The 132345-nt window shown below is 43.3% G+C and overlaps 5 protein-coding genes and 1 long non-coding RNA gene across 8 annotated transcripts; 3 read left to right on the forward strand and 3 right to left on the reverse strand.

Moving 5' to 3' along the window:
- Positions 1–25207: 25207 nt before the first annotated feature.
- On the reverse strand, positions 25208–26556 carry PATE2 (prostate and testis expressed 2). Its single transcript, XM_005908754.2, has 3 exons — positions 26451–26556; positions 25690–25818; positions 25208–25344 (listed from the first exon to the last, which is right to left on the reverse strand). The coding sequence occupies exons 1-3, from the start codon at positions 26554–26556 to the stop codon at positions 25208–25210; spliced, it is 372 nt and encodes a 123-aa protein (XP_005908816.2).
- A 1983-nt stretch (positions 26557–28539) lies between these two features.
- LOC102281023 (prostate and testis expressed protein 3) lies at positions 28540–34693 on the forward strand. Its single transcript, XM_005908753.1, has 3 exons — positions 28540–28546; positions 34011–34133; positions 34551–34693. The coding sequence occupies exons 1-3, from the start codon at positions 28540–28542 to the stop codon at positions 34691–34693; spliced, it is 273 nt and encodes a 90-aa protein (XP_005908815.1).
- A 21418-nt stretch (positions 34694–56111) lies between these two features.
- Positions 56112–75538, reverse strand: LOC138986211 (uncharacterized). The gene is made up of 4 exons (XR_011463078.1): positions 75402–75538; positions 69571–69642; positions 56781–56896; positions 56112–56173 (listed from the first exon to the last, which is right to left on the reverse strand). It is a non-coding gene; the product is annotated as an uncharacterized lncRNA (long non-coding RNA).
- HYLS1 (HYLS1 centriolar and ciliogenesis associated) lies at positions 75489–88801 on the forward strand. 2 transcript variants are annotated; one of them, XM_014482562.2, is made up of 3 exons: positions 75489–75640; positions 82584–82701; positions 87512–88801. In XM_014482562.2, exons 2-3 carry the CDS (start codon positions 82688–82690, stop codon positions 88437–88439), a joined length of 942 nt encoding a protein of 313 aa, XP_014338048.1. In that variant the 5' UTR covers positions 75489–75640; positions 82584–82687; the 3' UTR covers positions 88440–88801. The 2 variants fall into 2 exon arrangements, with proteins under 2 accessions (XP_014338048.1, XP_005908814.1); XM_005908752.3 differs by having other exon boundaries at positions 75490–75640; positions 87509–88801.
- PUS3 (pseudouridine synthase 3) lies at positions 79285–90804 on the reverse strand. 2 transcript variants are annotated; one of them, XM_014482561.2, is made up of 5 exons: positions 90716–90804; positions 81336–81756; positions 80658–81223; positions 79925–80115; positions 79285–79808 (listed from the first exon to the last, which is right to left on the reverse strand). In XM_014482561.2, the coding sequence occupies exons 2-5, from the start codon at positions 81711–81713 to the stop codon at positions 79498–79500; spliced, it is 1446 nt and encodes a 481-aa protein (XP_014338047.1). In that variant the 5' UTR covers positions 81714–81756; positions 90716–90804; the 3' UTR covers positions 79285–79497. The 2 variants fall into 2 exon arrangements, with proteins under 2 accessions (XP_014338047.1, XP_070221111.1); XM_070365010.1 differs by lacking the exon at positions 90716–90804 and adding an exon at positions 88808–88931.
- Positions 90805–91970: 1166 nt separating this feature from the next.
- DDX25 (DEAD-box helicase 25) lies at positions 91971–111852 on the forward strand. Its single transcript, XM_070365009.1, is given in 13 exon segments — positions 91971–92131; positions 92759–92825; positions 93074–93118; positions 93834–93969; positions 95377–95469; positions 95555–95657; positions 96679–96793; positions 98196–98373; positions 105492–105560; positions 105562–105727; positions 107163–107325; positions 110329–110517; positions 111595–111852. Coding segments are annotated over 13 exon segments (1449 nt in total). The 5' UTR covers positions 91971–92068; the 3' UTR covers positions 111657–111852.
- Positions 111853–132345: the final 20493 nt, after the last annotated feature.

Consider the following 132345-nt stretch of genomic DNA (forward strand, 5'->3'; position numbering starts at 1 on the left):
AATGAATTCAACATTTCCAAGCAAGATTGCTCTTTTTCCTTCTTTTGTTTATTTTATCCAGATTCTAGCTGAAAAGATTCATTTCAAAGAATTTATATTCTTGGAGATGTTGGAAAAAGATTCTTAGGTCTTGGGAGATAATTGCCAGAAACATGCAATGGAGGAATAAAATTGAAGGATAGTTTTCTTAGAGAACACTATTGGATTTATAAACAATTCAAAGATTTATGTAATAAGCTAAAGGTAATCCTTTGTACCAATTCAACATGCATGAATATCAGTTTTCATAGTGTAGTTAAGCAACATCTGTCCCCCGACGAGGCTGGACTTTAAGCTGTCACAATATTAACCGTGAGCAATTGCATTAGTTTTGCTACTAGCCTTTATTTAAAAATCATTATGCAGATAAAAGATATGCATCATGAACAATTACATAACATTACATAACTTCTTTCAAAGTCTTAATGATTGGTCACTGAAGAGCTATTAGTTATACATAGATAGAGAAGTATGTAGTTGTGTTTCCTCCTTGTCTCCCAGTGATTAACTGATGTGGTGTTTTACAAAAATCGATAATCAAAAGAGGGAACTAGTCAACAAATATGACAGAACAAAGAAATGAAAAATGATGTACTGGAAGTGAAATTAGACTGGATTAGAAGATTGGAAAATGGCCACAGGAAAGCAAAGATAGAATGAGACCTAGGCCCACATGAAGCTGCAGTACAAGCCATATTTTGAAAATCTGATGAATATATAAGCAGGATAAAGTTGCTTCAACATCTTTTCATTTACTTAGCACTGGGAATAGAAAGTCACTTATGGTTGAAATGGAGCATTTACTTCTACTTTGGATTGAGGAGTGGAGTCAAAACCAAATCCCCAACCCTTTTGTTATTGAAGTTAGTTACTGTGCTGAAGGAAAATGGTAATTACAAGGACATCTATTTACTGCTGATAAAGGCTGGTTTCATTGTTTCAAAGTTGACATGAATTATGTTAAGCTATTCAGTGAAACTACAAGCGCAGATAAGGATGTTACTGTGAAATTTGCACCCAGATTTGCATTTGGTACAAATTTGCATTTGGGTGTACCCAAATTTGCACCAAGAATTACAGGTAGCCCTTGTTTTGCACAGCAGTGAGAGACTGTACTGTGTGAAAAACTATACAATTTGAATAGAATATAAATGGAGTTAGAAGATAAGGATGACTGGGTGAATGTGGACACTGTGGCCAGTCAAGAATAAGCTCTAGATGTGCAAGAGGAAGAACTTGGTGAAAGCGAACATAAAGTTTTACCTGAGGAAGACAGTTGTAAAGGATGAACCAGTCTCAGAGGAAGTGATGCTGTTGATCAATTTCACATTGAAGGAACTCCCAGAGGTGTTGCAATACATTGACAGCACAAAGGATAAAATTTTGGAAGCTGATTCAAACTTAAAAGGAATGTGACAATTTGCTAAAGTAGAGCTAAGATGCTTACTCCATATTATAAGTTATACAATGAGAAGAAAGCAAGCACTTTTCAGACTGCTCTTGATATATTTTTAAATGAAGAAATAAAACATTCTTAACAAGAAGAAAATGTAAGATGGTATTACCACTGGGTAAGGGAAGGGCAAAAATTACTGGGGGGGGATGGTTTCAAAATGTTAATCATTTTACTTGTAGACAACTGGTTCAAGATCATATATACTTTCCCTTCCCTCTAGTCCAAACTTTGACTTCTCTGGGAGGTTACCTCCATCATTGCACCTGTCATCATTTATACAGCAGTACGTTTCTCTTAGTAAGTCATGATGTAGGAGTTGCACTCCTTCACCATCCTTACAAGACAGTACTGAGTAATGGTAGAGCTGTCTGCCTAAAGAGAAGAGAAAAAAAGTTAGTCCCTCAGTCCTGTCCAACTCTTTGTGACCCCATGGACCATAGACCCCCGGGTTCCTCTGTCCATGGGATTTTCCAGGCAAGAACACTGGAGTGGGTTGCCATTTCCTTCTCCAATGCATGAAAGTGAAAATTGAAAGGGAAGTCACTCGGTCGTATCCGACTCTTAGCGATCCCAGGGACTGCAGCCTTCCAGGCTCCTCTGTCCATGGGATTTTCCAGGCAAGAATACTGGAGTGGGTTGCCATTTCCTTCTCTAGGAGACCTTTCCGACCTAGGAGTCAAACCGTGTCTTCTGCATTGCAGGCGCATTCTTTACCAGCAGAACCAAAAAGAAGAGAAGAGAAAAGCAAGTATGATCACCTTGCTTGATCTCACCATGTTCCAAGCAATGACATCTCCCCAGAACCTCAAAAGTCTCTTATACACAGGAAACTTGCCCCAAGGCTATGTCTGCATCTCATCTATGTCTTTCTCAACAGGACCAGGCAAAAGACATCTGCCTCCTAGACAGCCTCCATCCCAGGTCTGTGTACGGAGAATCCCACTTTCCCACCGGCCTATGGTCCCAGTCTCCCTACACATGTTGAATCCAGGGATCATGGCCACCACTGATAGTATCTTTTGTCTCTTTCTATTCCCGCTTACAGAGAAGGCAATGGCACCCCTCTCCTGTACTCTTGCCTGGAAAATCCCATGGACGGAGGAGCCTGGAAGGCTGCAGTCCCTGGGGTTGCTAAGAGTTGGACACGACCGAGTGACTTCCCTTTCAATTTTCACTTTCATGCATCGGAGAAGGGAATGGCAACCCACTCCAGTGTTCTTGCCTGGAGAATCCCAGGGATGGGGGAGCCTGGTGGGCTGCCGTCTATGGGGTCGCACAGAGTCGGACACGACTTAGCAGCAGCAGCATTCCCGCTTATCCATAACACAATTGTATAAGTGTTCTGTGGCACAATCCTGTTAGTGATCGGTATATTCAACTTCCAACAGTCTTTCTTAGGCTTGAGACACTGCAGTCCATTAAAATAGTCACAAGAATGGCAAAGTCGAAACCCTAAAGGAAAAGAGGAAGCTTTGATGCAGAATTCTAGGGACAGGGATTCTGTTCAGAAGCCCACCCCCACCTGGAAACCTTTACACTCGAGTGGTGTAACACACACAGGAGGGATGCGGACACCCTCCCAGCTTCTGTCAGGGGGTCGTTACTCCCCTCAAGAAGTTAAAGACCTCCCCCTCTCACCCAAGGCTGGGGGCTGAAAGAAGACACTAGAACAGTCAGTGGGGAAAGGGGAGTGTAGCCAGGGAGGGTAGAGAGATAATATGAAAAGAACTCAAAAATGTTCCCTCCCTTTGTGGCGTTATTTATCCAAGAACTGAAAATGAACTGCACCATACATTTGTTTGCACCCAGGACTCTGTCTCCTGTGAGAAGAAGAAAAATTCTCCTTGAACCACTTCACACCAGTCAAGTCACCAAGTCCCTCTCTTCCTCCCCATACATTCTCTGCCCGCCCATTTGCCCACCAAGTACCACCCTCACCAGGCTTACTCTCATTCATGAAGAGCACCGTGAACATGCTCATCAGAAGCAACCTGAACACCCGGGGGCCCATTCCTGCAGAGGTCCCAGGAGGAGGCCCCAGCCTCTTTTATCCCCACCACCTGCCCTCAGGCGTCCCACTAGAATCGCAAAGGCATAAATTTCAGGTCAGTCGACTTGAATTCTCTCTCTCCAGTGTTCCCAGGAGACAGTACATCCTGTCTATTTCCACCTACTTAGAACTCAGGCCGAGCAGATGTCCTGTTTCACTTTATTAGATCTATCATAAAATGCTAATTAATGCTGATATCGAATCTCTCTCCCTAGTACCTCTTCACATGATTGTATTTCTGCCTGCTGGTCTACACAACAGGTGTTGTCCACATCCACGTGATGTCCACTCAGCTACAACAGGGCTGGGGCCCTGACCATCTGGGAGTGAGTTTCTCAGGTCCCTTAAGGTGCCACAACCCTCCCGGACACTCACCTCAGCCGATTCCCCAGATACAGTCTGACTGCCCGGTGGAGCATCCCTCTCTGAGATGGATGGGACAGCCCAGGAAAACAGGCGACGAGGTGAAAGTGATCCCCGCTTCCCTCCAGCTTTATTCATTAAAATTTTGAGTGGGGACAAAGACCAAGAATGATTACAATGGAGAGACAAACGCTCGGAGTGATGGGGAGAAAGAGGAAGAGATGCTTCGATTACTCGCTCGGAAGGGATGTGGTGGCATTAGAAAGTTAGAGCTAAGGATACACATGTGTACATGCGCACACCCCAAACTCCCTCACCACACTTCCCAGGCACCTTCCTATTTGGCATCTTCTCCAGAGTACTTGGGCTTCCCTGGTGGCTTAGATGGTAAAGTGTCTGCCTACAATGCGGGAGACCTGGGTTCGATCCCTGGGTCAGGAAGATCCCCTGGAGAAGGAAGTGGCAACCCACTCCAGTACTTCCCTGGAAAATCCCATGGACGGAGGAGCCGGGTGGGCTACAGTCCATGGGGTCGCAAAGAATCGGACACGACTGAGCGACTTCACTTCACTTCCAGAGTACTTACCCACTTTGTCCTTCTCTAGCCTCTCCTTCCTTATTCTGTCTCTCTCCCCTCACAAGAACAGGAGTTCCACAAACACAAGAGTTTCGTGTGTTGCGCTGCTTTCTTCTCAGCAGCTAGAGTGATGCCTTGCACAGATCAGATAACCTGGATGGCACGATGAGTGCGGTTCACCGGAGAGGCACAGGGAATGGGGCCTCTGCTGTGACAGCCTGATTTCGAGTTCTGGCCTTCCCCTTGCGGTTAGCAGTCACAGCACAGAAGACAGGCAGTGGTGATGGCAGATCGCCCCTCTGGGGGAGGGAGCGGGTGGGGGCTGATTACCTGAACGAGCTCATCCCCAGAGCCACACACACAGTCTACCCAAGGGAGATCCCTCACGTAATCTTCATTCAGAGAGGACCCCATGCACACCTGGGGTGGGAGCCCAAGCGTGTTACCTGTCTGCTGTGTGACCTCAAACAGTTACTGAACGTCTCTGTGCCCCTGTGACTGCATAGTTGAGACAGGACCTCTCAGAGCTATATCTGATACCTTTGTTAGGACTTAATAGACTCACTCCTGGGTGATGGCAAAGGGGAGGAGCCAAACATGAAGACCTGCTGGGCGTCTCAAACAGTCTTTGGGCATGAGACCCACTTCATCTTTTGAATTCTCCGAACAACTTCGTAGGTTGGGAATAATTGACTCCATCTCACCACTGACCCAGGAGCACTGAGAGCTGCAGCATCTTTCTCTAGGTATCACAAGGTGCACATGCCTGATTCAGTGGGCTGTTATCCATCCACTCCATCATGGCATCTCCTTCTGTCTAGAATCTGGAGAATGGCTCCCAGGGCTCTAGCTCTAGAGTGACCTGCACCCTGAATCATCACATGGCAGTGAGAGATGGGGAGAATGGCTAAGAAAAATACCGTCTCATAAAAATATAAAATCTCTCTCTTGCTCACAGAGAAAACATTATTTATGGGCAAACTTTAACTGAAACACCTCCTTTCAAACACCTCTCAGCCCAGGATCTCAGTGTGGGCCACAGATGGACACGGGACAGCTAGGGAACCTCTCCCTGCCACTGATAGATGAGGACATGCTTTCCAACCTCTCTTTTCACCCTGCCTTTAAATGAGTCCCAAGAACTAGATTCGCAGCACCCCCCAGCTTCCTGACGCCCAGGGCCTGCTCCTGCTCCCTGAACCCCTGGCCTCCACTCAAGGGCGGACACTTGCTGCTCTTCCCTGGACGTGGGTGGAGGCGGTGCTGTGGGACATGGCGTCCTGCACTGTCCTCCTCAGAGCAGAAGCTGTACCCATCCGCTGGGACTACAGAAGGAGGGGAAAGGAATGACTTTGAGGCCAAATCAGGCTCCTTTGTAGTCAGCCCAAAGCTGGGTTTACTTTGCCCCTGTAGGAGGACAGTGAAAGGACATGGAGGGCAAAGGAAAATAACAATTCTCAGGGATTTCCCTGGTGGTTAAGACTTCGTGCTTTCAATGTAGAGGGTGTGGGTTCGATCCTTGGTTGGGAAAGGAAGATCTCTCGTGCTGCCAGGTGCAGCATAAAAGTAAAAAAAAAAAAAAAAAAATCTGAAGTATTTCCTGCATTCAGCAATATCTTCAACTACTTCAGCAACCTCAAACAAGCACCGCTGCTGGCCTTGCTCAGCAGAGAGGAGGGCTGAGAGTGGATCACTTTGTCCCTGAGGAGTCAGAGGAGACAGACTTATTTTACTACTGGGTTCCATGAGAGCCCCTGGCCAAGCAGGAGAAGGAAAGCGTGGGTTAGGGAAACAGTTACGTTTCTTCCCTCTCTCCTGCCTCACTACCAGACCAGCTGATCTCCTGATGCTGAGACCCACCTCCAATCCCTGCTCCCTCAAGCTGCCTGGATCACCTCAGGACATTGCCCTGCACGTCTGGATCTCACCCCAGAAACCACTGACCCACCCGCTCTTCCTCTATAGTCAACCCAAATCAGCCTCCTGACCTGGCCCCACTTACTCTCCTTTAACTGTCTTCTCAACTTTCTAGGCTTGGACAGTCTCGAAGGTTCGCTTTTACCAAACAGGTAAAATAGAGGAGCTGGGCATGGAAGCATCATTGCCCAACGCCTTGACTTTACACCTATGAAACAGGACTGGATTCAGATTTCAAGGCAGTGTAAAGGCAGAGGGAGATGCTGATTCATGTCCTCTCAGTCAGCAGGGCAGAGATCATGTCTGACTGGTAACAGAAGCAAGGAACGTGAACTTGGAGTCAGATATGGGTTTTGAGTCACCACTTTTCATCAGTTCAGCTCTTCTCCATGCTGGGTTTAGGAGATTAACTCCTGGAACACATGAAAAGGGAGGGGATCAGTTGTGGTAAGACCAGGAATAATAACTAGCTGCTTCACAAGGACTCCTCTGAAACGTTTCTCCATGACCCCCTCCTGAGACATTGCCAGGAATGAATTATCAGGGTCTCAGTCTCGAAGGTAGAGAAGGCTTTCCCTTGAGGCCATTCCCTCAAGCCCCACCCCTTCACCCAGTTGTCACCTTCCAGTCCCGTGCTCTGAGAGTAACCCACCAACTTTAGGAGTGATGAGTACAGATGGGAGGCTCCTGTAAGCCGCCCCAAACAACAGTCCCCAACCTATTGTCTAGGACTGCAGTCACAACAGATGCTCACCCAGTCCTTCCTACTGCACAGGCTTCTGGGACATTGACTTGCCAGGCTGGAGAAGAGGGAGTGGAGGTTATACTGCTCCCTAGTGGTGCATTTCTGCCAGTTCTTGCTTACCCCCTCTCCCGGAGCCCGCCCTGCTAAACCCAAGTACAATGTCCGCCAGGGTAATAACACTGACTTTGACGTCAAGGGTTCCTTGGGAAGTGGCTGGCAAACATGACACTGTGGGGTCCAATATCTCTATTTCCCCAAGCCAGGAGTGAATCAAGTGTGTGTTCACCAAGACTACCCAAATAAAAACCTGCATGATTGGGCTCTGGTAAGAACATGGATGCGGAGAAGGCAATGGCACCCCACTCCAGTACTCTTGCCTGGAAAATGCCATGGACAGAGGAGCCTGGTAGGCTGAAGTCCATGGGGTCGCTGAGTCGGACACGACTGAAGTGACTTAGCATAGCATAGCATAAGAATATGGATGAAAGTGAAAGAGGAGAGTGAAAAAGTTGGCTTAAAGCTCAACATTCAGAAAACGAATATCATGGCATCTGGTCCCATCACTTCATGGGAAATAGATGGGGAAACAGTTGAAACAGTGTCAGACTTTATTTTTTGGGCTCCAAGATCACGGCAGATGGTGACTGCAGCCATGAAATTAAAAGACACTTACTCCTTGGAAGGAAAGTTATGACCAACCTAGATAGCATATTCAAAAGCAGGGACATTACTTTGCCAACAAAGGTCCGTCTAGTCAAGGCTATGGTTTTTCCTGTGGTCATGTATGGATGTGAGAGTTGGACTGTGAAGAAAGCTGAGTACCAAAGAATTGATGCTTTTGAACTGTGGTGTTGGAGAAGACTCTTGAGAGTCCCATGAACTGCAAGGAGATCCAACCAGTCCATTCTAAAGGAGATCAGTCCTGGGTGTTCTTTGGAAGGAATGATGCTAAAGCTGAAACTCCAGTACTTTGGCCACCTCATGCAAAGAGTTGACTCCTTGGAAAAGACTCTGATGCTGGGAGGGATTGGGGGCAGGAGAAGAAGGGGACAACAGAGGATGAGATGGCTGGATGGCATCACCGACTCGATGGACATGAGTCTGAGTGAACTCTGGGAGTTGGTGATGGACAGGGAGGCCTGGCGTGCTGCAATTTATGGGGTGGCAAAGAGTCGGATACGACTGAGCGACTGAACTGAACTGAAGAACATGGAATGCTTTTAATAGTTTTCCATAGTAGTCTTGGGGGTTTCCCAGGAGGCATTAGTGGTAAAGAACACGCCTGTCAATGCAGGAGACATAAGAGATGCAGGTTCGATCCCTGAGTGGGGAAGATCCCCTGGAGGAGGGCACAGCAACTCACTCCAGTATTCTTGCCTGGAGAATCCCATGGACAGAGGAGCCTGGTGGGCTGCAGTCCATGAGGTTGCTAAGAGTCGGGCATGACTGAAGTGACTTAGCACGCACATATGCATCATAGCGTTGACCTCCTAGCCAGGACAGGTGTCAGAAACCTTAACCAGCAGGAACCACTCTCTGAAAAATGTCGTCTGCCCAGACAGTACAGTGGGCTAGGGGCCTGCAGCTAAAGCTCTGGCTTGGGATGAGGAAGAGCTTGGCAGTGGGGGTGGCTGCAAGAGTGGTCTGTTAAATTTTAACTGCCACCAAGGCTTAGATCTGACTTGCTTGTTCTGAGTGAACAGGAAGGTCAGGAACAGTTTCTTCTACAATGACCTTTGAAGATGGAGGCTCAGGTTCAGAGCAGACTGTCTGGTTTTCCTTGGTGGGTGGACATCAAAGATGTTCACTGAGCTCTGCTAGTGTATCTGGGCGAGACTGGACCCCACCTGACAATTCTGGATGGTCACAGTCTAGGAAACAGCCAGAGGATGCATAGAGGTCCCAAGAAGCTTGTGTTAAATGTCTAGAAAGCCTCTCTCTGTGTCTCCTCTTCATTTCTAGGGTTTCCAACTCCCGGAGAATACTGGCAACCCACCAGAGCCCTTCTAGATGTTCCAAACTTCTGGAAATTGGCAGTATTCCCTACGTTGCTTGGGAGGAGAAGAGGGGGTCGTTGGGTAAAAGGAAGGAGAGAGCCTGCAGGGAGGGTCAGGATTCTTGGGAGACAATCTATTTCCCAGCTAATTTTAGGTCAGGCAAAATTTCCCAAGCCTTAACACATCAGAGCAGGAACCTTATCAATTACTCAATGATTTTCTGATGGCTTCACAGATCCTGTGAACTCACATATTACCCTCAAGTAGATAGGAAGATCAAAAACTCCCTCACTCATACTACCATTCATGGCGAGAACCAAGAACTCAGCACGAGAGTAGTGGAGAGCTTCTGTCTCAGAGGCAGTGAAGAGCAGGCTGCTGCCCTCTAATCAGGAAGTTCTCTGATTTGTTATTGTTGTTCAGTAGCTCAGTCATGTCCAACTCTTTGACACCCCATGGACTGCAGCATGCCAGGCTTCCCTGTCCTTCACTGTCTTCTGAAGTTTGCTCAAACTCATGTCTGTTGAGTCGGTGGTGCCATCCAACCGTCTCATACTCTATTCCCCGACACTGCTCATAAGTCGCCATCAGACTCCCGCTGCTGGACTTTCCAGATTCTCACATGTGTGTGCCTTTGCTGTGACTGGCAGTCCCTCTACCTCCCTTCCTACTTACCCTATCTTCTTGGAAGGCCCTTTGCTTTCTCATTCAGTGACGTCACTCTTCCCAGCCAATTTGGGTAAGGGGAGTTCCTTTATCTCTGCATTGTAGCCCAGTGTGAAGGCTCCTATTTCTGCAAACAACATGTTTGTCCTGGATTAACTGGCTTCTCTCTTCACTCGCATAAAAGCCACTTAAGATCCACACAAGCATCTTATAATTTTGATAATATTTGTTATATGAATTTAAAGCAAAGACTTCTTGGGAAGTTTTGAATGCATCAAATTAAGAAATGACAGAGAAACTATTACACTGTTTCACAAAATTTATGCATCTAGATGAGCAACCTATTCTGATACCCCATCTCGCTGCACATATGCTAACACCTACACAACCACCTCTCTGACTCCTGATTCATTTGGGGATATAACACTATTTAATTCTCTTGCTATCTCTCTTCACACATAGAGAGCAATATAGTAATCCCCTGCCTACAACAGTGTTATTCCCAAAGTAGTAGATTCAAAACTTCAGCTCCGGGACTTCCTTGATGGTCCAGCAGTTAAGAGTCCATCTTTCAATGCAGGGGACATGAGTTCAGTCCCTGGTGAGGGAACTAAGGTCCCACGTGCTGCAGAGCAACTGCTAAGGCCCTGTGCCCTGGAGCCGGTACCACCTAGAGAGAAGCTCACGTGTTGCAGTGAAGACCCCATGTGTCACAGCTAAGACCCAATGCAGCCAAATGGATAAATAAAATATTTTAAAAAAAGAAAACCAGCTCAGACTTTTGCAGCCAGTCATGGGCTTTCAAATCACAGAATATTTGTTAAAAAGATAATGGTATTGGGCTTCCCTGGTGGTCCAATGGTTAAGACTTCCCACTTCCACTGTGGGGGCACGTGTTCAATTCCTGGTCCCCTGGTCAGGGAAGTTCCACATGCTGCAAGGTGTGGCCAAAAACAAACCAAAAAAGACAATGGTATTGATATCAGCATCATGGTGGATTGAGATGCACCCTTTGTCTCTCCCCCTCAATCAACAACCAGTTAAACATCCACAACTCAACAGAGCAGCTCTGCCCAACACACTCAGGACGCCGGAAAATCCACATATCGGTATATCTAAAGGTAGGTGGGCTGGAACACAAAGAAGAGCTGGAACCAGGACCACAGCACAGGTGGTGCCCACAGTCCCGGCCCCCAGCCACTCTGGTTGAGCCTGCAGCCCCAGAGAACCCAGTGGCAGCTGAAGAGATGGCCATATGCCCTGGGGCTCCCGCTGCTGCGGTGCCCACACACACAGGCCAGTGGGTATCAGCGACAGAGGAGCCTGGGACCCTGCCCTCCAGCCACAGAGGCATCCACAGTGCTGGTCTCCACCCACCACCCTTAGCAGCGGCTCCCACCAACCCAACGGTACCGCAGATGGCAGAGGTACCCTGATGTCAGCTCCCGCTCTTCCCCTAAGCAGCAGAGAGTGACATTCAGGAGACCGTAGCTGCTGTGGAAGTGCCTGCCGTCTCTGTGCCCCAGGAGGTGAGGCCAGAGACACAGCAGCGTTCAGGAGCACAGTGGGCTCCACCTGTGGCACAGTGCAGACTCACAGCCAGAGGCAGTGCCGGTATAAGAAACTGAAAACTTACCATAGTGCCACTCATTGGAAAAAGAGAGAGAAGCCTCTAATGTCTAACCTGCTGTATCATTGGAATCAAATTTAAAAAAATCTTTAAGGAAAAAAGGTGATTGCTACTTCAAATGTGCTGGCAAAGGAACCATCAAGCAGTATGAAGAACCACATAATACATAAAAAGTAAATGAAAACTTTCCAGAAATTAAAAAAGTCAACTGATAGAGACTAACTGATAGAGAATTCAAAATAGCTGTCATGAAATTCAATGCGCTACAGGCTAAGAAGGCAATTCAATGAGCTCAGGAATGAAAGTAATGAGCAGAAGGAGGACCTTACCAAAGAGATTGAAATTCTAAGGGAGAAGCAAGCAGAAATCATTCTGGAGCTGAGGAACTCAATTAATGAGATGGACAATGCGTTGGAATCCATTGGCAATAAAGCAGATCATATGAAAAAGAGGATTAGCAAGCTAGACAATGGAAATCCAGAAGTGGTACAGGTAAAAAAGGAATGAGAATTACGATCTAAAAAAAAAAAAAATGAGGAAAATTTATGAGAGTTAACTAAATCTTTTAGGAAGGGCAACATTAGGGTAACAGTTATCCCAAAAGGAGAAGAGGAGAAGGAGAAGAGAGGAGACAGTTTACTTAAAGAAATAATATCTGAAACTTCCTGAACCTGACAAGGAACTGGACACACAAGTCTGTGAAACTAAGAGAACATCTAATTGCTTCAATGCAAAAAGACCATCTTCAAGACAGACGGTCAAAAGTCGAAGACAAAGAAAGAATGTGAAACACAGCCAAGGGAAAAAAAAGGATGGTAATCTGACGAATGGGAGAAGATATTTGTAAATAATACATTCAGTACAGTGTTAATATCCAAAATATAAAGAATTATACAACTCAGCAACTCATACAACTTAACAAAACTCAATTAAAAAATGGGCAGAGGATCTGAATAGACAGATTTGTTTATCTGAATAGACTTTTATTTCTTCAAAGACATACAGATGGCCAACAGGCACATGAAAAGATGTTCAGCATCACTCATCACTGCTGCTGCTGCTGAGTCGCTTCAGTCGTGTCCGACTCTGCTCGACCCTATAGACGTCAGCCCACCAGGCTCCCCCGTCCCTGGGATTCTCCAGGCAAGAACACTGGAGTGGGTTGCCATTTCCTTCTCCAATGCATGAAAGTGAAAAGTGAAAGTGAAGTCCCTCAGTCGTGTCCGACTCAGCGACCCCATGGACTGCAGCCCACCAGGCTCCTCCGTCCATGGGATTTTCCAGGCAAGAGTACTGGAGTGGGGTGCCATTGCCTTCTCCGCACTCATCACTAGGGAAATGCAAATCAAAACCACAGTGAGATATTATCTCACACCCATGGATGTGCTATTATCAAAATAGAATGATTATTACCAAAAAGGCAAGAAATCACAAGTGTTGGCAAGTACGTGGAGGAAACAGGACCCTCATAAAGTGTTGGAACATAAATTGGTGTAGCCGCAATGGAAAACAGTATGGATATTCCTCAGAAAGTTAAGAACTACCATATGATTCACTTATCCCACTTTCCCAGAACCCACTTCTGGGTATTTATCCAAAACATACAAAAACACTACTTTGAAAAGATATATGCACCCCAGCATTTATCTTAGTGTTGTTTATGTTAGCCAAGATATGGAAACAGCCTAAGTGCCCATCAATGAATGAGTAGATAAAGAAAATTCTTTATTCTATTATAAAGAATAGATAAAGAAAACTTTTGGTTTGAGTTGCACGCGTGGTCAGTCGTGTCAGACTCTTTGTGACCCAATAGACTGCAGCCCGCTAGGCTCCTCTTCCCATGAGATTATCCAGGCAAGAATACTGGAGTGGGTTGCCATTTCCTACTACAGGGAATCTTCCTGACCCAGTGATATAACCCACGTGTCCTGCATTGCAGGCAGATTCTTTACAGTCTGAGCCACCATGGAAGCCCATTTATATATATGGACACTACACACACACACACACACACACATACATACATTATATATATTAATATATGTACAATGATATACTACTCAGCCTTTCAAAAAGATGAAATCTTGACATTTGTAACAACATGGATAGATCTTGAGAGTATTACACTGAGAGAAATATATGATAGAAAAAAACAAATACTGTATGATTTCACTCATAGATGGAATATAAAACAAAACAAAAATCAATGACAAACCTAACCAGAAACAAACACACAGATACAGAAAACAGAGTACAGTTGACCCTTGAACAACACAAGTTTGAATTGCGTGGGTCCACTTATTCCTAGATTTTTAAAATTAAATACATACCACAGCACTACACAGTCCTCTTTTGGCTGAATCTCTGGGTGTGGAATCTTCTATAAGGAAGCCTGACTGTAAAGTTATATGTGGATTTTTGACTGGTGGAGGGTTGACACCCCAATCCTGACATTGTTCAAGGGTCACCCCAGAGAGGAAGGGGTGGCTAGAAGATGAAATGAGTATAGGAACCAAGTGTGTGATGATGAATGGAAACTAAATTTTTGGTGTTGAGCATGCTTTAATGTATATAGAAGTAGAAATATAATGTTGTATACATGAAAATTATATAATTTAAAGCAACTAAGCACAAGCTTTGTTGCTGCATAGCACATGGAATCTTCCCGAACCAGGAATGAAACCCATGTCCCCTGCACTGGCAGAAATATTCTCAACTGCTGGACTGCCAGAGAAGTCCTAAATTCACCATGATTGAGGGGGTTTAGCCTCCCCTGGTATTGCTGGAAAGATCTCAAAGGCAATAGGGTTTGGGAAGCTGAAACTATTCATTGCACTTTGGGCTCAATTTGGAGACCGTCCTGAAATATACATGATCAAGCCCACAGCAATACGGTCCAATTCAGTGTTTTAGATTCAAAATTCTGTGGGTTGTCAAGTATTGCCATCAGACTGCTGGGGAGGGAGCAGGTCTAATAGAGTAATAATTAATAGTCGATTACTCAACCATCAACAAATATTAGTGGATGTTTGCCATCTGATAGATACTGGGAATTGTTTGAGGTGCTGGAGACACTACTATGAACAAAAGAGACAAGGAGAGGGGGAAACAGTGCTTTGAAGAAGGATTCAGAGGACTAGTTCAGTTCAGTCGCTCAGTCACATCCGACTTTTGCGACCCCATGAACTGCAGCACACCAGGCCTCCCTGTCCATCACCAACTCCCGGAGTCCACCCAAACCCATGTCCATTGAGTCGGTGATGCCATCCAACCATCTCATCCTCTGTCATCTCCTTCTCCTCCTGCCCTCAATCTTTCCCAGCATCAGTCTTTTCAAATGAGTTGAGGAAGGGATTTTGATCTAAAATGGAACCAGTTCTCCAAAGAAAACATACAGATAGCTAACAAACACATGAAAAGATGCTCAACATCGCTCATTATTAGAGAAATGCAAATCAAAACTACAATGAGGTATCACCTCACATCGGTCAAATGGCCGTCATCAAAAAACCTACAGACAATAAATTCTGGAAAGGATGTGGAGAAAAGGGAACCCTCTTGCACTGTTGGTGGGAACGCAAACTGATCCAGTCACTATGGAGAACAGTATGAAGATTCCTTTATAAAGTAGGAATAAAACTACCACTGCTGCTGCTGCTGCTAAGTCACTTCAGTCGTGTCCGACTCTGTGCGACCCCAGAGACAGCAGCCCACTAGGCTCCCCCGTCCCTGGGATTATCCAGGCAAGAACACTGGGGTAGATTGCCATTTCCTTCTCCAATGCATGAAAGTGAAAAGTGAAAGTGAAATCGCTCAGTCGTGTCCAACTCTTCGCGACCCCATGGACTGCAGCCTACCAGGCTCCTCCGTCCATGGGATTTTCCAGGCAAGAGTACTGGAATGGGGTGTCATCACCTTCTCTGAAAACTACCACATAACCCAACAATTCCACTCAGGTGTATAACCTGAATAGATCATAATTCAAAGAGACACCTGCACCCCAATGTTCATCACAGCACTATTTACAATAGCTAGAGCATGGAAGCCGCCTAGATGTCCATTGACAGATGAATGGATAAAGAAGTTGTGGTACACGTATACAATGGAATATTACTCAGCCATAAAAGGAACACATTTGAGTCAGTTCTAATAAGGTGGATGAACCTAGAGCCTATTATACAGAATGAAGTGAGTCAGAAAGAGAAAGACAAATATCATATATTAATGCCTATATTTGGAATCTAGAAAGATGGTGCTGAAGAACCCATATGCAGGGCAGCAATGGAGACGCAGGCAGAGGGAACAGAGTTGCGGGCACAGGGAGGGACGTGGGGCAGACTAGGAGAGTAGCCTTGAAGCATGCATTACCATATGGAAAATTAGATAGCCAGTGGAGACTCATTGTATGACTAAGGGAGCTTAAATCCAGGGCTCTGTGACAACCTAGAAGGGTGGGATTGTGAGAGAGGTGGGAGGAAGGTTGAAGAGCGAGGGAGGAGATATATGTATACCTACAGCTGATTCATGCTGATATATGGCAGAAACCAACACAATATTGTAAAGCAATTGTGCTAAGTCACTTCAGTCATTTTCGATTCTTTGTGACCCCATGGACTGCAGAGTGCCAGGCTCCTCTGTCCATGGGATTCCCCAGGCAAGAATACTGGAGTGGGGTGCCATTTCCTTCTCCAGGAGATCTTCCTGACCCAGGGATTGAACCCAGGTGTGCTGCAATGCAGGCAGATTCTTTACCCTCTGACCCACTAGGGAAGCCAATTGTAAAGCAATTATCCTCCAATTAAAAATAAACAAATTTTAAAGAATGGAACCAGAGGATATGTAACAAAGAATCTCATGTGTGCTCCCTGAGAAGTATAGAACTTAATAACTGAGAGATTGATTTTGCATACATGCCTGATTTACAGGAGATTGAGAATTATCTCCTGATCGATGAACATTCAGCAGAAATCTCTCCCCATCCTCAAGCCAATGAACTTACTGCTCAAACTCTGGCTGGACTTATCCCTCTTTGCACTTGTTGCCTGTAAATACAGCCCACCCCAAGCCCTCAACAGATACGTTTGTGTCTTGCGACAGCATGCCTTTCCCGAATTGCAATTCCCCTGCTATTCCTGAATAACCTCAAATTCTGGTCATTGAAACTTGCCCCGGTTTCCATCTTTATTTAGGTTGACAGAACAAAGCTAGGACCTGGGTCCTGTGTGTAGGAGGGCCTAGGATAAATTTCACTTTCCTTTTCTTTCTATTGGACTATGGAGATAGCTGGGCTTCCCTGGTGGCTCAGTGGTAAAGAATTCACCTGCAATGCAGGAGATGTGGGTAGGAGACGTGAGTCAGAAAGATCCCCTAGAGGAGGAAATGGTAACCCATTCCAGTATTTTTGTCTGGAATACCCCAATCCCTAGGGTCACAGAGGAGTTGGACGACTAAAGAACAACAAAATTCCACACTATGGATGTACCATAGATATGGAGATAGCCGTATTTAGCTTATATTGGGTTGGCCCAAAAGTTTGTTTGGGTTTTTCTGTAAGCTCATATGGAAAACCTGAATGAACTTTTTGACCAAACCAATAGTTTGCTTTTTTGTTCCACCTAGGCCAGTCACTCTATAAAGTCTGATATATTCATTCAGCCCTGCAAGATGGTATTGTTGAAATAAAGGAACTGAGCATTCATACATTAACTCCTTTATTGAGGTCCACTTTATGGAAGAAGTGTCATATCAGCTTAAAACAATGCTGGACTGGAAGAAACACAAGCTGGAATCAAGATTGCTGGAAGAAATATCAATAACCTCAGATATGCAGATGACACCACCCTTATGGCAGAAAGTGAAGAGGAACTAAAAAGCCTCTTGATGAAAGTGAAAGTGGAGAGTGAAAAAGTTGGCTTAAAGCTCAACATTTGGAAAACGAAGATCATGGCATCTGGTCCCATCACTTCATGGGAAATAGGTGGGGAAACAGTGGAAACAGTGTCAGACTTTATTTTTGGGGGCTCCAAAATCACTGCAGATGGTGACTGTAGCCATGAGATTAAAAGACGCTCACTCCTTGGAAGGAAAGTTATGACAGACCTAGATAGCATATTCAAAAGCAGAGACATTACTTTGCCAACAAAGGTCCGTCTAGTCAAAACTATGGTTTTTCCTGTGGTCATGTATGGATGTGAGAGTTGGACTGTGAAGAAGGCTGAGCGCAGAAGAATTGATGCTTTTGAAGTGTGGTGTTGGAGAAGACTGTTGAGAGTCCCTTGGACTGCAAGGAGATCCAACCAGTCCATTCTGAAGGAGATCAGCCCTGGGATTTCTTTGGAAGGAATGATGCTAAAGCTGAAACTTCAGTACTTTGGCCACCTCATGCAAAGAGCTGACTCATTGGAAAAGACTCTGACGCTGGGAGGGATTGGGGGCAGGAGGAGAAGGGGACGCCAGAGGATGAGATGGCTGGATGGCATCACTGACTCGATGGACATGAGTCTGAGTGAATCCAGGAGTTGGTGATGGACAGGGAGGCCTGGCGTGCTGCAATTCATGGGGTCGCAAAGAGTCGGACACGACTGAGCGACTGAACTGACTGACTGAATTGATAAATTGTGCCTTCAAATGGCAGCTCTGACTACACATGTAACCTTACCAAAGCATCTTAAATTCTGGTACTTCATAAGGTTGCAGTGAGAATAAAATGAGGTACTGTGTGTCAAGGGCTTAGAGCAACAATTGGCATGAGAAAATGCTCATTATATGCTGAATGCTAAAATTAAGCTTATAGTAAATTGTTACTATATCAAGAAGGATGGTGATGAAGGAGTCCCAGAGGGTGAACAGTATTCAGTGAACCGGGGCCTATTGTGGAAACAAGATTGCATTGAGAAGCAGTTATAGGATTAAACTAAATTAGGAGAGAGGATAAGACTAACTCTCCTTTGTTTTTGTTGTTTAGTCACTAAGTTGTGTCCTGCTCTTGTGACCCCATGGACTGTGGCCCACCAGGGCCCTCTGTCTATGGGACTTCCCAAACAAGAATACTGGATTGAGTTGCTACTTCCTTCTCCAGGGAATCTTCCCGACCCAGGGATCAAACCCTTGTCTCCTGCACTGGCAGGCAGATTCTTGATCACTGAGCCACCAGGGAAACCCCAAGTCTCCTTTATTCTCAAATATGTTTGCAAGAGGAGCCCTGTGAATACAGAGTTTGCAGAAAGTTCAGAAACAGAACTTGAAGAGGAGTACTTTGAATTGCTGCTGGATCAAACTGTTCAAATGTGGGAGCATGTCCTCTCTTGAGCTGGGGGGCAGCCAAGTGTGAGAAAGCCTCCGGGCCTGTGTTGCTCACTGCCTGTGGCTTCAAAGCAGTCAGTGCCTCAGCGTAGATGATGGCCAGTGTCCAACAGCCCTAGAATAGAAACTTGGTTTCATGGATAGTATCATAGAGAGTACATTTAGCTTATGGCCACCTATGGGAAAAAAAACTCAAAATATCTTTGCTTATATACTGCAGTTAGATAAACTATGGTGGAGGCCATGCAAACAGGAACATAGTTGGGAAATTTAGGACTCGAGAAGATTTCTGAGGCTTTTAACAGCAAAACATTACTGTATGACTCAGGGAACTCAAACCAGGGCCCTGTGACAACCTAGAGGGATGGGATGGGTTGGGAGGTTGGAGGGAGTCTCACAAGGGAGGGGACATATGTATACCTATGGCTGATCCATGTTGATGTATGGCAGAAACCAACACAATATTGTAATTATCCTTTAATTAAATAAATTAAAAAATAGTACTGTAGAAGCTTAGATTTCATAAGATATAAGAGGAGGTCCTAGAAAATTCTCACTGCTTACTATAGTTAATTAAAGAGGAAGAAGATAGAAGAAACACTGTGTTGGTTGGTAGGAGAAGCTTGAAGGCTCTCAAGTTGACATTCTGAACCCAAACCCAGCCTAGTTGAGAGGCACTGAAGCCCAGCAACCCAAGTCCCTCACGCAGTGGTAGAGGCTTCTGAGACTGGGAAAGGTGGTACCAGGCAAAGCTCTGTTGTATTTTATTTATTTATTTATTTTGGCCACGCAGCATGTGGGATCTTGGCTCTCAGACCAGGGATCTGACCCGCACCCCTTAGAGTAGAAGCATCGAGTCTTAACCACTGGACTGCCAGGGAAGTCCAGGTTTATCTTTTATGTGATTTTTCACTTTTGCCTCCCGCAGGAACCAACCTGACCCCAATGCATCCTGGGTAAGCCTCTGTCCAGGAATAAAACAAGATTTGGTATAAAACAGAAGAAAGCTAAAATAATGTAGTAATATGCAGTGTGTGTGTGTGTGTGTGAGAGAGAGAGAGAGAGAGAGAGAGAGAGAACACGGTGTTGTGTCCAAGTCTTTGGGACCCCAAGGACTGTAGCCTGCCAGGCTCCTCTGTCCATGGGATTTTCCAGACAAGAATACTGGAGTGGGTTGCCCTCCAGGGGACCAGGGGATTTTCCTGATTAACAGAATACTGTATTAGTTTTGCAAATATCAAAATGAATGGGTATACATGTGTTTGAACCCTCCTCCCTCCTCCTCCCAGGGGACCCACCAGGATGGACCTGGACTGGCATCTTGTTTCATACATGATATTTTACATGTTTCAATGTCATTCTCCCAAATCTTCCCACCCTCTCCCTCTCCCATAGAGTCCATAAGACTGTTCTATACATCAGTGTCTCTTTTGCTGTCTCGTACACCTGGGAAGCCCTGTAATATGCAGGGTTTTATATTTTTAAAACATATTTTGCAACAAGACAATAGCCTAGTAAGCCAGGGAATTACTCTGAGGAGTTCCCCAAATTCCTTTCCCTTTCGTTTATGGTGGAACCTGGGAGACACCCATGGGATGATTCTCTTTACGGTGTAAAGGGTATGCCCGGTCTCCCCAGTCCCCTGCATCAGCTTGACCCTAGGATAAGACAAAGGTGGGGGCAGGGGGAGGAGAGGGAGCAAAATATCAGAGTCTCACAGGCAGCGAAAAGAGGTAATTGATTTTGATTACAAGGGAATTTAGGTTGTTACTACACAATGATGGCATGAAGAACTTTTTTGAAAACCATAGGATATGCTGGAATATCTTTAGTACTCTCTTGTCCAGTAGTCTTGTTCAATAGTAACCTGTAATGATGCTATAAGGACAAAACCACCAAGAGTTCAGATCACACAGGATTGAAGGCTGGAATATGCCATCAGGTCAAGAGCCCTGTCCAGCTGAGACATGGGCGGAAGTGAGAAAAGGTGGAGCAGGCAGTGTGAATGCAGCTGTGACTGTCATCTTCGGCCTCATGTCCAGTTACAAAAGTGAGGACTGCATCAAAGATTTACACTGCTTGATCGTTTCAAGTCTCTCCCTTGACTCCCACTAGAAAAAGCCCTGAAAGTTGAACTTGAAAGTTGTTAGTCGCTTGGTTGTGTCCAACTCTTTTTGACCCCCATGGACTGTGGTCCACCAGGCTCCTCTGTCCAGGCAAGAATACTGGAGTGGGTAGCCATCCCTTCTCCAGAGGAGCTTCCTGACGCAGGGACTGAGCCTATGTCTCCTGCACAGATTGAACATGTGCATTGCAGGCAGATTTTTTTTTTTTTTTTAACCACTGAGCCACCTGGAAGTCCAGAAAGAACCCTGGGTGGTAGCTATTTCCTAGATTTTGGTGAAAATATGGCTGAATTGCTATCATCTCCCAAGGTTGCAATGGGAAGTTTTTCATTCCCTGTGCTGGGAATGTAGTTTCCACTTAAATGAAAGAAAACGGGTACAGAGATCAATTCTCTATCCTTTTCCACTCTGCTCTCTGACCCATTGGAGATTTTTTTTTCCTCTTGTTTCCACAATTCTTTCTTTGACAACAATAGACAATCATGGTAACAGGTCTTTTGTTGTTGTTGTTTATATTTATTATATAAAATTTTCACCTAGGTCTTATTCTGTTCATTTGTTCAAGTTGGAAAATGGAAATAGGAATAATATCCCAAGATGTGGTAAACCAAAAGAAAAGTCTCTCCAAGATTAGAGCAATGTTATCTGGCTGCTGCTGCTGCTAAGTCGCTTCAGTCGTGTCCGACTCTGTGCGACCCATAGACAGCAGCCCACCAGGCTCCCCCGTCCCTGGGATGCTCCATGCAAGGACACTGGAGTGGGTTGCCATTTCCTTCTCCAATGCATGAAAGTGAAAAGTGAAAGTGAAGTCGCTCAGTCGTGTCCAACTCTAGCGACCCCATGGACTGCAGCCTCCCAGGCTCCTCCGTCCATGGGATTTTCCAGGCAAAAGTACTGGAGTGGGTGCCATCGCTTTCTCTGTATCTGGCTGCAAGGAAGCCTAATAAGGGCAATTCACACACCACACGCACTATCACTCAGAGGTACCAAAATGTAACATTTGTAACTCAACCTCATCTTGTTTTATTTTAGTACTTATAAAATTTTTTGCTCTGGCCACATCACATGGCTTGTGGGATCTTAGTTCCCCAACCAGGGATCAAACCTGTGTCCTCAGCAGTGAAAGTGCAGAGTCCTAACCATGGGACCACTGGGCAATTCCCTCATCTTGTTTTAGCGCTCTGTGCCCTATGATGGTAGAAAACACTTGGCCTTCTCAACCTAAAATTTTCAGGGGAAGTCAAGAAAGCAAGGGAGGTCAGGGGAAATGTTAGCAATAACATGGTCTCAACTGGAGACTGGCTTTAGTCAGATCCCACAGCAAAGCTCTGGCACAAGAACTGCCACAGACTTAGTCCCAACTTGATGGGAGGAGTTGGCCATTTGTTGGCTGAGGTGTTTGCTCTAGTTGGGAGCTTAGTATCCAGGTGAGGCAGCTCCCATTTGGCAGAGGGCTATTCTCCAGAGAAGGAAATAGCTGTGAGTTGTCATAGACCAACACTCAGTGCAGCTGAGTGACAGGTACACTGATCAGGAAAAAGGATTCCAGCAGGGCACCAAGGTCAAATAAAAGTCATCCATGTATAATGTCATATTCAGTGCTTTAATGCTGAGAGTACCAATGCTTGTTCTTGAAAGATTAAGGAAAGTTTTTAAAAATTAGAAACTTCTTGTTCAACAAAGCCAAGTTTTGTCTAAACATTGATTCACAAATATTTTTTAAAGTCTATTTTGAAACCCAATAGAAAACAATGATCTCTCTCTTTCTTTTTTTCTTTTTCCTAGATTATGTCTCCCAGCCCCATAATTCAACAGGTGAGAGAGCCTATATAAAGTCAGAAATAAAGATATGCTGTTTCCCTTAATGTCCATCCACAGATGAATGGACAAAGAAGATGCAGTACATATGTACAATGGAATATTACTCAGCCATTAAAAGGAAGGAAAGAATGCCATTTGCAGCAACATGGATGTGCCTAGAGATTACCATACTAAGTGAAGTAAGTCAGACAGAAAAAGCAAGCACCGTATGATACCACTTGTACGTAGAATCTAAAATATGACACAGATGAACATATCTGTGAAACAGACTCACAGACATATGAAACAGGCTGTGATTAACAATGGGGGTGAGGTATAGGGGACGGAAGGGTTGAGCGTTTGGAGTCAGCAGAAGCAAACTATTATATTTAGGACGGATAAACAACAAGGACCTACTATATAGCAAAGGGAACTATATTCAATATCCTGTGATAAACATATGGAAAAGAATATATGTATATGTATAACTGAATCCCTTAGCTGTAATTTCTCACTGTAAATCAAATATACTTCAATAAAAATTTTTTAAAATATGTGTTTCCTTAACTCAAAATATCCCTGTTTGATTGACTTTTCCAACCTGCCTGCCTATTTTTAAAAAGTTATGTACACGTCTCTCTTTACCCCAGCTTTGTATGGATAAAATCCCAAATGAGAATATCTCAGGAAGGATTATATTTTCAGACACAGGCAAAGGCAGAGACTACACCAGACTATTCAAGTAGAGGGGTGATCGGTTTATTGTAAGAATCTCATGTGGCATAATAAGGGAGAAAATTGATCATGGAAATCCAGGACCAAGAACTGCAGTATGCGTCATTCACAGGGAGAGAAATGCTGGGGTTACTTTATACCCGAGGAGGTTTCGCCACCTTGGCCACAGGTGTGCAGTTCCACCACCAATGCTGTGTGGTCTCTCTCTGCCTATCTGTTTTATTATATTAGGGAGGGAGGGATGGAAAAATGGAGAGAGGTGGAGGGAGGGGGAGGGAGGGGGAGGTGGGGAGGGAAAGGGGAGGAGGCAGGGAGGGGGCGGGGGAGGGATCTGCATCTCTTCCCACCACTGTTGTTGTTGTTCAGTTGCTCAGTCATGTCCCACTCTTTGCGACCCCAAGGTCTGCAGCACTCCAGGCTTCCCTGTCCATCTCCAACTCCTGGAACATGCTCAGATTCATTTCCATCAAGTCAGCGATGCCATCCAATCATCTCACCCTCTGTCGCCCCCTTCTCCTCTTGCCCTCAATCTTTCCCAGCATCAGGGTCTTTTCCAATGAGTGGCTATTTATATCAGGCGGTCAAGTATTGGAGCTTCAGCTTCAGCCCCTCCAGTGAATATTGAGGGTTGATTTCCTGTAGGGCTGACTGTCTTGATCTCCCACCACCAGTAGCTTTCGCTGTATCACTCCTTCTGCTTACTCATAACTGCATCTTACATACGGCTCTCTGTAACTAGAACACTACTGCATGGAGTCGCTATACGTTCCATTATCTTCACCTGCTTTATTATCAACATTTTTGTCTCACATTTTTATGAGAAGAAACAGATTAGCCATTCTGGCACAAGGTCTCCATTTCCAATTCAATCACTTGGTTCAACCAAGTGGTCAGAGAGGGTGATGGCAGCTCCACCCACAACGAACTGTTTCTTGAATCTTAATTTCCACAAACTGAAATGCCCCTAAAATAGTTCTTGAAGCCTCATTCCTATGTTTGTCCAGTTTTTTCTTGGCCTGAGATTCCCCCTAAGAGGTCTACAAGAGAAAGATGTGGCTCATGTTGCCAGCAGATTAGAAAAGTCGAGTTAGTCTTCTCGTATTGCCATAACCCAGGGACACAAGGAGAGTGCCAGGGCTAATCCAGAGAATCCTAGCCCAGAGCAGTGAGTATGAATGAGGATAAAGTGTGGTTGCAGAATTCCCAGTACTGGTTTGGGATGATTTTGACACAAGTCTTTGCATTTCCATTCAGAATGGGATAAATAAAACAGACATTTATGTGATTAAAATAAGATTTGATACTACTACATTACCTAAAGTTGGCTTCTCAGGTGGCTCAGACTGTAAAGAATCTGCCTGCCAATGCAGGAGACCCAGGTTCGATCCTTGGGTTGAAAAGGTCCCCTGGAGAAGGGAATGTCAACCCAGTACAGTATTCTTGCCTGGAGAATTCCATGGACAGAGAAACCTGGTGAGCTACTGTCCATAGGGTCACAAAGAGGCAGACGTGACTGAGTGACTAACACTTTGCTTTTCCATATAGGACATAATGAATAACCAACTGAAATCTCAACAATATCCATGGCAGTACCATCATAAAAAACCCAAAACCTTGTAAATAGGGATTTGCAAAAATTCTGTCTGGGGCTCCATCATTAATGATGACTCCTCTTTTAACTACCTGCTGATTTTCTCACTCCCTGCCACTGGTTAGAAGAGGAGAACAAAATATAGGTTTGGCAAAAAAACATAAAGGGGATAGTGAGTTGAAGAATAATCAAAACTCCAGAAGAGATGCAGAACTAAACACCTTCGGGGAGATTGCAGTAGCTTTTATGTTTGCAACAGATGAGCTCTGTTCTCTTCTCAAAACTTAAGAAGTTGATGTCCTCACAGTTGGCCTTACACGACAGTTTTGAATAAAAATACATACTCCGCCCTGAGGATGTGAAAGAAAGGAAATACAACTATGATGACTCTGTTTTCTCCTACCATATTCCTAGGAATCACCTTTCTTCAGACCGTCACTGACTTTTCTCTAGACCCTAGTGAGCTAAGACGGAGTCTATTAATTACTGACCCAGAGAAGGGATTTTATTTTCTAACTTAGAGGGGGACATTCACCTCTCCTTCACTCAATACTGTCTTAAAGAAAAGTCCAGCTTTGCAGGACCATCCCATCCTTACCCATAGACTCACCCATGTGTCCTAATGATGAAAGGAGGCGACTGCCTCTAAGTGGGGGAGAGGCGGTTACTTCTCAGTTACTCTATGCCCACACTACCTTTTCTGGTAAGGATGTAGATGTTTTCAACAGCACATGTCTGTTTGTACTTCAGGCTGCAGGACCTCATGGCTTCATAGCATATCCCGAGATGATATTTTTTACATTTGTAACACATCATTGAAGGCTCTGCCAGACACAGAAAGAGGTGCTTATAGGATGTGGTTTTATGGTGAAGGTTCTCCAGGTGGGGGGCTTCCCAACAGGAACTTACCACCGCCCAGTGCTCCCCACCTTTTCTTGGGACCCTGACTCCTTTGATAATCTTGTGAAAGCAAACTTGTACAGACAGGTTTAAATCCAACCCTGAATGTAATCTCAAGAGGTCAGAGTTCCCCTAAAAATTTATCTCTGGTCCCCAAGTAATGAGCCCCTTATCTAGCCTGATGATTTTGCTCAGTAATGGAGAAAAGGAAGCAAAGACAGGGATTTTAGCTCCCTAACTTCACGAAATGGACTAAATTGGTAAGATCAAACTCCTAGGATTTTACAGGAAGAATGGATTACAGCTTTCTCGAAAGAGGGAGGGAGAGGTACTCCTAAAGTGTCACCAATAACCTTTTTACCGAGGACTTTAGACTAGCCATGGTCGTACCTTTCATGTGTTCATAAAATTCACCTGTGAAAAGAGAAGTTTTTCTTATCATAGCTGCATATGCATCTGCCAAAGCCCCAAGAGCCAATTCTGGAAGTTTCCCCTCCCCTAGCGCCTTCCTTTCTCTTAACCAGCAACCAGCCCTCCCTTTGCCTCCAGGACTCACCCTTACTCATGCAGACTACAATGACAATGCGCAGCAGAAACAGAACAGACATCCTGGGACTTTGGTCGTGTGCAGTTGCCTGTGGAAGGCCCTGGTTGATCTCCATCCGTGTTCTGTCCTTGGGCTATTCTTCTAAATCATATAATCATAAAATTAGTATCTCAGTGTTCCCAGAAAGAACCAAAGCACCAACTCCAGTCCAGTGCCCATAAACCATCTATTGTAAAATTCTCCTCTATAGCTAAGCCTTGTGCTCTGCAAGGGAAGACAAGTCTCTTTGCCACATTTTAACCTTTTAAGACAGGGTTTGGATACTTTTGTTCCTTTTAGCTCTTTTTGATAATCTCAGAATAATCAGATTTGTCATTGTCTCACTTAGACTGAGGCGTGTGCTTCAGTCATATCCAACTCTTTGTCGCCCTGTGGACTGTAGCCCACCAGGCTCCTCTGCCCATTGGATTCTCCAGGCAAGAATACTGGAGTGGGTCGCCGTGCCCTCCTCCAGGGGATCTTCCTGACATAGGGATCGAACCCCACGTCTCTTTTGTCTCCTGCATTGGCAGTCGGGTTCTTTACCACTAGTGCCACCTGGGAAGCCCTAGACTGAGGCACCAGGAATTAAATCCAGGATTTCAAGTATGGTCTGAATGTGAGGGAAACACCAAAGTGTCCCTGCTGTGGTGTAGCAAAGGGAAGTTTCAGGAGAAGGAGAGATGTGCCTACTTTGACTTCAGGTGTTATTAATTGATGTCTTTTTAAAAAGTAAATATTTTCTACACACATACCAAATGGCTGCTGCTGCTGCGAAGTCGCTTCAGTCGTGTCTGACTCTGTGCAACCCCATAGATGGCAGCCCACCAGGCTCCCCCGTCCCTGCGATTCTCCAGGCAAGAACACTGGAGTGGGTTGCCATTTCCTTCTCCGATGCATGAAAGTGAAAAGTAAAAGTGAAGTTGCTTAGTCGTGTCCGACTCTTAACGACCCCATGGACTGCAGCCTACCAGGCTCCTCCATCCATGGGATTTTCCAGGCAAAAGTACTGGAGTAGGGTGCCATTGCCTTCTCCGAATGGCAGTATTATAAAAAGAGAAGATACCAAGCAAATCAGGCCACAAATCTGCAGCATCACGAAGGTTAGTGCCTAGTTAAGGTGAACACAAGTACATCAGCCACAGTTGACCTGGAGACCTAGATAAAGGACATTCAAATTTGACTGCATGACCAGGGAAGGTGTCCCTGAAGAAAGGATACTTGTGCAGGACTCTGAAAGCTGCTGCTGCTGCTAAGTCACTTCAGTTGTGTCTGACTCTGTGCAACCCCATAGACGGCAGCCCACCAGGCTCCCCTGTCCCTGGGATTCTCCAGGCAGGAACACTGGAGTGGGTTGCCATTTCCTCCTCCAATGCATGAAAGTGAAAAGTGAAAGTGAAGTTGCTTAGTCATATCCAACTCTTAACGACCCCATGGACTGCAGCCTACCAGGCTCCTCCATCCATGGGATATTCCAGGCAAGAGTACTGGAGTGGGGTGCTATCTAGTGATGTGCTATTAATAGCTAGAATAAGTGAATAGGGTTGATGTTGTTGTTGTTCAGTCACTGGTCTTGTCTGACTCTTTATGACCCCATGAACTGCAGCACACCAGGCCTCCCTTCATTATCTCCCAGAATTTTCTCAAACTCATGTCCATTGAGTCAGTGATGCCATATACCCATCCCATCCTCTGTGGTCCCCTTCTCCTCCTGCCCTCAATCTTTCCCACCATCAGGGTCTTTTCCAATAAGTCAACTCTTTGCATCAAGTGGCCAAAGTATTGGAGCTTCAGCTTCAGCATCAGTCCTTCCAATGAATATTCAGGGTTGATTTCCTTTAGGATTGACTGATTTGATCTCCTTGCAGTCCAAGGGACTCTCAAGAGTCTTCTCCAGCACCACAATAGGGTGGTGAATAAGGACAGGCACCCAAAGGCACAGCAAATGTCAAAGTGCAGAGATATCAAGCAACCTGCCACATGGGGATGAGAGCTGGTCATGTGGTTCTAGAGACATGGGTGAGCAAGAAACTCAGAGAGATGCATCTTGCTGGAGGTGATGGCAGGTAAGTGGAGAGAGGGGCTGCAGGGGACGATGTTCAGTGCTTGCTACTGAGATTACTTAGTCCCATGCACATAAAGTGGGATTTCTTGCTCACTATTACAGTTGCAAGATGTCAATGAAAAGCATCATTTTTCCCAGGACTGGAAAAGACGTTAAAGTACCACTCTTCTGTACCGATACTGAATTCTAGAAAGGACATCTTCCTTTATCCCAGGCTCAAGTTTGGTACACATGTGGGTTCAGATCCTGGCTCTGCTGCTTGCCAGTATTGTGACTCTGGGTATGTTACCAACGTTGAGAATGAATTTTCATCATAAGATTGGTGTTAGTAGTATATTCAAGTCTGCGTGGAGGCCTTGGAAACTATCAAACATAAATCCCTTGTGCAGGGCTTAAAACTTCAGGAGCTGCCGAGGTCCAGCCCCGGCTGATCCAGGGTATTCCAAGGAGAGACGGCCTAGGCGACTATTTATATGTTAATTAGAGATATAAGAGTAATAGAGTAAGGATAGCTCAGTAGGAAAATTCAGTGGAGAAAAGAGGCTGAGTAGCTTGGTTTATGCGGGAGACCAATAAAACTTCAAGACAAGAAGTTTGCACCACTTACATAGGCCGCAGGCGTCCTTCCATTCTCCCGAAGGAGAGGAGACACTGAGGCCTCCCCGGTCGGATCTTAGAAGCCCAGGCATAATTAGTAAGCATGGTGGGTTCCGTGCTCCAGATGGAGACTCAGCTGGAAGTTAAAGGGAAGAATGACATGGGGAGACCAAGCTTTGGTGAGCAAGGCCCGTAGCTTTATTTTCAAAAGGGGCTTATATACCCTAAGTTACAGATAGAGGATAATAGGGGATGCAAAGTCAGCAGTTTTTGATCCTTATCAAAAACCAGGGTTTCTTTCCTGCAAATTTATTGTATACAAATGGTTTAGGTGATTTACATCATCTTCTGGCCAGAAGGCCTATTAACATTTTATGACTCTTGACAAGGACTTATCAACAAAGACTTATTTTCTCTAAGAGTAATTATTTTAAGGTTTGGCGCCATCTTCCGAAGACAAAATTGCATTCCTATAGGGCGGATGTGTAATGGGTTTACAACAAAGGAAAGAATTTATTACCTTAAGGGTCTAAAGTTACTAACACCAAGGCCACTACTTATTTTTTCTACATACCAACTATTAATTAATACATATTCAAGGATACAATTCAGGGGATGTGAAAACTTGGCAACAAACATTGGCTCATCAATGAAATCCCTTACTAGTCTTATTCTGACAGTTTCTAACTCTCTGAGAGGCTCTAAGCTATTTGAATATCTTAAGCTTCCCGTGCCTCTCGAGGCTGGGAGACTGTAAACAATCTGCATAGCTGTAGGAGTCCGGGTAAATTTGTCAGGCGAGTTAGAGAGCCATCTGAGGGGTTTGGATTTAAACACTCCTAATTGCCCAGGAACTTTATTAATCAGAGCTGTAAGTTAACTCTTTGACAGAGAGAGCGAGATGGTGGTGGGGGACAGCCCCCAGTAAAGTCAGAGGTGAGAGCACAAAGCAATAAAGTAGGCAGACTCTGGTTTTTTGGGGGGTAGATGCTCGAGAATATCTGGGGGGACTCCTGAGGCTCGATCCCACCTTTGCGTATGTTGAGGCTCCTTCCTCATGACCTTTGTCACGAGTGGAATGCCTCACCGGCTCCCGGCAAGGAGCAGTCTGGGTCCTTTTGCTAGGGTAGGTGTCAGAAACTTCAGTCAAAAGGAGCCACGTGTGGGAAAGGGCACCTGGCCAGGAAAGCTGGTGATGGAGTAGCTGTGGCTGTGGTTTTGGCATCCAAGGGTCAAGAGCTGTGAAGATGATAATTGGGAGCATCATGTCATATGTTGTTTCATCAAGGCTTCCCTTGGGCTTTGGGTGTTGGAAAAGATGGAAAGACTGACAGCTTCTTCTGGAATGAACTTTGGAGACACCATCAGTTTCAGAACAAACTGATTAATTTGCTTTGGGTGGGTTAGCAGCTGGGAACTAATTGAGTTCTGAGGCATTGAAGACTGCATGAGAACTGGGTCTGTTCTCACAGCTCGAGCTTGAGGTCACCCACGTGCTGATGATGCCCAGTTTTACATCTCTACCTCTGACCTCTATTTTGAGTTCCAGATTCACATCTACAAATATCCATTCTACTTTAGATACCACAGTACATTGTTTCCAAGAGAAAATTTGATGGGTGAGGGACGAGAAGTAAGATCAGAGAACCTAGTGCGTGGGTGGCATTGCAAAATTCTACAGTCCTAACTGGAAATAGGAAAGAGGTTCCAAACTCAGTGGGGCTTTCAGAAAATGTCTGCCAGAGGGCACCTTGAAGGCAGTAGCATAGAAATTGGGCAAGCCCTCTGTGGTTTAGCCTAGAATTTCTTCTTCCTTTGCTTTAATTCTAGAGTCACTCTCTTTAAAGACAGAGAAGAGGAAACAGGTGGCACACAAAGGCTCAGAAGCTTGCCTTCTTGATAAGCCTTTGGAAACTCTTGAAAAGTGCTATCCCAGTTTCTCACATCTTCTTCTGAAAGATAGAAGATAGAAAACTGGATTCATAGACTTCACAAAGTTGACTTCGATTCTAGAATCAATTGTTTTCAAAGGAACAGACTCATGTTAAAGGCCTATGGTTCTCTTAGGCAGAGATGGACTCAACACTGTGCTCATTTAAAAGAAACATCATAAATTTCATGGCACTTGAGCTAAGGCTTGATTTCACCCAATTGTTACCTGTCCTCTAAAAATGTCATACTTGAGACATTTTGAAGGACATACCGTTCCTACAGCTAAAGAACATGTCATTAAATGAGTTCACGATAGCAGATTCCTATTATCTCTAGCCAAAGTACCATATGTTCACTGATGGGTCAGTGAACTGTCAGAGACTGACAGTGCCTGAACCAGTCATAGTTTTCAGTGGTTTACCCATGGTGAACCTCACCTGAGTTAATTTTTGTAGAGACAGATCCCTAAAGCATCTGGGCCAAACTGGCCAGATACACAATATAAATTCTCAAAAGATCAAGCCATGTGATAATCCTAGAGACGATTTCACAGCCCTACAAAGTAAATGTCTCCTGGCCTTGGGAAACAGATTTCTGGTAAAATGAGAGAGTTCTGGGCTGAGCATCAGAAGTTCTAATTGGAAGGCCCAGCTTAGTCATGGATGATCCCATCTTTTCACTTCCTTCACTCTTCTTTTGCTCACCCATAAGACGTGCAGCTAGGTGAGCTTTTTTTTGATCTTATTTGTTGCCCTGCTCTCATACACGAAACTGTGCTTGGCCTATAAAAGTGCTCAATGAATATTAGTCGAATGTATGAACAAACCTCCAAGAGGCATTCAATCAAAATGGTTAAAGGTATGGCTTCTGGAACTAGAAGACCTTGCTCTGAATCCTGGCACTATAAGTCACTAGATATGTGATCTTGGGAAAGATACTGGACCTCACCAGGCCTTAGCTTCCTTCTCTGTGAAATTAGAATAAGAATAATAACTACATTAATAATAATTACTGTGATGAATAGTATATATATATACAAAAAAAAAGTTAACTTCATGTAAATGCCAACATTTTTTAACTACTATCCTCTGTGATAGGCAGAGAAAGCAAGAAACTGCAGCGCCCAGAGATGACTGTGGGCCTGGTTCCCCTCAGGCATGAATAATCCCTGCCCTGTGATGAAGGGCAAGGTTTCCTCTTGTAGCCTACAGGCCTGTGTGTGCTGCCCCTGGCTTCTTTTCTTCCTGTGCGAGGGACTTCTCTGTCAAGATGGGCAGACACTTCTTGTTGCTTTTATTCCTCCTCGGCTGCCCCTTGGGTGAGTCAAGAGACTTGAGAAGCGGGCTCCAGAGCCAGGATCGAGGGGGCTCCCTGGGACACTCTGTATGTGTGGGTGGTGTCCAGGCTGGGCTGAGTCTTGACTACATTTATATGGGAGGGGAAGCCAGCCTTTAGAGTGCTCCCTGGGCCTCCGTGCCAACTTGTCTGACCTTTATAACATTCTACCATTCCCCACCAAGGGCTCAAGCCTCTATGGCTGCCCCTCTAGGGCTCCCCTACCAATCTGTCCCTACCATTCCCCATAATCAAAACTCTTAGCAAGATATCCTTCAGTACATTCTTCCCATATATAAATCTGTGCCCTATTTGCTGATGGAGCTGGTCAGTCTGCAGTGAATAATTTCATAGTTGGCTTTAGTGACATCAAGGGTTTTGATACCCTTACCAGGGATTTTTATATTCAAACAAGTGATTGTAGTAAAGAAAATACTGGATGCACTGGGATCAGACAGGTTAAAAAATAATTCAGTCACTGTCTTAAATTCTCTGGTTGCTCATCTGGGAAATGGGGAAATACTTAGTTACAAGGCTTTTGTGAGCATTAAATCAGATAATAAGGAAAGAGAACATGGCCCAAACGAGATGCTCAAGAAATGATACTTTCTCTTATAGGTGTATTAAGGAGCATTTTTTAAAATTAAACTTTATTTCAATCAGTTCACCCCACAGTACCACATAAAGTGGCACTGACTACGGTATATGATTCAGGAGGCTTTCACATAGATTCAGTTTGAAGTTCAAAACAGACTATATCGCCTAACCATATCTAAGTGATGAATATCAGAAATCCCATCAGAGTAATGGGTCAAACACTTTAAAGCATTCAGCCTTATTATCCCACTCTATCTACATTGCTGCCAAGTAAGCCAGGTTAGCATTAACAGAATCATCTTTAAGCTGGAAAATCCATGCCACAGAGGCTAAATCTTTGCTCAAAGTTACCAGGTTAAAGGGGCTTCCCTGGTGGCTCAGATGGTAAAGAATCCGCCTTCAGTTCAATCCCAGGGTTGGGGAGATCCCCTGGAAAAGGGAATGGCTACCCACTCCAGTTTTCTTGCCTGGAGAATTCCATGGACAGAGGAGACTGGAGAGCAGTCCATGGGGTCACAAAAGAGTAGACACTTCACTTTTACCAGGTTAAAAGGGCTAAATTGGGGGTCAGAATCCTTTTGCTCTCACAATGACATTTTTCCGGATGTGGAGTTGGTGAGAGCTCAAACTGCTCACTCCCTGATCCCAAACACCCGCAAGCCCACTCCCAGGTCTAGATAGGTCTGCTGCTAGGCTGCTGCTAAATCGCTTCAGTCGTGTCTGACTCTGTATGACCCCATAGACGGCAGCCCACCAGGCTCACCTGTCCCTGCGATTCTCCAGGCACGAACACTGGAGTGGGTTGCCATTTCCTTCTCCAATGCATGAAAGTGAAAAATGAAAGTGAAGTCGCTCAGTCGTGTCCGACTCTTAGCGACCTCATGGACTGCAGCCCACCAGGCTCCTCCATCCATGGGATTTTCCAGGCAAGAGTGCTGGAGTGGGGTGCCATTTCTTCTAAGTCTCTGCCTCCCCTGGCCTTACACCAGCTCTGTGCTCTCCAGCAGTGACACTACTGAGATGCATAACCTGCCACCTTCGTACACAGACGGATCGCTGTAGAAGAGGCTTTGGAGTCTGTGTTGCTAAGAATTATGAGAGCTGCATGATCTTAAAGATCTTCCAGGGTAAGTTAGAGGGTCCAGGGAGGTGCTGTGAGATTCCTAGAAAATTCTTAGGAGAGCAAATATCTATCTCAGGCTAAGGTCAATTCAAGAGAGGAACCAAAGTGCCACATACCCCAGGGTACGGGACCCTGTGCATGCAGACTGAAGAGGACTTGGGGAAACGAGCCAGGAGGAAGAAACTTGAGTACAGAGGGTTGAAGTTTTCCAGGGAACTTAGGCAAATAACTCCTGCAGGGGACCCGTGATGTCTTCCTCTCCCTGCCTGAGTTCCCTTGGGAAGTACAAGATGGGAAGCCAACCCCAGACCTACCCTGATGCCCTATTAAACGTTTACAGACAGGACTAGTGCCACATGTGACTTGTCTTTAAAGAACTTAGATCGCTGGCTGATTTTTCTATGATTCCTTCTTATTACAGGTGGCACCCTCCAGTTATCGTATCTGGTGTGTCAGAGATTCTGCAGAGATCTGACATACAGTTTCCAGGGTCGAATTTATGTTCACAAATGCTGCAACTACAATTATTGTAACTTCAAAACGCTAAAATACTTCTACTCCTGAGTTGTCCCTTTAAAATGTTACCAATACTTCTCTGCCTTCACAGTTGGCCTGCCCTGGCTTTTCTGCCCTGTCTGTTCTGGAGGGACCCCAGCCCTCTCTGTAACTCAGTGGTAGCCTTGCTATTGCCTAAGCTCGGTTTCTACCTCAGTCAGAGGATTACCACCCTGAACAACAGAATTCTCCCATTACAAGGACTGGCATTTCTGTACTTCGAGAAGCTTACCCTCAGAAGCACAGTAGAAAATTTTAAAATAAGACCATTCTAGATCCTGGTGGAGTATCTTAGCTAGTGGAGGTGGACTAGAAATTCTTCAGCTGAAAATTCACAAAAGTTTTTGTCTGAAACTCACATCATGATTGTAGTTAAGCAGAAATAGCAAAAAAGCAGATGCTGGACACTTGAGATTTTCCTCTGTGGACAAAAATTATTGTCCCCAGTGGGCAGTGTCCACCTCACACTCAGTCATGATTTTCTTGGCATTTACGAAGTGTCTGTATATACAATGTTAGTAGGGGGCAGCAAATAAAGGACTTCTTGCCTCTGTGGCATTCACAGCTCACATACAGCCACTTCTAGGCCTGGCAAGATGTGTGTTCAAGATATATGACGACTCTCATTTCTTCCTCTTCCTCTTCTAGTCTTTCTCAGTTCCTTTCCTCTTTTGCCACCGCTTCCACTCTGACTCACCAGTGACCCACACCATTGCTACACAAATTCTCCTTCCTCTGAATACCCAAGTCACTTTATAAGTACTTTTTTTCCCTCTTCCTCACAAAAAAGGAATCATTTCTGTTTGTCTAATTTGTTCTAGAATGTTATAAATCACAGCAAGAACACCTGTCTTACTCATCTCTAGTTGCCTTTAGCTGGCCAGTTAGACTTCACTGGGTTTAAAAGAGCTGCCAGTAAAGCTGATGGAATTGTTCTTGTCCATTTGTTTATCGTGGCTTGTTGGTTTTTTACTTATTTTGTTGAGTGTACTGAGAATGGTAACCACTACTCCCTAGCAGACATGAACGTTCACTCCAGTGCCAACATACCATGTGTCTTCCTCAAAGAAATTATGAAAAGGACATTTCTGATTATGGGACCCTCCAGTATTCAAATACATTAACTTAAAACAACTTTTTTTTGATGGGATTCTTCCAAAACTCATTACTTACTTCAATATTCAAAATTAAAACTATTATTATATCAAAGCCTTACAAAACAGGCCTGGAAGTTTAGAAAGGGTAATCTGGTCCAACACTTGGAAATATCTGAAGGCAGACATTTTCCTGGTTTTAACAATGTCAGGATTAATTATATAAGTTTTTTTGCCCTCAGATTTATCTATGCAATATTAAGTTTCCCTTCAATTGTGCATCTAACAGCTTTAGCTCCTACTGATTATTATTAGCGAGATCCTTCATTCATTATGAGATGAATAATAATCTTCTTTTTGTAATATTTATTTTTAACTGATTGATGATTGCTTTATAATATTAGTTTGATTTCTGTCACACATCAACATGAATTAACCATAGGTATGCATATGTCCCCTCCCTCTTGAATCTCCTTCCCATTTCTGGCAATTATCTTCTTAATTGAAGTATAATTCATGTATAATAAAATGCACATATTTTAAGTATAGAGTTTGATGTGATTTGATAAGCAGATAAACCTATATAACCACCATCCCAATTAAGACATAGAACATTTTCATCATTCCTGTAAGTTTCTTCAAATAACAATCTACTCCCAGAAGTATTATTCTAACTTCCATCACCATAGAACTAATTTCATCTGTTCTTGAACTTATTATAAAGACAGTTATACAGAAAGTACTGTCTTGAGTCTAGTTTCGATCACCCACCGTAATATTTTTAAGACTCCTGTGTTTTTCACTTATACCAAAGGTTTGTTGTTTTTCTTCCATTGTGTACATACACCGGGCTTCCCTGGTGGCTCAGGCAGTAAAGAATCCACCTGCAATGTGGGAGACCTGGGTTCAGTCCCTGGGTTGGGACGATCTCCTGGAAGAGGGCATGGCAACTCACTCCAGTATTCCTGCCTGGAGAATCCCCATGGACAGAGGAGCCTGGCAGGCTATAATCTAAGGAGTCGCAAAGAGTTGGACACAATTGAGCGACTAAGCACAGCATAGCACATACATATACTACAATTTATTAAGTCAATTCTCTTATGGATGGACATGAGTTGTTTTCAGCTTTGGGCTATTGTAAGGAAATCTGCTATGAACATTCTCAGATGAGCCGTTTTTAAAATTTGTATCACATAAGAATTTTGACAGTCATATACCCTCATCTCTCTTGGGTAGGTAATTAAAAGTAAAATGTATGAGTCACAGGGTAGACATATCCATAACTTAAAAAGAAACAACCAAAATAGTTTACCAAAGTGGTGATACTAATATAGAGTCCTACCAGTACTGTATGAGAGTTCCACTTACTTTGGGTAAGAAAATAATTCATTCATGTTTCCTGCTAATAGTTTCTTGGATTAAATTGACATTTTGTCTACTCATTTGGAATTTATCCTTGCAAGAAATTGATCCAAGTTACTATATTTCCACGTGACTAGCCAATTAACCCAATAATATTTATTTGAAAGTTTGTATTTTTCTCAGCTAATTTGATATGCCTCTTTTCATTAGCACTTAACACTCTGGGTTCTCTACTCAGTTAAATTTTTCTACGCATTACCTCTACCTCACAGTATACACAAAAAGCAAATTCAAACTTTTTGGATTGTAGGTCTAAAGTGAAAAGTAAAGCAATAAAACTTCCAGAAGAAAGCATAGCATGTATTAATAACTTTGGAATAAGCTAAAGGTTACTTAAACATCACCTAAACAGCAAAACTATTTTTTAAGAATTGATAAGTTAGATTTCACTAAAATGCACAATGTTGGTTCATCAAAATGTATCATTAAGAGAGTGAAAAGAAGTTAAAGACTTGGATAAGATATTTGCAATACTGATATCCTCTATAGAATTTGTATAAAGAACACACACACACACAAAAAGAACACAAAAAATCTTATAGCTTTCCTAGTTAAAAAAATAAATGCTAAGGGAATTCATCATGACTAGATCTGACTTGCAAGAAACACAGAAAGGAGTTAGTTAATACAAGGTGAAATAAAAATACGCTAATTAAAGACATGAAGACATATGGAAACATGTAACACATTGGTACAGGTAAATATACAGTCAGAAAACTCTAATAGCATGGTTTGTTAACCACTGAACTATACTACAAAGATCAAAGGAAAAAACATTAAAATAATTTAGCTACTATCATTTGTTAATGAATGTGTATGTGTGTGTGTGCTCAGTTGTGTCTGACTCTTTGCAACCACCTGGAGTGAGTCCATGCAATTTTCCAGACAAGAATACTGGAGTGGGTTGCCATTTCCTACTCCAGGGGATCTTCCCAACCCAGGGATCGAACCCAAGTCTCTTGTGTCTCCTGCATTGGCAGGCAGATTCTTTACCACTGTGCCACCTGGGAAGCAAAATATAAAAAGAGGAAAATAATGACTTCAAAATATAAAAGGACGAAGTAAAAGGGTGAAACTTTCATTGATACTCAAAATTAAGTTGTTATCAACTTGAACTAGGTTGCTTTACCTATGAGATGTCTTATGTAAGACTCCTGGTGGAGGGGAAGTTGGAAGAACGGAGTCAAAAGGTACAACCTTCCAGTTACAAGATGAATAGCTACTAGGGATGTAATGTAATAAGGGTGAAAGAGCTGGCTTAAAACTAAATATTAAAAAGAACTAAGATTATGGCATCCGGCCCCATTACTTCATGGCAAATACGGGGGGGAAGGTGGAAGAAGTGAAAGACTTCCTCTTCTTGGGCTCTAAAATCACCGTGAACGGCGACTGCAGCCATGAATCAGAAGACGTTTGCCTTTTGGCAGGAAAACTATGACAAACCTAGACAGTGTGTTGAAAAGCAGAAACATTACTCTGCTGACAAAGGTCTGTATAGTCAAGGCTATGGTCTTCCCAGTGGTCACGTACAGATGTGAGAGCTGGACTGTAAAGAAGGCGGAGGGCCAAAGAATTGATGCCTTCTAACTGCGGTGCTGGAGAAGACTTCCTGAGAATCCCTTGGACAGCAAGGAGATCAAACCAGTCAATCTTAAGAGAAATCAATCCTGAATACTCGTTGGAAGGACTGATGCTGAAGCTGAAACTCCAGTATTTTGGTCACCTGATTCGAACAGCTGACTCATTGGAAAAGTCCCTGATGCTGGCAAAGATTGAGGGCAGGAGGAAAAGAGGGCATTAGAGAATGATGAGATGGCTGGATGGCATCTTCGATGCAATGGACATGAACTTGAGCAAACTTCCAGAGATGGTGAGGGACAGAGAGGCCTGGCATGCTGCAGTTCATGGGGTCACAAAGAGTTGGACACGACTGGGCAACTGAACAACAACAACTCTATATCTTCATGCTATCCCTTCACTGTTTATTGTACAGTTTCTTTTACAATTTTCTTTCTTTTGTAATCTATGCACTGGTTTTAGATTCTTTCTTCTTTTTCATTTAGAGGAAACATTTCTTTTAAGGGAAGTTTAGTATTGCTGAATTCTTTTAGGTTTTGCTTATCTGAGAAACAGCTTCTCTCTCATTCTCTCTTAAATAATAATCTTTCTGGGTAGAGCGTGCTAGGTTGCACATTCTCCTCCGTTTGTACTTTGAATATATTATGCTGCTCCTTTCTGACCTGCATAGATCCTGCAATTGGGTGATGCCTTGTAAGGATCCCCCTGTATATAACTCTTTCTCGTGTTGTCTTTAGGATTCTCTCTTCCACTTTTGCCCGTTTCATTATGGTATGTCTTGCTATGGGTCTGTTTGCATTCATTTTGCTTTGGGACCCTCTGGACTTCAGGTGATACAGTAATAAAGAATCTGCCTGCCAGTGCAGGAGATGCAGGTTCTATCATCAGGTCAGGAAGATCCACTGGAGTAGGAAATGGCAACCCATTTCAGCATTCTTGTCTGGGAAATTCCTGAACAGAGGGAGAGCCTGGCAGGCTATCATCCAGGGGGTTGCAAAGAGTCACACAGATGGAGCATGCATGCACATGCTTCCTGTACCTGGATATATTTCCTTCTTTGGGTTTGGAAAGGTTTCAGCCATAATGTTCTGAAGTACATTTTTTACTCCTTTTTCTCTCTCTTCTTCTGAAAAGCCTATAATGCATGTGGATGTTGGCACCTTGTATATTATCCCATCAATCTCATATGTTGCTTCATTTTTTTTTTTCATTAGTTTTTCTGTTGTTCTGATTGGGTGATTTCCACTATTCTGTCTTTCATATCACCACATTCATGTGTTCTTCTCTGTCATTTATTCAGCTATTGATTGTTTCTAAATGTTTTTTTTTTAATCTCAGAAATGGCATTATCTATTTCTGATTGTGTCTTTGTAGTTTATAGTTTTTTTGTTAAAACTATCTGTGTTTATATCACTACTCTTTCTTAATTCAGTTAGCATTTTTATTGCTAACATTTAAAAAAATATTTATTTTATACCAGAGGAGAGTTGATTAACAATGTTGGGTTTGTTTCTGGTGTACAGCAGAGTGATTCAGTTACACACGTATATGTACCTATTATTTTTCAAATTCTTTTCCCATTTAGATTGTCACAGAGTATTGAGCAAAGTATTCCCTGTGCTATACAGTAGGTCTTTGTTGGTTATCTGTTCTAAATATAGTGGTGTGTATATGTCAGTCCCAAACTCCCAATGTGTCCCTTTCTTCCCACCCTTTCCCCTTGGTAACCGTAAGTTTGTTCATTAAGACTGTGAGTCTGTTTCTATTTTGTAAATAAGTTTGCTTGTATCTTTTTTTTTTTTAGATTTCACATATAAGTGATACATATGGTATTTGTCTTTCTCTGGCTTATTTCATTCAGTATAACAATCTTCAGGTTCATATATGTTGCTATAAATGGCATTATATCATTCTTTCTAATGGCTGATCTAATAGTCCATTGAATATATGTACCACATCTTTATCCATTCATCTGTCAATAGACATTTAGGCTGCTTTCATGTCTTAGCTATTGTAAATAGCTCTACAATAAACACTGGGGTGCATGTACCTTTTGAGCCATGCAGGAGTGGGATTGCAGGGTCACATGGTCGTGCTTCCCTGGAGGGTCAGAGGTTAAAGCATCTGCCTGCAATGCGGGAGACCTGGGTTTGATCCCTGGGTTGGGAAGATCCCCTGGAGAAGGAAATGGCAACCCACTTCAGTATTCTTGCCTGGAGAATCCCATGGACAGAAAAGCCTGGTGGGCTACAGTCCATGGGGTCGCAAAGAGTCGGACATGACTGAGCGACTTCACTTTCACTTTCATGGTCCCTCTATTTTAGTTTTTTAAGGAGTCTCCGTACTGTTCTCCAAGTACCAACTTACATTCCCACCAAAAGTGTAGGAGTGTTCCCTTTTCTCCACACCCTCTCCAGCATTTATTGTTTGTAGAGTTACTGATGAAGGCCATTCCTGCTGGTGTGAGGTGATACCTCATTGTAGTCTTGATTTGCATTTCTCTAGTAATTAGTGATGTTGAACATCTTTTCATGTGCCTCTTGGCCATCTGTATAACTTCTTTGGAGAAATGTCTATTTAGCTCTTCTGCCCATTTTTGAGATTGGGTTGTTTGTTTTTTTGATATTGAGAGCAGGAACTGTAAATTTTGAAAATTAATCCCCTGTCAGCCACATGATTTGCAAATATTTTCTCCCATTCTGTAGATTGTCTTTTCATTTTGCTTATGGTTTCCTTTGCTGTGAAAAACTTTTGAGTTCAATTAGGTCCCATTTGTTTATTTTTTAAAATTTCTATTACTCTAGGAGATGGACTAAAAAATATATTGCTGAGATTTATGTCAAAGAGTGGTCTGCCAACATTTTCCTCTAACAGTTTTATAGTATATTTAAGTCTTTAATTCATTTTGAGTTTATTTTTGTGTATGATATTGAAGAATGTTCTAAAAAATTTTATTTTTTACATGTAGCTGTTCAATTTTCCCAGCACTATTTTTTATACTTTAATTAAAAAAAACTTTTTATTTTGTACTGGGTATAGCCAAGTGTTCAAACTGTAGTGCTGGAGGAGACTCTTGAGGGTCCCTTGGACTGCAAGGAGATCAACCAGTCAGTCCTAAGAGAAATCAACCCTGAATATTCATTGCAAGGATTGATGCTGAAGCTGAAGCTCCAATACTTTAGCTACCTGATGCGAAGAGTTGACTCACTGGAAAAGACCCTGATGCTGGTCAAGATTGAAGGCAGTAGGAGAAGGGGATGAACAAGGATGAGATGGTTGGATGGCATCACCTACTCAATGGACATGAGTCTGAGCAAACTCTGGGAGATAGTGAAGGACAGGGAAGCCTGGCATGCTGCAGTCCGTGGGGTCGCAAAGAGTGGGACACGACTTAGGGACTGAACAACAGCAAACAATAGCCAATTAGGAAACAATGTTGTGATAGTTTTAGGTGAACAGTAAGGGGACTCAGCCACAGATATACACGTATCCATTCTCCCCAAAACTCTCCTCCCATCCAGGTTACCACACAACACTGAGCAGAGTTCCAAGTGCTATACAGTATGTCCTTGCTGGTTATCCATTTCAAACTAGCAGTGTGTACATGTCAATCCCAAACTCCCTAACTATCCTTTCCCCCCATCCTTCCCACCAGCAACCCTAAGTTCGTTCTCTAAGTCTGCCAGCAGCATTTTAAAAAATTTTTTATTTTTTATTGGAGTATAGTTAGTTTACAATGCTCTGTTAGTTTCAGGTATACAGCAAAGTAAATCAGTTATACATATATTCACTTTTTAAGATTCTTTTCTTATATCAGTCATTACAGAGGGTTGGGCTCAAGCTGGCTGTGTTCCCTTTAAGTATGTGTTTTTTCTTCTCCTTGTAGGGCTTTTGGCCCAAAGGAGGGGCTGTGCTGCAGTAAACGAGGCTCGTGTGCTGTGTTGCCTGTGTAGGCATCCACAGCTCTGCCTGGACACAGCCCAAGGTCACCCTTTTTTCTGTTTTGGTCATCCCAGACCCAGGGCAAAGTTGTGGCTTGGAGTGAAAAGGGCCAGAGCATTCAGTAGGCTGGAACCAGGGAAAGGGGTATTATGGTTGTGGGAATTGAAGTGACTGCGCTGCTGTCAGAGGTGTGAGCTGTTTTCCTGATGCTGTTTGAGTAAGTACCAACCATGGCCAGTAGCCCCACATGGACCACACCCCAGGCTCCTAGGGTGCCTCTGTATCCCTTGATTGAATCTTTCCCCAGCCTGGCAGTTCTAGATCTTGTGTCTGCCCTAGATCCTGTGCTCACCTGTGGCACGGAGCAAGCAGGACCAGTGGATTCACCCAACTCAGATTGGTATGCATGGCCAGGTGGCAGCCACTAAGGCAAACCTCTCTCAACACTGTCTGTCAGCAAGCCAGCACCTGCACACTCCCTGGGAGTGGAGTCTAGGCTTCTCCAGCCTTTCTCTCTGTCCTAATGTTCTCCCACCAGCCAAGGGGGCTGGTTTGTTTCTATGCAGGAGTTCTGGGACTGGAACACCCAGTCTGCCTCAATCTGCTCACTCCCCACGGACAGAGTCCTCTCGTGTGGTCTTTATTTCCCTCCTAGACCCTTCCTGGGGCACAGGTCCCAACTCAATGCTGTTTTCCCCCCAGCCTACTCAGTTACACGGAAATCTTTCTTGCAGCCTTGGTTGTATAAGGGATCTTCTTCCAGTTTCCGGCTGGTTTTTCATGAGAATTGTCTCACGTGTAGATGTATTTTTGATGTGTTTATGGGACAAGGTGAAATCCAAGTTCTTACTCTGCCATTGCAATCCCCCTCCAAAATATTCTTTATTTTGAAGGAACTTTATCTAACAGTAATGTGGCTGTAATTTTACCCTTCTTATGCTTAGTGTTTGCAGGTACCTCTTTTCCTTCCCTTTTACTTTTTTCTTTAAAAAATTATTTATTTTTTACAGTAGGTCCTTGTTGGTTATCTATTTATTTATTTAGGTGTAAATTATTTTGTATTTTATTTTATTTTTTAAAGAAAATGTGTACATATGTATATAATGGAATATTACTTGGCCATACAAGAGAATGAAATAATGCCATTTGCAGCAACATGGATGGGTCTAGAGAGTATCATACTAACTAAAGCAAATCAGACAGAGTTGGACAAATATTATATGATATCACTTACATGTGAACTCTACAATATTGTATTGGTTTTGCCATACATCAACCTGAATCCGCCACGGGTGTATACATGTTCCCAATCCTGAACCTCCCCTCCCACCTCCCTCCCCATACCATCCCTCTGAGTCATCCCAGTGCACCAGCCCCAAGCTTCCTGTATCATGCATTGAACCTGTACTGACGATTCGTTTCTTATATGATATTATACATGTTTCAATGCCATTCTCCCAAATCATCCCCCCCTCCCTCTCCCACAGAGTCCAAAAGACTGTTCTATACATCTGTGTCTCTTTTGCTGTCTCGTACACAGGGTTATTGTTACCATCTTTCTAAATTCCATATATATGAGTTAGTATACCGTATTGGTGTTTTTCTTTCTGGCTTACTTCACTCTGTATAATTGGCTCCAGTTTCATCCACCTCATTAGAACTGATTCAAATGTATTCTTTTTAATGGCTGAGTAATACTCCATTGTGTATATGTACCACAGCTTTCTTATCCATTCCTCTGCTGATGGACATCTAGGTTGCTTCCATGTCCTGGCTATTATAAATAGTGCTGTGACGAACACTGGGGTACACGTGTCTCTTTCAATTCTGGTTCCTTGGTGTGTGTGCCCAGCAGTGGGATTGCTGGATCGTATGGCAGTTCTATTTCCAGTTTTTTAAGGAATCTCCACACTGTTCTCCCTAGTGGCTGTACTAGTTTGCATTCCCACCAACAGTGTAAGAGGGTTCCCTTGTCTCTACACCCTCTCCAGCATTTATTGCTTGTGGACTTTTGGATTGCAGCCATCCTGACTGGTGTGAAATGGTACCTCATTGTGGTTTTGATTTGCATTTCTCTGATAATGAGTGATGTTGAGCATCTTTTCATGTGTTTGTTAGCCATCTGTATGTCTTCTTTGGAGAAATGTCTATTTAGTTCTTTGGCCCATTTTTTGATTGGGTCATTTATTTTTCGGGAATCGAGCTGTAGGAGTTCCTTGTATATTTTTGAGATTAGTTGTTTGTCAGTTGCTTCATTTGCTTTTATTTTCTCCCATCCCGAAGGCTGTCTTTTCACCTTGCTTATAGCTTCCTTTGTTGTGCAGAAGCTTTTAATTTTAATTAGATCCCATTTGTTTATTTTTGCTTTTATTTCCAATATTCTGGGAGGTGGGTCATACAGGATCCTGCTGTGATTTATGTTGGAGAGTGTTTTGCCTATGTTCTCCTCTAAAAGTTTTATAGTTTCTGGTCTTACATTTAGATCTTTAATCCATTTTGAGTTTATTTTTGTGTATGGTGTTAGAAAGTGTTTTAGTTTCATTCTTTTACAAGTGGTTGACCAGTTTTCCCAGCACCACTTGTTAAAGAGGTTGTCTTTTCTCCACTGTATATTCTTGCCTCCTTTGTCAAAGATAAGGTGTCCATAGGTGCGTGGGTTTATCTCTGGGCTTTCTATTTTGTTCCATTGATTTATATTTCTGTCTTTGTGCCAGTACCATACTGTCTTGATGACTGTGGCTTTGTAGTAGAGCCTGAAGTCAGGCAGGTTGAGTCCTCCAGTTCCATTCTTCTTTTCGTAATTTTACCCTTCTTATGCTTACTGTTTACAGGTACCTCTTTTCCTTCCCTTTTACTTTTTTCTTTAAAAAATTATTTATTTTTTACAGTAGGTCCTTGTTGGTTATCTATTTATTTAGGTGTTAATTCTTTTGTATTTTAAAAATTTTAACTGGAGGATAATTGTTTTATAATATTGTGTTAGTTTCTGCTGTACAACAATGTGAATCAGCTATAAGTACACATATACCCTCTCCCTCTTGAGCTTCCCTCCCAACCCCCTTTTACTTTTAATATATCTATTAATATTATTTATAAGTCATATAATTTATAAGGCATTTCTCATAGACAACTAGTTGGATATTGCTTTTTATCTGTTGGGACAATACATACTTTTAACTGGAGTTGTTAGATCACCAATATTTTATTATCATGGTTGGATTTAGGTCAACCATTTTTCCACTTGTTTCCTATTTGTCCCCTCTGTTTTCTGTTCCTGTATTTCTTTTCCTTTGCTACCTTCTTTTGTTAAATATTAAAACAATTTCCTTTAATTATACATTGGCATTTTTATCAATACAAATGATACTTTTTTGTAAATTTGTAAATCAATACAAATTTATTTTTTAATATTTGCCTTTTATAAATTTAGGTACAAAATACATTGACATTTTTATCAATATAAATGATAATTTTTTGTAAATTTGTAAATCAATACAAATTTATTTTTTAATATTTGCCTTTTATAAATTTAGGTAGTGAGGGTTTAATTCTAACATTCTCTCAGTTGTCTGAAATGTTATTTCATCTCAATTGTTAGAGTATAAGAATTTGTAGGTAGAACATTTTTCTCTTTCAGCACTTCTAAAATGTCATTTCATTAATTCCTGGCTTTCATCGTTTCTAATAAAAGTTGTTCATTATTTTCACTGTTTCTTTTTTAAAGATAATGATTAGCCATTTATTTGGGCTACACTTAAATTTTATCATTGTGTTTGGGTTTATAGCAGGTGGACTATAATGTACCCTGGTGAGACTTTTGTTGTTATTGCTGTTTGCTTTATTATTATTAATCCTGTTTGAGACTGAGGTTCTTGATAGATACTCTACATTGATGACTTTTGATAATTTTAGAAAATTTGGGGTCACAGCCACTTCAAAACCTGTTTTGTTTTCTCTCTCTTCTTTCCCAATTGGAATCATTTATGAGTATGTTAAATTCATGTGTTGGGTATTGACCCATATATCTATCATGCTCAGTGTGTCTTCTAACATAATAATAATAATACGTGTGTTATTACCTTTAGTGGCAGTGGTAGCAGTGACATCTCTATGTTTCATTTTGGATAGTCTGTTGATCTACATTTCCGTTTATTTAGTATTTCATTTTCTGGATCTGGAATCCTCTCAAGCTAACCAAATGACTGCTTAATTCAATTTGAATATCCATTTGGTTCTTACATTCTATTTTTCTGTCAAAATTTCTCATTTCCCCCCATATTTTCTCTCATTTAATTTATCCATAATATATATGTAAAGTCCTCACTGATAATTCCAACATCTGGATCATCTATGAATCTGCTTCGATTGGCTATTTTTTCTCTAGCTTAGCATTCGTCACTCAGCCATGTCTGACTCTTTGCAACACCATAGACTGTAGTCTGCCAGGCTCCTCTGTCCATGGAATTCTCTGGGCAAAAATACTGGAGTGGGTAGGCATCCCTTCTCCAAAGGATCTTCCCAACCCAGGGATTCAACCTGTGTCTCCTGCTTTGCAGCCAATTCTTCACTGTCTGAGCCACCAGGGAAGCCCAAATATAATGTAAGTGTCATGTAAATAGTTGAAGATGAGTGGAAAACTCAAGTTTTGTTTTTTGGAATTTTATGAAAAATTTTTTTCAAATATTTTCCGTCCTTCAGTTGAATCCATGGATATGCAGATATAAAGGGCCGGCTGTATTTTCTTCAGACTGTATTTCTCTAGCTTAACGATTACATTTTCCTGCTTCTTCACTTTCCCATAAATTTTTATTATACTCCCAGCATACTAAACAGTGATATCTACTTCCCAGAGGGAGTAAACTCTCCTATATCCAATCAATATTTGAGCAAGGTCAGGACTATGTGGAAGAGTTGGTTTCAGTTCACCACTGACTTCACATGCCTTGAGGCAGTGGGAGCTAGATCTGTGTATGGCATAATCTCCTTCATCTAACATCAGGCAGAAATGTAAAAATTCCAAACCATCACATCTGCCCAAGAGGTTGTTAAAAGAACTATGCTGGTTTCTCCTATTCAGTCATTCTTTCTATGCCGAGCCTGTTTCTCTAGGCACTTTGAAAAGCCTTGGCAGTTGTTTCCAGGGAAGAAAGTTCCTGATGGTCTTTTACCTCAAAAGCACTCATTTCTTTCCGGAATTGAGTTTCTTTTTAATTTGAACCCAGAGATTTCCAATATCATTTTAAAGTATTTGTCTTTGTATTATTTTATCCATTTTTTCTATTTATCACAGAGGGAGACATTGTTTCTAATAACTCTCCACATTTTCAGTTCAGTTCAGTTCAGTCGCTCAGTCGTGTCTGACTCTTTGCGACCCCATGAATCGCAGCATACCAGGCTTCCCTGTCCATCACCGACTCCCAGAGTTCACTCAAACTCACGTCCATCAAGTTGGTGATGCCATCCAGCCATCTCATCCTCTGTTGTCTCCTTTTCCTCCTGCCCTCAATCTTTCCCAGCATCAGAGTCTTTTCCAATGAGTCAACTCTTCGCATGAGGTGGCCAAAGTACTGGAGTTTCAGCTTTAGCATCATTCCTTCCAAAGAAATCCCAGGGCTGATCTCCTTCAGGATGGACTGGTTGGATCTCCTTGCAGTCCAAGGGACTCTCAAGACTCTTCTCCAACACCACACTTCAAAAGCATCAATTCTTCGGCGCTCAGCTTTCTTCACAGTTCAACTCACACATCCATACATGACCACTGGAAAAACCATAGCCTTGACTAGATGGACCTTTGTTGGCAAAGTAATGTCTCTGCTTTTAAATATGCTATCTAGGTTGGTCATAACTTTCCTTCCAAGGAGTAAGCATCTTTTAATTTCATGGCTGCAGTCATCATCTGCAGACCAGAGCCAAAAGTGTCATATGCATTTTTGAAATGTCTTTTACAGGGATATCTTGAATGTCCCTCATTGTTAATTTTTTGTTTGCTAGCTGTCACACATCTAAGCTTTTCTATATGTTTTTTTTCTTTTCTCAAATTGTATTTAATAGGACCAAACTCTAAATCATATAATTTAGACTGATCTTAGTTTGGTTTAAGCTCTAATTTTTTTCATACCACAAGGATTTTTATTTTCCGAACCATTTGACAGTAAGTTGATGACATGATGCCTCATTATCCTTGAATTATTTAGTGTGTGTTTTCTGAAAACAAGGACATTTTCCTTTGTAGCCACTCCACAACCATCACATAGCATTGGTACATTATTCCATCATGAAATCATAGATCTCAATCTAGGTGTTACCAATTTCCCAATAATATCATATATCAGATCAGATCAGTCGCTCAGTCGTGTCTGACTCTTTGCGACCCCATGAATCGCAGCACGCCAGGCCTCACTGTCCATCACCAACTCCCAGAGTTCACTCAGACTCACGTCCATCGAGTCAGTGATGCCATCCAGCCATCTCATCCTCTGTCATCCCCTTCTACTCTTGCCCCCAATCCCTCCCAGCATCAGAGTCTTTTCCAATGAGTCAACCAACTCTTCGCATGAGGTGGCCAAAGTACTGGAGTTTCACCTTTAGCATCATTCCTTCCAAAGAACACCCAGGGCTGATCTCCTTCAGAATGGACTGGTTGGATCTCTTTGCAGTCCAAGGGACTCTCAGTCTTCTCCAACACCACAGTTGATATATATCATCTATATATATAATATCATCTATATAATATAATATCATCTATATATAATATCATACATAGAAAACGAATTCAATCCAGGATAATAATATTGTATACAGTTATCATGTCTCTGTAGTCTCCTCTAATCTGGAAAAGTTCCATAGTCATTTCTTTCTTTTCATGACCTTAAAAACTATATGCTAGTATTTTGTGCACTGTTCCTCAAACTAGGACTACCCAGTATTTATCATGATTAGATTTGGGTTAGGGATCTTTGGCAGGATTATCATAGAAGTGATGCTGTCTTTTCTTCATGTATCCTATCATGTAGTACATGATTTTGTTTCATCTCATTTCCAGAGATGCTAACTGATGGTAATTAAAATTATTTCTTTTCTATAAGGTCACTCATTTTTTGGTAATTAACAGCTATTGTAGGGAAATTCTTTGAGATTATGTGAACAATCCATTATTTTTCCACTTTCACTACCTAGCTTTATCATTCATTAGTATTTCTCACCTAAATTAATTCTTACCATGATTGTTGCCCAGCTGGTGACTTTTTCATTCAAACATTTCTTTTGTGTCTATTAGCTGACATTCTACTAAGGGAAGTCTTTCTCTTATCCCCATTTATGTATTTGATTATATAAATATAAACTCACAATTCTTATTCCATTTAATGGATCCTATTTTGATACTATGATACATACCTTGATATTCAGATTTGGCCAAGAAGCATCCCTTCAGGTTTGATTCTGAGTTCTGTCAACATTCTCCAGCATTCTTAGAACATTTCCTTAATCTGCCACAGTGAAATAGTTCAAGATCCAAGAAGCCTGTTGTACTTTCCATCCAAGAAGTCCTACTCCTATTTAGTGGGAAAAGATATTTGGAAGCCAAAAATCAGGGTATTGGGTGTCACTGCTCCTAAGTCCTTTCCATAGTCAGAGAACAAACGTATATACACACATACACAAACACACACTTACATCTACGATTCATTCTAGTATTACCTCTTTCTGTGTTTATAAGTCCTTCAACATTAAGAATCTACAATAATGAGGAGACATCGTCTTCAATACATTTCGTATTTTGTCAGTCTCCACTGCACAAAAGCAGACTCCCACTGCTGCCACTTACCTGGGCTGCCACACTCCACTCCTGGCCACTGCCATTGCTAGCCTCTGTGCAGACACCCTCTTCACAACTCTCAGTCTCTGAATCCTTTTCTGGGGCTTTCCTCATAGCTCAGTCAGTAAAGAATTTGCCTGCAATGCAGGGGACCCAGCTTTGATTCCTGGGTTGGGAAGATCCCCTGGAGAAAGAAATGGCCACCCACTCCAGTGTTCTTGCCCGGAGAACTCCATGGACAGAGAAACCTTGAAGGCCACAGTCCATGAGGTCGCAAGAGTCGGACACAACTTAGTGACTAGACCACCATCACCACCACTCATCCACTTGAATTCTCTAATACTCTGCACGAGGCTGCCACTGATCTCTACGTAAGTCGGCCTTCTCACGTGGTGTGGACCCTAACAACCAACACTAGACCCAGTCTACTCAGTCACCAACTTCCCTTGCTCACATATTGCACCACTACTCTGCTCTGCGTGGACGCCATCCTCACCAAAGTCCGACTCTGGCAATCTGTACCAAGATGCGTGGATGTTATCCTCAGCCAGTTTGGGCTTCCAGTACCCTATGTTGGGCCTAATCTCCTCCATGGAGACTTACCTTAATAACCCCAAGTGGCTTTTAGACCAAATTCTTAGAAAAGGAGCAATTCAATCCTTTTTGATTTATGATTTTTCAGAATTTCTATCATTTCTTTCACCTTAGTTCACTTTTCTATCATTTCCCTCATTTCTTTCAGTTAGTTTACTTTGAAATGTCGCATTGAGTTTCTGTTTTGGAGCTGTGTTTTTCGGGTATTGTTTTCTGTATGCATGGGATTTGTTTCATTTTTCTTCCAATATATACATGGGGTTCATTTGCAGCCCTTTTATGTCAAGTATATTTTTGTATTTTTTCCATAGGGAGAGTTTTACGTTGGAGATTGCAAAGGACCAGGTGACATTTTCTAGGTTCATTTTTTTTTCTCAACTGAAGTATAGTTGATTTACAATGTTTTGGGTGTACAGCAAAATGATTCAGTCATATATCTATATATATTACATATACAACATATAAATTCTTTTTCAGATTCTTTTCCATTATAAGTTATTATAAGATATTGAATATGTTCCCCTGCAACATACAGTAGCTCCTTGTTGTTTATTTATTTTATATATAGCAGCATATATCTATTAATCCCAAATTAATCTGTCCCCATCCTTTCCCCATTGGTAACCATAAGTTTGTTTTCTATGCCTGTGAGTCTATTTCTGTTTGGTAAATAAATTCATTTGTACCATTTTTTAGTTTTACATATAAGTTATGTCATATATTTGTCTTTCTCTGACTTAATTTCACATAGTATGAAAATCTCTAGATCCATCCATGATAGTGCAAATTGCGATATTTCATTTTATATGGCAGAGTAATACTCCAGTGTGTATATATGTGTTTGTGTGTGTGTGTGTGTATCAATTTACCCTCTCATCTATTGGTGGACATTAAGGTTGCTTCCATGTCTTAGCCACTATAAACAGTGTTGCTATGAACTAGCTTCATCTCTTGAATGCACTGAAAGCAAAGTAAACTTTGCTTTTGTCTTTATAAAGCAATCTCTATAATAATATCCAAGATTTGCTATCTCTTGTTTCCTTCCCTACCAATATTTTAACTTTTACCTATTTCTTAATCTTTCCCCCCTGCTCAATTTCATTTCTACTGACAGTTCCTTTCTTCCTCAGAAGAAATTTTTTCAGAAAGAATGTGAGTAGCAGAATTCTATATTTCTCAGATCTTTGAAGGCTTACACTACTTTAGTAGACTCTGATTTTTTAGATGGAATTTTCTTTTTACTATCCTACTTGTTGTGGAGATTTATAAACCACACTGCTAGCCTCCAAGGTGTCCCAAATGGAAGCCATAATCCTGCCTAGACAGTCCTAAGCAAAGCTTTGCAATCAACCCAGGAACTCCACAGTAAACACCTCAGCTTCCTGACTCACAGCCTCTTCCCAGCTCCAGCTAGCTCATAGCATCCTTCCTGGTGGCCATTAGTTTGCCTAAGAGCCAGTGGGCAGGTTTCCCTGCCCCAGTGAATCTCTGACAGAACAAATAAATACCCACGTGGTTGAAAGAGTACAAATCATTTTTTTTGTTTTTCCAGTTTTTCTTTGTCCCCATTAGCAATACCTTACCAGCATAAATCAAGAAATCCACACACATTTGTGTATCAAATACTCATGAGGCACATTTTGAAATTCAGCAGTTGTTTTAGAGCCCAGTCCATGAAAACACGAGGTCAGATTGGAAGCCTCCATCATATAATGTCTCTGAAAAGTGTCTATTGAGCTTTTAGACCCAGGTTCCTGGATTCCAGTACAATTACGACTTGTATAAAGTTTGCAAACAAAGGTTGTGAGATGTGACTTTCTGACAATTTTCAATATGAACGCCTTTCTTTTGGAAATCTATGATTTGACACACATTTATACAAAAGAAATCCTATTTCTCCTAATATTACTAAACCCTTCAGTTTGAAAGTTACATACAATTGGTTTGTCTTATTTGATCCATTTTGCCAGCTTAGGTTCACCACCCACCAAGGCACCATTGACTGGAAGAGAACACTGGACCTGAATCTAGAGTAACTGCACTTGCTCAGGGACTGGCCTCCCTCCCTGTTCCCTCTACTTCCCATTTGTTTCTGTAAAATGTAAGGAGTGAGGCGGTACCACAACTGGACCTAGAAAATTAGGGGGTGGGGGGTGGGGCTGTAACATGGGGCAGTATGGGAGTCAGAATCTCGTGGAAACCCAAGACAGGAAGCAGACAGGACAGACTCGGGAAGCCTGGACCTGGAGTCTTCCGGATGCGATGAGGAAACCCGAGGGGCGTGGCCTCGGCGCTCCGCAGAATCCTGGCTTCCGCCTTGCTGTCGCCGTGGCGGAGGTCTCCATTTGTCACTCAGTGTGCCTGCTGCCCTCCCTGCGCCAGCTACTGTCCTCACGCTGCAGCTCGACTTTAGTGTGAAGCTGCCTCTTGTACCATTCTAGAAACTAATCACACACCACAGTGAGTCCCCCGTGAATCATTTCATATTTGGAGCCTGCTGCTACTATCTCCCGGAGAAGGAAATGGCACCCCACTCCAGTACTCTTGCCTGGAAAATCCCATGGACGGAGGAGCCTGGAAGGCTGCGGTCCATGGGGTCGCTGAGGGTCGGACACGACTGAGCGACTTCACTTTCACTTTTCACTTTCATGCATTGGAGAAGGAAATGGCAACGTACTCCAGTGTTCTTGCCTGGAGAATCCCAGGGACGGGGGAGCCTGGTGGGCTGCCGTCTATGGGGTCACACAGAGTCAGACACGACTGAAGCGATTTAGCAGCAGCAGCTACTATCTCCATTCTACATAAAGCAATTAAACGACCCTGAATGGAAGACTCAACTGTATTTTCTACTTTGCAAGAAGTTAAAGTATAATATTCATTCTAACATGATACAATTTGAGGGAAATTCCAGCAAAAATTGAAAATATTTAGTTTGTATAATAAATAATAATTTGTATAATAAAATATTAAAAATATATTCTATTTATTAAAATAGAATATTTTCATATTTCATAAGCCCAATAATCAAGAGGAATATTACAAAGCATGATATATTTTACATATATGTATGTACATGTGTGTATAATTATACACCTAAAAAATAGTAGTGTTTATAGATTCTAGCACACAGAAAGGTTAATATGGTAAAAAAAAATTTTTTAACCAAAAGTGAGTAAATAATAACTTGGGAATTATTTTCATTTCACAGCTAATTATCTTCTAATAGAAACTATGGTGAAGATCTGAAACTTTTATCTCTCTTTGACATCTTCTGTTGCAGGACTGTGCCAGTAGATGAAAGACATTCAGTTTTCTATCCATGAGCACACTGAATGTAAGAAAATATTTAAATATTTTTGAGGAGTGGGTGGTCGAGTACTGCTCACATGCCAGGAGACAGGGTAGCTGACCACCACTCAGCCAAGTGCCCATCCTGATATACCTGGCTTTGAACATGAAAATAAGATAACATGATTGGAAACAAACAAAAATCCTAAGATTCTTGAGTTTAATGTACTGACTATTCCTTTCACGGAAGTTGGTGTTTTCTGATTTCACACTGACTTTCCCGAGCCCCTGTGGAATACCAGCCCTTTCCGGCCACCACCAAATACCTCTTCTATTCTCTTCCCAAATATTCCCACAATCTCTTGTGATTTCATGTCCCTAATTTAATACCCTCTGCTTTCTCCTGACTTTCTCTCAGAAGCTCCATCAGAAAAATACTCTTCTCCCTTAGCCAGAAACTTTAGAACTCTGAATTTAGCATCAGACCTAAGGGCAAGTAAAGCTTGCCAGGAGATATCAGGGAGTTAATAGATGAGAATCCATCCAGAAGGCAGAGTTGGCTTTGGGGGGCCTATGGCTTTGCACTTTCCTGTTAATGGAAGCAATATCAGAAGAAAGAGCATGCATAGTAGATCTACTGGAATACAGTAGCGGGGTCTGGGTTCTGAGAAAATATGAGATGATGTGGCCAGGCGGTAAGGAAAAGGAAAAAATAACTATGAGAGATGGTTTTTTAAAATCCTAATTATTTTATTTGTTGTTTTATGGATACGACATTGCTATCTTCGAAATGTCCATATTTTTCTCAGGATCGTTACAATTGTCTTCAGTGCAGCAAAACGTTTCTCTATATAAGTCATGAAATAGCATGAATGATCCCTCTTCACAAGTCCTACAAGACAGCACTGAGTATCTGTAGTTATATCTATCTAAAGAGAATGGAAAAGTAAATGTGATCATCTTGCTTGATCTCATCATCTTCCTAGCAATGACATCTCCCCAGAACCTCAAAAATCTCCTAAACACAGGAAACTTGCCCCAAAGCTATATCTGCATTTCATCTATGTCTCTCTAAACAGGACCAGGCAAAAGGTATCTGCCTCCCAGACAGCCTCCATCCCAGGTCTGTGTACAGAGAATCCTACTTTCCCACCTGGCAATGGTCCCAGTCTCCCTCCACGTGTTGAGTCCAGGGATCATGGCCACCACTGATAGTATCTTTTGTCTCTTTCTAACCCCACTTACCTGCAACACGATCATAATAGTAAAAGTTGTCTGTGACACAAGCTCTCTTCAGGTTAGCTATTTTAAATTTCCAGCAACTTCCAATCACGTGGTTGCAACTGTATCCATTGTGGAATTCACATCGACGGCAAAGCTGAAACCCTAAAGGAAGAGAGGAAGACTTTGATGCAGAATTCTAGGGACAGGGATTCTGTTCAGAAGCCCACCCCCACCTGGAAACCTTTACACTCGAGTGGTGTAACACACACAGGAGGGATGCGGACACCCTCCCAGCTTCTGTCAGGGGGTCGTTACTCCCCTCAAGAAGTTAAAGACCTCCCCCTCTCACCCAAGGCTGGGGGCTGAAAGAAGACACTAGAACAGTCAGTGGGGAAAGGGGAGTGTAGCCAGGGAGGGTAGAGAGATAATATGAAAAGAACTCAAAAATGTTCCCTCCCTTTGTGGCGTTATTTATCCAAGAACTGAAAATGAACTGCACCGTACATTTGTTTGCACCCAGGACTCTGTCTCCTGTAAAGAGAAGAAGAAAAATTCTCCTTGAACCACTTCACACCAGTCAAGTCACCAAGTCCCTCTCTTCCTCCCCATACATTCTCTGCCCGCCCATTTGCCCACCAAGTACCACCCTCACCAGGCTTACTCTCATTCACGAAGAGCACCGTGAACATGCTCATCAGAAGCAACCTGAACACCCGGGGGCCCATTCCTGCAGAGGTCCCAGGAGGAGGCCCCAGCCTCTTTTATCCCCACCACCTGCCCTCAGGCATCCCACTAGAATCGCAAAGGCATAAATTTCAGGTCAGTCGACTTGAATTCTCTCTCTCCAGTGTTCCCAGGAGACAGTACATCCTGTCTATTTCCACCTACTTAGAACTCAGGCCGAGCAGATGTCCTGTTTCACTTTATTAGATCTATCATAAAATACTAATTAATGCTGGTATCGAATCTCTCTCCCTAGTACCTCTTCACATGATTGTATTTCTGCCTGTTGGTCTACACAACAGGTGTTGTCCACATCCACGTGATGTCCACTCAGCTACAACAGGGCTGGGGCCCTGAGCATCTGGGAGTGAGTTTCTCAGATCCCTTAGGTACCACAACCCTCCCGGACACTCACCTCAGCCGATTCCCCAGATACAGTCTGACTGCCCGGTGGAGCATCCCTCTCTGAGATGGATGGCACAGCCCAGGAAAACAGGCGACGAGGTGAAAGTGATCCCCACTTCCCTCCAGCTTTATTCATTAAAATTTTGAGTGGGGACAAAGACCAAGAATGATTACAATGGAGAGACAAACGCTCGGAGTGATGGGGAGAAAGAGGAAGAGATGCTTCGATTACTCGCTCGGAAGGGATGTGGTGGCATTAGAAAGTTAGAGCTAAGGATACACATGTGTACATGCGCACACCCCAAACTCCCTCACCACACTTCCCAGGCACCTTCCTATTTGGCATCTTCTCCAGAGTACTTGGGCTTCCCTGGTGGCTTAGATGGTAAAGTGTCTGCCTACAATGCGGGAGACCTGGGTTCGATCCCTGGGTCAGGAAGATCCCCTGGAGAAGGAAGTAGCAACCCACTCCAGTACTTCCCTGGAAAATCCCATGGACGGAGGAGCCGGGTGGGCTACAGTCCATGGGGTCGCAAAGAGTCGGACACGACTGAGCGACTTCACTTCACTTCCAGAGTACTTACCCACTTTGTCCTTCTCTAGCCTCTCCTTCCTTCCTTTGTCTCTCTCCCCTCACAAGAACAGGAGTTCCACAAACACAAGAGCTTCGTGTGTTGCGCTGCTTTCTTCTCAGCAGCTAGAGTGATGCCTTGCACAGATCAGATAACCTGGATGGCACGATGAGTGCGGTTCACCGGAGAGGCACAAGGAATGGGGCCTCTGCCATGACAGCCTGATTTCGAGTTCCTGGCCTTCCCCTTGCGGTTAGCAGTCACAGCACAAAAGACAGGCAGTGGTGATGGCAGGTCGCCCCTCTGGGGGAGGGAGCGGGTGGGGGCTGATTACCTGAACGAGCTCATCCCCAGAGTCAAACACACAATCTACCCAAGGGAGATCCCTCACGTAATCTTCATCCAGAGAGGACCCCATGCACACCTGGGATGGGAGCCCAAGCGTGTTACCTGTCTGCTGTGTGACTTCAAACAGTTACTGAACATCTCTGTGCCCCTGTGACTGCATAGGTGAGACAGGACCTCTCAGAGCTGTATCTGATACCTTTGTTAGGACTTAATAGACTCACTCCTGGGTAATGGCAAAGGGGAGGAGCCAAACATGAAGACCTGCTGGGCGTCTCAAACAGTCTTTGGGCATGAGACCCACTTCATCTTTTGAATTCTCCGAACAACTTCGTAGGTTGGGAATAACTGACTCCATCTCACCACTGACCCAGAAGCACTGAGAGTTGCAGCATCTTTCTCCAGATGTCACAAGGCACACACCTGTCTGATTTAGTGGGCTGTTATTTGTCCACTCCACCGTGCTGTCTCCTTTTCTCTAGAATCTGGAGAACAGCTCCCAGGGCTCTAGCTCTAGAGTGACCTGCACCCTGAATCATCACATGGCAGTGAGAAATGAGGAGAACGGCTAAGAAAAATACCGTCTCCATGAAAAAATAAAAGCTTTCTCTTGCTAGCAGAGAAAACATTATTCATGGGCAAACTTCCACTGAACTCGGGTTCCCAGAAGCCTGGCTGGGATTTAAGACTTACCGGCCATTGTCAAGGAAGTAATTCACTTAGGGACCTCCTTTGCATGTCTTGCATTTGGAACATGTGAGACCCATGCAGAAATTCATGGCCAGAACTCCTTGGGAGTTTACACCTTTCTTGCTGTACTTCACTTCCCCTCCTAGAGGAGGCCCAGCATGGCAGGAGATTCTCTAACTTTGTGGGAGAACCCTTTCAAAAGGTTATTTTGTTATAAAGCTGTACAGTGGAAATGTGGTAGCCTTACCACTGTGCAACATGACTCTATGGGATTCATTATTTCTATTTCCCCAGGCAAAAGTGAACTGAATGTGCTCCCAATGCCAAGGCACAAGGAGCTAAGAGTTTTAGCAGATGTTGGCATTTGGGAACTTCAGGAGCCACACAGTCCCACCAGCTGGAGTAGTATAGAGGCTTCAGTCAGCACAGAGTACCCTGAGAGGTCACCAGTCCAAAGACAGCCATGGTCTGCCACTGAGTTCTGGCTTGTCAAGGAGAAGAACCCAATGGTGGGGGTCGTGAGAGGAACGACATGCTAAAGGTTAGCTCTTAGTTGGTGGGGGCATGTCTTGTGTGTTGGAGTGGGCGGGAAGATCAAGAACAGGTTCCTTCAGAACATTCTTTGAAGTCAGGGACTCAGGTTCAGCACAGACTGGTTTCTCTCAGATGAGTGAGCTGCAAGGAAATTAACTAAGCTGTCATTCATTGAGACAGGGTGACATCAGGAGCGCTACTCCTCAGAACAATCAAAGACTGCAGAAATATCCAAAAGGCTTTTGATTTCTAAAAGGCACTCCGCTCAAGTGTCCTGGGAATCATCCCCTTGTATCTTTTCCCCCATCTCCAGACTTCCTTTCTCATTAGGATTTTCGGGGCGTCCCCAAGAGCCTTTCTAGATGCCAAACTCCTAGCTAAAAGTAGCTTTTCTCCAGGAGGAGGCAGAAGGGAGCCAGTTCAGGATCATTAGAAAAGACTCTATTCCCAGACCTAGTGCAGAGTCAGGCACAATTTCCTGAGTCCTGAATGCTGAGTTGACTCTCCTCTTCCTTATTTGCCTTCCCAAAGACCTGACCTGGAGTTCATTCATTTCCCCTTATCTTGGGAAAAAATCAAAACCCCAACTCTTCAACTATCTACAATGAGTGACTGAAAGACAGCCCCAAAGTTAGAGAATGATCATAAGGGGCCACAACTCTTCAATGCTGTGACCACAGCATCTGTAACTGTACCTGTGAAGTGCTCACTCTCTCAGGCCTCACTTTGTGATACTATTGCAATCTCTGTCTCTTTGCCTATATTTTCCTGAACTTTCTTTCTTCATAGGGCCCTTTATCTCTAATTAATAACGTGCTTCTTCCCACTGAAGCTAGGAGACCACAAGGGTGAGGTTAATGACGATCTTTTTTCTCCTTTGTTTACCTGGCAGGCAAGGGGAAGGACTTCTAGACCACAAATTGTTCCTGTCATTACACACAACAGGCTATATCTTAGGTCATACAGGTCATTTAAGATGCAAACTGTTAACTTTTTAGACAGCCAAATTCTATAAATGTAAAGCAACTGTTTTGGAAGGTTTTGGTTACATAAGAAAGGTGGGATGGTCTGATAACCACTGTGCTATAAGTCACAAATGTACCCAGAAGAACAGCTCTCATATCTGCTTTTTGATTTGTAATGTGAGAATAATGAAACATCTTGCTGCCTTCCTTCCCTCAAAGAGAATGGTGAACAACAGTCAGCCTTAAAGTGTGGTTCAAAAATAGCAGTTTCAGGATTTCAGCCAAGTCTTTGTGCAACTGTTGGTTGGCAATCAGGCACCAAAGACTCTATTGCTCATAAAAACGGGATCCAGCTTGTGGTTGCCAAGAGGGAAGGAGTATGGGGGAGGGAAGGATTGGGAGTTTGGGACTGGCAGATGCAAACTAGTATACGCAGAACGGATACACAACAAGGACCTACCATATAGCCCAGGGAACAGCATTCAGTGTTCTGTAAGAAACCATGATGGAGAATATGAAAAGGAATATACATATACAGCTAAATCACTTCGTTACACAGCAGAAATTAACACAACGTTGTAAATAAACTATCCTTCAATAAAATAAATGAAAAAAAAACTGGATCTATACCCCATATTTCTCTATATCTGAGGCCACTGACCATGGTTTAGGAGAATAAATGAAGCAGGTCCTTTTATCATTCTGCCTAATAAGGTGAAACAATGTTCCTAGGGTTGGCATAAATTTTTGCAGATTACATTTAGGAGAGTATTTCTCTTGCTGATTTTGAACTAAACTGACTGTGTTGTCTCTGAGAATCAATTTTTCAGAGAATGATAAGCTTCTTTATATGCGTGGCTGTGTTCACATGTGTGAGCCTGTGTGTGTGTGTGTGTGTGTGTGTGTGCAGGTGCATGAATACCATTATTTTCCTGCTGAATGGCGAGCAAGATCAAGGAGGACATACACACCTTATGCTGATAAGTAATCTTAAGCAGGAGGGAACTTGGCCCAGCAACACCATCCAGGACTGTTTTATGGGTCCCAAGATTCAAAACCCTTTTGAATGGGCATGCCCGTGATGACGACCTTTGGACCACGGAGCATTCCTCCTGTTCTCCTCTAGGCTACCACGGTTCTTTTCCTTAAATACAACCCCAATGTCTGTCTGAATAATGCACTTCGGGTGAAAGAATCTGTGACTTATTGTACATCAGAACATATACTAGGGGGCAGGAAGTGGGTCTGTTCCTGAGGGTAGGACTTAGGGCATGTGAGGGTACCTTTTCAAAAGGATGGAGGGGATTTACACTACAGAGGATTTAAGAGGGCAGAGAGACAACCATAGCCAGTAGCTGGATTTTGTCCACCTGTGATGAGTTTTCTTTGGTTTTGGGGTTTATGTCCCTCAAACCATGAGAATAGGCATATTTTGTGTATAGTTTAAAATTTTTGCTTCTCTTGTTAAACCACACACTTTCAAGCAGCGTAACAGTCTACAATTGCAAACATTTCTACAGCCTTTTATTGCAGTATTACTAGGAGTAAACAAGTGGGCAGGAGAAGCATGGCTTCCCCTCTTTTGTCCTTCTGCAGAACCCCAAACCGTGACAAGTGGCGTCTCAGCAGTTGGGCATTGTGCTCAGACTATCTGGCTTCAAATTCCAGACATGCCTCCCACTAGTGATGTAATCATGCACAAGTTAACTTCTCTGTGCTTTCCTTTCCTTATTAATTAAAAAAACAGACCAATTTTAGTGTATATATCTACTATTAATTAAGTTAATCTTTAAAAGTAATTTACTAACCTCATAGGTATTTTGTGACAATGAAATGTGATGACATATGCAAATGGTTTAGAAGAGTGTTTACTACAAGAAAATGTCCATTAGATGCTTATGAGTATGATTAGTATATTGGGAGGAAAACCAAAAAATTCTAAAACGTGCCTAAGATCAAATTCAACAAAGGTTCTCATGGAGCTAAAACTAACATGGATCATCAACTATATGTAACTAGTTCAGAAGTGAACATGATAATACAAATCCCCTTTACTCCCAAATAAACTTGCAAGAGAAGTCCTTTAAAGGGGACTGTATAAGAAGAACAGACACAGAGCCTGGAGAAAAGTGGTTTGAATTGCTCTTGGATCAACCACTGAAGTGTGTAAGGCAGTCAGCCCTTAGGCAGAGAGGCAGCCAAGAGTGAGAGACAGCCTTCAGAGATCCGGATTAGATACTGTTAGGACTTCAAAAGTAGCTGACGACAACCTGTTAATAGCCCTGGACCAAGTATTTGGCCTTACAGATAGTAGCCGAAATTAGCATGTTCAATTTCTGACGACATATCAGAGAGAGAGAAAAACTGCCTGCCAAGGTATTGGGGTTAGAGAAATGGTTTGAGAGGCAGAGGGAAGGGAGCAACATAACACAGGATTGGAGAAAGCAATGATTTTCACAGTAAGTTCAGTTCAATTCACAGTAAAATACTATGTAAACTTAGATTTCTGAAGAAGAGCTCTCTCACTGTTAATTAAAGAGGAAGAAGAGAGAAAAGACATTCCATTGGCCTAAAAGAGAACATGTAAGGTTTAGAGCTGACATTCCAGGTTGAAGCTTAGCCTTCTTATTAGAGACTAAGGTACATAGATACAGCCTGGCAACCAGGGTCCTGGACACAGATCCCGTGGCTTCCGAGACTGGAAGAAAGTATAAAAAATAACAGACTTTATTTTACTTTTTACTTTTGGCGTTTGCAGTAGCCAACTTTATTATCCAGGGATGAAATGGGATTTGTTTCACACCCAAAACAAAGGTGACATTATTCAAAGATAGACATTCAAAATCAGATTATGTAGAAGACAATAGCCTTGAAAGCCAGATAACTGTTTGTGGGGAAAAAATGGAAAGGGATTAGCCAACTCTCTTTAGCTCCTTCTCAAGTCAATAATTAAAACTGAGGTACTCAGAGAAAACTTCATGGTTGAGAATGAATGTGCCCAAAGACTATAATGCCTAGGTCTACTGTATCATAAAAAGATGTGTATGATTCAGAGGAAGGAAAAAAATCAGTGGACTAACAAACACATGAAAAGATGCTCAACATCACTCATTATCAGAGAAATGCAAATCAAAACCACTATGAGGTACCATTTCATGACAGTCAGAATGGCTGCGATCCAAAAGTCTACAAGCAATAAATGCTGGAGAGGGTGTGGAGAAAAGGGAACTCTCTTACACTGTTGGTGGGAATGCAAACTAGTACAGCCACTAGGGAGAACAGTGTGGAGATTCCTTAAAAAACTGGAAATAGAACTGCCTAACGATCCAGCAATCCCACTGCTGGGCATACACACTGAGGAAACCAGAAGGGAAAGAGACACGTGTACCCCAATGTTCATCGCAGCACTGTTTATAATAGCCAGGACATGGAAGCAACCTAGATGCCCATCAGCAGATGAATGGATAAGAAAGCTGTGGTACATATACACAATGGAGTATTACTCAGCCATTAAAAAGAATACATTTGAATCAGCTCTAATGAGATGGGTGAAACTGGAACCTATTATACAGAGTGAAGTAAGCCAGAAAGAAAAACACCAATACAGTATACTAACACATATATATGGAATTTAGAAAGATGGTAACAATAACCCTGTGTACGAGACAGCAAAAGAGACACTGATGTATAGATCAGTCTTATGGACTCTGTGGGAGAGGGAGAGGGTGGGGAGATTTGGGAGAATGGCATTGAAACATGTATAATATCATGTATGAAACAAGTTGCCAGTCCAGGTTCAATGCACAATGCTGGATGCTTGGGGCTGGTGCACTGGGACGACCCAGAGGGAGGGTATGGGGAGGGAGGAGGGAGGAGGGTTCCGGATGGGGAACACAGGTATACCTGTGGCGGATTCATTTTGATATTTGGCAAAACTAATACAATATTGTAAAGTTTAAAAAAAAAAAAAAATCAGTGTCCTCCACTTGTCCAGTTCCAGGAGAAAGCTGGGAGGGTTGGCAGAAAGAACAAGAAAGCAAACATCTCATTTATCCCTGGTGGGCTCTAGAAGTGGAATCTGACAGGTTGGCAGAGGAAAATCGTGCCCTATTTCCTGTCTGGGACATTGGGAGGGAGTTCCCCTTACATGATTGTCCTCTACTGATCTGGGGCAGAGGCTTCTCACAGTGACCATGGAGGAAAAGCATAGACAGCAAAAGGGGACCCCAAGGAGAGCTTTTCTAAACCACCCTTGTTCGTGTATGGAGTGGACACTGAGTTGAAAGCCAGTGGGCCTGCCTTGGGGTTTTCTGTGGGACACAAAGATGTTCTAAAGACATAGACTTGTGGGGAGCGGGGGCATTGGCAATGGGTTGGAGGAGAAACAAGCCAATGGGCTCAATCAAAGTCTCAGTCAGTCAGCAGAGGCTAAGAGGCCGTTTTCCCTTTCCATTCAGCAAAGGGAAAATGGCTTATGTTCCTTGGGAGTACTGCCTGAGGCATAAATAAAAAATAGACCGTGAGTTCACCAGGTGCAGAGTATGAGCACCAGAAAAATGCAGTGTGACTGTACATGGGGAATTAGCATGAGACAAATCCGTGGGTTCCTTGAGAATTAAAGTCAAGTCCCAGGGACTGTTTTTTCTGAGTTTAGTGATTGGAGACACAAATCAATACTATTCATGTATTCTGCTACCAAATGTGTTTTGTTTGGCCTTCACGGCACAGTATTGCTTTTTAAATTATGCAACACTAAATACCAGAGGAAGTCACACAAATATCCAGATCTGTGGATACTTTAAAATCCACATTAAAAAAGATTTTGAATATTTTGAATCAATGAAGTATTTGTCAGTGCTGAACCTGAAATACTGCATGGCTACCGTGAGCCCGAGTTCCACAGCTGCTGCCTTTTCGGTCAAGGGTTGTCCAATTTCTTACAGCCTCTATTGCTCTCTATTTTCTCCAGATGTAACCAATTTAACCTAATTTGTAACACCTGGTTGGCAGCTTTGCAATCAACATGCAAATATTAATTAGAATTCTACTGTTTGCAAGTATCAGTAATAGGACTCAAAGTAGCTTAAATAAAAAGGGGAATTTCTTCTAAGGATACTCTGGTGTCTCATGGTGTACAAGGAGAGACACAGGAACAAATTTTAATACAAACACACCAAATACCCCCATCTTTTCTGCTCCTTCCATGAATATACATTTTTCTTTTCTCTGGTGAGAGAGAGAAAAGAGGAGCTCTCTCCCGCCATTATTAAGAGCTTCAAATTTACATCTCCTCTGCCCTCGGATGGAGCCAGCCCACGTTGGAATCCAGTCCCTTTCTGAATTCTTTGGAAAGGACACTGAACAATGCAGCCTTAGGAAGTCGCCCACTGTGCATATCTGCTGAGCCACAGTGTCTCTAACCCTTCCCTCCCCCTCCCCACCTCCAGGCACAGGAGGCTCCTGGACACAGCCTCCGCTGTCAGGCAGTACAGGCGCTATTTCTGGCCACGGCTGTCTATGATGAACCGATGAATAGAAAACCTTGGCAGGATGATGGTCTTTTTGCACAAATATTGTTTCCAGAATACTGCAAGATCATACCAGTTTAGAAAAAGTATGGAATCTTCCTCTAGTCTCCCTCCCTGGAGGGAAGATAAAGAACTGTGCTGAGCCACTACAGAAAACAGTATGGAAGTTCCTCAAAAAACTAAAAATAGAACTGCCATATGATCCCGAAATCACATCCCTCAACATGTATCTGGACAAAACTGTCATTCAAAAAGAGACATGAACCTCTGCATTCATAGCAGCCACCTAAATGTCCATTAATAGGTGAATGGATAAAGAAGTTGCGGTACACACACACACAGAGACACACACACACACACATACATGAATGAGTAAAAAAGAGGTGGTATATGCATGCAGTGCGTGGAGTACTCCTCAGCCATAAAAAAAAAGAATGAAGCAATGCCATTTGCAGCAATATGGATGGGCTGAGAGATGATCATACTAAGTGAAGAAAGTCAGAAAGACAAATACCATGTGGTATCACTTATATGTGGAATCTAAAATATGACACAAATGAACGTATCTATAAAACGGAAACAGACTCATAGGCATAGAGAAGAGACTTGTAGTTGCCAAGAGGGAGGGAGGCTGGAGGAGAAAAGAACTGGGAGTTTGGGATTAGCACATACAAACTATTACATATAGAATGGATAAATAACAAGGTCCTACTGTGTAACACAGGGAACTATATTCAAAATCCTGTGATAAACCATAATGGAAAAGAACATATATATGTATATACAAGGGAATCACTTTGCTGTAGAACAGAAATTAACACGTTATAAATCAACTATATTTCAATACAATAAATTTCAAAAAAAAAGGAGAACTGCCCTGATTTTGAAAGAGCAGTGCCCTTCAGAATGCAAGTAAGAATTAGAAAAATCAAAACCAAAAGAAAATGAAGCTATAATGGCACAAGAAGTTCCTAGAAGTAGGAAGAAAAGCAAGTAAACAGCAAATAAAGACATCAGTCTGATTCAGTCTGACTCTGCTCAAAGAAATATTTTATGCTTGAAGCCAGGTTTCTTGGGACCAGTAAAAACCATTACAGAAATTAATCATGCAGCATTATTGTTTCCAAGCCAAATTATATTTCTTATTTTTAAACATTTTAACTTCATTTAATTTTCTAATTATAAAATAATAGATGGCTGTTATAATTCTAAACGATTTTAGGAATGTAAAAAGAAACTGATGTTTTTGCTTATTCCCCTCACACATAACATCCACTCTCAAATCACATACTTTCAAGGTAAGCCGTTTACAGTGTGATTACAACCAAATGGAATGAAATTCCTCAGTAAGAAAGTAACAATCGGAACAGAAAGCCTCCTCCACTAGTGGTGCTGCTGCCGCTGCTAAGTCGCTCCAGTCGTGTCCGACTCTGTGCGACCGCATAGATAGCAGCCCACCAGGCTCCCCCGTCCCTGGGATTCTCCAGGCAAGAACACTGGAGTGGGTTGCCATTTCCTTCTCCAATGCATGAAAGTGAAAAGTGAAAGTGAAGTTGCTCAGTCGTGTCCGACTCTTAGCAACCCCATGGACTGCAGCCCACCAGGCTCCTCCACCCACGGGATTTTCCAGGCAAGAGTACTGGAGTGGGGTGCCATTGCCTTCTGAGACTCTAAAGGAGACCTGACCCCACTTTCTCTCCCAGGCAGCACCCCCTGCTGGACAACGTTGTGATTGCCACAGGATTAGGCTGCTCTTCTTGAGGGTCCATTTCAAGGAGAAGCAGAGGCATTGTCTCAAGGCTTTCATTCCCTCAGCAAATATTCACTGATTCCACCTCTAGATACGAGGAACTGTCCCAGGAGCTGAGCAGACAACAATAAAGATCCTAGCCAGTGGTTCCTACTCTCATGAAATGTACATGCAAGTAATCACGTAAAAGAATGAAGGTTGATATGTGTTATTAACAATCCGAAGAAGGTCCTGGATGTAAAAAAAAAATGATTGGGTGGTCATGGAAGAGCTCTGGAGATGGTGCCATTGAGAGAAAGAAGGATGAATATTTGTTCAGTGTAGAATAGTGGATGGGAAGGATATGCAAAGATCCAAAGTCAAGTTAAAAGGGTATGTTTTATTCAAGGAAATCAAGGAAGAAGGCTGCAGATTAATGAGATGAGAAACAAGGGAGAGTGACTTCCTTTAGTTTCTGTGGGGAAAACAGTTTAGAGAAGAAGTGAAAACACTGATTAGGAGGTGCGTGGAGTATAGTGTTTAGTATTAGTTCCAATAGTAAAGACAGAAAAATGCAAGCATCTGAGATACATTTTGAGTGAAAATGTACTGACCTACTAGGAGGGAGAGAGGAATGAATATCAGAGACTCCCAAGTACCTGGTACATGCCACTGCATAGAAGTATCACTGCTCACTGAGGAATCCTCGAAGTGTGGCATGAAAAGGGGAGATGATTCAACTTACACATGTTACATCTGAGAGTTAAGTGAGCCATTCACGTAAAAATGGCAAAAAGGCAGTAATTATGTGACTATGTAGCTCAGGAGATAAGACTGAGAAGTAACATTAAAGCAGGGGGAGGGATGCATGTGGAAGATATGATGGTTTTCTGTGTCAATCCGACTAGGCCAAGGGGTGTCCAGCTAGCTGATAAAATGTTATTTCTGGGTGCATTTGTGAGGATGTTTTCAGGAAAGATTAGCGTTTGAGTCAGTAGACTGGGTAAAGAAGATCACTTTCACCAGTGAGGGTGGGCATCATCGAATCCACTGAACAGAACAGAAATGTGGAAGAAGGGCAAATGTGCTCCCTGCTTGAGCCAGGACAGGCGCCCAGAGTCCTGGTTCTCAGGCCTTTGGACTCAGACTTCATTATACCAGACTTTCCTGGTCCTCCAGCTTGCAGACTGTGGGACCTCTGGGTGTCCATAATCACGTTAACCAATTCAATCAGCCAGTCAATCAGTCAATCAATCCTATTGAATCTGTATCTCTAATGCAGATTTTGGTACTGAGAATGGTTCTGCTTAGTCTCTCAGTCGTGTCCCACTCTTTGTGATCTGCAGTCTGCCAGGTTCCTCTGTCTGTGGAGATTCTCCAGGCAAGAATACTAGAGTGGGTTGTCATGCCCTCCTAGAGGGCATATTTCCAATCCAGGAATCGAACCCAGGTCTCCCACACTGCAGGCAGATTCTTTACCAGCTGAGCTACGAGGGAAGCCCAAGAATGGTTCTAGAGGAACAGAATTTTACAGATGAGTTTTCTGAATCAGTTCTGGGGCTTCTGAATTGGCTCTCTAATTTGATTAGATTTAAAGATACTAATGACTATTTCTAGTAGTATAGAGAGCAGTGACAGTCCATGCCAAGATCTGGAAATAGAGATAAGCAATGTATCTCCACTGAATACTCCTAATCAGCCACTTACAAGAAACAAGAATCAGATGACTATGTCTTTATACTTTCAAACTTTTATGTGGAGATCTAACAATTAAGATTACCTAGTTACTCCCCATGTCAGACAATGTGGTAAAAGGATGACTTCGGGGATTTGAAATTTCCAGCTCAAGGACCACATAAATGACTGGAAGCTTCTACGTGTGCCATGCAGACCTTTAGCTCCTCCTGGAGCTAAGGGCTGAAATTGCTGAAAACCAAACACAGAACCTCATACTGTGTATCTACAATTAGAAAAGAATAGGACATTATAAGTTAGAATGATAAATGTAGGGATACAGAGCCTCTAAATTCTGAAGAGTCTCCTTTGCTGGTGGAAGATTCTTCCCATCCCCATAATAATTTAATTTGACCATACTTAATTTCTTTATACACACTGCTTTGATAGTTGTGGTAAATAATACCAAATATGAGACACGTATGCATATACTGCCCTTAAAGAGCTGAATCTTCTTGGGAGGATAAGAAATACATACTTGGAAAAGTAATAAGAATAAAAAGCAAGGTATGACTATCAGGGCTTAGGATATAAATAAGAATGATTGGGAATAACATACTTGAACTGCCCTTTTAAATAGATTTAAAATGAAAGGATTTTAGAACTGAAAGCAATTAACATAATATCTAATGTAACTCCATTTAATAACTGAGAAAACAAACAAAGAGAAACTTAACTTGTCCAAATTATGATAGCAACTTACTGGGAACAGAACTCTGGTCTCCTGATTTCTGACTCTTTGCTGTTTCCTTTGCAACCACTGCCTTTGTGACTGCTAAAAAAAAAAAAAAGGAGAGACAGAGAGGTGAGCAGAGAAGGCCCTGTATAAGCACTAGGAGAAATGTACATCCTTGTCATACATACGAATGGATGATGATATCATCCGTATCATCAGCATCCTTCACTGCTGATACGTGAATGTTCAGTGAGTAGACTGGTGAAGGGCTCCTGTTATGAAGTATCAAAAAGTAAGACTGGAATGGAATGAGCATCTTGGGATGAAAAGATAAGATTAAACTAAACAGAATATTAACAGTCTCAGTCTAGGTATTTTAGATGTTAAATAAGAAATAAAAGTAAGTGCTATATGAATTTCAAAAAGGGTCAGATTCCAAAGGCTGAAAGTAATCAGGGCTGGCTTAGTGGAAGGGATAAATTGGAGATGAACATTCAAGAGGTATAGGATTTGAGAAAAGAGGATAATTTGGATAAGGTAAGGAAATCCTAGGACCTGGGAAACGAGGCTGAAAAGGCATGATGGCTCAAGATGATGCAGAGTAAGGAAATCCAAAGTTAAATAAACCAAGTAGCTTTGAGGAGAGTGAAAAAACAAGACTAACCAGAATGGGAAGCTTGGGTAGAGGTGACCCGGGAAATGAGGCTGAAAAGGCATGATGGCTCAAGAAGGTGCAGAGTCCCAGGAAGGCTGAATTTACTCTGACAGAGACCACTGCAGGTGCTTAAGCAGAATAACGTGATTAACATTTTAGAAAGACTCATATGGCAATGACATATAGGATGGACTGAGCCAAGAGAGTAAAAGGGAAGGCAAAGAGCTATTTTTCTAATAATAATAAAGAATTTTATAGACTAAAGAAGACTATACAATATTTATAATACCATAAGCTATTATCTCATAGACACTATGCTAGCTTTTCTCATTTAATTCTCACAAAAACCATATGAAGGAAGTTGAATTATCATCTCCATTTTTAAAATGAGAAAACAGAATCTACATAACCTGCCCAGGTCACAAATCCAGGGAGTGGAGGAGTCAGAATTTGAGCCCAGATAACATATGCAGAGTACATCATGAGAAATGCTGGGCTGGAAGAAGCACAAGCTGGAATCAAGATTGCAGGGAGAAATATCAATAATCTCAGATATGCAGATGACACCACCCTTATGGCAGAAAGTGAAGAGAAACTAAAAAGCCTCTTGATGAAGGTGAAAGAGGAGAGTGAAAAAGTTGGCTTAAAATTCAGCATTCGGAAAACGAAGATCATGGCATCTGGTCCCATCACTTCATGGGAAATAGATGGGGAAACAGTGGAAACAGTGTCAGACTTTATTTTTTGGGGTTCCAAAATCACTGCAGATGGTGACTACAGCCATGAAATTAAAAGACGCTTACTCCTTGGAAGAAAAGTTATGACCAACCTAGATAGCATATTGAAAAGCAAAGACATTACTTTGCCAACAAAGGTCCGTCTAGTCAAGGCTATGGTTTTTCCAGTGGTCATGTATGGATATGAGAGTTGGACTGTGAAGAAAGCTGAGCACCAAAGAATTGATGCTTTTGAACTGTGGTGTTGGAGAAGACTCTTGAGAGTCCCTTGGACTCCAAGGAGATCCAACCAGTCCATTCTGAAGGAGATCAGCCCTGGGTGTTCTTTGGAAGGACTGATGCTAAAGCTGAAACTCCAGTACTTTGGCCACCTCATGTGAAGAATTGACTCATTGGAAAAGACTCTGATGCTAGGAGGGACAGGGGACAGGAGGAGAAGGGGACGACTGAGGCTTGATCCCGCCTTTGCTTACTGCAGACGACAGAGGATGAGATGGCTAGATGGCATCACTGACTCGATGGACATGAGTCTGAGTGAACTCCGGGAGTTGGTGATGGACAGGGAGGCCTGGAGTGCTGCGATTCATGGGGTCGAAAACAGTCGGACACGACTGAGCGACTGAACTGAACATGACCCCACAGCCTACAGTCTTAGCGTCTATGCCATATCCTTCAGTATTATTAAAGATGTCTGAAAGAATCTAAGAACAAAGTAATTAGGGCTGAACTAGTGATTAGTAGGAAAAAGGAAATGTAAGGAAGAAATGAGACTTTCAGTTCAGTTCAGTCACTCAGTCGTGTCCAACTCCCTGGCAACATGCCAGGCCTCCCTGTCCATCACCATCTCACGGAGTTCACTCAGACTCACGTCCATCGAGTCGGTGATACCATTCAGCCATCTCATCCTCTGTCGTCCCCTTCTCCTTCTTCGGCACTCAGCTTTCTTCACAGTCCAACTCTCACATCCATACATGACCACAGGAAAAACCATAGCCTTGACTAGACGGACCTTTGTTGGCAAAGTAATGTCTCTTCTTTTGAATATGCTATCTAGGTTGGTCATAACTTTCCTTCCAAGGAGTAAGCGTCTTTTAATTTCATGGCTGCAGTCACCATCTGCAGTGATTCTGGAGCCCAAAAAATAAAGTCTGATACTGTTTCCATTATTTCCCCATCAATTTCCCATGAAGTGATGGGACCAGATGCCATGATCTTTGTTTTCTGAATGTTGAGCTTTAAGCCAACTTTTTCACTCTCCTCTTTAACTTTCATCAAGAGGCTCTTTAGTTCCTCTTCACTTTCTGCCATAAGGGTAGTGTCATCTGCATATCTGAGGTTATTGATATTGATATTGATGAGACTTTACAAGGGAACAAAATTACAGAACTTAGTATTTATGAGATACATGGGGATGAGAAAGAGTGAAAAATGATCATCCCTTCAGGAGTGAAAACACAGGGAAACGATAATACCATTCACCCTTGGAAATCACACGGGTGAATCCAGAGGGGAAAGATGAGTAGTATTTCAGATATGTTGCATTTGGAAAGATGAAAAGATGTCCATGTAGAAATCAGAGTATGCAGATAAGATACGTTTTAGAAACTCAGGAGAGAGGAAGGATTGAAATTATAGATTTTTGAAATTACCTCACATAAAATGAATAGAGGAAGCAACAAAACTATTTAAGCTCTTTAAGGGAGGGGGAAAAAAAAAGAACTACTCTCTGGGGACCAGCAGAGTTGAAAGGCAGGAGAGCAGCAGGAGCAGAAGCAGGATAGGGCAGTCTCCTAGAGTTCAACAGAAGAGACTGTCAAGAAGAGAGCAGCTGCCTTCTAATTCACTCTATATTCTCTCCTGGAAGATCTCATTCTCACTTATTCCTTACACTCTTATCAACACACATGCAAGTAAGAAGTAAGAGAGGGCTACAATTGAAGGAGTTTGAATATGTCAACAAAGGGCTGAGGTAAGCAAATATATCACAAAGCAGTGATTAACTTAAGCATGAGTATATAACTAGTTGAAAGCAATATTTGAATGTACAAAGACACAGATGGGTTAATTAAACCAGTTAGGCTGAATCAGGGAAAGCATCTGGAAAAGGGCTGCATTACTACCAAAAGGTAAGGAAGCTATGTTAATCTACATCACTCAGACGCAATCAGCAAAATTCAGATTAAGGGAAACACCACAGGACCAACAACCAGGCTCCTTCAAACGAAATGCAAGGGAGAAATATGGAGGTGGAACGTGTAGAATAAGAGAAGCTTGAAAGACCTATCAACTAATCACAATGTGTGAACTGGATAGGATCCTAGGTTAAACAAGCACAGTAAAGGGAAAAAAAAAAAAAAGCAAAACTATGTGACAAGTAAATAAGAAAACACATTAAATATTTTAGATGTGATAAGATTGTGGTTATGCTTTTTAAAAGTCCTTTATGTTTTTAGAAATCATACTGATATATTTATAGATTTTTGATGCTTGATATTTGCTTCATATAAATACAGGAGTTATGTGGATAGTGATATAGAAGTAGAGATTGCTATTCAGTCTCTCAGTTGTGTCCGACTCTTTGCGACCCTATGGACTGCAGCACGCCAGACTTCCCTGTCCTTCACCATTTCCGGAAGCTCGCTCAAACTCATGTCCATTGAGTCGTGAGGCCACTCAACCATCTCATCCTCAGTCGTCCCCTTCTCCTCCTGCCTTCAATCTTTCTCAGCATCAGGGTCTTTGCTAATGAGTCGGCTCTTCGCATCACGTAGCCAAAGTACTGGAGCTTTAGCTTCAGCATCAGTTCTTCCAATGAATATTCAGAAATGATTTCCTTTAGGATTGACTGATTTGATCTTGTTGCAGTTCAATGGACTCTCAAGAGTCTTCTCCAACACCACAGTTCAAAAGCATCAATTCTTTAGCGCTCAGCCTTCTTAATGGTCCAACTCTCACATCCATATGTAAAGAGATTGGCCAGAAGTTAATAATTGCTGGAGCCAGGCACTGAGTTCATGTAGCTTCATTTTTTCCATATGTTTGAAATTTTCCTCACTACATTTTTTTGAAGATGCAGTTTGCTTTGTAAGAATAGGATTTTGTTCCATTCACTGTAGTTTAGATGACCCTGGTTAAGTTTTCTTGACCTGGGTTACGGATTTCAAGGAATCATGGGCATTATCAAATCAGATCTAGACAAAGCTAGAAAATGAAGTGGTCCATCAAAAAACAAGGTCTTAGAACACAAGGTTCCATCTGAAATATGACAGGAGATAGATGCTTCAAGTTATTAAAGGGTTTCAAAGATAAAATTCTAACAGAAAGGACAAGAAATTAATAAGGGATGTGTGTAAGGAGTTCATTGAATGAGCAAAGCAATAGTTAAGAAAAATGATTCTGTCCACTGGTTTCTAAGACAAAGTAGAGATTCAATGCCAATGAAAAAGACATGCAGGGATGAGAAGACCAAACTACAACATGGAATATTTGTTCATGAGAAAAGAATGTGCACTGAAGGCGTGTTAAGACATTGGAGATCTAGGGGTAGGGTCATTCAAACCTTTGCAAAACGACTTCTGTCATCTTCTCTGTTTATTCCTTTTCCTCAACAAATCCAAAGTGCACAGGCCCGAGGAAAAAGGTGGTAAGAGTAAGGGATAACTGAAGTTTGGAGGAAAAGGTTAAAGATCATTGTCTCCCTCTCACTCAATCCTGAATTTAACAAATAGTGTTAATTAAATCTGTCACTTTTCTATTTGCATGGGGTGGGGTATAGAAAGCTCAGGATGTGGAAGGACAAGTTGCTTTACATAGGTTGCAGGGAGGTGACTAGGACCTTGAGCTGTGAAGACCTCTACCCTTTTTCTCTTCTAGGCCTCACCCTCAAGAATTCCCAACACCCTAGAACATTCTTTCCCAGGTATGTAAACAAAACAGCACTTAAGGGTTAAGATTATGGGAAGAAGGGAGCATTTAAGCTCAAGCGAGGGCTTCTTCTAGCAGAAGTCGGAGTGGCGGAATCAGTTTGAGTCACATTGGCAAGCGCTGGAGACACACAATGGGTTAAATCAGAGAGCCTCGGAAGCCAGGGAAAGGATTGCGCTTTACACGGGTCTTTATATGGAAACTGCGCTGCCGCGGAGCCGGGTGGGGTGGGGAGGAGGGGGCGGTGGAAGAGGCGGAATCGGGGGAGAGGGCTCCAAAAGAAGGAAGAGATTGATTTCCCTGAGGTAGACGGAACGTTTAGAATGCCCCTCCCCAAATCCAGGTATCTCGCCGTTAGGTAACCTAGAGAGTTAACCGAGCCTCAGAAGCCCGCCCCTCCCCTTCGGGTCACTTGCAGGCGACGCCGTGATGCTTCCGGGTTACGTGCTCAAGCTCGGCGGCGTGTGGACCTCGCCGAATCCGAGCCGCGAGTCCCCAGGGCTCCTCCCGCCCGTGGGGGAGGGCCAAGAGAAAATACTCACCAATCGGAATGTAGACTTGGAAGACGTTCACTCTCTGGGCCAATAAGAAGGCGGTGGGCGGGGCTTAGGGGGCCGTTCGCTCTTCGGGTTTAAACCTGGGCGGCCGGGCGGTTAACGGTAGCTTGGACGCGTTTGCGGTCCGTACGCCTGCGCGAGCTGTGGGAAGCTAACTGAAACCTGCGGTGGTGCGATAGCCGCGCCGCGGGACTCGGTGCGGCCGACGGACGTCGGCTGGGCGGGTAAGCGGGCAAAGGAGGGGAGAGGTGGTACACGGGCCTCCCGCCCGCCCACGGCTGTAGAGATGGGGCTCTAAGTAGCGAGCAATTGAAGTCTCCCTCCCCTGGTTACGGTCCCCCGGGCGATCGGTGCAGAGCCCAGGTGTGCGGCCTCCGGAGGCACGTGTGAGCGGCGCCTTGCGTGCCCCTGGCGCGCCCGAACCCCGAGGTCACGTTATGCTCCCACTGCCGGTCCACTGCCCGCCTGGCGGCTGCAGCGGCGAGTACCCCAGTGGTCCGTCCACCCGTCTCTGCGAGGTGACCGGGCTTTGGGGCGGCGGGACCCGTGCCCGCGGAGGAGTCCGCTTCCTCGGAGGCTGGCCGCGAGCGTGCGAGACGATGACCACGCCCCGGGCCAGCTGGTGCAGACTCTGTTGTCATTGTGAATGGAGAAACCTCTTCTCCCCTTCTAGTTGGTTTCACCTTTGTCAAATTCTGTATGTTACAGTGCGAGAAACTCTGCCTAGTGAGTTAGGATAGCGTGTAGAATTGAAGAACCCTATAGTCCTGCCGCAGAATGAAACAAAAAAAGTTTTTTTCCTGGTTATAAAAGTTATACAGTCTCATTATTTTTAGAAATCCCAGCACTGTTAAATACATACTAAAAAAGGAAGAAAATACTTGAGATTCTATCAGCCACAGATTAAAAAAATCAGTGTTCATATTTGGGTTTACTTCAGATATTTACATGACTGTAAAATGTATTTATTTTGAATATAACAAAGCATTTTCATTTAAAAAGTAGATCATGCCTCAGTCCCTAGTATTTTAGGAATAAGACATTTGATCCATATCGAATGTAGACATGCATTATCATTTTTAATGAGGGCATAATATTTCTTGCTGTGGCTCTACTATGCCATATTATTTAACCTGTCCCCTAATGGATGGACATTTTTCTAATTCTTCATCAGAAAATAGTATGGTAGTGTTTACTTGCACACATATATGTTTGCATTCTTGTCCAGTTTATCTCCTTAGAATAATTTCTTGGAAATGGATTGTGGCTTAGAAATAATGGTACAGTTTAAATTCCGATTCAGGGTGGGAGGGAGGCTACGGGAAGGGGATATACACACTTATGACTGATTCCAATACAGCATGGCAGAAACCAATACAGCATTGTAAAACAATTAAAAATAAATTCTGATTCATAATGCCAGAGTGCCCTCTAGAAAAACTGTCGGTTCCCCCTCCCCTCTCAACAGTACAGAGTGTAAGAGTAGATATTTCTCCACACTCTGCCCTGCATTAAAAAATCTTACCAATCTAAAAGGCTAGCTTAATGTTTTTATTTGCTAAGAGGAATGCGAATTAGTGATTTTGAACCTGTTATAAAATTTCCACTAGTCTGTTGTTTTTTTGGATTATGGTTATCTTTTTTTAAGGTATTTTGTTTTCTTTTGTTCTAATATTGCCACCTTGAAGCTACATGCTTCCCTTCCAAGAAGTAGAGGAATTTGTTCTAACTCAGCAAAGTTTAGAATCTTAACTAGTGACCCAGCCCCTCTTCCAATTTAAAACCCTTCCTTTCCACCCTTGAAATCCTTTCATTTGTAACTAACTCAACGTGAACACTTAATTGCTTCAAATTCTGACAAGATGCTGCTGGGTATTTTGGTACAGATAATATCTATTTATCTACAAAATATAAGCTGTTCTAGCTTCTGTGTGAAAGTTTCCCTATAGGTAAAGAGAAAGGATTATCGTTCTTTATATTAAAAAAGAAAGAGAAAAAACTGACAGCTACTTACAGATCTTGCTAAATTATATATTTTATTATTTGCAAACACCTATCTTCATACACTCAAGAAAAAGTGCAATAATTTAACTGCAAAGAAAACATGCTAATCATAGTATAGTACACATGCCATTAAAAAAAAAAATCACTTTGGGCTTTAGTGTTGGAAATCCACCCAGCCCAGTGTCCTGTTGCATTTCTGTCCCTACTTGCCTCTGTTCTGTGTTTCTCTCTTCAGTAGGTAGTTTTGTATTGCATGAACATTGAAATGGATGATATAATAGTTCTTGCAAAGCACCATTTATATATGTAACATATACTTACATGTTATGTATATAAAATCTTGTTTAAACTTCACAACCTATTGAAATAATTGTTTTCCAAAGTAAAAGCTAAGTCCTACTTTACGAAAGTGAAAGTGGAGAGTGAAAAAGTTGGCTTAAAGCTCAACATTCAGAAAACGAAGACCATGGCATCCAGTCCCATCACTGTATGGGAAATAGGTGGGGAAACAGTGGAAACAGTGTCAGACTTTATTTTTCTGGGCTCCAAAATCACTGCAGATGGTGACTGCAGCCATGAAATTAAAAGACGCTTACTCCTTGGAAGGAAAGTTATGACCAACCTAGATAGCATGTTCAAAAGCAGAGACATTAATTTGCCAACAAAGGTCCGTCTAGTCAAGGCTATGGTTTTTCCTGTGGTCATGTATGGATGTGAGAGTTGGACTGTGAAGAAGGCTGAGCACTGAAGAATTGATGCTTTTGAACTGCGGTGTTGGAGAAGACTGTTGAGAGTCCCTTGGACTGCAAGGGGATCCAACCAGTCCATTCTGAAGGAGATCAGCCCTGGGATTTCTTTGGAAGGAATGATGCTAAAGCTGAAACTCCAGTACTTTGGCCACCTCACGCATAGAGTTGACTCATTGGAAAAGACTCTGATGCTGGGAGGGATTGGGGGCAGGAGGCGTAGGGGAAGACAGAGGATGAGATGGCTGGATGGCATCACTGACTCGATGGACGTGAGTTTGAGTGAACTCCGGGAGTTGGTGTTGGACAGGGAGGCCTGGCGTGCTTTGATTCATGGGGTCACAAAGAGTTGGACACGACTGAGCATCTGATCTGATCTGATGGGTCAGACTTTGGAGTCTGTACATTGTATTATACAATACAGATAATTCTGCAAAGTTACATTTAGGGACTTCTGATTTGCTTCGTCTGTGATGACTGTCCTGAGTTTTTCTGTGGCAACTACCAAAAATAATGTCACTAAATCCTTATTCTTCTAGATTTGATAATACATCTTGTTAACTATGAAAGGATTTCACTTAAGATCAAAGACCCTGATCCTCTCTCTTTTGCTTCTACTATAGACTCTCCTAAACATGGCTTTTTAGTTAGTTGCTTTTTATCTCATGTATCATTTTTTAGAGTTGATTTTTTTTTGATTCCCTAAACTCTGTTCTTTTCCTAGGTTTTTTTTTTGTTTTTTACTTGAAAACTAATGCCAGTGAAAGTACATTGAAATAAGGTAGAAAATTGAAAAAAATAAAATGCTTTGGTTTGTTCTTATATGTTTAAGTGGGAATATTTTGCTACACTCCATGATTACGCTAAAAACAGAAGGATCTTTACCTCAAAATTAAAGGAGAAAGACCCTTTGTGGCTCACATAGAACTATTAATAGATTGATAAGCTTCGTAAAAGATGCTGTGTTTTATCTACTTAGGTCATTTTCACTAAACCAGTTTATCAAATATATAACTAAGTTTTGTGTTTTTAAGTTTTGACACTTGGGCAAAGCTCTTTATGAGAACTCAGATGAGTAGTATCATTTGCTTTTAAAAAGAACAGCACAACAAATCAGATACTTGTGGGTTCTGGTTTTAATGAATTTGAACACAAGGCAGAGGTTTCCAGGTGTATGTAAATATATGTCCATTTAAAAATATCTTCTTGCTTCTCCCACCTCTAGTTCTGGACAGGAATGAAGGAATGTTTAAACTTTTTCTTGTTCAAGAAAGACTTCTTTAGCCTAATGGTGTTTTGTTGCCTCCTAGATCTTGGTGAGTTTTCTGTGGTTAAATGATGCTTTTAAGTTCTGTATCAACACAAATTCTCTTCGTTGGTTTCTCAAAAACAGTATTTTCTTCCTCTAGTGTGTCACTACAGTCCCTTTTGGCTTTTGTTTCTTCCTCATGGAATAAATGTGGGTGTTCAATGCGTCCCCTACGTACAAAATGCTGGATCCGGGATTCTAATCCTTGGCATTTAGGACGATCCATTAGGGGCTTATAAGTGCGCATTTTCACTCCTTCTACAAAGGCACTGGTCTGCTTTGTGACAGAGGGCTTAACATTTCTCCATTCTATCATTCCATCCATCTTTGGTCCTGTAATATATGCAGTCAAGCATTACAGTGGATACTTTACCACAACAGAGTCATGTCCAATCTCTCTGTGAATCTCCCTCCCCCACAACCCTGTATAACTTTGGTTCTCATCATACCTGTTCCACAGGGTAGTGCAACAGAGTCCAGGCCTTGTAGCATACTATACAACATCTGAGTTTTCACAGCATGATTAGCCCATAGTTGCTGAAGGTGGGTAACATTGAATTCCTGAACTTCCCGGTCATAGATCCACTTAATATTTTCAAACTTACAGTCATATAAGACTAGAGGAAATTCCACAGCCATACTAGAGAAGAAATAGTATGAGAATACACAGCAGCCATCCAACAGTTCTTAAAAAACAGGATTAGCTGGGTTAAAAGGAGGGGGAAAATTTTGTCAATATTGAGTATCTAATAGTTGAGAAAATATGACACCATCCCTCATGTTGAAGTTTATAATTAAAAAAAGAAAAACGCAGAAAACCATGGATCACTGTTAGGCTTGATCTACATTAGAGTCAATTTCAATTGTAACAAGTCACCTAGAAGTGAGTTGACTTGGCCCCACCATAATGCTGTAAAACTATTTAAGGGGCCTGGTCCAGATACCTGCTACTTACTAAAGGGATAGAACAATGACAGAAGAAAATTAAAAGATAATCACTGTTAGATGTTCATAACATTCTACAAGTTAGAGTAAAAGCCTCATGAAGGGAGAATCAGAAACCTAGTTTTTTAGACAATGGTGGGGAAAGGAAGAATATTTTAAAATATATTCTAATATATCTACAGGCAATAGCTGTTTTTTGGGGGTGGGGGGCAGTCTGGGTTTGTGTTTTTAACTTACCTATATTGAGGCTTCTGGGGATTTTTCTCTATGTTCAACAGTTCATCAATAACCTCTGGCTTCTCCATTCCTTGGCCAATCAGAAAAAGAACAGCCATCATACAGCGGACTTGATGATAAAGGAATGCCTGGCCAGTCACTTCAAACTGGCATAACTGAAAGGGTTCTTGCCATCCCTCCTCTCCCAGGTTCTGGCCCACTCGCTGTACTTGAGCAGACAAGATAGTCCTCTGAAAATTAATCACCCCATTGGCTACATCCATTTTACATAAGTTCCTAAAATCATGTGTGCCAACATACTTCTGAGCTGCATAGTTCATGGTTACAATGTCTAAGTTAGCACGAGGGAAAAAATAGCGGTAGGTCCGCTCAAGACAGCTGAACCTAGCACTGAAGCTAGTTTCTACGGGAGCCCAGGCCAGCACACGGATGTCTGGAGGGAGTACCCGATTGAGAATGTGGGTATAACGGATCTCTGTAGCCACATCATTGACTTCGTTTTTTAAATTAAAATGCTCAGAATCCCTGCCCTTTGGAATGTGAGAACGTAGGTCAAGAGAAATCACCTGTGGAATTAAGAGAAAGATACTTAGAGACACAAGTAATCTGAATCTTCAGTATGTACACCTAGAATATATTACTGTTGCTTGCTTTGCAAAACAGTACAATGGCCCTTACCTGTCCAAAGGCACTGACTCCTTTGTCTGTTCGCCCACACCGGTGATAGTTGGATGTCTGCCTGTTTTCTACCAGTCGAGTCTTGGTTAGAGCCTCAAACAGTTTCTCTTCAATTGTATTGCTTGTGTTTTCCTGACTGGCAAAGCCCTGATATCCCCAGCCCAGGTAGGCGATCTTTAGAGCTACATGTCTTTGACCGTGAGCACTGAAATCAAAGGCACGCTTAGGTTTTCCCCCAGCTCCTGAAGAATTCTCTCTAATGTTTGAGTTCTTATTGTTGGCCTGTTCTTTTTTAAGTCGTTTTACCTCCTGCTCCAGTTCCTGTACTCTTTTTAGGAGTTTCTCAGTCTGGATTCTGTCTACGTCATTTTCAGCCATGATATGACAACTTCAGGAATAAATACAAAGAGATCCACCCTATCTGAAAAGAGAGTAAGAGAGAAAATTTTAGTGCTGATTGCCTTGGTGATGTCGGTATCATTCCATTATGTTCAAACAGTATCTAAGATTTAATTTGAGGCCTAAGGGATATATAGATGTTTGATTCTGCCCAGGGATACAAGCATTGGAGAAGGCAATGGCACCCCACTCCAGTACTCTTGCCTAGAAAATCCCATGGACAGAGGAGCCTGGTAGGCTGCAGTCCATGGGGTTGCTAAGGGTTGGACCTGACTGAGCGACTTCACTCTCACTTGTCACTTTCATGCATTGGAGAAGGAAATGGCAACGCACTCCAGTGTTCTTGCTTGGAGAATCCCAGGGACGGGGAAGCCTGGTGGGCTGCCGTCTATGGGGTCATACAGAGTCGGACACGACTGAAGCGACTTAGCAGTAGCAGTAGCAGGGATACAAGCATTAGCTTCATTAAAATGGGTCAATCATCTAGATATTATTCTTTTCCATCATGTCTGGTCAATTCATAGTGGAAAAGGAAGGTAGCATCAAAAAAAAAAAAAAAAATCCAGCTAGCATTGTTAAGATTTAGTCAGGATTTACGGGAAATGTAGATTTCATTTCTCTATTCTTCATGAGCTGAGATGGTGGAAAACTGATGTTATTGATATTTTTCCCCTAAAACACTTCCTTTTGACTTCTCATTTATATTTGTGCTATCTTCCAATCATAAAATCTTCTTATATGGAGTATTTATGTCTACTCCAAGTTTCTGTTGCTTTCTAATACTGCAGATAAAATTAGTGCTTGTGGTGGGTGGTGTGTTCTGTCATCTAAAACAGTTCTGTCTTAAAGGTGGTGCAATAGAAGCTGGCCCAGTGGAAGAAACTTGTCAGTGATTGTACTTCATATTGGAAGTAGAATCTGGAATCAAGATTTTCCCCCTTTAAGCAGCTCTGATGGCACAAAGAAGGTAATTAAGCATTAAGATCTTTTAAAGTCAAATTTAATGCATGTTCTGATAAGAGATTTCTGTACCTCTAGTAGTTAAAATTGTCATGCTGGAAAATAATGTCACTCTGGATAATATAATTTAGATATCAGTGTTGAAATTCTTGACGTATTGCAGTAATTTGAGGACAACTATAACTACATCTATAAACTGGGACAGTACTAGACAATCTTTGACTGATGGTTACTTTAAGTTTAGGTAACTCAATTTAGTTTTTTGCTCTTTGAGTTTCTATATCTATGATAGATTACAAATTTAAATGTAAAAAATGAAATTATATTAGGATAAAACATGACATAACCTTCTTACAATCTTGAAGTAGGAAAGGCATAAGTGAGGCGCTGCAGAAACCCAAAAAATGCGACCACCTAAGAATATGTTTCTAACAGCAAAAAGTCAGAAGTTAAATAACAAACTAGGAAGAAAAATGTAATGATGGTATGTATTTCATACATAATCAGCTTTAATATAAAGATCAATAAGGAAAAAACCAACAACCTGAGAGGTAAAGGGAAACATGCATATTTCATACAGAGGGAAAAAAAATCTTATAAATGTATGAAAAGATGCTCAAATTTACTCAGTTTAAATCAATGCCAGTATATAGGAGGACTGTTTTCTTTATCAAACTGACTGCAAAGAGGAGAGCGTTTGATAGTATACCAAGTTGAAGAGAGGAGAGGAATGAGAAACAAGCTCTGGAATACACACACACACAGTACTTCTTTAGAGGGAATCGGGCAACAGCTATCAAAATTGAGTGCACACATGCCTTTGACCCACCTATTACATTTCTAGAAATTGAATGTACATATATGCTTAAACAAGTATGTAAAATTTACAAGATATTTGTTATAAGACTCGTTTTTAAGAACAAAAATAAAATCACTAAATTAAATCATTCAGGAAGAGGTTGAATAAATTATGGTACATCCATACCTTGGAATTCCATGTACCTTTAAACAATGAAGTCAGTCTATTACTTCTGACACTGACACAGCTGGATCACTAAGACTTTATGATTCGAAATAGTTTCTTTATGGTATAAAAATGTGCATATGAATATGGAAAATTATTGGAGAAATGATAAGCTGCCTTTGACAGTGAAACTTGCTTTGGGTGGGGGGGTGGGGAGTCCTTGCTTTAAACTACATGTATATGTATTAGTTTTTCAGCTTAAGAAAAGTATCAGAGATACAGGAAATAGTGGGCAGTAGATACCTATTCTAGATCCAGTCAGGAAACTGGCATTGGGTGTTTGGTTTGGGTACTTAAAGTACTTAAGCATAAGGAGTGTATGCATGTGATGGTCTTTTTGGATTAAATCACTCTCGCAGTTAAAAGCATGGACTCTGAATCCAGACTGCCTGAGTTAGAATTCCAGCTCAACCACTTACTAGCGCTGTAACCTTGGGCTATTTAATCTGTCCATGCCTTAGGCTACTCATCTGTGAAAAGGAGCCTTTGACTGTGTGGATCACAATAAACTGTGGAAAATTCTGAAAGAGATGGGAATACCAGACCACCTGACCTGCCTCTTGAGAACCTATATGCAGGTCAGGAAACAACAGTTAGAACTGGACATGGAACAACAGACTGGTTCCAAATAGGAAAAGGAGTACGTCAAGGCTGTATATTGTCACCCTGCTTATTTAACTTATATGCAGAGTACACTGGGCTCTGAGAAACACTGGGCTGGAAGAAGCACAAGCTGGAATCAAGATTGCCGGGAGAAATATCAATAACCTCAGATATGCAGATGACACTACCCTTATGGCAGAAAGTGAAGAGGAACTAAAAAGCCTCTTGATGAAAGTGAAAGAGGACAGTGAAAAAGTTGGCTTAAAGCTCAACATTCAGAAAACTAAGATCATGGCATCTGGTCCCATCACTTGATGGGAAATAGATGTGGAAACAGTGTCAGACTTTATTTTTCTGGGCTCCAAAATCACTGCAGATGGTGACTGCAGCCATGAAATTAAAAGATGCTTACTCCTTGGAAGAAAAGTTATGACCAACCTAGATAGCATATTCAAAAGCAGAGACATTAATTTGCCAACAAAGGTCCGTCTAGTCAAGGCTGTGGTTTTTCCAGTAGTCATGTATGGATGTGAGAGTTGGACTGTGAAGAAAGCTGAGCACCAAAGAATTGATGCTTTTGAACTGTGGTGTTGGAGAAGACTCTTGAGAGTCCCATGAACTGCAAGGAGATCCAACCAGTCCATTCTAAAGGAAATTGACTCTAATGTAGATCAAGCCTAACAGTGATCCATGGTTTTCTGCGTTTTTCTTTTTTTAATTTTAAACTTCAACATGAGGGATGGTGTCATATTTTCTCAACTATTAGATACTCAATATTGACAAAATTTTCCCCCTCCTTTTAACCCAGCTAATCCTGTTTTTTAAGAACTGTTGGATGGCTGCTGTGTATTCTCATACTATTTCTTCTCTAGTATGGCTGTGGAATTTCCTCTAGTCTTATATGACTGTAAGTTTGAAAATATTAAGTGGATCTATGACCGGGAAGTTCAGGAATTCAATGTTACCCACCTTCAGCAACTATGGGCTAATCATGCTGTGAAAACTCAGATGTTGTATAGTATGCTACAAGGCCTGGACTCTGTTGCACTACCCTGTGGAACAGGTATGATGAGAACCAAAGTTATACAGGGTTGTGGGGGAGGGAGATTCACAGAGAGATTGGACATGACTCTGTTGTGGTAAAGTATCCACTGTAATGCTTGACTGCATATATTACAGGACCAAAGATGGATGGAATGATAGAATGGAGAAATGTTAAGCCCTCTGTCACAAAGCAGACCAGTGCCTTTGTAGAAGGAGTGAAAATGCGCACTTATAGGCCCCTAATTTCCTAAAGCTCAGGAAACTGTTAGGGTGTCACTTCTTTTGCACTGCAGCATATGAATTAGCATATTAATATTTACAAAATGTCCTTTTGAATGTAGCAATGATGTATTTAGTCTGAGTGGAATTTGTGTCAGCAGATATTAATAATTTATTGCCTCTTATACTGTAAAATGTTAAATTTCAGTTCCTATAACCCTGAATAGTGTTCATTAATAACAGTAAAAAAGAAGAACCTTAGGGTTAGTTTTAGGGCACTTTTATTTTGAGAGCATGAAGTGTAGAATGTGTTGATAAAGCTGAAGCCTCTTGCGAAATGATTTTTTAAATGAAATGCATAAAGTCTTTTTGAATAACATAGTATGCATTGCTATTTGCTTGATTATGTGATGTCAAAAGTTTAATTATATTCCAAGTACAAAAACAAATGGGATTACTTTGAGGATGTTCAATAGCATTAACAGTGGCTTTGTTTTGGTCTGGGGCAGATGCCACCAGCTAAAACAGTGTTATTAAAATCAGTTCAATAAAAAGGATTTAAAAATGTAAAAAAAAAAAATAAATAAAAAAATAAAGGAGATCAGTCCTGGGTGTTCTTTGGAAGGACTGATGCTAAAGCTGAAACTCCAATACTTTGGCCTCCTCATGTGAAGAGTTGACTCATTGGAAAAGACTCTGATGCTGGGAGGGATTGGGGGCAGGAGGAGAAGGGGATGACAGAGGATGAGATGGCTGGATGGCATCACCGACTTGATGGACGTGGGTTTGGGTGAACTCTGGGAGTTGGTGATGGACAGGGAGGCCTGGCATGCTGCGATTCATGGGGTCGCAAAGAGTCGGACACGACTGAGCGACTGAACTGAACTGAAGAGTACTCATCCCACAGCTGTGAGGATTAACATGAATAAATAAATGTAAAGCACAAAAAAATAGTGCTGGGTACATAAAGTGTCCCTTTTAAGTACAAGTTAGATAATGTACATGAAGCATTATGCCCCATATCATTAATCTCTTGAGCTTTTCTTATGCCAGAACCCACCTATCCTAGGAGCTACTAAAGGTAGCAAGACTTCCAGGCAATAAAATTGGGAGTGATTAAGAAGAGCCTGGAAATGGAAGCGGGTAATAAACCCTGAGATGAGTTAATACCTGCAAAATCACTGCAGATGGTGACTGCAGCCATGAAAGTAAAAGACGCTTGCTCCTTGGAAGAAAAGCTATGACCAACCTAGACAGCATATTCAAAAGCAGAGACTTTACTTTGCCAACAAAGGTCTGTCTAGTCAAAGCTGTGGTTTTTCCAGTAGTTATGTATGGATGTGAGAGTTGGACTGTGAAGAAAGCTGAGCGCCGAAGAATTGATGCTTTTGAACTGTGGTGGTGGAAAAGACTCTTGAGAGTCCATTGGACTGCAAGGAGATCAAACCAGTTAATCCTAAAGGGAACCAGTCCTTAATATTCTTTGGAAGGATTGATGCTGAAGCTGAAACTCCAATACTTTGGCCACCTGATGGGAAGAACTGACTCATTGGAAAAGACCCTGATGCTGGGAAAGATTGAAGGCAGGAGGAGAAGGGACAACAGAGGATGAGATGGTTGGAGGCATCACTGACTCGATGGACCTGAGTGAGCAAGCTCCAGGAATTGGTGATGGACAGGGAAGCCTGGTGTGCCACTGTCCATGGGGTTGCAGTCGGACGCGGCTGAACGACTGAACTGAACTGAGTTAATGCCCCTCCAAAGTGCTCCCTTACTGCCTGTACTAATCTGTATTTTACCATATACTTAACTGTTGTACTTATGACTGTTCTGTTTCATTGCTATAAAATAGTACATAGGAAGGGAATGGTTTTTGAGCTGGGAGTTTATTGTCAGGAAACTAATTGATGATTTTCTCTTACAGAAGGTCCTTCAGTATAGGGGAAGCAGTGGAGGAACTTGTGGGACCTGATGGACAAAAATGGGCTGATACGGATCCAGAAGAACGAATGTTAGTAGCCGCTAAAGCTTTCCCTCATATCTGTGCAGGCCACGGTGAGGGAGATGTCAGAAGAGAAGCCCAGTCCACCCTGTATGATCCCTACAGTAAAGCCTCAGTAACCTCAGGAAAGCAACCTGCTTTTCCTGCACAACTGCATCACCCACATACAGAAAGCAATGGCCCTTCAGAAGCAGTCTCAGAGACCTCCCAAAGACTCCGAAAGCCAGTTATGAAGAGAAAGGTGCTGCGTCGAAAGCCAGATGGGGAAGTATTAGTGACGGATGAGTCGATGATCAGTGAATCAGAGTCTGGTACAGAAAATGACATGGATGTCTGGGACTTAAGACAAAGGCTGATGAATCTGCACTTCCAGGAAGACAGGGAATCTCCAGTTGATGTTTCACAAAAATTTAGTCTACCACGTGAATACCAAGGAATTTCTCAAGATCAGCTCATTTGCTATCTACGAAGAGAAGAAATGGGCCCTCCAGCTTATGAACAAGACCTGATTGTTGCCAGCCGGCCCAAGTCCTTTATCCTCCCAAGGCTGGACCAGTTGAGCCGAAACCGGGGCAAGGTAGACCGGGTAGCCCGCTATTTTGAATATAAACGAGACTGGGACTCCATGCGGTTACCTGGTGAAGATCATAGGAAGGAATTACGCTGGGGTATCCGAGAGCAGATGCTTTGTCGTGCAGAAGCCCAGTCCAAGCCTCAGCATATATATGTTCCAAACAATTACCTAGTGCCAACTGAGAAGAAACGATCTGCCCTTCGCTGGGGTGTTCGTTGTGACCTTGCAAATGGTGTGATACCCAAGAAACTTACGTCCTTCCCTCTTTTTCCTTCTTAAGTCTTTTTTTTTTTTTTTTAACTTGTCTCTCCTTTCACAGGATTGTTTGCAATAACCTGGTTCTTAGTACCTCTCCTTTTATTTAAATAGAAACAACTAACTCAAAATACCATGGAACATAGAGTAAGGACTTCACCCATCACTGGTCTTTTCTAGGTATATGTCACATTGGTATCTACCACTTAACTTCCAAATGACCATCAAATCTAGCAACTGCAAGAGGAATCATGGCAGAAAAACAGACCTAGGCTTTCTGTTTTGTCTTAGTGAGCAAAGCCAGCCCTTGTTTCATGAACTTGTTACCTTTGGCCAATGTGAGTTGCTGTTTTTATCAGTGTGTTTTTAAAGTTGCTGGGCAGTAAGCTTACCTATTAAACACTTTTGGAAATTTGTGAACTTTACTTTATTTTCCCTTAAATATTTTCCAAAGGCAATCTCAGACGTAGGTTATGATTCTGCTTCCAATTATACTCTCCATCATACTCTCCGCACCTAAATGAGAGCCAAAGGGAATGGACAAAAACCTGCCCTTTACACATAATCCTACATGAAGGAACAGCAAGATAACCTTTGCTACTAAAGGAATACAGTAATTCCACTAACCATGTTAAATGTTTTTTAATAGATGCTCAATAATAGCACGATATCACATGCAAGGTTCTAACCCAAGTTTTGTTTCAGAATTATTTCAATAATATGTTGCCCTCCGTTTACTTCTGGAATGCCATACTTTTTATAATTTGCCTCTGAGAATTTCTTAGAAATCATGTCTGTCATTTGAAGGCTATTGCCACATTGCAACAGAGCTTCAAACTACTAGCAGCTGGAGCCAGATGCAGACATAATAACCAAAATGAATCTGGCCTGTTAGGGTCAAATCAATAACTGAGCTCATCTGAACTTAGATCTGTTTGTTCTTGATTTCTGGTTCAATAATACCTAAAACCTGGAGGCTGTCAGATTTAGCATTTAAGCCAGAAGAGTGACAGCAGAAATAGCTTGCTTGTTCAAGAGAAAAACAGCCATGTGACAAAAATGAATGACCTTGACCATTACTATCTGCTAAAATACATTTTCTCCGTAATATTTAAGTTACATCATTCATTCATTCACCCATTTCCATTGTTAAGCATTCATTAGGGAGAGAAATAATCAGTGGCTCAAAGATACATGTAAGGTAACATTCACTGCAAATAAGCAGAAACTGCCAACTGTCCAACAATAGTGAAGTAATTAGATGTTAGTCATTGGAAATATATGGGAAGCTAATAGAAAAATGAAAATTAGATGAAACAAATAGGCTGCACGCACTGTCTTGCTGCACACACAAAGCCCAAGGAAAGGTCAACACACCTAACTTCAGGTAGTGGGATTCAAGGTAAGTCTGTACCTCTGTTTTAAAAGTTAACAGCCACATTGCATTTTTTTTTTACATACAAATCAGTTAAAAAAAAAAAAATCCCGATGGTTTGCCTCTTCATCTATTTCTCAAAGCCCAATATTACCTACCTTATTAAACCAATTAACTAGTCCAAAGGTATTAAACCGGTAATAAGACATTTTTGGCAAAACAGAATTGACTCAGTACAGTTTTCCCCAGAACACCACTTCCCCTCCTCAGGGTGAAGTGCAGTGGTTCTCAAGCAGCCGTGTAATACCAGGAAGTGAAGTAAAAGTCACTCAGTCGTGTTTGACTGCGACCCCATGGACTATACGGTCCATGGAATTCTCAAACCCAGAATACTGGAGTGGGTAGCCTTTCTTCTTCTCCAGGGGATCTTCCCAACCCAGGAATCGAACCCAGGTCTCCCGCATTGTGAGCGGATTCTTTGTGCCAGCTGAGCCACAAGGGAAGCCCAGGAAAGGGGTCACCAAATTATCAAACCAATTTTCAAATTTTGGGGGAAAATGTTGCCACACCTCCACACTCCACATACTACCGGAATCTCCACTTATACTATTTGGTTTCATGAGCAAACGAATTCTGAGGCAGAAAAGACTACACTCCGCAGTCCCAGGGTCCTCAACAAATCGAAGAACAAGCTCCTAACTGCTGCACGTTCCTGACAACTGCTCCAAGAAGCACCAGACACAAAAACACAGGGTCTTTAGCGAGGTTCCACTTCCATACTCAAAAGAGTGCTTTCCGGGAAAGATCAAGGTACAGAAAAAGGAGCATAGGGGAAATGAGAGAAACGTCCATCTGTTTGCCCATCTGTTCGTTCCTCTTTGTAGAACCCAGAAAATAATTCACCCCCCAAAACCCGCACACTTACCTTCCGGTTGTCGGCCACGCAGCTTTCCTCGAGACAGGAAGCTGTCACTTTGCGTCTTCTACGTGCTCCTCCGGGACTTCATGGGAAATGTAGTCCACCTTTATGGGAAATGTAGTTCTAAGAGCCGGGAGTGCAGGTTTAACACTGAAGTGTGCCTACTGTTTTGTAGTCCGGCCACTGTCTATGCACCTCCAACAAGGCATGATCTGGGGCCTGCGCAAGGACAAGAATAAAAGATAGGATAATTTCTAGTCTGCTAAAATAATAGAACGTTAAATTTAAAGAACTTGACCCGATTTTATTCGTAGTTAAATTAGTAGAAAGCTGTCATTGAGAGTCAAAACCATTTACAATTAGACTCCACATGAAGGGCCGAAAAGGAATGTGATCATCTCATAACAAATGACCGAGATGTCTGAGTGACCGAACAAGGATAGGGAGTCTTGCTTCAGCACCACGGAGAGGTCATAACTAGGATTTTGCACGTTTTTCTAGAGATACTGATTGAAATCTCAAGATTCCGGTTAGAAAATTTGAAGAAAAAAATATTCTGCCTCTTTTGTCCAGATTTAGCAGTCATTTAGTAGAATCTATCCCTGATTGTGCAGGTGAAGGTGCGAGGTGAAGGCTGTACCAAAGGGGAAACAGTTTTCTCCGCGTTGTTTCAGCACGAGGCACGTATCAGAACTAAGATGAAAATAAGCCGGTATTTGGGAAAATGACAGGTATCGAGTAACAGGGACAGTAGTTAGAATTTGAATAACTTTACTTCCTCTCTGCATCTTTCCCATTTGTCCGGTGAACCTCACTCCGTCTGACTCCACTTTCCTATGCCATTCACTCTAGCCTTTCTGACATCTTGAAACGTAGCAGCAGAAGTTTCGGGGGAAGGCGAACATGCGAGTTTGAAGCGGGGTGCAGGGGTCCTGCCCCACCACCTGAAGAATAGTCTGGGGAGAGGGTGGTGGGGGAGAAGAGGTAGGACTCTCGAATCAGTGCGGAGATTCCTGCCGCTTAGTCTCCCACGCCGCTGCTGGCTCAGCAGAGGTTCGCCTAACATTCTAACATTCACCACAGAAGCGCCCGTGCCGGGTTTCTAACGCCTGGCGCGGACTTGCGGCCGGGTGGAGGACAGCTACCGCCCGCCCGCTCCTCCCCGGACCACGCCCTCCGCCCCTGACTCCTCCCACTTCCCCGCAGCTAGGGCGCCTGCGCGCTGCGGGTGGTGGCTCTCCCCCCCACCCCCACCCCCGCCCGGCTGGAGGAAAGCCCATTGGCCGCTGCGTGGAGCCGCGTGCTGCCTCGCGCCTGTGACTGTCGCACGTGCTGGGGCCGGAAGCAGCCGTCGCAGCGATGGCGTCGTTACTTTGGGGAGGCGACGCGGGGGCCGCGGAGAGCGAGCGGCTGAACGGCCACGTAACCGCCACCGAGCCGGGGAGGGCCAGCGGGTGGGAGCTAGAACAGCACTCCCTGAGGGAAATGTGCTGGGAAGGGGAAGGGGGAGCCCCGGTAGCGTTTGGAGTGGGGTGTCAGGTGGTCAGAGAGGAGATGTGACAAGGATTTGGAAGAGGGCCACCGGAAGGGAGACTCCGAGAAAAACAAGACCTTGGGTTGGAAAGGGCAAAATGAAGACACTTGCGCCGGGAGGGAACGCAGCTGGTGGCCCCAAGTAGACCCCGACTTTTCTATTCTCCCAATTTGACCACTAAGCCTCGGCTAGCGTTCATCTTCATCTTAGCTACCAACACGCTTTCCTGTCTACTCTCCTTTGCTTGTCCTGTGACCCCCAAGGACCGTCCCATTTAGACCAGAGACTTATAAAGAGGAATTTCACATGCAGGGGCAGCGGAAAGTCTCCTTCCAATTTAGGGTAATTCATACAGGAGATCAGTTCCTCAAAGGAATCCATTTATACATAACATTGCAAAAGAAACAGTATTGGGAGGGGGATCTTCCCTTTCTTCCTTCGTCTGTTAGGGGGCAGCACTGGGCTGCTTGATGGTTTGCTTCCTAATATTGATTGAATTTTGTATCTTTCAATAGTTTTCAAACCTCATCCACCCCCAGAAGAACCTTCTGGGTATCAAGAGTGCTACCATCCTAAACATAGGTGAGTGCTGTTAAAGGAGATTGGGCTCAGTTCCTTGAAAAAGTGTTGTTTTCCTCATATCCCAGCTTTAGCTCCCTTAACACTCAGGGCCCTCCACTCCTTCCCAGTCTTTTTACCCTCTTCTCCACTGCTTGACTCTTTTGTGCACACTGTAGAGTCAGCAAGAGAAACTGGGATAATACGCTAGATGTTTCTGCTTGGCATTTATCTTTACAGTTTTTTTTTTTTTCCCCCTCACATCCTTTTAGATGGTTCTGTTAATAGGATCGAAGAAGATGATGAAGATGATGTAGGTAGGAAATAAATCCATTTGTGGGTATTTACTAGCATTCTGTTTCATGTAGGGCTTCCCTGGTGGCTCAGAGGTTAAAGCGTCTGCCTGCAATGTGGGAGACCTGGGTTCAGTCCCTGGGTCGGGAAGATCCCCTGGAGAAGGAAATGGCAACCCACTCCAGTATTCTTGCCTGGAGAATCCCATGGATGGAGGAGCCTGGTGGGCTACAGTCCACGGGGTCGCAAAGAGTTGGACATGACTCAGTGACTTCTCTTCACTTCTGTTTCATGTAATCATGACTTCACAATGTGAATGAATAATATCTGAAGTGGAAAAGAACCATCTTTGCTTCTCTTTTCTTTATGAATAGTGAATGTCAGAAAAAACACTAACTTGGGAGTGGGGATTACCTCTTCAGAGGAAAATTGAAATAGAATATGTAGGAATGGGTTAAGAATTTTCAGCTGGCAAGGACAAAGTAGGACTGGTGGCAATGGATGTAGGCTTGCTTGAGGATAGAGTCTGGTGTAGGGCAGAGTCTAAGAAACAAAGAATTCTCAGTGCTGTGTCATTCTTTCTAGAACCTTCTAGAACTTTCTTTTAGAAGAAAAATGACAGCAGGAGCAGTTGCTTGATATACAGTCACTGAATGAAAGGAAGCAACTTGTTAAATGTCATTTGGGAGGCTTGACTTTTCCCCTGCAATATCCCCTTTTTTATCCTTGCTTTTCTAGTGGATTTGGCAGCTAATTCACTCTTAAACAAGTTAATCCGGCAGTCCTTAGTAGAATCCAGTCACCGGGTCGAAGTCTTACAAAAGGATCCCAGCTCTCCACTCTACTCAGTGAAAACATTTGAAGAGCTACGGCTGTGAGTATTTGTGCCTTAAGTGTGGGAAAATGCCAGAAAGTGTAGCACAGAACAAACTAATCTGCTAAAAATAAACCCATCAGATTCTCCTTCATGTTCTAATAATCAGCATTCAACTGAGATGTGGACGTTTTGCCTGGAAATAAAATACAACTCAAAGAGGAACACTAGGCTATCTGAGTTGTACAATGACTTGAGCACCTTTCTGATGGTAAAATTTTTAACCTTGCTGTGCTATGGGGGATAGCTAAGCCAGACACAGCCACATTGCTACTCTCTATACCAGAATACAGGGCTTCCCTGGTGGCTCAGTGGTGAAGAATCCACCTGTCAATGCGGGAGACACAGGTTTAATCCCTGGGCTGGGAAGATCCCCTGGAGAAGGAAATGGCAACCCACTCCAGTTTTCTTGCGTGGGAAATCCAATGGACAGAGGAGCCTGATGGGCTGCAGTCCAGTTCATGGGGCTGCAAAAGAGTTAAACATGGCTTAGCGACTAAACAGCAATAACAATACCAGAATACAGATAATGGGAAATTTGGTGGCCCAAATACTCCTTGAGATAAGTTACAAACTTTTACCTCTTTCCTTTTTGTCTCAAATGGTATGTAAATAACTTTCTCAAATTGGTTTGTATTTCCTAGGGATTTATCAGTTGGCATTAAGGAAATGTATTTTAACAGGGAGAGTTACTGATGTGGAGAAATCCAAAATCCTGATGTCCTCTTTCTAAATGGGGAGACGCTTACCTATGATCAACAGTTGGCTGCCAGTAATCTAGCAGTTCATCTACCAATTAAACACATCCAGACTGTGCATGTCACTGTAGTGGAAGTATTCCAGCCTACTTTACTTTATTCTCTTCTGAACACCTGTCTTGAGACCCCCGCCCCTGACCAGGAAAGAGGCATTTAAAATACCAGCTTAGAAGAATGAGCTAATATTGCATCTTCTTCTAGATAGAACTGATAATAGAATCACCTGAATGAAATTTTGTCTTCTCTGAAAATTGCAGTTAAAACATAGAAGTTTGTCATTGATTTAAAAGAAATAAATGATAAATATCACTTAGTTTTCTGCTTGTGTGGAAAGCAAAACTCTCCTGGAAAATTGTATTTCTCTCAGATGAGTTTTCCCATTTTTTTTTTTTCTTAGTTCAAGAGAGAGTTCACCTTTAGGCCCTTACTACTATGCTTGGTCTAAGCTAATAACATAACTTATTGCTTTACTGCTCTAAATGTACTGGCATGATTGTATATGTTTGAGAGTTGAGATTTAGATATATTATTAACACTTTTCATACTCAGTTGCAAAGTGGCCTAATTTAGAAATGTACTTTTCATGTTTGTATTTCTGAGGCTACTGATGCATCGTAGCCTTCAAGTATTTGATTTCTTTTTTTGACAGCAAGGAAGAGTTACTAAAAGGGATCTATGCAATGGGATTTAATAGACCATCCAAAATTCAAGAGATGGCTCTTCCAATGATGCTGGCACATCCGTGAGTTTCCAGGGAAATCGTGTTGCAACTTGGTTATTTTTGGTCTCATATTCAGTTGATGCCCAGCGTCTCCTCTTTCCTACAGACCCCAGAACCTCATAGCCCAGAGCCAGTCTGGAACAGGAAAGACAGCTGCTTTTGTATTGGCAATGCTCAGCAGAGTTAATGCCTTGAAATTGTTTCCACAGGTAAGGAAAGGCTGAGAGAGAGAGAGGAATGCTTGCAGCGCCAGTGGTATTTTAGTGATGGGCAGCAGTGCTGCCATGATGTGATGATATTTAGAATAGACATTCTTTCTTAAAATCATAGGATTATAGGCAGCAGTGTAGGGTAGTGACTGAGAGCACAGTCTTCATAGTTCGACTGGTTCCAATACCAGCCTCTCTACCTACCAGCTGAAAACCTTAGGAGAGTTAGTAAATCTTTTGGAGTACATTTTCTTGTTAATAAAAATAACATCTATAAAGGTGTGGATCACAGCTGTCCAGTTTGCCCTTGAACCCTGACACCAAGCACGGTGCTTGCCCTGTAGAAACCGCTCCTTAAACATTGAATGAATGGGTATCTGCCTCATAGGATTGTCATGCAGATTGAGTGAAATAATACACATTTTTAGCACTATGCTCAACATAAAGTGAGCATTCAGTAGTAATGGCTATAAGGCTGTAGCTCACCCAGTCCCTCTTACTTAACACAGAAGGAAACAGCCTTGGAGAGGGAGAGGTTGCCTTTGAGGTCACAGTTGTCAGAGAGTGGCTGAGCAGGGGCTGGAACTAGAGCCACAGGAGACACACGTTCAATCCCTGGGTCGAGAAGATCCCCTGGAGAAAGAAATGGCAGTCCATTCCAGGATTTTTGCCTGGGAAGTCCCATGGACAGAGGAGCCTGGTGGGCTCCAGTCCATGAGGCCAAAAAGAATCATTACCTGACTGAGCACACCCGACATGACTGAGCAGACACGAGTGTAGTTGCTTTACAGTTACTGTACAGCAAAGTGAATCAGCCACACGGATACATATATCCCCTCTCTTTTGGATTCCTTCCCTTTAGGTCTCCACAGAGCACTGAGTTCCTGAGCTATGTAGTGGCTTCTCATTAGTTATCTATTTTATACATAATGTCACTATACCTCCACAAATTTTAATTGTATTTCAGAATTGCATAATGGCTCTTATGAAGCTTTCTCCTCCCCCCTTGTCTCTCTGTCAGTGCCTCTGCTTGGCTCCTACTTATGAACTGGCTCTGCAAACTGGCCGTGTGGTCGAACGGATGGGGAAATTCTGTGTGGATGTTCAAGTGATGTATGCCATTCGAGGAAATCGAAGTATGTACCAGCGAGCCAGTCCTGGCTGATATATATATGTGTGTGTGTGTGTATTTAACTATCTTATTTATTTATTTTTAGCTGACTTTTAGGAGAAGGCAATGGCACCCCACTCCAGTACTCTTAACTGGAAAATCCCATGGACAGAGGAGCCTGGAAGGCTGCAGTCCATGGAGTCGCTAAGAGTCAGACATGACTGAGCGACTTCCCTTTCACTTTTCACTTTCATACATTGGAGAAGGAAATGGCAACAGTGTTCTTGCCTGGAGAATCCCAGGGACGGCGGCGCCTGGTGGGCTGCCGTCTATGGGGTCACACAGAGTCGGACACAACTGAAGCGACTTAGCGGCAGCAGCAGCCAACTTTTAAATTTCATCTTTTCTTTTGGCTGAGCCCTGTGACATGTGGGATCTTAGTTCTCTGGCAAGGGGTCACACCTGCACTGCCTGCGTTGAAGTCTTAATGACTGGACTGCCTGGGAAGTTTCCCTGGCTCATATTTTAGATCCTGACTCCACCAACAATCATGGTGTATTAATACCTTCTCTGCTTTCTCGCCTCTAAAGTGAGGACATCATGGCACCTGTATCATAGAGTTGTTAACCTGAATTTAATGAAATGATAGAGATGGAGCACTGCGTGCACCTCTAGCATGTGATAAAGATCCAGTGCACGTTAGCTTATCACTCCCACAGCTGGAACAACAGCTCAGTGCTTTTGCCTGTTCTCTTCTGTGAGGCTCAGTTGTTTTGTACAGAACAGCTTTTATTGTTTTACTTCTTCATGAAAGTGCTACATGCATATAGCTTTAAAAAATTCTTTAAAACCCAGAAAATTCAAAGGTAAAAGTATAAGTTGTTCCTTCTCATTTTTCAAAAACCTATTTCCAAAGACAACTATGGTTTTGTTATCAAATCTGTGGGGTTTTTTGTTTTTGAGTGTTGACCAAAAATGGGAACATTTTTTTTTTGTACTGTTCAAAAACTTACACATCTTAAACATCTTTTCGTGTCAGTGTGTATAGCCCCATGTCCTCCTTTTGACCAGCTGTATAATATTCCATCATTTTTTTTTCATGGGACCTCTTGATGGACATTGTGGTGGTTTTCCGTTTGGGGAGGGCCTGTAGGCTTTTCCCTGCTGTGCCACTTTCCTGTAGGACAGTGGAGATGTTGCAGGCCGGCTTTTTAAATGACTGTGAGGCAGAATCAGTTACTCAGGACTGTTACCGTTTCTGTAAACCAAGAAACTCAGAGACTTCTCCTAAAACTCTGTCAAAAACCACAATGACCCTCAGGGTTTGCCTTTGGGAAACCAATAGGAAATGTGTTGCGTGACTCAGAATTCCAGACGGTTAGAGTGGTTTCCAGCTAAAGAAGACCTTCCAACCCTTTTCTCCATAGTTCCCAGAGGCACGGATGTCACCAAACAGATTGTAATTGGCACTCCTGGGACCGTCCTGGATTGGTGTTTCAAGCGAAAATTAATTGATTTGACTAAGATTCGTGTGTTTGTCCTGGATGAAGCTGATGTGATGATCGACACGCAGGGATTTGCAGACCAAAGCATTCGTATTCAAAGGTAACTGTCACATCCATCCTTTTCTTCCTAGATCTTCTGTCCAGATAAGGGATTTCATTTGTCCACTGCTCTTCATTGTCTTTACTGCTTATTCCCCACTTCCTTCTCCTTTAAAGCAGATTGGGTTTTCATGATTTTTAGCAGCTCAGTGAGCCTTCGACCTGTAATTTCCCACTTCATCTTATAACTTTGCTTTATTCTTGTGCTACAGGCTCACAGATGAAATCCATATAGTGGGTCTGCACCAAATTTTGCCAATAATCTTATATTTGAGCAAAATTCTAAAGAGAATTTATTAAAACCCCATGGCGCTATTGTAAAGACGCAGTAACCTGGGGTCAGCAACCTAGTGGTCTAGTCCTGACCTTGCCCGTAAGTTGTTAAGTAAATCTTGTCATTTTGCTAAGCCTCTCTCCCAGGATCACCATGGGGCTTAAAATTTCAGATTATGAGGCCTAAGCTGAACCTTATGGAATCAGAATTTCTGGGAGTGGGCCTCTATGTATCACTTACTTTTAAAGCATTTATGGTGGTAGTCGTTTAGTCGCTAAGTCATGTCCGACTCTTGCAACCCCGTGGGTGGTAGCCCGCCAGGCTCCTCTGTCCATGAGATTTTCCAGGCAAGAATACTGGAGTGGGTTGCCATTTCCTTCTCCAGGGGATCTTCCCAACCCAGGAATTGAACCCGGGTCTCCTGCATTGCAGGCAGATTCTTTCCCAACTGAGCTACAAGGGACTGTGTTAAATTCAAATAGGATATTGAAAGACTTATAATGAAAACCAGTAATCCCCTGCCCCCAAACCCTAGAGAACACTGTCCGTTTTGGCATTAACTGTCATATCTTTAAATAACAAGTTCATTGCTGCTTCTCATTGTATATTGTCTCTTCCGAGGTGGCTCAGTGGTAAGAATCTGCCAGTGTAAGAGATGCAGGTCGAACCCTGGGTTGGGAAGATCCCCTGGAGAAGGAAATGGCAACCCGTTCCAGTATTCTCGCCTGGGAAATGCTATGGACAGAGGAGCCTGGCGGGCTACAGTGCATGGAGTTGCAAAGAGTTGGACATGCCTGAGCAGCTAAACAGCAGCTGGCTTCCCATTAGAGAAAGTGGGAATTTAGTCCTTCTGTACCACCCCCTTGGAGAAGGCAGTGGCACCCCACTCCAGTGCTCTTGCCTGGAAAATCCCATGGACAGAGGAGCCTGGTAGGCTGCAGTCCATGGGGTCGATAAGAGTCAGACACGACTGAGCGACTTCACTTTCACTTTTCACTTTCATGCATTGGAGAAGGAAATGGCACCCCACTCCAGTACTCTTGCCTGGAAAATCCCATGGACAGAGGAGCCTGGTGGGCTGCAGTCCATGGGGTCGCTGAGGGTCGGACACGACTGACCGACTTCGCTTTCACTTTTCACTTTCATGCATTGGAGAAGGAAATGGCACCCCCCTCCAGTACTCTTGCCTGGAAAATCCCACGGACAGAGGAGCCTGGTAGGCTGCCGTCTATGGGGTTGCACAGAGTCGGACACGACTGAAGCGACTTAGCAGCAGCAGCAGCATACCACCCCCACTCTCACTATCCTGTCCCCTCTATGGCTTCAGTGGTTGTATCATAAGAGTTTGGTTACATTAATGGTCAGTATTAATATTATTACCACAACACAAGTATTGTTCACTGTGGAGCATTGAACTATTATAATTATGTGGGTTGTTGTTGTTTATCTTGGCTGCACTGGGCCTTTATTGAATTTCATGGACTTTCTCTAGTTGCACTACGTCAGCCCCAGGGCTTGCAGGCTCAGTGCTTGTGGCTTGTGGGCATGTGGGATCTTAGTTCCCTGAACAGGGGTCGATCCCTTGTCCCTCACATTGCAAGGCAGATTCTTAACCAGTGGACCACAAGGGAGTCTCTAGTTATGTTTTTTTGTGTGTAACTTTTCCCCCTAAATTTGCCTGTTTTCCCTTTTTGGCTACTATCGTCATGTAGAGGTGTCATATGTCATTGATATCTCTAGACAGTCAAATGCGTCTTAAAGCGCCAGTGGTTTTTTTCCCAGGAGATCCTCCACACACACTGTCTCTGGTTTTAGCTGGGCTGGTTGCACTCCTGCAGCCACAGTCGTGTCAGTTTCCCCTGTCCTTGTTCCCAGTTTTGAATCTCCTGTCCTGTGGGTCCTTTTTCTTGGTTTACTGAATATCCTGGAACATACAGTCCAGTGACTTCCTGCAAAAGGAGGTGTAGGAAGTCCATTTTCTAGCCCCTGCATGTCTGAAAATGTTTTTACCGTGCCTGTAAATTCGATCTCTGAGTTGATTTTGCCTGGATGTGGAATCTTGTCCTAGAAAGCTTTCTCCCTATAAATTCAGAAACAGTGTTGAAAACAGAAAAATGGTGGTTGTTTTTTTGGTTTGGTTGGTTGTTTTTTTTTTTTTACTATAGTTAATACTCTGTTTCTGGTGTTGCTACTAGAAAGTTTAATGTCATCCCTATCCCCAGACTTTTGTCTGTGATGTTCTTTTTTCTCTAGAAGATTTTGGAATCTTTTTATCCACAGTATAATGAGACTTCTCAGCTTGGTTCAGATTTTTTTTTCTTCATTGTACTACACACGTGGCACATGCTTTTCATTTCCAGAATTTGTGTCCACCAGATCTGGGGAAATTTCTTACGTTACTTCTTTCCCTATGGTGACCAACTTTTTAGGAAGCCAACCCAGTCACAGCAGGGAAATGCACACACACATATATGTCATGTATGTATAATAATATATATAATACAGAAGAACTAATCATGCACATGTGTTATTACTTTAACATAAAAATATGTAAAATATGTGTTTATTTGAAATTATATATTATGTGCTTTTCTGTTTAAACAAAACAAACTGTCGAACTAAACTGTGGCAATAAGTAGTAATTCATAGGAGAATTAGGTAAATATGCATGAGAAAAATACAATAATGTTTTATCTCTGATACAGCAATTTAATCTTTTAAAACATTGGATGCTTAAATTTTGGAGGCTGTGCTGGTTTTTTTTTTTTTTTGACCGCACCACACAGCTTGTGGGAGTTTAGTTCCCTGACTGGGGATCGATCCTGGCCCTTGGCGGTGAGAGCACAGAGTCCTACCCCCTGGACCACCAGGGGAGTCCCTACTGTATATTCTTAGAATACAGAATTACGGAGCTTTTTACGAAGAGACTATAAGTCCATTAGAACTAATTACACATACTGCCTGTATTTAATGACAGAGATAGTCGTGACACTTTGCTTTGGGTCTCACAGTGCTATAGGATGTTTCTCTGCTCTAGTGTCCTTGGGACTCCTTGCAGCCTTCTCTCCTTGTATGTCGCAGTAAAACAGAATATAGTCAGATGTAAAATTCATTTTGATTTGGAGCTCTGCCATCAGTAAGCCCACACTGATTCTTTTTTAAAAAAAATTTTTGTAGTGTAGTACACACACACAGTTAACTTACAACATTGTGTTACTTTCTGCTGTACAACATAGTGACTTGGTTATACATATGGCCACTCTTTTCGATTCTTTTTCCATATATGTCATTACAGAGTTTTGAGTAGGGTTCCCTGTGCTATACAGTAGGTCCTTATTAGTTACCTGTTCTATACACACACACACACACATGTGTGTATGTGTGTATATATATATATGTATGAGAAGCCCACAGTGATGCTTGGTATCAGTCCAGTGAGATAGCCTCTGAACAAAAGTGTCCAAGCGTTGAATACTTAGGAGCTAGCAACAGTGGTTTTTAGACCTGTAAGAATTTCCAGCTCCCTCGGAATGTCCTCCCACTGCATCTGCACACTTGTTTTAGTAGACCAAGTGTTGGTCATTCAGATTCTTTGCATCCATAAATCCATCGTCTGGGTCATCCATACCTAAAATGTCCATCATTTTCAAACACCCCAAAGTCTATTAGATCTCATCATAAGTGAAACCTCTCCTCCTCAGGGAAAAAGATTATAAACCACAGAGATGACTTAAACTCGAGAAATTAAAAGATGGATTCCTTACAAATTTAGTAAAGAAATGAGAAAGTCCTCAACTTGGCTGGACTTCGGAAGTAGTTTTATTTCTAAAAAAGGAAAAACAAGTCATTTTTTCCTGCAAGTTTTTTTTTTTTTTCCTTTTGAAGTATTTATTTTGTTTTGCAGTATGGCCAGTGAACAATATTGTGATAGTTTCAGGTGAACAGCCAAGGGACTCTGTTCAGTTCAGTTGCTCAGTCATGTCCAACTCTTTGTGACCCCATGGACTGCAGCACGCCAAGCTTCGTGTCTATCACCAACTCCCAGAGCTTACTCAGACTCATGTCCATAGAATTGGGGATGCCATCCAACCATCTCATCCTCTGTCGTCCCCTTCTCCTGCCTTCAGTCTTTCCCAGCATCAGAGTCTTCCAATGAGTGAGTTCTTCGCATCAGGTGGCCAAAGTATGAACTGGTTGGATCTCCTTGCAGTCCAAGGGACTCTCAAAAGTCTTCTCCAACACCACAGTTCAAAAGCATCAATTCTTCAGCACTCAGCTTTCTTTATGGTCCAACTCTCACATCCATACATGACTCCTGGAAAAACCATAGCTTTGACTAGACAGACCTTGGTTGGCAAAGTAATGTCTCTGCTTTATAATATATATGTATTCATTCTTCTCCAAACCTCTCTTCCATCCAGGCTGCCACATAACATTGAGCAGAGTTCCATGTGCTGTACAGTAGGTCCCTGTTAGTTTCCCATTTTAAATGTTTGCTGTGAGTTTTTGTTGCAGCCTTTACAGAACACCAGACAACTCGGGTGCAGTCAGTATACGGCATCTTCATTGGTCATCAGACCGTTTTGGAGATATAGTGTGTTAATTCTGTTTTACTGTAATCTCTTTCTCATCCTTAATTTATTTCTAAATTAGAGATGGACATTGTTTTTCTCGCAGGCTTTGAAAATAGACTAATATTTTAAATCCTTTCGCTGGCCAGCTACAATGCCTGGCATCTTGTAAACACATGTCTGCTTCCATTTCTCCACAGAAAGAAATCTTGTAAGGCTTCTGCAAGTTTGACCTAACAAAGAGCCCCAAAACTTTGGTAGTGAACAGTTCAGTATCACAGGGAAGCAGATCGTATGCCTTTTTAGTAGTGTTGTGTACAAAGATGCAGACATTCAGCTGGTAAGAGCTGTTTGTGTTCTTTGGTAAGGAGTTCATAGGTTGAATGGAATCTGCCAGAGTTTATATTTGCTCTGTCTGCTGCTCCTGCTGGGGTTGAACAGAGGCTGGTTTGTGTTTGGAAACAACGTCTAGCAGCCTTTTGTTTTATATTTTCTGTGTTGTATAAAAACTTCATAGAAGTCAAGATGTTTTTAAGACTTCAGTTTTTAGTTTTTCCTTCCTTTTGTTTAAAATACATTAAGCCACAGCACTGTCCAATAAAAATACAATGCAGGCCACATGTGTAATTTAAAATTTTCTAATAGCCACATTAAAAAAAGAAACAGGTGAAATTAATGTTATGAAAAAAATCATTTTATTTAATTTGATATCAAAATAAGTGTCTTAACAAGTAACCAATATTTTATCAGTATAAAAATTATTAATAGTCTGCATTTTTTTGCATACTAAGTCTTTAAAATCCAGTGTTCTGCAGAACAACCCATGTTTCTTTCCCTTGGATAATTTGTATAAATTTACTTTTTGGAAGGAAATGGCCCCAGCCTTGGGGTACCAGTCCTGGGGCCGTCTTTTCAGATGAAAGATTGTAGTAGAACAGATGGCCAATGCAGATTGTCCTCCAGTCTCTTCAGAGGCCCCCAACCCCTGCCAGTCCTTCCTCTGAATTCTCTGGTGTCGCAGGTCTTAGACCTCCCAGGGTTCTGAGACATCCACTGCCTTTCCAGCAGCATTTCCCTCTGTAGCACACGTATCTTAGCGTCATGCACCTTCTCCATTATCATGCTTTTCCATCTTGCAAAACTATATTGAAATGTCTCTTCCACCCATTTCTCTTCTTGGATTCTTCACGTTTTGTGAGTTCATAGCTTCATCCTTTTATAATCACATGAGTGTGATGTGGGACTCTGAGAAGGTAACACATGTAGTCAGTCTCCCACAGTCAACCCGAAATCCGTCCAGTTGTGTGAAAAGCTCCTGGGGATTCAGGTCCCAGGCTTGGTATAATGTTTGGAATCGCTGAATTGTATGAACTCTCCTGTTCCCTTTTAGCAGTAAGGACTTTTCCTCTTAAGTGCTCTGTTGTCTTCTCAAAGGCAGTGATTTCTCTCTGGTCTCTTCTGTTTTTTTGAAAACTAACTTTTTAATTGATGTTTAACATATGTACAGAGAAATCCTAAGTGTACACTGGGTGAATTATCACAGAGAGGCTATGCTCATGGAACAGTGGATCCGTCAAGACTGAGATCTTTCTCAGAGTGCTCCAGAAAGTGCCCTGCAGGCCGTCTCCTGTCACCAGCCCTCTCTCCTCCTCAGACTTAGCTCTGTCCTAACTGCTGACTCTGTGGGTTCATCTTACCTATTTTTGAACTGGGGTATCAATTGTCCTGTGTTCAGTGTGGGTTTAGCTTGCATTTTCCATGCAGCAGCATCTTCCCCTTCTGCACCCTTTTATTTATATCCGGGTCTTCCCATTCCACATAGACTTCACGTGACTGTCCTTTCCTACTCAGTAGATAGAACACCTGCCTTTGAGTGATGAGCCTCTGTGCCCTTCATCTGCATGGAGCTCATGTGAGATGATTCCCATAAACAGCCCCTGGACTGACACCCTAGGCTCCATAAGCCGTCTCTCCTAAGGAGGTGACTGGCTTGGAAACCCCCAAGCCCTCCAGATCTCTTAGCTGACCTTCACTCTGGAGCCCCGTGTTCAGTTTATGCATTCCCCAAACCCTGGGTGGGAGGGAGGGGCTGACACGTGGCCCTCTGCAGCAGGTGTAGTTCTTGTGTCCACAGCGCCCTTCACGGTGACCCTGGGGCGGGAGCAGGGGCGTGGGGGGCAGCTGATGGCCGTGGGCAGCCAGTGCTGGGAGCTGCGCCCTGGAGTGGGACAGGCCTGGCAGTTGGGTGATGCCCTTTTCCCTTCTCTCTCCCAGAGCTTTACCCTCCGAGTGCCAGATGCTCTTGTTTTCGGCGACCTTTGAAGACTCTGTGTGGCAGTTTGCCGCGAATCATTCCTGACCCCAATGTTATCAAGTTACGAAAAGAGGAGCTGACCCTGAACAACATCCGACAGTACTACGTGTTGTGCGGGAACAGGAAAGACAAGTACCAGGCTCTCTGCAACATTTACGGTGGCATCACCATAGGCCAGGCCATCATCTTCTGCCAGGTAGCTCCACCTGCCAGGGACTCGCCTTCCTTGTGCCCAGACTTCCGTGCAGATGGGGGCAGGGGACAGTCAGATGAGTGAGAGCCAGGGAGCCGGGCACTGTGTTCCACACTGTTTATTCGTGATGTCGTTCAATTTTCAGAGCAACTTTGAATAGAGATTACTTGTATTTTATGGGTGACACTGAAGTGATGAAATAGGACTTCAATATGACGTGAAACAGGGCATCCTCCTTTTATGTTGATTTAATTTTTTTTTCTTTTTTGGTTATGCCATGCAACTTGGTCAGTTCCCTGACCAGGGATTGAACCTGGGTCATGGCAGTGAAAGCCCAGAATCCTAACCACTGGAATTAGGATTAGGGCCCCAGGGACCTCCCCAGGCATGCTTCTTTTAGAGGGACTGCTTCTAACATGTCCCCGTTCAAGTTGATGTTACTGTGACTGTTTTCACAGATACCCTTTATCAGGTTAAAAATGTTCTCTTCATTTCCAAACTTACTATGAGCAAGGCAGCCACTCAGTTACTCGCTGTTGATAGCCCTTTATTTTTCTTTTCATACTTACTTTTCTCTCTGACATTGTTCGTGTTCCTGTTCTGGATTGTATTTTTTCACCACCACGTGAACACTGTCAGCTCCATGAGAGCAAAGTCTGTTCCACATACCTCCTTGCCCCCATCCTGGAAGAGCCCTGCCCAGCAGTGGATGGCCTTGGAAACACACCTGTAGAGTACGGGAAAGTGTCGCCCTGCCACAGAGTAGCCATGTAACCCTGGGCAGAGCACTTAATGGTTTTATGCTTTAGGTTAATTTTTTAGTTTTTTCAAATGAGCTTAGACACCTGCTTCATCAGATCATTACGGAAGTAGATGAGCGTGATGTAAGTAAAGGTTTTTGCAAGGTGCCTGGCACACACAACAACTTAATCCTTGTTCAGTCACTAAGTCGCATCTCAGTCTTTGGAGACCCATGACTGTAGCCTGCCAGGCTCCTTTATCCATGAAATTTCTCAGGCAAGAATAGTGGAATGGATTGCCATTTCTTTCTCCAGGGGTCTTTCTGACCAAGGGATCAAACCCACATCTCCTGCTCTCTTGCATTGACAGGTGGATCCTTTACCATTAAGCCTATCATCATTGTTAGGTTACCTCATTTTGTCATCTGACCACCACAAGAGGTGGACGGAGCATTTTATTCTGTTTCAGGGCTGAGAAGCAGAGCTGTGACAGGTTGAGAGGGTGTGCCCCTTAGAGGCCTGGGGGCAGGAGAACTCCCTGCCACATTCACAGGTCTCTCTAGGCCTGAAAGGAAGGGGGAGCAAAACCCCTCTACAACCCCTGTACCCCCAGCTCCCATGCCCTGCAGACATGAGCGCTGCACACACAGTGAGGCTGCTTCAACTTGGGTGTGGTGCTGGGCTTTGATTTCCTGCAGACTCGTCGAAATGCTAAATGGTTGACTGTGGAGATGATGCAGGATGGCCACCAGGTGTCTCTGCTGAGTGGAGAGCTGACTGTGGATCAGCGAGCTTCCATCATCCAGAGGTTTCGGGACGGAAAGGAGAAAGTCCTTATAACCACCAATGTCTGCGCTCGAGGTATGTATGTGTGTATTTAAAGTCAGGTTTATTGAGTTTATCATTTACATGTGATAAAATTCACTCTTTTTAAGGATGTGGTTCAGTGAGTTTTGACAAACATATGTAGTCATGTACCCATCACTGTAATCAAAATGCAGAACAATTCCATCTCCCTTCAAAATTTCTCTGTGCTTACTTGCAATCAGTCTCTGAAACTAATGGCCCCTGACCACTACTGAGCCAGATCTCTGCTTCTGTATTTTTGTCTCTTCCAGAATGCCATGTAAGTTAAATCATGCAGTTGGTAACCTCAGTGTCTGATTTATTCCACTTGACATCATACTTTGGAATTCATCAGTGTTGTTACATGTATCAATAGGTCATTCCTTTTTATTGCTGAGTAGTATTCCATTGAATGCGTGTACCAAATTAGTTCATCTGTTCACCCATTGATGGACATTTGGATTGCTTACAGCTCAGGGCTATTTTGACTGAAGCTGTAATAAACATTCATGTATAGGGCTCATGCAGACATACATTTTCTTTTCTCTTAGGTAAATACCTAGGAGTAAGATTTTTCAGTCATAGGGTCAATGTATATTTAGCTTTAGAGGCAACTGCAGAACTGTTTTCCAGAGTAGCCATGCCATTTTGCACTTCTACCAGCAGTACCAGAGGGTTCTAGTTGTTCTCCATCCCTGTCAGTAATTGGTATTGACACTTTTTCATCTTAACTTTTCCAGTAGATGTATGTGGTGTCTTGTGTTTTTTACTTGTATTCCCTAATGACTAACGATGTTGGTCATCTTTGAGGTGTTTTTAATTTTAAAACTATTGACTGCTGGGGAAAAAATCTTTTTTTCAAGCAAAGGGTCTTCCTACTTTCCTCACTTCCCCATTGTATCCTTGCCTATGCCACATACTCAAACCCTGTTTCCTAGTTTATTACTGGTTCACCGGACAGAACTGAGGACCTGCCGTAAGGGCTAAGCCTGGAGGAGGAGCAGCCTGAAAAAGGGCCTTCCCTTCGGGAGCACACCACCTCTGAGCCTCTAGACCGGCGCTGTCCAATAGAAATGCTTGCACTGAGAGAAATCTCCTATTCTCTGTTGTCCAAGCCATAGATAGTAGCTTTTGAGCACTGGGAGTGTGGCTAGTGTAGCTGAGGAACTGGATTTTTAATGTGAATTAATTTAAATAGCCTCGTGAGGCTAATGGTTACCATACTATACCGCGCATCTGCAGAACCCCAGAGGAAAGAGGGCACAGATAGCTCGAGTCGAAGCACAGTACAGGGAGGACAAGGATCACGAGCCAGACAGCATGTTAGTGTTGGGCGTGGAGGCCCCAGGCGAGCCCAGAAGTCTTCCTGGAAACATTAGGTGTGAGAGGTATGGATGGAAGGGGAGAACCCTTGGAAGTCTTGAGTTGTTTGTACTTTATCCTGTACGGTTTGGGCAGCCAGGTTCTAAACACAAGTGCTCTGGACATCGCTGTGGCATCCATGGTGAGGATTAGAGGAGTAGGACATGAGGGACTGGGGAGCCAGTCCAGAAATTATTATGACAGTTGAGGCCATGATAAAATTGATGAGAACAGTGGCTGTGGAATGGGGCGGAGCTGGGCCCTGATGGGGAAGAGAACCTGCAGGGGACTCAGCACAGCGGGAGCAGAGAGAGGGGCTCTTTGGCTTGGTGAGAGCCCCCACCCCCTGCCACACACACACACACACACACACACACACACACACACACTTTGTACATAGTTAGACTCCTGTAGAGTTCACTTCTACTGACACTCTTACCTAGCATAGTAGACATACATCAGATCAGATCAGATCAGTCGCTCAGTCGTGTCCAACTCTTTGCAACCCCATGAATTGCAGCACGCCAGGCCTCCCTGTCCATCACCAACTCCCAGAGTTCACTCAGACTCACGTCCATTGAGTCAATGATGCCATCCAGCCATCTCATCCTCTGTCGTCCCCTTCTCCTCCTGCCCCCAGTCCCTCCCAGCATCAGAGTCTTTTCCAATGAGTCAACTCTTCGCATGAGGTGGCCAAAGCACTGGAGTTTCCGCTTTAGCATCATTCCTTCCAAAGAAATCCCAGGGCTGATCTCCTTCAGAATGGACTGGTTGGATCTCCTTGCAGTCCAAGGGACTCTCAAGAGTCTTCTCCAACACCACAGTTCAAAAGCATCAGTTCTTCAGCGCTCAGCCTTCTTCACAGTCCAACTCTCACATCCATACATGACCACAGGAAAAACCATAGCCTTGACCAGACAAACCTTTGTTGGCAAAGTAATGTCTCTGCTTTTGAATATGCTATCTAGGTTGGTCATAACTTTCCTTCCAAGGAGTAAGCATCTTTTAATTTCATGGCTGCAGTCACCATCTGCAGTGATTTTGGAGCCCAGAAAAATAAAGTCTGACACTGTTTCCCCTGTTTCCCCATCTATTTTCCATGAAGTGATGGGACCGGATGCCATGATCTTCGTTTTCTGAATGTTGAGCTTTAAGCCAACTTTTTCACTCTCCACTTTCACTTTCATCAAGAGACTTTTGAGTTCCTCTTCACTTTCTGCCATAAGGGTGGTGTCATCTGCATATCTGAGGTTATTGATATTTCTCCCGGCAATCTTGATTCCAGCTTGTGTTTCTTCCAGTCCAGTGTTTCTCATGATGTACTCTGCATATAAGTTAAATAAGCAGGGTGACAATACACAGCCTTGACGAACTCCTTTTCCTATTTGGAACCAGTCTGTTGTTCCATGTTCAGTTCTAACTGTTGCTTCCTGACCTGCATACAAATTTCTCAAGAGGCAGATCAGGTGGTCTGGTATTTCCATCTCTTGAAGAATTTTCCACAGTTTACACATACTTACAAACAAATATGTGTCAAAGCAAGCTTGATTCTAGACTGTGTCTGTCAAGTGAGAATTCCCTCAGCAAATGTGATTCTTGGATAGCTGGGTCCTGAGGTGGAAGCTGCAGGGCCCTGTGGTGTCCTTCCTCTTCCAGGGATTGATGTGAAGCAGGTCACGATCGTTGTGAACTTTGACCTCCCTGTGAACCAAGCAGAGGAGCCAGACTACGAGACCTACCTCCACCGCATCGGGCGCACGGGCCGCTTCGGGAAAAAGGGCCTTGCCTTCAACATGATCGAGGTGGATAAGCTGCCTCTACTGATGAAGATCCAGGACCACTTCAGTGAGTGGCACCCTTCACAGTCAGCGCTGTGAACCTGCCCACGTTGACAGTGGCCGTGTGTCGTGGGCCTCGAGCTTGGGGTTCATGATGTGATAGGATGGGGGCGGGAACCAGACAGTAGGAGGCGTCCACTCTTCAGTGTCAGAGCTCCTAACCTGAGACGGGGGTAGAGAGAGACCCGAAAACCAAGTGGGATTCATGTGAGCTCAGATTTCTATCTTATTGCTCATTCTGGGATCTAAACCAGATTTTACATCATAAAGAACCACCGTGAGTAATGAGATCCTGGAAGATTATATTGTGTCCCCAACTTCCTTTGTTGTCTACATTTTCCTCTTCCCTGTTGTCCCAGCGACCAACCTGGGCAATCCTAAATCCTGAGTCTGGCTGCTTTCCTCCAGCCCTCCTTCCCCTCATCTAAACAAGACAGGCTCTGATAACCTGCTGGGAAGATGGCTGGGGAGCAGGGGAAGAGGAACCCTTGCAGGACTCCAAACGTTATCTTTTACCTTTAGGACAGTGGTACTTATCCTCTGTGGGAAACAAAGAATACTGTCCCTGGGGGAGTGCACATAGGCACAGAGGTGGAATTTGAAATTTAATTTTAACAGGTTTGCTTGCTAACTGTGGACCCTTCAGGGAAGTTGGTTAAGCACTCCTGTGTTAGGATAGCAGAGCAGGGATGGGTGTGGAGAAAGACCCATTAAGATTGCCGTTGCTGTGGTGATCAATGCTCCCTGTTGCCATGCAGCAACGTCCCCCTCCCATGTATGTCCACACCCACTTCACTCCCCATGAACTCAGCCAGGCCCCTTCCCAGGCCCTCACTGCACTTTGGCCTTTTTTTGCCCCAAGGTATATGGACATGCATGTTCTCTTGTCTGGTGCATTTGATGCTGTTGTGGTTGGTGTGAATTGGTTGTTTGGACACCTGCCCATCCTCACCTAATCTAGAGAATATTCCTATCTTGAGGATTTCCATACGAGGTGTCATTGTCTTCAGAAATGTAGTTGGATGGAATGAAATTTCATTTGGGCCCTGGGATAAGACTGTTCCATTCTCTTTTGCTCTTTTAGACAGCAGTATTAAGCAACTCGACCCTGAAGACATGGATGAAATTGAAAAGATTGAATATTGAAGAAATAACTTTATCACTTAGATGTATTTTGGTTTATGTGAGAATGTAGGTTTTAAAGGTAATTTTTTATGTTGAGCCTTTTTCAACATGAAGCTGTTACGTATGGCAAAATAAATGTCATGGTAGCCTTAGTTTTAAGACCTGAGATTTTTTTGAACCAAATTGATGTGAAGCAGTTGATTCTTTTGAATAAAAAAGTGAGATAATTTCTTACTCCAGTCTCTTCACAGATAAACATCTTTGCAGGGCTACTGGGATGTTGTGGGATTTAGTTCATATAAAGCACCTGAGTCGGTCATGCCACCTGTGAACAGCTCAGAGCGCCACGAGATGGCAGTAGAACGTCACTGTTTTGGAATTTGAGTGGTTGACAAGCTCTGCGCCTCCCACCCCAGGGTCTGGACCCGCCCCAGGGTCGCAACCCCACCCCCACCCCCTACATGCACATGCCCCCCACGCACAGACACACACTCTTCTTCCCTGTGAGTACAGGGTAAAGTCTCTACAAAGTAAAACAGTTTGAAAGAGAGAACATTTTGCTTCTTTTTTAACGTTTCAACTGACATAGAGAATTTCAAAATATTTTTCTATTTTAGTTCTTAATGTCTTCAAATGAGAGAAGATCTAATCCATCCTCAGTTATTTTATAGTCTATGAAAATGTGATTTTATTATAGGCATTTCTTTAAGACAGGCAGTGGGGGTTGGGGGAACCCACTTGCCTTATTAAGGAGGTGACATTTCAGGGAGCAGTCAGGTTTGCTTTTCAGAATCTCAAGGTGGATGTGAGAATCCTAGACATTTTCCTACAAGTCCCGATGACATGCTTCTCATTTCTCACATTTACTTCTAGAAAAATGAAACAGTGGGCTTGAGTAAGCAGGGTGGCGGCAGGAAATCAATACTCTCCCAGAAAGCCCGAGCAGGCTTTGCAATCCACGGCCAGAGTCAGGCTGCAGTTCTGTCCCACCAGGCGGCCACCAGCGCCCGTGGGGAGTGTGCCTGTCATCCCAGGTTGGAGGGTGGTTCCCGGCCTACCTCTTCTGGTATTCCACGCGCATGTTGCCTGCCAATGTTTTATTCCCGTGGGCAGGGCTCAGACACAGATGAAATTTACCCGACATCCTCATCCTCCAACAGGTATTTATTGTGCATCCTGTAGGCTACACACCGAGGAGGAGAGATGAGTCAGATGTACCAGTCATTTCCGAATTCAGAGCCTCACGGCTGAGACTCCGAATTAGCAAGCTTTGTTTTAATAATGGTGTTTGCTTAAATAAGGGGCACAGAGGAGGGACCCCCAGTACCATGGGGCCAGCTTCCCAGAGGAGCAGACACTGCATTTCCTTTTACCGAGAGGACATGGGCTGCAAGATGCCTCAGGTACTTGGTACCACCTTGCTGTTACCTGACAGGTCCAGATCCAGTTCATCATGAGAATTACCTGGAGAACTTGGGAGAAAAATACAGATTTCTTCCCCATACTGTACACAGAAGTCCAGACTGTCTTAGGGTAGAGCCCAGAAACACAGTTACCTGTCGTAGCCGAGAACAGGTAAAGCCACAGGTCCTTAAGACCACCGTGTTAGGGAGGAGATGGCAAGGCAAAGACAAGTCCCAGGGACAGAATCTGTAAAACGTGGAGCTTCTGCCTCTGAAGGTCCATGCGTGTTCCCCGTTTACATGTCTGCCTTCCTCTCTGGGACAAATCAGCTTGTCTACGCGGTACCCAGCCCCCAGAGCCTAATACGTACTCTGTGAATACTTGTTCTGTTGCGTAAATATTCTCTTGCCATTTCTTCATTCACTAACGTCCTTCCCTGATGTTTGCCATCTTAGTTTTGAACCCCAGTCCTGTAGCACAAGATGAAAAACCATAGGAAGTGTATCAGGATCCCTAGACCTCTCTCACTATTTGAGAATTGAATTGGATTTTGCATCACAGTCAGCTGAGCACTGGGGTCTCCTAAACAAGACTCTACCACTTGCTCTTCCGGATCCGATCTCTAATGGAATCTCTACCAGTTACCCTGGCAAACATCTTCCATTTGGCAGCTGTTCCCATGGCGTCTGCACATAGGGTGCATCCTTCTCCTCCCCCTTTGCCCCTCTCCGCACTTCCCTTTGTCTCGCTACCGAGGAGGAACAAAGCCATCCCCGTTCTGTGTACATCTCAGCTGTCTGCACACTGATTGTCCGGTTTGGCAAGTCAACATTCCCAAGGCTTGTCTCGGGGGAGCAGCACCCTGCTCAGAACTGCCAGCAGTCTCCGCGTCCTCGTGCCTGGCCGGGCCAGATCGTCTCCCTCCGTGGATGCCTGCCTGAGAGAAAGAGTCCATGGAGAAGCTGGGAATGGCCAGATGATTCCAGCGCATCTGGGAGCTGGGTTAATCAGCTGTGTATTACTTGGCACCAGATACTAAACCAGACCCATTTGGTTTATCTTGGCCAGCTTCAGACCATGAGCATATTGAAATTCCCGATTACGTACAGCAGGGTTATGATTTCCAGTGGGAGCCGTGAGTGAACACCTCGCCGCGGGGGGCACAGGTCCTGGACGTTAGGTGCTGGATCAGAGGCGACCATGAGTGACAGGAAAGGCGAATGCGTGGGTCCTGGTCTGGTAGGATGTCTGACAGCCCTTCCCAGGAGATGCGATGGCTTTTGCCCTTGAGAAAGTGTTGATGCTCCCAGCAGAGCTCAGGCCCCAGGAGAGCTCTGGCCACCTCCACACATGTCGTCAATGGTGGAAAGTCTGGAGTGTTGCTGGGGAGATGTATGGTACCTTTCCAGACAAGATCCTGGGAGAGGAGCCAGTGTCCAGCCTCGTCTCGGCTTTTGGTTCCCTGAGAGGCTCAGCCTCCTTCCCCTGGACTCAAGGCGTGGGGTGAGGGGGGGACGGGGACAGGTCAGCTAGAGGACCCAGATTTAGAACAACTGCAGGCACAGATGCTACAGTGGGGTCCAGGGCAAGGGGCTCCCCATGGGCCTGCTCGTCTTCACCCTCTGAGCTCAGGGCCCTTGCTGCTACCAAACAGACAGCCCTGCAGACTGGTCCAGAGGCCACAGTAGTTGCCCCCAGGAACAACAGAAGAGTTGGGTCCTCTTAGCTCCTCCCCCTATTCCACCCTCCACCACTTCAGGGAGTCAGCTTGTATACTGAAGACCCTCATGACATGCTAACCCGCAGACGAAGAAAAACCCCAGCCTTGCACTATGCAGTGGGGAGCACCAGCTCTCACCCTTGGGAAGGACTCCTACAAAACTCAGCCCAGCCTTTTACTCACAGGCTGAGAGAAGACTTGGGGCTCCCACTCCTCCCTCCCCTCCGCTGACTGCTCCTCCCCCGTGGTGCGGCTCCCTCCTCAGGCCAACATTCTCCTTTTTGTTCTCCCGGGCTCTCTAAGGAGGGATGGGGCAGCCGGACCACTGTCAGAGACACCGCCCTCTTCACCCATTTCCCTTCCTGCTTCGTGTCTCAGTGAGCTCGGGCTGCTGTGACAGAATGCCACACAGAGTGAACCAAGTCAGAAAAAGGAAGACAAACGTCATACATTAACACATACATAGGGAATCTAGAAAGATGATGCGATCCTACGTGCGGGGCAGCAAAGGAGATACAGACAGAACAGACTTTGGGACTCAGTGGGAGGAAAGGGTGGGATGATTTGAGAGACTAGCATTCAAACATATACATTACCATATGGAAAATAGATAGCCAGCGGGAGTTTGATGTAGGAGGTAGGGCGTCCAAAGCCAGCGTTCTTTGTCAACCTGGAGGGATGGGGTGGGGAGGGAAATGGGGGGGTTCAGGAGGGAGGGGACGCATGTATATCTATGGTCGGTTAATGTTGCTGTATGACAAAAGCCATCACAATGTTGTAATTATCCTCCAATTAAAAGAATTTTTTTTAAACGAGCTATTAAAAAAAAAAAAAACAAGAAACACCACATAGACTGGGGGGCTTAACAACAGAAATGTATTTCCTTATATTTCTGGAGGCCGGGAAATTTGAGATCAAGGTCTGGCAGGGTTGGCTTCTGGTGAAGTGCAGACTGGTCTGGCTTCTCACAGTGTCCTCACGTGGCGAGAGAAAGGGACATGGCTTCTACCTGGCATCTCTAATCCCACTGTCCCACCATAGGGGCCCCCTTCATTACCTAATTACCTCCCCAAAGCCTCACCTGCAAACACCATCACATGGTGGGGCAAGAGGCAGGCAAAGTTTCAACACATGAATTTGGGGTGGAGGACGGTAGGCTTTCCTGGTGGCTCAGATGGTAAAGAATCTGCCTACCGTTCAGGAGACATGGGTTCAATCTCTAGGTCAGGAAGATCCCCTGGAGGAGGAAGTGGCTACCCACTCCAGTATTCTTGCCTGGAAAATTCCACAGTCAGAGGAGCCTGGTGGGCTACAGTCCATGGAGTTGCACAAAGTCAGACACAACTGAGCGACTGACACACACAGAGGCATCATTATCTCTTTCTAATGTGGTCTTCCACCCCGCCTTTAAACATGAAACTTCTGAACTCTTCTCACAAAATACATGTGAAGTGGGACGATTCCTGGTTAAGAGAAGCACTCGTGTGTCTGCAAACCCAGGGCAGAGCTCCACTGCCCACGTGGGGCTGCCAGCCCTCCCTCTCCGCTCATCAGCCTTGTGCTTCTGGTGCTGAGCTTAGACTCAACCAGAAGCACTAGGATAATGCAAAAGACGAGCACGGAAAAGATGGCCTTCCCCGTCTGGTATTCAGAACAACTGAAAGGATTTTCTAAATGAGAGTCTTTATAGATCTGAAAGTCTTTTGTTTCAGGACCTCCCTGGCTGTCTGGTGGTTAAGACTCCGCTGAGCTTCCATTGCAGGGGGCACAAGTTTGATCCCTGGTCGGGGAACTAAGATCCCACATGCTGCACAGCACGACCAAAACAAAGAAAGAAAAAAAAATGTCTTAATTTTTAGGGAGAAGCATAGGCAACTATCTGCTGCACTTTAGGGATTCATTTCTTTCTAATAACTTTTTTTTTCTCTTCAGTAGAATAGCCGTGGGTTTCTACATTCCCATTTCTACTATACATTTGACATGAATGGGGATCGTCTCTTATTTTGTGTTAGTTTTCCTTTTGTTAGGAAGGTGATGCAGTCTCACTCAGTCCCTTAGTTTGTGATTTGTGACTTGAAATCTCAGTGGAAGGAAGCGATTGACAAGGGAGCCCCGCATTGTGTGAGGATTGGAGGTGTGTTTCTGCACAGCAGCCTTGGGTGTGGCTGAGAAGGCAAAGCCTAATCAGGCTGCTCTGCGAGGTGGTGAGCTCCCCACTTGAGGGAATATTCAATCATTCAGAAGCATCCATTACACTTATTTGCAATGGACACTGTAGTTCTGGTTCTTGAATTAGCTGGGACTCAGAAATAAAATGATCTCTGAGACTCCACCCATTTAAAAAAACGCTAAGTTTCCATGACCCCACACAGCAGACCTACACACACACACACACACACACACACACACACACACACACACACACAGGAGAGTATGAGCTATGGGAGCTTCGTACAGAGGAAGATTGTTTCCCACAAGCGAAAAGAAAACGGAGTGGCTAACTTTTCCTTTTAAAATGCATTTACTTATTTGGCTGCACCAGGTCTTAGCTGTGGCACACAAGATCTTTAGTTGCTACATATGGGATCGAGTTCCCCCACCAGGGGTTGAACCTGGGCCCCCTGGGCATTGGGATCATGGAGTCTTAGTCTCTGGACCACCAGGGAAGTCCCTGGAGTGAATAACTCTTATCTGCCTTAATTATCAGATGTGCCAACTTCCCTGTGTAACCATCTTCCCTGTGTAACCATTATACCTATTTTCATCAGTTTATGCAGAATGTGAGGACTTCCCTGGTGGCTCAGATGGTAAAGCGTCTGTCTACAATGCAGGATACCTGGGTTCAATCCCTGGGTTGGGAATATCCCCTGGAGAAGGAAATGGCAATCCACTCTAGTACTATTGCCTGGAAAATCCCATGGACAGAGGAGCCTGGTAGGCTACTGTCCATGGGGTCGCAAAGAGTTGGACATGACTGAGCAACTTCACTTCACATGCAGAATGTGGATGATTTTTATTTAATATTTACATTATAAAAGCAAACAGAGAAGGAAATGGCAACCCACTCCAGTATTCTTGCCTGGAGAATTCCATGGACAGAGAAGCCTGGCAGTCTGCAGTCCATGGGGTCGCAAGAGTTGAACACAACTGAGTGACTAACACAATAAAAGCAATAAAACAGCAAACAAAAGTGATGGGGATAATTATCAAAATTATTACAACACCTACTGTCTGGAAATGGTCCTTTTCATCTTACTATGACTCCGGTTGATTGTAGTGCATAGATGGTATTGTGTCCTTTTATTTGAAACATTCATTGGAATGACTGATATTGAAGATGAAACTCCAATACTTTCGCCACCTGATGCGAAGAGCTGACTCATTGGGAAAGACCCTGACGCTGGGAAAGATTGAAGGCAGGAGGAGAAGGGGACGACAGAGGATGAGATGGTTGGATGGCATCACTGACTCAATGGACATGGGTTTGGGTGGACTCTGGGAGTTGGTGATGGACAGGGAGGCCTGGCGTACTGCGGTTCATGGGGTCACAAAGAGTCGGATGCGACTGAACGACTGAACTGAACTGATTTGAAACATTAAAGTGTTTTTTTCATGTTACTACATAGTCTTTGAATTATTATAATAACACTGATTGATTAGATTATCCTATCAGGTAAATATAACACAATGCATACTACTATCCTGGTTGAACATTTATGTGGTTGTCCAGTTTTTCAACATTATAAATAATGCCAGAAATCCCCTGGTGGTCCAGTGGTTAGGATTCCAACTTTCACTGATGAGAGCTCAGGTTTGATCCCTGGTTGGGAAACTAACTCCCCAGGTCAGTAAGTGCCCAATATCCTACTGGAGATCAGTGGAGAAATAACTACAGAAAGAATGAAGGGATGGAGCCAAAGCAAAAACAACACCCAGTTGTGAATGGGACTGGTGATGGAAGCAATATTCAATGCTGTAAAGAGCAATATTGCATAGGAACCTGGAATGTTAGGTCCATGAATCAAGGCAAATTGGAAGTGGTCAAACAGGAGATGGCAAGAGTGAACGTCAACTTTCTAGGAATCAGTGAACTAAAGTGGACTGGAATGGGTGAATTTAACTCAGATGACCATTATATCTACTACTGTGGGCAGGAATCCCTTAGAAGAAATGGAGTAGCCATCATGGTCAACAAAAGAGTCCAAAATGCAGTACTTGGATGCAATCTCAAAAATTACAGAATGATCTCTGTTTGTTTCCAAGGCAAACCATTCAATATCACAGTAATCCAACTCTACGCCCCAACCAGTAATGCTGAAGAAGCTGAAGTTGAACACTTCTATGAAGACCTACAAGACCTTCTAGAACTAACACCCAAAAAAGATATCCTTTTCATTATAGGGGACTGGAATGCAAAAGTAGGAAGTCAAGAAACACCTGGAGTAACAGACAAATTTGGCCTTAGAGTACAGGCCTTAGAATGAAGCAGGGCAGAGGCTAACAGAGTTTTGTCAAGAGAACAAACTGGTCATAGCAAACACCCTCTTCCAACAACACAAGAGAAGACTCTACTCATGGACATCACCAGATGGTCGACACTGAAATCAGATTGATTATATTCTTTGCAGCCAAAGATGGAGAAGCTCTATACAGTCAGCAAAAACAAGACCGGGAGCTGACTGTGGCTCGGATCATGAACTCCTTATTGCCAAATTCAGACTGAAATTGAAGAAAGTGGAGAAAACCACTAGACCATTCAGGTATGACCTAAATCAAATCCCTTATGACTATACAGTGGAAGTGAGAAATAGATTTAAGGGACTAGATCTGATAGACAGAGTGCCTGATGAACTATGGATGGAGGTTCATGACATTGTACAGGAGACAGGAATTAAGACCATCCCCAAGAAAAAGAAATGCAAAAAAGTAAAACGGCTGTCTGAGGAGGCCTTACAAATAGCTGTGAAAATAAGGGAAGCGAAAAGCAAAGGAGAAAAGGAAAGATATACCCCTTTGAATGAAGAGTTCCAAAGAATAGCAAGGAGAGATAAGAAAGCCTTCCTCAGCGATCAATGCAAAGAAATAGAGGAAAACAATAGAATGGGAAAGACTAGAGATCTCTTTAAGAAAATTAGAGATACCAAGGGAATATTTCATGCAAAGATGGGCTCATTAAAGGACAGAAATGGTAGGGACCTAACAAAAGCAGAAGATATTAAGAAGAGGTGGCAAGAATACACAGAAGAACTGTACAAAAAAGAGCTTCACAACCCAGATAATCACGATGGTGTGATCACTGACCTAGAGCCAGACATCCTGGAATGTGAAGTCAAGTGGGCCTTAGAAAGCATCACTATGAACAAAGCTAAAGGAGGTGATGAAATTCCAGTTGAACTCTTTCAAATCCTGAAAGATGATGCTATGAAAGTGCTGCACTCAATATGCCAGCAAATTTGGAAAACTCAGCAGTGGCCACAGGACTGGAAAAGGTCAGTTTTCATTCCAATCCCAAAGAAAGGCAATGCCAAGGAATGCTCAAACTACCGCACAATTGCACTCATCTCACAAGCTAGTAAAGTAATGCTCAAAATTCTCCAAGCCAGGCTTCAGCAATACGTGAACCGTGAACTTCCAGATGTTCAAGCTGGTTTTAGAAAAGGCAGAGGAACCAGAGATAAAATTGCCAACATCCTCTGGATCATGGAAAAAGCAAGAGAGTTCCAGAAAAACATCTATTTCTGCTTTATTGACTATGCCAAAGCCTTTGACTGTGTGGATCACAATAAACTGGAAAATTCTGAAAGAGATGGGCATAGCAGACCACCTGACCTACCTCTTGAGAAACCTGTATACAGGTCAGGAAGCAACAGTTGGAACTGGACATGGAACAACAGACTGGTTCCAAATAGGAAAAGGAGTACGTCAAGGCTGTATATTGTCACCCGGCTTATTTAACTTACATGCAGAGTACATCATAAGAAACACTGGGCTGGAAGAAGCACAAGCTGGAATCAAGATTTCTGGGAGAAATATCAATAACCTTAGATATGCAGATGACACCACCCTTATGGCAGAAAGTGAAGAAGAACTAAAGAGCCTCTTGATGAAAGTGAAAGAGGAGAATGAAAAAGTTGGCTTAAAGCTCAACATTCAGAAAACAAAGATCATGGCATCTGCATTACTTCATGGCAGACAGATGGGAAAACAATGGAAACAGTGTCAGACTTTATTTTTCTGGGCTCCAAAATCACTGCAGATGGTGATTGCAGCAATGAAATTAAAAGACACTTACTCCTTAGAAGGAAAGTTATGACTAACCTAGATAGCATATTCAAAAGCAGAGACAGTACTTTGCCAACAAAGGTCTGTCTAGTCAAGGCTATGGTTTTTCCAGTGGTCATGTATGGATGTGAGTGTTGGAGTATAAAGAAAGCTGAGTGCCGAAGAATTGATGCTTTTGAACTGTGGTGTTGGAGAAGACTCTTGAGAGTCCCTGGGACTGCAAGGAGATCCAACCAGTCCATCCTAAAGGAGATCAGTCCTGGGTATTCATTGGAAGGACTGTTGTTGAAGCTGAAACTCCAATCTTTGGCCACCTGATATGAAGAGCTGACTCATTGGAAAAGACCTTGATGCTGGGAAAGATTGAGGGCAGGAGGAGATGGGGATGACAGAGGATGAGATGATTGGATGGTATCATCGCCTCGATGGACATGGGTTTGGGTGGACTCCGGGAGTTGGTGATGGACAGGGAGGCCTGGTGTGCTGCGGTTCATGGGGTGACAAAGAGTTGGACACAACTGAGCGACTGAACTGAACTGAACTGGGAAACTAAGATCCTGCAAGCCATGCACAAGGCCAAAAAAAAAAAAAAGCTGCAGCAAATCTTCTTGCCCATTATTTTGAATTATTTCTTAGAATTAGAGATGTTTATATTAGTCTCACTCACTTCACCTTACCTACCCATTTTCATTTCAAAATTGCTTGGTAACTTTTTCTGGTTTACATTTCTTTTAATACAAAATTCCTTTTTAAAAAAAATTTTTTTTGGCATGCGGTTCACTGTTTGAAAAACATCTCTGATGTCCTTTGCCCATTTAGCTTATGAGATCTTAATGTTGTCCTTATTAAGTCTGTGAAATACCTGGGTGACTTGGTTTTTCCAAATAAAGAGGTTAACTTTTTACTGAACATATGCTTTTCTAGTTTGCCCTTTTTATTTGTACTATGGCTTTTACATACAGAACTATCTCATTTTCGTAGTGAAATAATTCAATAGTTGTATGGATTTTGTCTGCTGGTTCTAGAATGTTGACCCTGCTCTAGGACTTGTTCCTCCTTTTGCTATCTTAATTCTCATCTTTTTTAAAAAAAAATATCATTACCAGTTTTATTCTTCATGAGTAATTTTAGATCCATGTCCTCAACTTTCAAAAACCCTCTTAATTTTTATCTGTACCCACTTGGCAGTAATAATTTATTTACTCAATCATACATTAATTGGTGGAGAACTGATTTCTTTACAATATTGAACTGTAAGGTAGATCTTTCCTGTCTCAAAAAGGTCAGGAAGCACACCTGGAGCCAAGACACAAGGGGATGGACAAGCATCGGCTGCCCAGGAGGCTGTGACCACCAAGGGTGGGGAAGTGAGGAGTCTTTTGAGTGTTCCCAGGTTGGGCCGGGCACGCCCACCTGCTGACTTGTCTGCCTGAGGGAGTCCAGGTGAGAGACAGTGACATGTCTGGAGGGGTCAAGAGACCTGGTTTCTAGTCCCATCCCCCAAGGTCCCCTCCAGCTCTGAAATCCTTCTCATCTCTGCTTCATGAGGGGTAAGACATGGTGGGGCTAGAAGGTACCCTTTTAACCCATCCTGCACCATGCTGCACCAGACCAGTGCCTGCTGCTCACTCGTGCCCCATTCCTACAGGAAGAGCAGGGAAGGAAGGAATGGCATCGTCCCAGTTTATAGAAGAGTTTAGACCATGCCTATGTGTTCAGAGTCCCCTGTCCCAGCCATGAGTGTAAGCGAAACCACCAAGGGGCATGTTAAGCTGGGGCCCTGAGATCCCAGGTCTGGGTGGCTATGATGCCCTTTGTCTGCAGAGCACATTCTGAATAGTGAAATTCTAGAACACCGATCTAGGTGAGACTTCTTTGCTAAAAAAGGAGAGGTAGTGGAGAAGGAAATGGCACCCCACTCCAGTACTCTTGCCTTGAAAATCCCATGGACGGAGGAGCCTGGAAGGCTGCAGTCCATGGGGTCGCTGAAGATCGAACACGACTGAGCTACTTCACTTTCACTTTTCACTTTCATGCACTGGAGAAGGAAATGGCAACCCACTCCAGTGTTCTTGTCTGGAGAATCCCAGGGACAGGGGAGCCTGGTGGGCTGCCGTCTATGGGGTCACACAGAGTCAGACACGACTGAAGTGACAGCAGCAGCAGCAGTGGACAGGAGGTTTGCCTGGAGTCTTAGTCACAATGATGCTTTAAAAGTTAGTGTGTAGACAAGAAATGTGGAAACAAAACAGTTGGATACATTATAGCAGGGGTCCCCAGCCTCTGGGATCTAATGCCTGATGATCTGAATTGGAGCTGATGTAATAATAATAGGAATAAAGAGCAAATAAATGTAATGCACTTGAATCATCCTGAAACTATCCCCTCCACTGTGGAAAAACTGTCTTCTCACAAAACAAGTCCTTGGTGCCAAAAAGGTTGAGGACACCTGCATCATAGGGCTGGTGAGGTTGTGGGTGACTTTCAATTATGTGTTTGTTGCTTTAAGTGTTTGCAAAGACTACAAACTCTAAGGACCTCTCTCGGTGCAGGAAAAGCAGAAGCAGTGGTTGGTTGCGAGGCGACTGGGGCTTGGCCAGGCCACATCACTCATTGTCCTCTCCCTGAGTGACTACACCCCTGGAGGTAAGGTTGCTCTCTGGTTGGGGAGTTTTCAAAATGTTTTCCAACAGCCTGCCTGACTTTGCTCTAGTTTAGAAACATTTGAGGCTGTACCCACAGCACTGAGGGTGAAGCGTGACCAGCCGCCCACCTCTGGCGCAGACACAGCCTTGAAGGATGTAAGAAAACCCCTGCTTCCCCCTTTAGGGTTAACCCGTTCCCCAGCCAGATGACCAGCAACACCTTCCACCCTACTCCCCACCCCCGAAAGCCCGCTCAGGAAAATCTCTGAGTTAAAAGTTTGCTTTTGTGACTGGAAGAATTTTTATTAGGCAAAAGCGTTGACAAGTTTGTCATTCCCAGAATCTGCTAACACCCTCCTCCGACTCCCTTCGATTTTTAGTACTTTTTCCCTCCTCATTTCTAAAAGGGGGGAAAACTGTCTCAAACAGGCAGAGAGTTTTATCCAAGGTGTTTGGCAGTGACTCCGTGAGCCAGGAGAGATTTATGTCTCCTCCGTTCTCTGGCACTGCCTGGTGTGAGCTCACTTAAAACAACCGAATAAATGAGTTCACTTTATCCCGTCAAAATGGAGCCAAGGGCGGCATGGTACCCAGCTGGGGTCCTGGGGGACCCTGAGGCAACGTTCCTGTCTCAGTCGCCTGTGCTGAGCTCAGCTGTTTTTATGTCTGTCTGAGATCATTAAAACAAGGAGGGCAGAGAGCAGAAAGCCCCGTGGAATTGGGGGCAGGACGGGAACCCCACTTGGAGTCTGGAGGCCTCAGCCAAAAGCATGAACCCAGGGGGTTGGCTTAAAAGACCACCTCTCCCCAGTTGGATTTGGTCTGAGTTCCTTGAAGTGCCCCCCCCGCAACAGCCCTCCGCCCCCATTGTGGTTTCTTCTTGCAGATAGTCCCAAGAATATTGGGTTTCCTGTCTCATGAAGTCATATTTTTTTCTTTCCTGCTGCCCTACTAGCACTGACAGCAGGCTCATGAAGTCAGCCTTGTTGCTCTAAAAAAATGAATGTGGATTCTGTCCTGGGTGAATTTTCTGGGCCAGGCCTGGGTCCTGCCCTCTCACGTGGGTTTGGGCTCAGAAGTCACCAAGCAGCTGTGTTATTAACCTGAAGCAGTGTGATTAGGAACAGAACGGCTGCCCCAAAGGGAAGGACTGTGGAGCAGAGGGAGGCTGGTCTGCCTATCCAGGAGGGGATGCCCGTGTGGCCCTCCACTCGCCCCCTAGGCTGGGCTTATTGCTCCTTCCAGAGTCCTGGGCTGCAGCCAGAGGGAGGGAGGGCTTTGGCTTTTGTCTTAGGATGGGGAATCAGGACTGTAACAATTTCTACGATCTTTAAGCTTTTAAAGATGACAGACAGAGTGTGTCTCGTAGACTGTTAGCAGCCTAAAGGTGGGAGTTGTGTCTGCCTCCTTAGGAAGGATGGGAAGGAGAGAGGGAGGGAGTAACTCCATCCTCACTAGTCCTGGGAAACCTAAAGATGCCATTTGACTATCAATAGATCAATGGAAAGGGCTTCCCAAGTGGCTCAGTGGTAAAACAAATCCACCTGCCATTGCAGGATTGAACATGGGTTCAATCCCTGGATCGGGAGAGATCCCCAGGAGAAGGAAATGGCAACCCACACCAGTATTCTTGCCTGGGAAATCCCATGGACAGAGGAGCCTGGTGGGCTACAGTGTATGGTCTATGAAGTTGCAATGAGTCAGAAACAACTTAGCGACCAAACACCACCAAGATCAATGGAAAAGGAGGTGTAGTGTATATAAATGAAATGAAATGTATCATTAAACCTTGAGAAAGAAGGAATACCTGTCATTAGTAACAACATGGATGAACCTGGAGAACATTATGCTAAGTAAAATAAACCAGACAGAAAAAGAAATAAGAAAAGATCCCTTTTGATAAATGCAGCGGCTGAGAGGTTGTGGTTTCCATCCTGCAGCAGATCTGGCGTTGGACTGCAGGCCTGTCTGAATCCTTGTTCTCTGCCCTTCCCTGCATCAGTATTGCCCAGACTTCAACCACTCTTTGTTTTCACCTTCTTTGCCAATCTTCATATGACATAGATGTATAAATATATCCTTAAATCAATTTATTTTTACTTAAAAATATAACTAGGTAGGACCTACCTGGTGATTCAGTGGTAAAGAATCTGACTGCCAACGCAGGAGACACAGGTGTAATCTCTGATCCAGGAAGATCCCACATGCCTCGGAGCAACAAATCCTGTCATAACTATTGAGCCTGAGCTCTAGAACCTGGGACCCGCAACTACTGAGCCCACGAGCCTCAGCTACTGAAGCCCACATGCCCTAGAGTCCGTGCTCCGCAGCAAGAGGAGCCACTGCGATGAGAAGCTGAGCACCACAACTAGAACGTAGGGCCTGCTCCCTGAAACTAGAGAAAAAGCCTGTCCAGTGACAAAGACCCTGAACAGCCAATAAATAAATAAATAAATAAAAGTTATTAAAAATATAGCTAGTTTGACATGCTGGTTATATTTTTCTAACACTCATTAACGTACAAATAACTTTAAGATAATAATCATCATCCGTGCATCACCTTACAAGCAGCTCAGAGTGCTCCCATGGTTCCAGAGCCGTGGTTCTCAGTGTGGTCCCCAGGTTGGCAGCATCAGCACCGCCTGAGAACTTCTTAGAAATCTTAATTCTCAGGTCCTACCACAGACCTCCTGCATCACAGATTCGTGGGTGGGGCTCAGGAAGGTCTTTTTTCACACCCTCCAGGTGATTCTGATGCTGCTAAAGTTCAGGAACTGTTGCAGGAAGGGGGACCCCTTCCAGGGCCCGAAACCGGACTTTTGTCTAACACTCGGAAATGAATTGTCCGAGGAGACACATGTGCTGACAAAGCAAGAGATTTTATTGGGAAAGGGCACCCGGGTGGAGACAGTAGGGCAAGGGAACCCAGGAGAACTGCTCTGTCAAGTGGCTTGCAGTCTTGGATTTTATGGTGATGGGATTAGCTTCCGGGTTGTCCTTAGCCAATCATTCTGACTCAGAGTCCTTCCTGGAGCTGCATGCCTTGTTCAGCTAAGATGAATTCCAGAGAGGATTCTGGGAGGTGGTTGGACAGGTGGGGACTCCTTTTGACCTTTCCCGAACTCTTCTGGTTGGTGGAGGCTTATCAGTTCCCTATTCCTTACCAGGACCTCCTGTCATAAAACAACTCATGCAAATGGTTACTATGGTGCTTGGCCAGGGTGGGCGGTTTCAATCAGTGTGCTTCCCCTAACAGAACCATTGCACTGGAGTGTTGGACCCCTCAGGGATGTCCTGGTTGAGTCCCCTTTGCCCCCTGGATCCTCATGGTGTCCCCAGGACCACAGAGCATAGGAAAGCCCTGGGTGAAGCACCATATAGATGTTAACTCATTAGTTAGGAAAGACAGGAAGTGGGGTATGAAAGAACATCTGCGTCAAGGAAAACACCTTACCTTGAAACTTATACGTAAGGATACAAAGAGCCAATGCTGGCTCACTTCCCAGTGCCCGCTCGGGTCAGAACTCAGAAGTGATCGGGAACTCCCGGCAAAGCAGCTAGCTCCCCATTGCTTAGAGTTCTGTCCAACAGAACTCTCTGCAGTGATGGAAATGTTCACTATCCACTGTAGGCTGGGAGACAGTTCTCCATGGGTCTCGCATTTCTGCATATTTGAAAGCAGAGGCACTGAATGCCTTTTTTTCTGGACACTTTTCAAGGGCATTTATATAGCCAACAGCTTTGGAAGGAAAAGGTAGTGTCTTCCTCCAGAGCAAAGGACTTCGTGCATCCTGCCTGTTAGAAAAGATCCAGGTCTCCTAAACTCAGAGTTCTAGTCCTATACTGTGACCCAATGCATGTCCATATAAGCAGGTATCTCCGGCCCTCTTCACATTGCCCTGTGGGAACTGGAACTCAGGAAACCAGAGAAAGAAAATGCTGATACTCTGACTGCTGATACTGCTATAAATAATAAAGTCCTTATCTCAAATCCTGAATTCTCATGTCTTCTGCTGGCATCCATGGAACTGGCAGATTAACTTCCTAGCTTGCAACTAGGGCAAGAGGTGAGATTCCTTAAATTTCTTGACACTTTGTATGACACGTGGCTATTAAAAGCTGGAAATGTTTCTAGTGTGACTAAAAAACTAAATTTTAGTTTAAAATTTTTCCTAGTTTTATTAGATATAATTGAGAATATAATTGTGTATATTTAAAGTATAGAAGGTGCTGATTCGATCCATTGTGAAATGATTGCCACAATCAAGTTAATTAACATATATTTATTTAACTCACATAGCTGGGGCTTCCCAGGTGGCACTAGTGGTAAAGAATCCACCTGCCAGTACAGGAGAGGTAGGAGACTCGGGTTCAATCTGTGGGTCAGGGAGATCCCCTGGAGAAGGAAATGGCAGCCTACTTTAGTATTCTTGCCTGGGAAATCCCAAGGACAGAGGAGCATAGTGGGCTAAGTGCATGGGGTTGCAAAGAGTTGGACACAACTGAACACAGAGTCACATGAGGCCAGGGACTACCTTACTGGACCATATTGCTTAGAATGTTCAAGCATCAACTGGCGTGGCTTTGGTCAAGGATACTATTGAGAGAGTTCCTGCATTGAGAGTAAGTTGAGACTTAGCTGATCTCTAAGTTAAAGTCAACATTTAAAACATTAAGATCATGGCATCCGGTCCTATCATTTCATGGCAAATAGATGGGGAAACAATGGAAACAGTGACAGACTTTATTTTCTTGAGTTTCAAAATCACTGCAGATGGTGACTGCAGCCATGAAATTAAAAGTTGCTTGCTCCTTGGAAGAAAAGCTATGACCAACCTAGACAGCATGTTAAAAAGCAGAGACATTACTTTGGCAACAAAGGTCCATCTAGCCAAAGCTATGGTTTTTCCAGTAGTCATGTATGGATGTGAGAGTTGGACCATAAAGAAAGCTGAGTGGCGAAGAATTGATGCTTTTGAACTGTGGTCCTGGAGAAGACTCTTGAGAGTTCCCTGCACTGCAAGGAGATCCAACCAGTCTATCTTAAAGGAAATTAGTCCTGAATTTTCATTGGAAGAACTGATGCTGAAGCTGAAACTCCAATACTTTGGTCACCTGATGTGCAGAACTGACTCACTAGAAAAGACCCTGATGCTGGGAAAATTGAAGGCAGGAGGAGAAGGGACAACAGAGGATGAGATGCTTGGATGGCATCACTGACTCAATGAACATGAGTTTGAGCAAGCTCCAGGAGCTGGTGATGGACAGGGAAGCCTGGTGTGCTGCAGTCCATGGGGTCGCAAAGAGTTGGACACGACTGAGCAACTGCACTGAACTTACTGAAGTTATTTTCAGTATTTGAGTTTCCACACTTTTGGGAAGAGTTGAACAGTGAAGAGATATCTTTTCTTTTTTAAAAAATTATATTCAGGGGTGTTTCATGTTACAGGTGAGAGATGAGAGGAAAGAGAAATTGGGCTGAGTTTAGAGCCTGGAGATGGGGAGATGGTCCTCCTGTAGGATATCTCTTGGAGAGGCTTGGAGGCTAGAGGGAGCTTCCCTGGTGGCTCAGATGGTAAAGAATCTGCCTGCAATGCAGGAGACCCAGATTTGATCCCTGGGTCAGGAAGATCCCTGGAGAAGAAAATGACAACCCATTACAGTACTCTTGCCTAGGAAATTCTGTGGACAGAAGAGCCTGGCAGGCTATAGTTCATGGGGTTACAAGAGTGGGACACGACTTAGCAACTAACCTTACCACCACGACACCTTAAACTTGGAGGCTAGAGAGACAGAAAATATGGCTGGAGAAAATGAGCAGACCAGGGGCCCTTAAAGAATTTTCTCAGCTCAGCCTCCCCTTCCCCTGATCCTGAGAACACCTACATCTGCTCCAGGCTGGCTGAAGACTCCTCAGGGCCCTTCTCAGCTCCCCAGGTTCCTGCCCCTCTCACCTCCCAGCTCAGAACAATCTCCCCTTTGACTGGGGCTCAGGCTCTGCTGACAGGTCAGGTCATATGTACCTAATCAGGAGGAGCTAGGGCCTGAAGGATGATAAACGGGGCTTCTCCTTCAATAAAGTTTGTGCAGAATATTGGAAACAGCTGTGCCAGGTAGTGCCAGAGCCTGTGGGGACCTGGAGGGGGAGGGATGAGATGGGGGAGCACCAGGGCAGAAGTCTAAAGGGTGCTTTGCCGCCCAAAGGCTGACAGAGCTAGTGAGCTTAATCCAAGGCTAGTCTAGAATCCTGGGCTTTGAGGAGAAGAGAGAATGCCCTGGAATCAGAGTACATGGGTCATGGCCAAGCAGATCTTGACTACCTGACAGACATTTATTTGCAATCATTGCTATTTATTTCATAAATATCACACCAACTTCTCTGCAAGTTGCTTTTCTCACCTAACCTCACGAAAGAAAGAGAGAAAGAAAGTGAAGTCACTCAGTCGTGTCCGACTTTTTGCGACCCCATGGACCGCAGCCTACTAGGCTCCTCAGTCCATGGAATTTTCCAGGCAAGAGTACTGGAGTGGGTTGCCATTTCCTTCTCCAGGGGATTTTCCCAACCCAGGGATTGAACCCAGGTCTCCCACACTGCACGCAGACACTTTACTGTCTGAGCCACCAGGGAAGCCTAATGAAAATGCTTCTAATTTATTTTTTCTTATATTGTGGTAAAATAGCTTCCCAGGTGGCTCAGTGGTAAAGAGCCCACCTGCCAACGCAGGAGGTGCATGTGGGATTCCTGTGTCTGGAAGGTCCCCTGGAGAAGGAAGTGGCAACTCACTCTGATATCCTTGCCTGGAGAATCCCATGGACAGAGGAGCCTGGTGGGCTACAATGCATGGGGTCGCAAAGAGTCGGCACGACAGAACACACACACAAACATATAACACAACATTTATCATCTCAACTGTTTTTAAGTGTAACTTTCAGTAATGTTAAAGTATTCACATTGCTGAACATCCAACCTCTAGAACTTTTTCATCTTGCAAAACTGAACTTCCATACCCCTTAAACAAGTCCCCCTCCCGCCTCTACCCCAGCCATGGACAACCACCATCCTTTCTGCTTCTATAAGTTTGACCATTAGAGATGTATCTAAACTGGAATCATACAGCGTTTGTCTTTGCGCAATTTATTATTTTGAATAGCTGCATAATGTTATAGTACTGGCGTGGTGGGAAAACCTAACACAAAAAAAATGTTATAAAGAATTTTTTGTATCCATAACCTTGTATACTGGAGTTTGTCAGGGTTTTATCCTACTCCCCTGTAGGATAAACTCCAGAAATGACATGACTCTATTAAAGAGATGCATATTTTTAATTTTTATATATGTTACCAGATCACTTTCTCCAAAGTCCAGGGTAATTCACATACCTGCCAGCTGTATCAGAGAAGGCAATGGCACCCCACTCCAGTACTCTTGCCTGGAAAATCCCATGGATGGAGGAGCCTGGAAGGCTGCAGTCCATGGGGCCGCTGAGGGTTGGACACGATTGAGCGACCACTTTCACTTTTCACTTTCATGCATTGGAGAAGGAAATGGCAACCCACTCCAGTGTTCTTTCCTGGAGAATCCCAGGGACGGGGAACCTGGTGGGCTGCTGTCTCTGGGGTCGCACAGAGTCGGACACGACTGAAGCGACTTAGCAGCAGCAGCCAGCTGTATTTGAGCGTGCATCTCTCCCACGTCTTCACCAGCCCTAGCTATCATCATTCAAGTTTTGCTATTCTAATAAATGAAAAGTGATGTCACGTCTTAAAATTTGCATCTCCTTGGCTATTAGTGAGATTGAGCATCTTCCCGTAAATGTACTGACCATTTGTTTTGTCTGTTTTCAACTAGGTCTTTTCTCCTTCTTATTGTGTATAAGAGCTCTTTGTGTATTATAGATGTTAACTCTTTACTGGTGGTAATTGAAATATTTGCTCCAGTATATAATTTGTCTTTTGATTTTGTATATGTTACCTTTTATTCTTCCAAAATTTAAACATTTAAAATTTTCCTCTATAGCTTCTGGACTTTCTGCTTTGTTTAGAAAAATCTCCTCAAACCCTAGATTGTATAAATATTCTCCTAATTTTTTCCTCATTAAATTGTTTTAAATATTTAAATTGTTTTAAATATTTCCTTGTGAAATTGTTTAAATATAAAAACCAATATTTAAATTGTTTTCAATGTTTAAATTTAAATATATTTAAATCTTTCATCTATTTGAAACTTGGTTTTAATAACTCATGGGGTAGAGAGCTTAACCTTGTTTTGTTTTTTCAGCCAGCCAGCCAGTTGTGTCTATACAATTTATTAAATAAACTATCCTTTTTCCCCACTGGTTTGAAATACCACCTTTATTCTTATACTATAGTCCATATGTTCTGGGTTATATTTCCTGACTGGTTTCTATTTCCATCCCCTGGATCTACTTATCTTGTCTTTTACCTTTAATGTATGATTTGATCACAGTGATTTATAGTTCGTTTTCTTAAGGCCACTTTTACCTAAATACTTCTTCACTGATGTTGTTTTCATCTCGAACATTATACAAATTCCTTCCAGCTGTCAGAGCCTGTGAATGTCAGTAACTCTTCAAGACAAGCCAGAGTCCATCCAGGGAAGGCTGCCCATGTGCCCTTTCAGGAACCAAGCAAGACGGAG

The sequence above is a fragment of the Bos mutus genome, chromosome 29 (genome assembly GCF_027580195.1).
Source record: "Bos mutus isolate GX-2022 chromosome 29, NWIPB_WYAK_1.1, whole genome shotgun sequence".
Lineage (NCBI taxonomy): Eukaryota > Metazoa > Chordata > Mammalia > Artiodactyla > Bovidae > Bos > Bos mutus.

Bases quoted from the DNA above. Each gene is read 5' to 3' on its own strand.
- PATE2 (XM_005908754.2), bottom strand. From the start codon at position 26,556: ATGGAGATCAACCAGGGCCTTCCACAGGCAACTGCACACGACCAAAGT. The intron at 25,819-26,450 runs GTGAGTCCTGGA...TGTGTCTGGCAG, and splicing joins TGTAGTCTGCATGAGTAAGG to AGCCTTCAATGATGTGTTAC. The intron at 25,345-25,689 runs GTAGTGTGGGCA...TCACATCCTCAG, and splicing joins CTACATCCTTACCAGAAAAG to GGCGGAGTATGTATTTTTAT.
- LOC102281023 (XM_005908753.1), top strand. The intron at 34,134-34,550 runs GTAAGTTAGAGG...TTCTTATTACAG, and splicing joins GATCTTAAAGATCTTCCAGG to GTGGCACCCTCCAGTTATCG.
- PUS3 (XM_014482561.2), bottom strand. From the start codon at position 81,713: ATGGCTGAAAATGACGTAGACAGAATCCAGACTGAGAAACTCCTAAAA. The intron at 80,116-80,657 runs GTAAGTTAAAAA...TTTCTTCTCTAG, and splicing joins CCCCAGAAGCCTCAATATAG to TATGGCTGTGGAATTTCCTC. The intron at 79,809-79,924 runs GTATGATGAGAA...CATATATTACAG, and splicing joins TGCACTACCCTGTGGAACAG to GACCAAAGATGGATGGAATG.